The sequence below is a fragment of the Salarias fasciatus genome, chromosome 17, assembly GCF_902148845.1.
Source record: "Salarias fasciatus chromosome 17, fSalaFa1.1, whole genome shotgun sequence".
Taxonomy (NCBI): domain Eukaryota; kingdom Metazoa; phylum Chordata; class Actinopteri; order Blenniiformes; family Blenniidae; genus Salarias; species Salarias fasciatus.
Genome location: NC_043761.1, coordinates 3,815,471 through 3,935,556, shown reverse-complemented (window position 1 = coordinate 3,935,556; position 120,086 = coordinate 3,815,471). Strand labels below are relative to the sequence as shown.

Below are 120,086 nucleotides of genomic sequence, written 5' to 3'. Positions count from 1 at the left end.
CACTAAATCAATAAAAAACAAGATGAAGAAGTAAGAACTGCAAAAATAGAAACTTGTCTTTAAAAGTCGAACATGAAATAAGATATAAAACTGTTATTCCAACAAACTAAATAACACTATTGAAATAGTAATTAATATAAGGGTTAAAAATAGGACCCTCAGACGAACTATGGGGGAAAAAAATACAAAACATTCGAATAAAAATTAAATCAAGATCTTGAACAAAAACAAAATATCGTTTTACTACTTCCATCTCCTTTCCAGACATACAGGCAATTTGTGGCCTTATTTTTTTGATAATTTTTTTCTGCTGGGTGAATGTGTGACTTTTTATTTATTTATTTATTTATTGTACATGTTTGGAAAGAAAATGCTGAAATACAATCTTAATCACATGATGAAGTCATGAAAGAGTTCAGATTGCTGTAAATTCTGTATCAGGAACGTGAGCTGCTCCGAACGGAGGGACCTCTAACATTAAGTTAAAAAACGACCAAAATGTGACACAATATGAAAATATAAGATGACTGAAAGTTATCCAAAAAGGGCACGAATAGAATAGAATAGCCTTGTTTGTCATTACACTGTACAAAATGATCTAGTAATCAGTCTCAGGCACCAACCTCCACTCATAAAACATGAAGATAATGCAGAAGTGCAAAAAGATTTAATTCCGGGGTTATTCCAGCAGGGGGCGATGATGCTGGTTTCAAAAAGAGCCTGGTCTCATTGAAACTCATTCAAAAATGCTGATTTTCAGAGTGCAAATAAACATATAAAGCGCCCGGTTTCAGAACATGTTTTGGCCTGTATCACTAGTTTCTGTAACTGTGCTGGCTTCACCAGACTCTGACTTTCACATAAATCATGTGTTGATTTTATATTACGAGTTAAAGTTTTGCATAAATTGCCCTATCACAGCGCCTCCTTTGTCCACGTGATGCGGTCACATGACAGGCTGGACCAATCACATTTACATCCGGTTTCAAATGTTCAATATGGAGACGTCCTGCTGGACTCGCTGAAGTCTTCAGAACGCGATTAATGAACTCTATGGGTGATGTCACGGAAGTTCTATCCATTATATTTCCGATGTATGATCAGTCTTCATTTACAGTCTATGGTTTCTAGCCATCTTTACTTAGTTTTTTTCTAAAAGGAAAAAAATGTTCTTACCAAGCAGGCTTTGCACAAGAAAATTCAGCTTATTTTAGGAATGAAATTCTAATTATTTTTTGGTTGAAATTCCACAATAAGAATAAGATTATTTTTCTTATTTTAAGAATGGGACTACTAAAACTATTTCTCAGTTTAAGAAAAATATTTTGACACAAGTTGAATCCCTGTCTAACTCGAACGCTGGTGCTTTAAAGGAATACTCCAAAGATTTTGGGCCCACGCCCTATCCCTATCATTGACAAAGTTAGACAAGCTCATAAATACCTTTTTTGTGTCTCTGTGTCCAGTGGCTTGTTCCCAGCTGTTAGCATCGTAGTTAGCTCAATTGCTGGAAGTCAATAGGAAACAGAGCCGGACTGACGAAAGTGGACAAAATACTCCTTACAGTGGTCCAGGGGATGGCGTATTAGCACGTGAAGTAAATCCGAATGGTTATAAAACATTTTAAAATACGTGTTATTTTTTCAATCCATTAAAACAATGTTTTGATACACACAGACCTGCGCATGTGCAGTGCTCCACGGAAGGATATACTGGAGCACAGCAGTAGAAGCCATAGACTCAGCCGCTGTGCGCCGGTATATCCTTCCGCGGAGCACTATGCTTGTGCAGATCTGTGTGTATCAAAATGCTATTTTAACAGATTGAAAAGAAAACACATCTTTTAAAATGTTTTATAACCATTCAGATTTACTTCACATGCTAATACGCCATCCCCTGGACCACTGGAAGGAGTATTTAGTCCACTTTCGTCAGTCCGGTTATGTTTCACATTGACTTCAAGCTATTGAGCTAAGCTAACTACGATGCTGACAGCTGGGAACAAGCCACTGGACACAGAGACACAAAAAAGGTATTTATGAGCTTGTCTACCTTTGTCAATGATAGGGATAGGGTGTGGGTCAAAAATCTTCGGTGTATTCCTTCAAACAATATCCTCTCCTGTAGGACTGAAAGCTCTTCATGGCCGACATGAAATCCAGTGAAGCAAGTCCTTTTTGAAAAATATACAGTAACACAGAGTTTTCATTTTAGGTGGGATGACGCGTCACGCTGATAGCCCGCGTTTGACAAACTCGGGATTTTCACGTAGGAAAAACACAATTTAACAGTCAGAATCCATAATTAATGTCTCATAGCAGCCACTAATAAGTTGTTTCTTTATTTAGGAAACTTGCTTTTAGAGTAAAAGTGAGCGTGAGGGGCCTCGTCTTTTGATGGCCGACTGTGAGCTCCAGTAAGCCATGCTATGTTGCTAACAGGCTAGCGCCATGCAAGCTGGTTAAATTTAGATCACTGCACAATGCTTTGCTGATGTACTTACTTTAAAACCAATTGGGGTTCAATTACTGATGTTGAACACTGCTGTGATGCAGACTGTGTGGCTGTAAGTACGGTACTTCAAATGTGTTAGTGGCGGAGCTAGCAGCTATGCTAATGGTGATGCTAGCTGCCGGTAACATGCAGCAATAGAGGTTTTTATGCCCATTTCTGATTAAATTATGAGTTTTTGTTTACTGTAATATCGATGCAACTAAATTTATTTCATTTTGGGTTGATAAAATATTTTCAATGAAATGTGACATTTCCTTAAGAAGTGCATGATATATTGGCAGATGTCAGTTTTGTGGCATGATGGTGCAGTGATTACTGCTCTTGCCTCACAGCAAAACTGTCCTGGGCTCAAATCCCTCGCTGTATGGAGTTTGCATGTTCTCCCTGTGTGTGGTCACTCAGGTACTCCAGTTTCCTGCACAGTCCTGAAACTTGCACGTGCCCTTCTTAAAAGGGCCCAAAAATAAGATCTCAACACTAAATGAAGAGAAGTTAGTCTTCAAACTGGTGAAATTATCTGTCCATGCAGAGGGTAGATCTGACTGAAAAAGACACCTTGACAGAAGAATTTTAAATCAAGAAATAAGTCTCTCTATCTTAAATTGACTTTCAGTGTTCCCACATATCACATTCTGTTTCCTTGTCATCGGAAATTGGTTGACTGTTCTGCTCAAATCAACAAATGTGATCAAAATTAAAAATATTTGTCTTATTTCAAGTAGGGGTGTTTTTGGAGTGCAAGATGTGGAGCTAAACAGGAGAGTTCCCGGTAATTTTACAGCAGGTTTGAGGTGTGTGATGTGCAGAAAATGTGTTAATTCAGGCTGATTATTGTTCTTTGTCGATATGACCACTAAAGTTGATTTGAAATCGTTCACTGAAGGCCAGTTTTACACTACATATCCCAATGCTTCACATTTATAAAGCTTTCTTTGTGTCCTCAATCCTCAATCATTTCACACTTCAGAAAATTTGGAAGTAGTTTTCAAATTAGGCCACTAGAGGGCAGCATTTCCCATCTGGTTGGATTCCAGCGTCAATAGGTTATTTTCCTTCTGCTCCATCCACTTCAGAGCAAATCCACAAAACCTGAGGTCCACAGAGAAACACACTTTTACAGCATCAGAGGGTTTTAAATGCACCAGGAGGAAAAAAGCCTGAATGAGTCCGTTTTGTGAATTTACGCTATATTCATTAACATCTGCAACATCTGTGTGTGAAATTACATTTGTTGTTCCTGCTGATGTTTATGACCCTGAATTGACACATACGATATGTAGTCAGAATGACACAGCTGGACAGGTGAGGACAGAGACACCTGGACATGAGCATCTGTCTCAGACAATTTCAAAGAAAACTTTGATTTTTTTAATTATTTTTTTTATTTTTTAAAACATTATATTGACATAGTATTGACATGACACAACACTCAGCGCCGAGTGATGATATCAGTGACGCTACTGTAGAAAGAAGCTGCCTGATTGACATCAAACTAACCTCAAAGCCGTGCCGTGCTGTCAGGGGTAGTTTGGAAAAAATACCCACAATGCAACAGCCGGAGGAGAAGTTACAAAGGCATTTCACTGGACTCTACATCAGAATGTTTCATTAAAAATGGCTTCATGTTGCGACTAGAGTCATCTTTGGGAAAATATCAACGTTTTCATAAGGTTTAATCTGCACCACGACCCATAAAAACATTTAGAATTTGAATTTAAAGGTAATTCTGACTGGTCTGGGCCAACACTCAGGACGGAATATAGTTGTTCGTTTCCTGTTTTAAAGGATATTTCAATGTCAGTGAGTGTTTTGTGTCTCTATAGTTAACAGTGTGTTCCAGCTTGTGTTTTTTCTTTACTGGCGTGTGTGTGTGTGTGTGTGTGTGTGTGTATGCAGGTGCAGTCCTCTCATGCTGGTTAATGTGGGCTCTCTCTGTAGATTCTATCTGCTGCTGCTGCTCTTCTACATGAAAACAACGCTGCTCTGTCCAACACACACATTTCAACCTGTAACCAAAGTGTAAATCTCAGGTGAATCTCTCAGGTTGACGTCGTCAGTGCAGCAGTGCAGTTCCTCCATCACGATCCTGCTGTCATCTCTCAATGCCGTGATGTCTTCATGAACGCAGGTCTTGGGTTTCGTTCAGGTGATTTGGCCCTATGTGTGTGTGTGTGTGTGTGTGTGTGTGTGTGTGTGTGTGTGTGTGTGTGTGTGTGAGAGAGAGAGAGAGAGAATAAGGGGCGTTTGTGAGTGACATAGAGAAAGAGGTATGCGTTGATGTGCCATGCGATGCCTGTGAATCATGTCTAATGTTTTTCTGCCTCCGTGTCCCGGGGCCTTCATCGCCGTCGTGTCCACACACGCCGCCTCTCCCTCCCTCCCTCCCTCGCTCCCTTGCTCGCCCTCTTTTCATCTGCGCTCTCTCTCTCTCCCGCTCATAAACACACGTGTTTTTCTGCGATTTCCCGTCGCCGCCGTCTGGATTCCTCCCTCCACGTTGGGTCAGATGGCGACAGGTGTCTGCCGGCGCTGCTCGGCGCTCGGCCTCCTGGGATTCTGTGTTATGGCTTCACGCCGCGCTTCCAGAACCACGCTGTTCCCGCAGGCCGTTTGTTTTTAGCAAACAGGCTGATAAAAGCTGAAGCCAGCGCCGCCGCAGGCTTTCCTGAGATCGTGCTGGCCTTGAGGTTCGAGGAGCCGCCTTCCGTTTGGAGGTCCACAGGTTTGAGGATGACCTTTGACCCCCCCGCCGGCCACCAGTTTTATTTCCCTCAGACTTCCTTTAGCTGGGTGTGTTTCCCTGCAGCCCTGACGGGTGATGGTGGATCGATCAGGCCAGCGAGAACACAGAGAACATCAAACCCAGTCGGGAGGAACAGTCTGATTTAGTGAAAATATGGATTCACTCTGGAGGACAGAGACGCCGTTGTGTTTGAAGAATGCTGGCGAAGTGTTGGCATAAGGATGGATGAAACCATCAGGACTCAAGCGGCGTGTAGAATCATGTCTTCAAACCAGCCACATCTCAGGAGAGAACAGCTTCAGTCACACTTTCATTGATCGTTTCATCATTTATTGACATTTTGCAGCGATGGCGTGCCGTACGGCGGTTCAACGGAGACCCTTGAGTCCCGGCCTGCTGTCAGTCGACCCATCGGCCTGTGTGTGTGTGAGTGTGTTGACTCATCGATCTGTGGCGTGTGTGTTGCCTCACTGATCTGTGGACTCACCCGTCATCGCGTCACGAGCGCCGTGTTTGCGCGGCGACGTAATAATCGGCGGCGTCTCCATGCGTCTGCTGTGTCAACATCCAGCCCCCTGCTCTGTTCTGGCTTGCTGAGAAACATTCCTGATGCGTGTCTGAATTCCCGTGTGTGTTTTCACGTGCAATTAAATAGAAAAAAAAAAAACCAAAACAAAACAGCAGACAGCACAAACAGTTTTGGAACAAAGTGTTTTCAGGTGAACGGCTCCAACCAAAGCTTCTCCTCCCAAACAATCCTTCTCATTTCCTCTGATGGGATCAAAGCGACCACATGACTCCCTGATCCGGCACACACTTCTCCCTGCGTTCGTATTTACACACTCTCTCTCCGGTCCCCTTCAAACAGCCGACGCTGCAGCTTTTTAACATCTTTCACAACAGGTTACAGTGTCGTGAAGAAAGAGAGAAAAAACCTGCTTCATGTTAATATTGTGTTTAAGACCGACGGCTGATATTTACCCAGATCCATTTAGTAAAAAAAAACAGGTTTTCTGTGATAATTTTGCAATGAAATAACAGCATTATTTTAGGATAATTCTAAAACTTGGAAATTTTCCAACTGAAATATTAAAGTTAAACTAAATGTCCAAACACTGAAACAATGCTTCGAGGAGGAAATGATTAAAAAAAACACTTTGATACTTGTTTTTTTTTTTTAAAGCACAAACCAATACAAGTCATGTCAACATGTTGGACACCTTTAATCAACTTGAACCCACACACATAACAGGAACGAGAAATAAATATCGGCTGTAAATATCGAACCGATACTGATATGTTAAATAATGATAGATATCGGCTGATATGGATATCAACGCCCTTATATCCTAATCTCCACTGATTAGTATGTACAGTGTCTTGAAAAAACAGCTGCAGTGTTTAAAATGACATCTGAGCGTCTGTTGTTATTGATTAATAACTCCGGATTTATACTTGACTGTTTATCTGAGAAATGTGGTCTGGAAGTCGATACGATCTGCTTCCCCCGCCTCACACCCGCAGCGTTTTCCTGGTGATGGGTGCTGCCGAAGACGGGCATTGAGGAAGGGAAGGTGGGGGGATTGGGGTGTGTGAGTGTGTGTGTGTGTGTGTGTGTGTGTGTGTGTGTGTGTGTGTGTGTGAGTGTGTTTGGGGGGGGTCATTGTCCCCGAGCCTGCGGGAGCTGCCATGCACTCCGACCAATAGCAACACAAGAATGCTGACAGGACAAAGGCCATAACTCCATTCTATAGCAACACAAGCGAGGCATTGTGTTCATACAACCGCGCGCGCACACACACACACACACACACACTCACACTCACAGGCATGCATGCATTCGTTACTACAATAACGCACACACACATAAACTTTACTGGAGCAGACGATGCATCTGTGGCAGGCATGCCAAACACTCATTCATCAAGCAGTTTCCCACAACATGCAGCCCCCCCCCCCCCCGACCCGCAGGACATCTCCATCACGGGGTGGGGGGGTCTGAGGTTCAGCTGCTTCTTCTGTGTTTGTCTTCTTGTTGCGTCTACGTTTCGAGGTCAGTTCCTTGTTCGGCCCATCGAAAGATCATCTGATTTATTTCCAAAGTGATGAATCAGTAAAGGAGATTCACTTCAGGGTCTGGTGCCTTGCTCAGGGACTCAGGGCAGTGCCTGCTCTGAAGAGTGTCCTTTCCACTCTGAACCAGGAAACAGACGTTTCCAGCGTCCACGACAAGCTTTTCCTCAACAGCGATCCAGAAACCTGCTGAATCACGTTCAGATTTGTACCAAACCTCCCGGCCCTGGATCAGGGTTCAGTCCTGGTCCTGCTTTCACCTGAACCTGAGGCCTGCCAGGCCACGGAAGACTCCTCAGAGGCTGGGAGGTCACTGGAGGGTCTCTGGTGTGGATGTGAGTTTGTGACGGTGTTATCGATCCGTCCAGACTGTGACCCGACTTCACCCCGATCAGCCGGGATTCACCCGAAACTCACAAACGTCACGTAGGTGAGGAAGGAGCTGCGGCGGCGAGGCGGCTCCTGTGGTCGCATTCCTCCCTCCCTCCCCTCCCCCGGCCGTCTGGAAACTCGGAGGAGCCGCAGCCGCCGGGGAGGAAACATCCACTCCCGCCCGGCAGACAGGTGAGCGACCTTTGACCCGGCATGCCGCGCGGCGCTGCTCGACGCGCCAGGAATGTGTCCACACCTTTCGGCCAACCACGTCACGGCGGGCGAGTGGAAAACACGCGCTCCGTCTAAACCCAGACGGAGTGTGTGTGTGTGTGTGTGTGTGCGCTCTCGTCCAGGGCCTCTGGCATTCTGCGGCGCCGTGTGAATGCAGCGCCGGGTGTTTTGGGAGCGAGAGTGATGGATGAGTTAATGTGAGGGGACGCGGGAGGTGTGTGTGTGCGTGTGTGTGTGTGTGTGTCTGTGTGAGAAACAGCAGCACGATAAGGGTATTTTCGTCCGATTGGAGGTATTTCAAGGCCTGGCGCTCGTATCAGCTGCTGCTGCTGACAGTTGCTGTTGTTGTTGTTGGACTGATAATGACTGAGGTCAACAACAAGCCGTCAGCGACACACACACACACACACACACATTCCTCACAACGTGAAAACACTTAGAGCTCTCGCTGGCTTCTCAAGCCGCTTCGTAAGTGAAGCATCTCACACGCATTTCTGTTAATTTGTGAGATTTTTTGCCTGCAGATGGTCACGTTTCAAACCTTTCCAAGTATTCAAGAAAACTATCAAGTTTTCTCTGTTGTGGAAAAAGACAAAACCCATGTTTGTTTGTCCTCTTTATGAATATCCAAGGTAGTAAATCTCCTCAAACTCCATGCAGCTCAATGTGTAAATCATAAAAAAACAAAACAATAATTTGCATTTTCCTTAATCTCATATTTTATGCAAGAATAGGAAGAAATACAGACTTTACATGACATAGGAACGCCATTGTTCTGGTGTTTTGGGTCCATCGTGCTACGAGAGTTGGCATCTTTGCCTTGGCACCACTGTGTTCTTCTTCTAATCCCCTGGATTGGCGGATTAAGTTAAAATCTGTTAAATTCCTGGACTGTGTTTGGGATTAGAACACTTTTGACATCCTTGAGAAAAATGTTCCTGAAAGTGGAAGGTTCTCCGTCCTTCCAGTTGAAGACTTCAGTTTTTGCAAGATCTCAGCCGGAAGATTCTCCCAGACATCACAGAGTGGTTCAACGTGTATTCCAGGAAACGCCGCGATTCCTCTGTCATAGTAAAATGAAGAAAGACAACGAGCCACGGAGGTGAAAGATGACAATAATATTTATATAGATATATACAAATAATACTGTACAAGAGGAAGGAGAGAGGAGCTCGTTTCAGCAGTGGAGCGGAATTCTGAGAAACACGACGCCATGTCTCAAACAGTGGAACGGTTCCGACGCACAGAGGCGTTCAGGAGCTGGACTGGATTTGGACTGTGCTCGTAACAAAGCTCTATCTCATACACACACACACACACAAACACACACGCTCACACACCCATGCAGGCAGATACATTCACGTTGGGGGTGAAACCCATTCGCTCCGATTTCGACACAGGCACACCTGGACCGGCTGAGACTGAACCACCTGTAGTGGCTTGTATGGCTTGATGAGCGTCACTCTGGGTCTGCAGCACACACACACACTCTCTCTCTCACACACACGCACACACACACACACACACACGCACAAACACACTGCTGCCTGTGAGTGCCGTACATCCTCCCCGTTTGTGCGTTGCGTCCGTGTTTCCTTAGTCCGTCTCAGGCTAAAGTGCAGCAGAGGACACACTCTTCTTTTTTTTTTGTGTTTTTTTTTTTGTGTGTGCATCTTTCAAAGAGTCCGGGGCTCATTCAGACACACACAGTTGATTCTGGAGTTGCGACAGCAAAGGGAAGCGCCTGAGTCCTGCGTGAGGATTATGAGTCCTCCTCCAGACGGCAGCTCGCCGAGCAGAGAACCGCACGGCGCCTCCATCGTCTCGGTCCCGCCGCCACGCCTCCACGCCAGGAGGCCGGCAGAAAGCAAACCCCGTCCCCCGTCTACCAGTTGCAGTCTTTCCGGAGGAGCGTCAGGACTTTGCGGCCCAGGCTGGCCTTCCACGGCTTGACCAGGCTCTTCATGTTGACCAGCAGGCGGCCCTGCTTCCGGTCCGAGTGGCCCGCCACCAGGTACTCCAGCCCTGTGGAGAAGCAGGCCAGCGTTTAGCGTCCCTACTCCTCCTCACCGTAAATCTGAGGCTGGTCTACAGAATCCAGAAGTCAGCGCAGAGCAGAGGAAAGCAGCTTCGCATCCATAAACCTGACAGTACGGCTATAAACTCCGAGTCAATTCTGCAGCCATAAAAACCAAATAAAAAGTACATTTAATGCAGTTACAGCAATAAGAGGCTTAACTGATCCATAATAGACTTTAAAAAAGGTCATATGTAAGACAGGAAGACTGTACCAACAGAAAACATCACACCTTTGACCATTCTGAATGCAATAAATCCATTAAAATGTAATAATGACTCTCCGAATAGAAGAGTAAAGATGTTTCTACAGCCACAACTGTCCCATCCACTACCTGCTATTTATAAAAGAAACCTGTGAAAAAAAGGTTATTTCCAATAAATACAGCTGTATTTATGAGTCTGAAATTATTGTTTTGTATTAATCATGTAGTGACTTATTAAATCATTGGGAAAATGTTAGACAAAATATCATATTACAGGTATTACAGGCAGGTTATTGCAGTTTGACCTTTAGTATAGTGAAAAAAAGTTATTGTCCATAATTACATTATTATCTGCTACACAGATGACTGGAAGTATGGATGAAGGCCTTTAAAGGCATCGAGCCGTTTTACGCCACACACACTTGGTCACACTCCAGGCAGTAAATCTGTTCCTACAGTCGGATTTCCTGATGGTTTTCACATTATCAGACATTATTTAAAGCTTTTGGGACCCCGGGGCAATAAAAAACTCTTTTCCTGCTAGCTGGGAATTACAGAGGAAGTCTGGCGCAGGAAGCAGTTTTCCTGAATCACACATTTTTGAAAACCTCAGCATCAGTCTCAATCCTCAAGCGTCTCTGGGATAACGTTCTTCTTGTCTCCAGAACTATTGTGCCTTCCAGTTAGTGTCTCTGCTGAGCGTCCCAGTCTGGCTCAGGTTCCATAGTTTCGTATCTTCTCTATTTTCATTTCTAACATTCCTCTCCAGGTTCTTGCTGTGATTTCCATGTTCCTCGTTCGACACTTTGTAGCTGACTTTTTGATAAGTGCCGTATAAATAAACGTGTGGTGGCATTTTGACGTTTTAACAGCCACCAGCAATTTGAAAAATGTCTGAAGAAAGTCACAACAGGAACAGGAATGTCTTATGAAGCTGATGAAGGCCATCTGAGCCCGATTTAGACTTTAATCAAAGTGAGCCCAGAGTTCATTTGCTTTTTAAACACCGGGTTTGTTTGTTTGAACACAAAGACGAGCTGCCTGGACTCAGTAAAATCCTACGTAACGCATCTTCACCTGTCTGGATCAGGATTACAACAGCAGTAGAATCTTTGATTTGATTTATTTTTACACTTAATTTACTCTAACAAACTAACTTTTGGAGTTCAGAGCTTTTTTTCAGTGTGTTTATTGAAAGAACCAGACGTAGAATGTTAAAGTCAGTTTTTTGATTTCAAGTTTAAATTTCTGAGATGACCTGGTGGCATTAATCCGAATGCAGACGTTAAGCTGCAGTGGGCCTTCGATGGAGCCGTGAGGAACGCCACTTTTGATTTTGCTCATCTCAGACTGTTTGTTTGGACGGGATTCAAAAAAACCAGGGCAGCATTAAAACTTGGATCTGTTCCATCTGGAAAGCCTCTCCGGCTGTGTTGACTCCCCGGAGGATTGCTTGATGAGTGACAGAGGAGGTTTGTCTGATAGTAGAAGATCTCAGAGGACCCAAAGCTCGTATTCTGCGTTATATTGCAGCCACAGCTTGGAGCTAATAAAGAAATTGGTGTAGTTTTGAGACAGGAGGTTGAACCCCCATGAAAACGTTGAACAGCAGTGGGCCCAGGACGGCGCCTTGGGGAATGCTCGGTGCGATTTTATTTGATTGTTTCGATTCAAACTTAACATTTGCTCCAGACACAGAAGTCTTTCATTCAGCCCAGCCTTTGTTTCATTTGAGCCGAAGTTTACGACCACAATCACACCCTGCAGGATTGCTTTATGGCAGATTTCTGAGTAACAGACGGGGTTTGTGTGAACGTGACTCAGTTTAGTTTGGTTATGAGACAGGAGTGGGGCAGGATCAACCATCAAAAGAAAAGTGACCTACATGGACAGGCGTGGACCTGGTTCGTCTTTTCAGCGGGGCGTACCTGTTATTTTTGACTTACTGAAAGATAAGCTAGGTTAGTTGGTAGGCTAATCTCGATAACATTAAAACCTCAACTCCTACTAATGGTCTGTGTATTCTAAAGTTGACAGAGACTCTCCTGATGCATTATGGGTAGAGTGAGGGTGCAGCACCTGGGTTGAGGATGGGGCAGGTGCATCCCCGCGCCGTCCAGGACTCGGGGTAAAGAGTGACCCGCCCTCGCTGGATCTTCACTTTGGTGTTCTGACTGAGCACCTTCTGAACTTTGACCTCCACCTCGGCGTGGGAGCCTTTGTCGTGGGCCGACAGCACCCTCACCTTCAGGACTGGGGAATAAAAACCGGAGACGTTAGAAAATCACAGCACAACTCAAGACGCTTCGGCTGACGGGACCGACGGTAGAAACCCGACGCTGTGCACCGACCTGATTACACGACTTCAAGTGAAAACACAAAACGTCTGTTGTGTTTTGGGCTGCTGTTTACATGACAACGGTGCTCAGTGCCACTGAAAACAACTCTCTTAAAACGCTTGCGTTCTGTCGCCATGGAATCAGGTGAAATTGATTTTTTTGGGAGTTGTTTGGAGTCTGTTTACAAAACCCTTGGTCCTGGTCCTGTTCCTGGTCCCAGCTCCCATAGTAACCAGTTCTTCTGCACATGCTGAATGGATGGACCCTAATAACACTGCTGTCCAACATGCTAACTACAATAATGTAAAAATGACACGTTTTAGCTTGAAAGACTGTCTTCGAAACTGATCCTTTAGCAGCTGAACCCACTTCAGAGACAGTTTCATCTGATCTCTTTCTCTTTCCTCGGTGGAAAACCCTGCAGCCACGATCCTTTCTTCTTCAGGCTCAAAGAAAATCAAGCTGACAGTCAGATTTATGAGGACAGGACTGCTGAGCTGGAATCATCGCTGAGGTGGATAAATCATAGCGACTTCCCCGCCAGCCCGGTGTTTGACTTCAGGAAGTCCTGAATGGAGATGTGGAGATTCCAGCTCTTTCAGCTGCAGGTTCAGGCATAAGAGAACCATAAAGAGACCGCACAGCTCGTGGTTCTGGACCGGCTCTGGCTGCCTGGGCTCTTGTCTCCATCACATGAACTCATGCATGCTGGATTCCAGCAGAGTTTCCTGTTCAGGTCAGGCCTAGAGTTATTTTGCAATACTTGGAGGATTATTCAGATCATTACCTTCAGTCAAAGCGCTGATGCATGACCGTAAAAAGAAGGACAGGTACGATAAAACATCTGCTCGGGTGAAAAGACACAAGTATCAACAGAGGAGAACGCTACAGCAGTCCCTACAGCCGCCCAACATTTAACTCCATCCAGCCTGGATTAGGAGGGTTTGAATCCGCATGTGGCTCCGAGAAGCTTCAGGGAAAACAAGCGTTGCTAACCACTTTCAAAAGGAATCTTATCTTTAGGCTAAAATACCACAATGTAACACACATTCGGTTCCTGGTTGGAGAGCGTGGCCGAGGCAGACGAGGCTGGAAGCAACTATTGTGGGAAAGGGAAAACCAAAGGTTTCATGGTCCTGGTCTAAGAGCAGAGTTTAAAGGTTACAACTAGAGTTTTCCTGTTAGTTTGAGCAAAAACAACAAGGAAGAAACACTTTGAACCAGGAACTGAGAAACATTTGTGTGGTTTCATGGCTGAATTGTTTTATTCCAAACAAAGAAATTCCAAATTATATTTATGAGCTTGGAGTGGGAAAGTACTCAAAAAGCTCCGCTTTCAGAGTCTCCGAGCAGCGTTGTCGTGTAAACGGACACCCAAAATGTAACAAAAGTTTTGTGAGCGGAACCCGCAGACTGCAGGTCTGGCTGCTGGGGCGGTCAGCTCGTGTGAGGAAGAGGTTTAGATCTCACCCAGAGGCGACTGAGGAGTCCGTATCTGACGTTTAACACAGTCCATCACTGAATACTACACAAGAGACGATGAGTCTGGTCATTCCAATGCAGGAATTCACCTTCAGTTATCTCAATCTGATGGGGAACCGTGTGTGTGTGTGTGTGTGTGTGTGTGTGTGTGTGTGTGTGTGTGTTATTGTCTTACCGTATGCGTAATTCATGGTGCAGAAGAGTTTACTGTTGGTCAGAGGTTGCTCTTTGCACTCACACTTCTCTGCAGGAGACACGAGCACTCAGTCACATTTGTAGCATAAATACATAACCTGTGTGTGCGTGTGTGTGTGTGGTCTCAGATACTGTATGTGGCGTCCTAAGAATGTGAGCTCTGTGTGTGTGTGTGTGTGTGTGTGTGTGTGTCCAGAAAGGAATGTGCCCATGAAAGCTGCGGTTACAGGGTGGTGGAGGAGGAGGAGGAGGAGGAGGAGGTGAAGTTGGTGAAGGTGGTTTGGCTAAAGGAGGAGGTGGAGGAGGTGAAGCTAGAGGCGGAGGTGAAGGTGGAGGAGGTGGGGCTTCAGAGAAACACCAGTCTCAGTCACTCAGCTGTTCAGTGATGATTCTACAGTCGCTCTTTTCTCCGTCGCCGGTACAGAAAACTCAGATCGGTTTACCGATGGATCCATCGATCGGTTGTCTCACCTAAGTAGTGCAGAGCGGAGAAGTGTTCGTCGGCTCTGAAGATGCGGACCGGCTCGCTGGAGTTTCCCTCCAGGCTGTAGACGTCCAGATCAGAACTGAAACACAGCGTCACACACACCGACGTTAGCTTAACACGCTACTGGGGTTTGAACCGCCGGCCCTCTGCTCACCTGAAGAGGCAGTCCCCGGTGAACGGGTCGCAGTCTCCGGCGCAGTCGCACGGGCGGCAGCCGTACTCGTGAAAGCCCCAGTATCCCACCATGCACCTGTCGCACTGGGCGCCGCCCACGCCCGGCTTGCAGATGCAGTGTCCGCCGGCGGGGTCGCAGGGCGAGCCGCCGGCCGCGTGGAAGGGCATGGAGCCCAGCGGGTGACAGCTGCATGCTGGGAGAGAGAAAACAACGAGCAGGTCATAAATCAGCACCTGAGGCTCCTTTATCGCCCGCTCCATTGTTTCTATTGTCTTCTTATCGCGCGTCTGTCCAGACGCCTCGGCTGACCCCGTTCCAAACCCGGGCCCGGAACCCGGCCCGCCGTCTGGAAATCAGACCGCCGTGAGATTAAGGTGAGAGCAGACAGAGGAAATCGATGCCTGAAGCCTGAAAACCTTTTTTTTTTTTAAATTCATCAGCAATGTTCCGTTTAATAACCAGGAAAGAGACAAAACTGCAGCTCCTCAGACTTTACGACGCTGCGTTCGATTCCCGTGACGGAGGACCGTAAACCGGAGCAGATTAGACGCTCATAAAGACTGTCACTTTCTCAATCTGAATTTTATGGCCGTTTGTCTTCAACATCGCTTTGACCTGCTGAGATAAACGACCCGAAGCTTCGGGGCACGTTTCCACGGCGACGAGCTCAAACTTCTGTTTGACCCGAAGCCTTTTGGAAAGGTTTCAGCTTGGTGCCGTTGACAAAAACACAGTTTTCAGTGACTGAACCGGAATAAAATGCACATTTATGAATATCTATTATGTTGTTTCACTGGAAAAACTTAGTGCTGTCAGTTTTAATCACATTAATCTTGATTAATCGATGGAGGGCTGTTAGTGATTTTTTTTTTTTTACTAAGATTATTGGTTAATCATGAAAGAAACAATTTAAACACTGTTTTACTGTTTTATTTACTGAACTCTGTTATAGCTTCAATATTTCATGAAATTGGTCAGAAAGGCTTTCAAAATCCAGGTTTTGGCCCTTCCTGTTTCCTCGGCGCTCGTCTCCAGACAGACGAAGAAGAGCGTTCTATCTGCTTGAAGGAGATCAGCAGAGCAGATGAACCTCCTGAGCGAGCAGCGATAAGAAGAGCCTTTATCACCACGAGACTGAGCCGCACGGCGTCCATAAAGCCATAAAGCGCTCACCCTCAGGCCCCCCGCGGGCCTGCACATGGCCGCCGCGCCGTGGGCCGGCGTAACCATTAACAGAGACTCCTGCTGCTCGTCAAACACGTGTGACGGTGTGTTTGGCGACGGCGCGTTGACACGTCCGACTGTACGGCGTTCAGACGAGGGAATGAGAGACACGGCTGGAATCGGTGCGTTTCTAACCGTTGTTTCCCTGAGTCACAGCCTTCCCACACACACACACACACACACACACACTGTGACCCCCCGCCTCCCCCTCCCCCCCCCTGTTTTGGTGTGTATCCGTTTTCTTCCCCCTTCGCCCTCACAAGGCTGGAATGAAAAAAATGTTCCTCACGACCGAGGGAAATTCCTCCATTGTCAGCGAGCGTCTACGGTGGGATTTCACAACCTGCGGCCTCGTCTGCGAGGTGGGACGGGGGGTGGGGGTGGGGGTGGGGGTGGAGGTGGGGGGGGTTCTCAAGAGCCAGCCCTGATCATCCACCTCCAGAAAAACATGCAACCCAATCGGTGAAACTCACACTGCAACACGTCCGCCTCCCGTTCTCTCATCAGAGTGACAGGAAAACATGTTTGGAGGGAAGAGAAAACTCTGAGCCGATGGAATTTATCTGCTCCATCAGCGGCTCGGCTCAAAAACAGTCGGGAGAGGAACAGGAGGCTGCAGCAGCGCCGTGAGAAGATCCACTGGGACCAGCTGACACTCGAATCGGGACGTTCACGGGACCAGGGCACACCCGGAGCTCGGCCGTACGGCACCGCAGTGGATGGCACTCCTGCGTCACAGCCAGATCGTTCCTGGTTCAAGTCCAGGTTGGGTAGTTCTTCTCCAGGATCCTCCAACAGTCCAAAGACATCCATTTGAGGCGCTGGAGACTCCGTTTCCATGACAACGGGTGAAGTGATAACGCTTCGCTTTTAGTTTTTTAGTTTCAGAAAAGTTTCTATGACGGCGTTCCCTCTACTGAGAAGATAACATAGCTCTTATGGACAGGGCCTGAGTGATAACATGACTTCGTCTGTCCAGCATCTGTCCCAACAGCCCCCCCCCCCCCACCCCCACCCACCTGGAGTCCAGATTACCTGCAGGTCTGAGTCCCCAGGGTCCAATCTGACAGATAATCAGAGGGAGAATGTAGCCAGCGCTCCCTGTTTATGGATGACTATCTGATGTTTACTCAAGACTCGCGGGGCAGCACGCCAACACTCATCCAGCCACCCCCCATCCACCCCTCCACCCCCCATCCACCCACCTGGGGAGAGGACACTCGCACGTGTACAACCGCGGCCGATGATTACAGAGATGCGACACGAGATCTGAGTCACGTCTGCGAAACGGACAAGTGGGAGTTTTGTGCCAAGACGAAGGAATGCCGCCATCTGATGATTAACTGGGGTGTTAAGTATGGCACACACACACACACACACTCAGAGCCAGGTGCCCGTCAGGAACCATCCAGCACGTCCCGGCTTGCGATCTCAGTCCTCAGCATTCCTCGGAAGAATGAGCGCCATGCCAGTGTGTCGTCTAATGTGTCGTGTTTATGTGTGTGTGTATGTGTGTGTGTTCCGATGCGCATCGACAGCATTTTGTCACCACCTGCATGATTAATTACTCTCGCTGTCATGTTGTACACGTTGCGGTTTTGACTTTCAAAGTGTCATTTTCTCCGAGCGAGTCTCATTTCTAGCAGATAAATTCCTCCTGTCATCTGATATCAAAGACAACCTGATATATGATCAACAACATGCGCTCAGCGACGGGAGTTTCTATTCTCTACAGGGGTGGAAAGAAACCGAGTTCAACTGGAAAGAAAAATACGAGCGAAAGTGGAAAGAAGGAGTAAAGGTCCGTTTCCACGCCAACGATTTCAAGTGAAAAGATGAAACTTTCTACAGTCATTTTTCATGTGGCCCTGCTTTGATTCGTGGTTTTTTCTTGACCCTGCATCCTGCCTGCAGCTCTCTAGTGCCCCCTAGAGGCCAACCACCCCTAACACTTTCAGAAACAAAGGCTTTCTAGTGAGCTGGCCAGGTGCTGCACGCTCTGCGGCGATGATGAGAGTGTTTCCTGTGTTAGCAGGGCGTTAGCAGTGTGTTAGCCTGGCTTACGTCTGCAGGAGTCGGGGGCGGTCGCCGGCCTCTCGGGGTCTCTGTAGAAGCCCGCCTTGCACCTCTCGCACTGCCGACCCTCGGTGTTGTGCAGACAGTCGCACACGCCTCCGCTGCGCTGGCCGGACTCGCGCCACGCCGTCCAGTCGAATCGGCAGCTGTGGGCGTGTCCGTTGCACTTACACTCTGCGAGGAGGAGGAAAACACTGAAGTCACACTGGCTGTTTGTTAATCTGATGGAATGGTTTCTGATGGGAGGATCCGATCGGGCCGTTTACATGAACACTGAAGAAAGTCATATTGAGCCGGTTTATAGGTGACTATATGTGACTCGACTAATTTCAGTGGCCCAATCCCACAATGCTTTGCACTGTAATGTTTGAGGTTTGCTCATGTGCACAAACTGCTCCGACTGGAGGAAATCACCTGATGTGCTGTTTCCATGGACTATGACCGGACTACACCTGGACTACACCGCCTCCTCTGATGGTGCAGATATGATCAGACTGAAGTGTTTACATGGTGCAGCTTTAATCAGATTACTTTAGGTCCAGTTAACACAGCTGATGAAGTGCTGATCCAGCACTCGTCTCCACAGTGACCTCTACACTCTGTCCCGGACTCCAGGAAAACCACCGTGTCTCCAGCAGCCTCTCTGGTCTGCTGAGCTCTGAGCTCTGAACTCAACTGTCTTCTAATCTCTGGCCTGGTCTGATCTCAGATCTGGTCTCTGGTCTTGTCTCTTGCCTGGTCTCCGGTCTCCATGAAGCTTGTCTGCTGTCTCCCTTCGCTGCTGTCTCTCTCTACTTCCCTGGTCTCTGAGCTCACGTCTCCGGCGTGGAACCGCCACCCGCTGACTCTGTGTCTCTGCCTCGTTCTTGCTCCATTTAAGTGAAATTTCCCCTGAACAACACACTTCTAAGTAACGATCCTGAATTCTCTGCGCTGCTGAAACATCCCGTGTTCTCCGGCCGTCTCCTCTTGCCTGGATGTCCTACGTTCAGTCAGGGTTCGTTTGTTGCTTGTCACTGGTTTTCGTGAGCACTGCGTTGCGATGTTGAAAGGGAGGCGGCGAGGCGGTCTGCCGGACTCACTGCGGCATTCGTGCGGAGCGCCCGTCAGTCCGTCGGCGGGCTGCCAGGGCCGGTCGTTGTAGAGCGGCGCGCAGCGCTCGCAGTGATCACCTGCGGTGTTGTGTCTGCACACACACTTCCCATGGACCTGAGAGGGTGAGAAACGGAGCTCATTAGCAACGGACGGAGGCAGGCATGGAAGGACGGGGACGAACAAAGGGGTCACTGTGACGGCCGGGAGGGCGAAGACTCGTCTCCGCTCGGCGTTCTCACCGTCCCCTCGTCCTCTTTTTCACCCTCTCCTTACTTTCTCAGCCTCTCTCACACATCCTGGGCCTGAAATTACTGAATGGAGATTGATTGTTTGGCTTCATCGCTGCAAACAGGAGCGGGCCTCCGGCCTGAAAAGCCTGTGTGTGCGTTTATGAGTGTGTGTATGAGAAGAGTGCAAGTATGCAGCGCTGAGAGCACAATAACAATCTCCTTGTCATTCCTGCGAGCTGGAATGCCATGCACGCCGGATAATGATGGAAGGAGGGGGGAGCAAGGCATCTGAGGAAGCTCTTTATTTGTTTGCGTTACACCGTGCAACCGTAATGTGGGACACACAATTATACAACGATTACAGAGGTAGACACACACTAATCAACGTGCACACGGGCGTAGAAAGTCGCCACATGCACTGATCCTCGCGTGCGTTTCCCACGGTGTGCGACGATCACGAACTCTGCAGCAGCTCCGATTCTCACACGGGCGGACGCACGAACGCACGAAAGCACCGTCCCGGGTTCGGAGTCAGACCCGGAACACATGCACACGCTGCAGGAGCATGTCCTCTGCCTGAACTGACCCTCAGCCGAGGAGGTGAACACACACACACACACACACGACTGGATTCACACACCATTTCAATCAATCACACTAACAGGGGGAGCAATCGCACAAATGGTGGGGTGGGTGGGGGTGATGGGGGCAGCAGAAACATCTGGCCGCCGTCCAGACAGCTGCTGTTTCCACCGGTTTCACATGTTTACCATACCGTGATACGGAACAATTAGCACATGTACACACTGAGCGCTCCACTGCACCACGGAGGACGGGCGGGCTGGACCCCGGGGCCGATTCCCCGTCAAGCCTGGCCTCAGTTCCAATCTTCAGATCAGAGAAAACAGGAGGAACTGTTTGGTTTGGGTTGTTGTTGTGAGATAAGAGTGTGTGTGCGCGCGCGTGTGTGTGCGTGCTTGTGTGTGTGTGTGTGTCAGTCAGCTTTGTGGCCAACAGACAGTGAAATCACCCCAAACCTCAAAGCCTCCCGTGGGGTGGAGGAGTGAAGGGGGTAAACAGAAGCTCGGATCAACAGCAACCACAAACACACCGACCCCTTCCAAGACCAAGCACGAGGCTCGGGGACCAAAACTGGGACCAGCCCGAGAAGTCAAGACGGCACACTACCTGGACGCTCTCCACAAAACCAGCAAGTGACTGAAACACAAACGCCTGTTTCTGGATATTTGATCCTGATCACAGATCAGAGGAATGTCTCCTCCGTCAACTCACACTCACACACACTCACACACACACACATACACACACACACCCCACCCTGACCTGCGTCTTGTTCCTCTCTGCTTGTTTGGGTTCTGGATTGAAACAGAGACACAAAACAAGGTGCCGATAAGTCAGAAAAGACTCTTATATAACCTCTGCTGTGTGTGTGTGTGTGTGTGTGTGTGTGTGTGTGTGTGTGCGTGTGTGTGTCTGTGTGCACACTTAACAGTCCCGCATGCCACTCCTTCCTGCCCCGAGGTGTTGTTGTGAGGGCAGCTCAGAGGGATTCGAACCTGGAGCCTCAGCTCAGGTGCAGTAGCACTGATACAGTCTTCCACTCCGAGAAGTGGCCTTCAGCAGAACAACATTAAAATGATTTATTCGGCGCTTTCAAAGGACTTTCTCCCCTGGAAAGAAGGAAATCCTCCTGAAAACACTCGGCTCACTTGGAATTTCTTGGCATGGAAACGGTCGGGTTTAAAGATTTAAAGAGCGGCCGCCCAATAAATCAGCAGCCCGCTGGAAAAGACGCCGCTATCAGCAAAGAAAACAAGGATGAATGGTTTGATTCATTCATCATGGAAAAGAGCAAACACACTCTAAAGAGGAGTCCGGAGGATGTTTTCTCTGGTGAAATCTGCAGTCTGAGGCCTTAAAAGAAAGATTACAGCCCCTCAGATTAGCAGGAACAAAGGCTGTCGACCCGTCTGCGATCACCAAAACATTACAGTGAAGCCAAACACCGATTCGCTCCAACCCGCTGATTTCTGGCACCGGCAAAGGGCCCCGGAGCCCGGGATGGCAACCGGGAGTCTGCAGAACACAGCCAGGATGGATCACATGGTGAGGCCCCACAGAAACATGTTTAAGACCCAAATCTACCAAATATCAGCAGAAAACACTGGAAATTATCAGCCTTTCTGTCAGAGAGTGAAATGAAGAAAGAGAAAGAGACACGAAATAACAATAAAGACAAAAAAAAACAACAAAAAAAGAGGGAAAATGAAAGCAACAAGAAAAACCTGTTGAAGCAGCTATAGCCAGAAATAAAACACAAAGAAACCAAAAATGACCCCAAAAGCTCCAAGAAACAACATTTAACACTCCAAAAAACACTAAAGAGACTAAAAAAAATGACAGCAACAGCAATAAATAAACATTAGACAGGATTACGATGGAACAGAATCAAAACACTCCACAAAACAATAATTACAACCGGAAAAAACCCAAGAAAGACACACAAAACAACATCAAGAACACAACCAATACTTAAAACACCGGAAACGACAGAAAAAAGATGAAAATAACATCAACGGCACACAGAAAATAACAGAAAACAAACAAAAGATTAAAACAAAAAAACAAAAGAGCTACAAAATGACACCAATAAATTTCAGATTTACACAAAACCACGAATAAACTGAAGGAAATTCCCAAAAAATACACACGACACGCCACCAATAATCATCTCCACAAAGACACAGTCAACAAGACGACCGGGAACGCACATGAACTCAGCACATCGTTCTCCTCCCCGGCCCGACTTCAAAAGGCTCGCCGTGTTCAGCGTTTGCACAGAAACACTAAGTGTGTGTTGAAAAGTCAGAGCTTCCATCTTTCTGAGTGGAGGAAACTCTCGCTTTCCTGTCTGACTGCAGACGGTTCGGATACGAGACCCGCCGACGGCCGTTTGTTCACACCTCTCACATCAGAGCGCAGGGACCAAACACACCAGGAAACGGCGGCGGCGGCGGAAGCGGCAATCAGGCCCCACGCCTTCATTTCCCCCGACAGAGACAGAGATCTGCTGAGTGTTTCACTAAACAAGTGAGAGAATCGAGCTCCTCCTGGCTCCGTTAGTCCGCCTTCCTCTGACAGATCTCAAGTTAACGAGGTCTGGGACCTCAAACAGCTGCCCCATGTCTCCCAATGGGGCCACGTGCCTCAGTCTGGAAACTGATCGGCGAGAGCGGCTCGTCTTCAAATAGAAACGTTCCTCCTTCAGCCCATCTCATCCTCATTCACGCCCCGTTTCCATGACAACGCTTTGAAAGTGACGTCTGCGTCAATGGAAACGGCAGAAACGCGAGTGAGGGGGCGGGGCTAAAAGAGGGGAACGCATCAGCATGTCTATAAAGGAAAGCAGATGAGCCGGATTACCAGGTGGTGGGTGCGGTCCCTGAGGGGCCGGTAGCCCGGCGAGGGGACGCACTGCTCGGCGTGGCCGTTACAGAAGCAGCTGCCCTTCACGATCAGGTCGTAGACGGCGAAGTGGCGGGTGGGCCGGCCCCGCCCCTCCTCCTCCTCCTCCTCCTCTGGGGGGGCGCGGTCTTTGGCCTGGCAGGGACACGCCTGGCGCTCCAGCAGCCGGATCCGGATGTTGGTGACCCTCAGCTGCTGCTGGCCCTCGGCCCCGAACGGGTCCAGAGACTCCCACTTCGGGAGGGTTCGGTAGATCACCTGACGGGAACACACACACACATACACAATCTTACACATCTCATATTCAAATGAAATGAATATATTAAAAACAAACATTCAGAACTAACTGGATTTGACAGAAATACTCCAGTTTAACTAAAAAGGAAGCCAAAGCATTGAAAAGCAAGAAGAATCCCGGGAAATGGAGATTTACTGGACACTCCAACATTTTTACTAACACGGGAGTTAATTTATCCCAGTTTGAGTTAAAATATTAACGAGGTCTCAGTCGGCTCCAGGAAATGACAGTAAGAGGAGCGTAAAAACACTTTTCAGAGACGTTTTCTGGAATCCCAGCTGAAATTTAGTCCACCAAGTCATCAGGGACGGACGGACCGGAGAACACTGAGCCGAGTAAAGAACTGACAGCATGTGAAGCGAAATGAAGCCCTGATGGTTTGTTTTGGTGTCACTGGTGACCTTTAACCCCCCCCCCCCTCGCCCCCCCGTCTGGTCCCGGGACATCCTTCAAACTGAAGACCCCTTTATGGGCTGCCGTCGCCGTGGCTACCGCTGCCACCGGCAACCCACACCGCTGCCGTTGCCGGGGTGAAGAAGCTGGTGTCGGCTCTGCGCCGAGCCGCCGCCGATATGGCTCTAGGAGTGGCGAGCAGCAACGTGAGGCCGACACCACGCCTTGATTGGCTGAGGGCGCGGCGGGAGGAGCGCCGTTTAATTCCCCTGCTCTTGGAAAAGGTCACGGGGTCACGGCATTGTGGGTCGCAATTAAGACAACACGACAAATGGGACGGGGGGGGGGGGGGGGGGGGGGGGGGGGGGCATTCTGACCCCACAGACCAGACGTCAGAGTCCACGAGGCTGCGGGGTCGCCGGGGACCGCCACACACCTTTCCTCCTGTTTCACAGTGAGAAATGAAGTCGGTCCGGCGTCAACAGGACGGTCATCTGGAAAACAGGAGAACGGCGGAGAGGGGGGAGGGGCGGCCAGCCGACACGGCCCACATCCATCAGAGCAGCGGCACTTCCTCCCCAGCAGACAGACCCCACCGAGAGTCCACCGCGAGCGTGTGTGTGTGTGTGTGTGTGTGTAGCCTGCCTCTCTCTTTCCCCGTAAGGAGGTCAATCTCTACAACAAACTCTCGCATTCTTCCAGCCCAGCTGACCTCATAAATAAGACAAGCAGCTCCGACACACACGAGATGCCATGCTTTCATGTGAGCAAGCGGAGAAGCAGAACTGTCGGCTTGGAATCGCTCCCAGCTGCGACCTGCAGCGGACGCTGAGAGGCTTCACAGCAGATGGGAAAGTCCTCGTAGAGATAGAAAGATTCAGGTTGGCCAGCTGAGAAATCAGAGAGTTTTAGCTCCCGAACGCCGGCGGCAGAAAACTGATGATCCAGCAGAGAAGTCGAAAACACACCCGGAGTTTCTGCAACTCTGGGTTTGGGTTGCGGTTAGGGTCAGGTAACCCAACCCTGCAACAGTGCATCGTTTAAGCAACATTCTTGCAATTTTTTTCAAGAGTCAATTTGTGCAACATTCATGCGATATACTTCCTGCGACATTTGTGCAAGATTTCTTGTGACAGCCATGCAAAATATATAATGTGCGACATATTTATAATGTTATTTTGAAACTGGAGTAACTTTAGTGTGACAGATTGTCGATCTCAAAGGAAACTTCCTCAAAGCCTCAAACACTTTCCAAACATGGAGCTCTGGACTGTCGTTCCAGGTGATGGACGGCGCTCAGAGGCAGGGAGAGCGTGAACAGCTGTTCTGTCTGACCTCCATTAACCCCGGGGTCATCAGCTGAGGGGTGAGAGGGTGGAGGTCGCGCTCCGAGCACAGGTGGCTCGCTAACACGGCAAGTCAGAGAAGAAAACGGGTGTGCTATTTTAACAAAACTGAGAAAGTAAAACCCGAGCTTGGACTGAACACACACACACACACACACACACACACACACACACACAGAGGGCGTCGTCAGGCCGCAGGAAGCTGCTGTCACGCCTCCTGCGTTTCAGCGCAGGTGTGTTTCTTCCTCCCGCTCTACACCTGCACTGACCTGCTTTCTGAGGGGGAAACTCAAGACCTGATACTCATCTGAGCAGCTAAAGCGCCTCCGGTGGCGGCGGAGGGGCGGGAAGTGGAGCAGGCTGCAGGAGGACGCCTCACACACGACGTGAACTGCATCCTTCACACACACACACACACACACACACAATCTGTGTGAGAGTGTGTAGAGATACAAACAGATGAGAACAGTCTGTAAACCTGCTGCTGAGCAGTAATGAAGATTTCCTCTGGTCTGGAAAGTCGAGACAGTTGACAACTGTTTCCAGCAACGCCAACCAATCAGCTGGGAAGACTCGTGGCTTTGTATTTTCACAATAAACCGTCAGTCGACCCCAAAACGACTGGCCCGATGACATGATACCAGCCTTTGTATGGAGCACAATATCCAGACCAAGCATCTCTGTCACTTCCTGCCAGGCCCTCCAGTGAGGGCGCCATTGGAAACGTGTGGCAAAGAGCAGCAAAAGCTGATTATTATCGAGGATTACGAGTCGTGACGGTGGGTTTAATCCAGGTTCTGCTCCTTAAGTTATCTTTAGAGATGGGTACCGAATTTATAGGTACCGACCGAATTCTGTCAGTACTAGCTAGCATGTCAACAAAGCAAGCGGGACTAGAAAGCACTTGAAAGTATGCCTCCGGTGGGAATACTTCTAACCTGAGGACGCTCCTGGTTAAAGGTGCTGTAGGCAGGATTCCGCATCTCCGCCATCTTGCGATTTGACCCATCTAAGATGGCGATTTGAAACCCAGCACAGCCAATCCTGTCCTGTTTTCTCTAACATCACGCCCTTACACAAGTTAAGCCCCTCCCACAAGAACGTGCGACGAACGCCCCTCGACCAATCACGGTTAGAGCCTCAGGGGCTCTTCTGATTGGTCAAAGATACCTGGAGCTGTTGAGATTCCTTTTTAGCTCAGAACAGAGACAGATGGAAACGCTGCGCCCTCGCGGTAGTGCAATTATACTACACTCCTAAAGGATTATCAATGGATACTTTAACATTTAATCCAAAGAAAACACAGAAAAATTAGCACTGACTAGCAAAATCCTGCTACAGCACCTTTAAGAACAAGTTTTTTTTTTTTTACCAAGGCTGAGGAGTGTATAGCTTCAGATCTATGGCTACAACGCCTGCATTTAGTACCGTTAGCACGCTAACATCTGTTAGCACGTGAGTCCATTAGCGACTCGTTGTCTGCAGCCAGCAACAAAGCAACATTTATCACAGCATAAACACACAAAGTACCAAAAACTGGTACCGCTGAGTACCGGTAGCCTTTCCCAGGTACCAGGAATAGGTACCGTATCGGTTCAAATGCAAACTGTACCCGATTACATTCGTTTAAGCGAAAATCCTGAACGAGTGTGAAGAGGAAAGCGCTCCACTCAGACTTCCCGGTAAGCCCCGGGACGATGGAGAACCCTCCGGCTCACCTCTCCACGCCTGCAGGGAAAGGCGCCGGAGTACTTGGAGGTGCAGACGGCGCCGTCGCGGCCCGCCCTTCCCTCCTCCAGCCCGAAGGCGGCGCTGCAGTTCCCGGCAAAGTACTGCAGCATCTTCCAGGACCGGCCGAAGTCCTGCGAGCGCTCCAGGGTCATGGCGGCGGGCCTCGGCGAGCGGAACACCATGATGAGGTGCGTGAAGTAGAACTCGGTCTCCAGGTCCAGCTGCACCGTCTCGGACTCCGCCCCCTCGGCCGACTGCCACCACGTGTTGGGGTGCCGGAAGGAGGAGTCGGACATGGCGTCGGCCAGGTGGGACAGCGGCGGCAGGGCGGCGTTGCACTTGGCGCACTGGGCCTCGCCGCAGGCCCGGTTGGCGTCGGGGTCGGCGTAGGAGCAGTAGAGCTCGGTGGCGTTGTTCCCGCACACGGTCTGCGTCAGGACCCGCCGGCCCAGGGCCAGGTTCCCCATGCGGGGGTTGCACGCCCGGCTCTCGCAGCGCGGCGCCACGCCCACTCGGAACGGCTCCGCCGGCCCACCTGGACGGGACAGAGGTGCAGTGGTTAGCAGGCTGGCCTCACAGTGGCGACATCCCCGGTTCAAGCACAGAAAATCTCTAAATATAGGAGAAATTTAAATCTACGTACTAGAGGGAATACTCAAGAAGAAACAGCTCATAAATACAACTTAAGTACACTGAGGGGATTATTTGTAATCTATTACTTCCACATGTTTTCAGTTTAGAAAAAGAAGTAATTTTACTCATACCTAAGTAAAATTCACACAAGTAAAATATGTCATGACTGTAATGTCTGTATTTTATCACCTCCTCTACCCAGAATGCACTGTGGCACCACTGATGAACAGCAGTGGAAATGATGAACACAAATACCACAAAATGCATCTTTTTCATGTCATTTGGGTGTTTAACTGGAGTTTACAGTCTGACAGTAGAAGGAAATTCTCCACGAAAAAAAAACTCCCCAGCTGGTTTATGAACTGGGGTCAAGGTGAAGGTGGAGTTTGCATGTTCTCCCGGAAAGGTGTGGCAGCTCGACAGCCTCCATCCATCACTGGCGAAAGCTACCACTTCAAATCGGTTTGGGCGTGAAGCGTCAAATTTCACATTTGTGTTGATTAGCTGTTAGATCAACAGTTTGAAAATAAGGAAATGACAGAATTAACGTCGGCCTGAACCTGAAATCTAAACTGGGAAACACGAGTCTGACAGATTCTCACCACCGTTTCCATATTTACAGCAAAATTTACCAGAATAAAACAACCTTAACGAAGGGACAGAGTTCACAGCTCGTGTTCAGAGATAAGAGGTGTGTGTGTGTGTGTGTCTGTGTGAGTGAGTGAGAGAGAGAGAGACTCAAGTGGTTTACCTCTGTGGGATGTGTTATGCAGAAGAGGATAATGGCGGCATTGTTGCACCTGCCGGCTGCAGAGTCTGACACAGATAAAGTTTGGCAGCTCCGGGAGGACGAGCGGCCCTGCAGACGCCCTGCGACCCCCCCGGAACCCCCCCCCCCCCCCCCCCCCGGATTGTTCTGCACTGTACATTGATGAGCTCCTCTCACACTCATGAATGATGTGAAGCTGCGTTCCTGATGGATTATGTAACTGACTTGCAGGGGTGTGTGAGTGGTGGGGGTGGGGGTGGGGGGGGGGGGGGGGGGTCACTTGAGGAAGTTTCAGCTTTTTTTTTTTTACTATGAAGCATCATTTATATGAGCTTTTATCTTGTGGAGATTAAAGGGTAAACACGTGGTTTCACCAAGAGTTTAAAGGTAATTTATGTATATTTAACATAAAATATAAAAATAAAAGTACTTTTGATCACAAATCTTACATTTCAATCAGTGGATTCGTCAATAAACTCAATATTGTGAAACTTGCAATAAGTACAGTAAATTGCAGTTTAATCTGCACTCAGTTCCCATAAAAATCAGAGAGACTCTGCTTTCAAAAAATCCATACGACATATTTCAAGTAGACACTGCCATATAATACAAATTAACAACACAAATGTGAATATTTGTCACCTGCTTCAAGCTGGACGGATCTCCTTCAGATTCCAAAACACACTGAGGGCCCTGTAATTACCTGGAGTGGAAGGATTTAATCTGAAACACTCACATGACCTGGGAATATTCAAATGAGTTACAGTTACATGTAAATCCCATCAATTCCTGGCAGGACTGGATCATGATTCCATCTCAGGATTTTACCTTTTCACTGTAATCTGAGTATTTATTGATGCCATCACCCGTGTTGAAGTGAAAATGAGGGTTTTATGATCAGTTTCCTCCTGCTGCTCGTGTTTCATAAAGAGAGCTGAATGTGTGTGTGTGTGGAGCTGAAGGTGTGTGAGGTCGCTGCACTTGTCTCCCAGACACACACACACACACACACACACACACACACTGTTCCAGAATAATCCCACTAACCTGACAACACGGCCACCAGGATCGGGAATAAAAGCAGCATTCCTCCTCCTCCCTGCGGGAATAATCCCGGAAACACGCAGAAAGAGTGAAATCCGCCTCGAGGAGGTGAGAAGAGCTGGAAGCGGCTCCGGAGGGGGGGCAGCAGGTCTAGATCCAGGGGGGGCTTTCTCTTTCACTCGAGACCCGCAGGAGGAAGCATGATCCCGCACGGTGCGTGGCGTCCCGCAGAGGAGCAGCGCGGTTCATCTCCCCGCAGTGTGCGTCCCGCAGCCTGCGCGTCTCGCTCTAAAGGAGCGGCGGAGGACGGGGGCCGGGGGGCCGGGGGACGGAGCGCCGCGTCCCGCTGCCGCGCGACGCTCCGCCTCCACGGCGCGGCTCCGCCGCTTAAAGGAACAGCCCGCCGGACCCCGGGGCCCAGCTCCATCAGGACCCCCCTGATCCGTCTCTCTTGATTGTTTTGCCATTTCATGTTTGTTTTTTGTTTTTTTTTTCAAATCTCTCTGTTCTTTTCATTCCCAGGGAGAAGGTGCAAACTCCACTTAACACTCCTGTCTGCTTCAGTTTCAATCTCTAGACACTTTTACAGAAAAAAACCCAACAGATCCACATGAGCAAGCAGCATGGAAAGGAAAAACTCCCTTTTAAAGGAAGAAACCTGCAGACCCAGGCTCAGAGGTGGCAGCTTTCTACTGTTCCGGTTGGGTTGAGGGGACAGAAAGAGAAAGGAGGAGAACATGTATAAAAGACAAATGGCTGTGCTATTGGAAACATTGCATTTTTATTCATGTTGATATAATACAATCCTTCTGAATTCTCTCTTTTTTCTCAGTTTGTTTTTTGGGAGGCATGGGCTGTCTGTAACCTCCTGCACAGACTACTTTGACTCTTTATTCTTCAGAGAAAGGCAACACTTCTTTGCTCATTTACGTATTCCCTTGAATCTTTCTTTTAATTGCTTTTTAGAATGAGGTCTCTGAGCAGTAGAGATAGTGCCAACATAAACGCCCCTCCCACGAAAATTGCATCGCACAGTAACACTACCATGGGCCCTGTTGGAGAAGTCAAGCAGAGAAGCAGAGATACTCTCAGCAAGATCATTAATTTCGGGCAACAGCCCCAAACTATCTCATTCTCTAAATCGGCCTCGGGGTCACAGGGTTGCATAGGGTTGACTTTGAAAGCCATATTCTCAGTTGTACTGTCAGTCTGTGCCATGGCTGCGAACGCCTGTAGAGAAGAGAATAGAATCAGTCAATGAGAACATTTGATGTGACATCATCACCACAGTCATACTTGTGGCAGACTTGTTGCCATGGCAACATAAGTTGTTGTTGTTGTGTAGATGGACCTTAGGCTAAGCCCTGGCCACAAATGCAAATGAATTCAACTACCTGGATGACAGGTTGACACTTCGACTTCTTGATCTTCTGTTAATGTCTTTATTCTCAGATCCGGGGTTCCTGGACCATCTTCAGACTGAGGTGGAGCTCAGAGCTCAGGTCAGAGAAATTACACTGTAGTAATTTCGTGTGACTTCAGGGTCTTTTCTTCCACTGAAATCATTTTACATCTCATTCTGGTGCTATTGTCTATTTTTAGTCACATGATGTGAGGACAGGAGGATTTCAAACATGCACTGATCCTCTGGAGTCATTTGTTTCCTTGTGAGGCGGCCCGGCCCGGCCCGGCCCGGCCCGGCCCGGCCCGGCCCGGCCCTGTACTGTAAGGAAGTTGCTTTTATTCATTTCGTCAGGTTGGGACTTGCTGGATACTTTTGTGACAGCCGGACTCCGGCAGGTACAAAAATGTGAAGCGTGCAGACGGTTTGTGTCCGCGGGGAAGAAGCTGTCCAGACGGAGGGCTGAGCGACCCAGATCTGACTGTCACCTGCTCCGGCTGACAGAAGTGGAGCGGGAATCACACCTGCAGCATCTTCTGAGCCGGGGCGCTGAGAGCCATGCTGAGGCATCAGGGAAGACAGATCAGTCACTCCAGGGTCAGGGTCAGGCACACGAGTAATGGATCAAGTAATGGATGTCATTTGTGCAAAGATCCGTCCATCCTATTCCACATTTTAGCAAAACTAATCAGCATGTGAATGATTGCAATCTATCATTCAAAACCATTTACATTCCTGCAATCTATTTATTTTTTGCATTTTTCTAGTTTTCTATAAAGGTTAACCCGAACCTTGATAAAGATCTATTATTTGTGCAGCGTAATCAATAGATCACAAAAATCACCCCACAGCCTGAAATGATTCATACTCCAGGCAAACTTTGCCTGGAAGTTACTTTTATAGACAGTGTACAAGAAGTACCATTGTGAAGAAAAAATCTTAGATTTGAATAAAAACAGTTAGGTGCAAAATGTATTGATAATCAATAGAAAATGTATTGGCTCTTACAACGATCGAAGCAGCTTTATGAACGTCTCCTCTGGTGTTTTTGTTCATTCATTTTCAGATAGGAGCTCCACCTCTTTCGGGGTGGAGGGTCTCTCTCACTCTGCTCAGCACAGCAGTCTGCCTGATGCTGTGGTTCGGAATCTTGATATTTTGCTCTTTTTTTCTTAGTGCTGTTCATTATGATCAGGTTCCCTGCACCAATGCTACAATGGTGCTTCTTGTACACCATCTTATAATCTGTTAAGAGAAGATTGTGTCATTTCTGGTCAAATTAAACTTTTCTGGTTGAATGAATCTAACTTTTTAGTCAGCGTTTGCCGTGTGGGTGCAGTACCACCTCCTGTCCATCTGGTGTCGCTGTCACAGCGCTGTTCCCTCCCTCCGCTGCTCGCTCCTCCGGTTCACTTCCTGTGTGGCGGTAAAGCGTGCTGCAGCTTCTGAGCCTTTCCAACGTTTTCGTGACGAAAATACAACAAACTCTTCATTTATAACCTGATATATTTAACCCGAGATGGTGAGTAGAGCCTGGAATCCTTCGTTTGTGCCTCAGCTGGAAGCTTTTCTTTGTTTTAGTCTTTCACCGTGAGAATAGAAAGCCTTTACCGTCTAGCTAGTTAGCATTAGCTCATTTAGCTTCTCATTCATAACTGTGGACCAAACATTTATGAATTTCACAGATTTTTCAACATTATTATCTTAAAGATCCCCTGAAACAGCGGCTGTGTCTGCGTTTAGCTCTTGATATGTGTCTGAAACCAGTGTTTTATGCTTGAATTTGGCCTGAAAATGTAGGATGTGTTACACAAAGTGTGAAGTTTAACCAAAATGTTAATGCAAAAACTGATTCAATTCTTTAATCTTTTGTATAATAGATGTTCCACACACGTCTGAACAGGGGTGTCGTAAGATATAATGAGTTATGTCTTAAATAATTTAAACATGACTGTTGAGACGGTATGTAGTGTTCATCAGCTCATTGTTCATAATCATGAAGTTTATTCTCTTAATAACAAGTTAAACAACCATTTGTGTTCACTTGAAGAAAAGGATGATTCACTAAAGGCAAAAGAGCATTCAGCATGTCTGCACTGGATATAATCAGTCATTTACATTATCATTTTGAACTTAAATTCATCATTTAATACAGAAACAGCACTAATTCTCGAATACTTCAGTACATCATCATCAGATCCAAATTTACAAAACACAGAAGAATTACAGTGGATTGTAAGGTTAAATACATTAAGTTCAATAACTGGCTGTCGTGTGAGTGTTTGTGTTTTTGATTTTAAATAGATCAGTGTTTTGTATGAATTCTTGTGCTCTTTTATGCCTCCTTGTAGTGTGGCGCTTGCACAAACTTTACTAACAATGAAAATATAGGCTTCTGATTCTTCGATTCTCAGAAAAGAACAGAGTATGTAAACAATAACGAAGACAGTATTGTTATTGTAATGATGTGGATGATGATCCCTGACATACTTTGAATATTGTAAATTTTGAAGTGGGCTCTCTCACAGTCATTAACTCTGCCCCTTCTCATGTACATATTGGTTTTAACTTCACATATTGTGGATATCATCAAGTAGAAGCTGACTGTTACGTCTCCAGGTGTTTTTCAGCCTCATGATTAATCGTATGAACCGCTGTGTGTTGATGATTTTTTTAAACATTGATAAGTGTGTTATGCCGATACAGTGATTAATATGTGGTTGTTTGTGTCTGAATCAGAGTTTACCTCTGAACCCGAAGCCGTTCCTGAACGGCCTGACCGGGAAGCCGGTCATGGTGAAGCTGAAGTGGGGGATGGAGTATAAAGGCTACCTGGTGTCTGTGGATGGCTACATGAACATGCAGGTGGGAGGAAACAAGAAACGCAGTGGATTGATGGATGGTTGAAACAGGAATGGTCCCGCTCATGTTTGCATGTTGTGTTTGATTCGCTCTCAGCTGGCGAACACGGAGGAGTACGTGGACGGAGCGCTGGCAGGACATCTGGGTGAAGTGCTGATCAGGTCTGTGAGCGACGATCCACTGCTCTGAAACATGCTCTGAAACACTCCACTGCTCAGGGCCCTGCGGTCGCAGCCACTGGTTTTCCTGCTCTGTGCAATGGAGGGTTTCCAGTGGAGACACGCTAGACATTCAGCAGATACTAAGTGGAAATCTTGAACCTAGAAAGGGTTCTATGGTGCCTGACAGTGTTCCTGTGCCAGGGGTGTCAAACATAAGGCCTGTGGGCCAAATCCAGCCCACTGAACCTCCCAGCAAATGGAGGAGATTGATTTTATCAGTGATCTCGGTGATTCTGCCGTAGAAGGTAGCGGCCTGGCTGCTGTCAAACCAGCCTCAGAGCCACGCTGTCAGGGGGTTTGGAAAAACTCCCAGAATGCAACAGTTGCAGGAGAAGTTTCAGCCAGTTCACAGCAGAAGGTGCGGTTGATTGGACGTGAGCCTGGTCTGCATGTGCCTCCTGATCTGAACCTTCCATCTGATTCCTGCTCCGTCTGACTCCAGATCAGTCTTTATTCACCTCATCAGGACTTCCTAAAGGCAGTTTCTGAGTGTGTCGTCAAACAGGAAGTAGTTTTCCCTGCAGCTCTGCTTGGCTCTGCTCTCATCGTGAACTGTTTCCCTCCACTGTCTGTTTCAGGTGTAACAACGTTCTGTACATCCGGGGTGTGGAGGAGGAGGAAGAGGATGGAGAAATGAGAGAGTGATGAAGACTGCCCGTCCTGGTGTTTCTTCATGTGTGTGTATCTCTGTGTGTGTGAATGAGTGTGTGTGTTCACCATGTGAAACTGTGGGGGGAGGGTTAGGTTTGTTATTCCAGCAGCTTTCAGGCGATTCCTTTTGTTTTTTACTGGCTGTGTCGATGCCGTCACAAATAAAAGTCATTATTGTAAACTTTCTTAAACCGAGCTCCTGTTGTCTTTTTTTCTGTCTTTTCTTCGTCACGTGACGTTTGATTCTGTTAAAAGTTGATCCTCCCCTCTCCGTCTCTGTGAACTTTGAACTCTGCCGCACAAATATTTGCCGTCTCCTCAAACCGGACGAGGCTCACTCGTTCATTCACTCACTCATTCGTGAAGCTCGGAAATGTCCAAAATGTCTCCGAACCACAAGCTGCTGGTGAAAAACGCCAAGCAGGTGGTGTTGATCTGCAGCAACGGGGAGAAGTACCTGACCAAGGCGGACATGCAGAGTGTGAGCGTGGTGGAGAACGGCAGCGTGGTGATCGGGAGGTGAGTTCCAGAGCCTCAGCGGCTGCAGCAAGCTGCGTAAAGCTGAGATTCACACGCCGTGAATCAAACCTCATGTCTTCTTGTTTGACGTTTCCGCACGGCGGTGGCGCCGTGGTCCTGCAGCGACGGGCGCATCAAAGCCGTGGGCCCTGCAGAAACCATCGGCGCTCAGTTCTCAGAGGCGTCTTTCGATAAAGTCATCGACGCCACGGGGATGTGCGTCCTGCCAGGTGAAGCTCCGCCTCACTCAGCTTTTCTTCTCTGGAGAACACTCCCGTTTCGGCTTTCACAGCCCGAGCTCCCACCATGCAGGTGTTTCATTAAATATTAGATCTGCTGCCATTGATCACTGGGAGATCCTCAGAGTTCAGTGCTTTGCTCAAGGACACTGTCGCCTTCATGACCCATGGAGATGTTTCACTAATAAAGCTGCAAGACATGTTTATTATCTGAAATAATCTAAAATTGATTTTAAACCTGATGTTGGATTCATGACATTTTATAACTACATTTTAGATACATTTTATTACGTTGTTTTTGCTTTTACAGCCAATTTCAGCCATCGCCCCTCTTTTTTTCCTGTTTTAACCATTGTTGTCATTTTAGTCGTTAGCAACTGTGTTAACATAGCTAATTAACTCTTAATGTAACTTAATAGAAACAATTTGGACTGTTTTTAATTATTTCATCACAATCTTACCTGTTTTTTTTATGCAAATTGTTAAGTTTTTGGGACTGTTTTTTTTTATTCAGTCCTGGATGTTTCAGCTGTTTTGATTTATTTCAAATCAAATTAATCTTTATAAACACGTTTTTCATAATAAAAATACAGCTCAAAGTGTGTTACACTATTAAAATAAAAAAAAATCAATATACAATGAAATTAAAACAGCCACACCATCAAAACTGCACGTGCACTCACACGCAAACAAATGCGCATACGCACAAACACACACACTCCCACTTAAGCATCATGGGATACACCACCATCCACACCAAGAGAAGTCATGGGCCAAGAATGCTGGGGGATTAGCACCTCCTGCTGGCCTGACTCTGGCTTCTTCAGATGATAAAAAACAATCTTTGTTATATTTCTAATATGTGGGAAAAATTTCAGCTCAGAGTCAAAAATTGTGATTGTGCTGGTTTAAAATCGAGTAGTTTTGTTAAAAGTTTCTCTGTCTGGCCTTTGGCACCGATAACTAAAACCTCAATTTTATCCTGGCTGAGCTGCAGGAAGTTTACTGACATCCACGACCTGATGTCTGAGATACAGTTAAAAAGAGTTTCGATTGGCCCTGAGTCATCAGGAGACGCGACAAAGTACAGCTGAGTATCGTCAGCGTAACTATGGAAACTGATGACGTCCGCAAGGGGAAAAGATTTTACCATTTCTGTGAGAGTTTCCTGCTGCAGATCCAGATGTTGTGCTGACCCCCGCCTCCTCTCAGAGGTAACGGGGGACTGATGTGCGTTTCAGGGCTGGTTGACGCTCACACTCACCCGGTGTGGTCTGGAGACAGAGTCCACGAGTTCTCCATGAAGGTAACCTGCCGTCTCGTGACCTCTGACCCCTGACACGCTGTGACCTTGCCGCTGTGCCCGCAGCTGGCGGGGGCCTCGTACATGGACGTGCACCGGGCCGGCGGCGGCATCCACTTCACGGTGGAGCACACCCGGGCCGCGGCGGCGTCCGAGCTGCTGGCGGCGCTCTGCGGCCGGCTGCTGCGGATGCAGCGCGCCGGCACCACGCTGGTGGAGTGTAAGAGCGGCTACGGCCTGGAGCTTCACACCGAGCTCAAGATGCTGCAGGTGATCGAGGAGGCGCGCAGGACGCTGCCCATCAACATCTCCTCCACCTACTGCGGAGCGCACGCCGTGCCCAGGTGAGCCGCCGCCGCAGATCACACAGGTGAGACAGAGACAGAGGCGTCCTCTTCAGCCGGTGTCTCCCGGCGGCGCCGCAGAGGGAAGACGGTCGCAGAGGCCACTCGGGACGTCCTGCAGGTCCAGCTGCCGCGGCTGCAGGCCGAGATGTCCTCGGGCCGCCTGAGCGTGGACAACATCGACGTGTTCTGTGAGCGGGGGGTGTTCGACCTGGACTCCACCCGCTCCATCCTGCAGGCCGGGAAGCTCATGGGCCTCAACATCAACTTCCACGGAGACGAGCTGCACCCCATGAACGCTGCTCAGGTACCAGGGCTGCCGATTCACCCGGGGTGTTCAGGATACCCGGGGTTTGGTTCGAGGGTTCATTTAAAACTCTCAGTAGGCCTAAAGCAGGGGCTGCGCCCTGCTGGTCTGTGGAGGTACTGCAACAGAAGTTAATTCCATTCAGTGCCTGAAAAGTTTTCAGTTTTAGTCAGTTGAGTTGAGTTCAGTTTAGAGAAACCGTCTTTTTTTATAGGCTTTTTTAAATTATTATTTCAGGGAAGTTCTTTCTCATCAAGCACATGTTGGGATTCTGGACTCCCGTTCGGGTTGACCTTTGACCCTAACTTGACGCTGATTGGGGACATTGGACAGTCTTGGTGGTGAATCTCCCGTTTTCCTGTTTGTCTGTCAGCTGGGAGCCGAGCTGGGGGCGCTGGCCATCAGCCACCTGGAGGAGGTGACGGACGAGGGCATCGCCGCCATGGCGAGGGCCAAGACTGCAGCCGTCCTGCTGCCGACCACAGCCTACATCCTGCGGTACACACACACCATCACAGCACTTCACCTTTGTGTCTATGTGGTGTGTGTGTGACGGTGATGCGTGTGTGTGTGTTCAGGCTGCCTCAGCCTCGAGCCAGAGCCATGCTGGACGCCGGAGTGGTCGTGGCGCTCGGCAGCGACTTCAACCCAAACGCTTACTGTTGCTCCATGGTGAGTCGAGCTGGAGCGGGAGGGGCAACAAAAAGCCCTCTGCCCTCTCTCTAATGCCCCCTCTCTACTGCTTTCAGCCCCTCGTCATGCACCTGGCCTGCGTCAACATGCGGATGTCGATGAGCGAGGCGCTGGCGGCCGCCACCATCAACGCCGCCTACGCGCTGGGACGCTCGCACACACACGGATCTGTGGAGGTCAACAAGCAGGGAGACCTGCTGCTGCTGCAGGCCCCACGGTGGGTTGGGGGAGGAGTCAACGTTCTTCAGCTCTAAATGCAGGGTCATGTTTTCATTTCCTGGTTTGAGGAAGACTCTGCTTCTCTCAATGCGTCCAGATGGGAGCATCTGATCTACCAGCTGGGAGGACACCAGGAGATCATCCGCTACGTCGTCATCGGGGGAAACGTCGTCTACGACAACGACAAGACCCTCGACCTTTGACCTCCAGTGTGAAGCAACTAAAGGGAAAGTCCAAATGAGTGCAGAGTGCTGTGTCTTTATTCAACATGTCAGTACAGCACAGATCCACAGGTATGGCTCTGAAGAACACACTGAGAACCACTACAACTATTCACAACAGGAAGCGAGTGCAGACATGAGTGGCACACACCATAAATGATCATTTTACTAAAAAAGTGATTGATAGATATAGATATAGATATATATGTATTAAGAGCTGGTTGTGGTGAAATGCTGTCAGGCTTCGTACTTCTTCCCGGCTCGGTGGATCTGCTGGTACAGGGTCATGGAGAAGGCCATGCCGAGCAGCTGGGGACGAAACAACATGGAGGAGGGCTGGATTAACCCCAATACTAGAGCATCTTTTTCAATGCACATATTTTGTGCACATTGTTCAGTATTTTGTGACATTTATGCACAGCGTTGATCCACTGATTCCAGGATAATGATAATTATGTGATATAAACACTCAACACAGCCCTGGAAAGTGAACACCTGCCCCCTGCTCACTCCTCCTGTCGGTGTTGTTTGGCGCGGCTCACCTGAATGACCAACACACACATGGCGATGGTTCCCAGGAGGTGTTTGTTGTCATCCAGCCACTCCTGTACCTTCTCATAACAACCCTGAAAACACACAAAACAGTCATTAGAGGGGGAGGAATCCCACCCGGAGGGGGTGGAAACTCCGTTATTAGATCATCTTAGTTATTTAAAACACTCGCTGTGTGGATGAAAATTTCACCTGTGACCTAAACCCCCCATGCGGGAAGCAAAATGAGTGTTTACACTGGAGCAGCGGTGTGTCATTAGCAAGAGAATCATGACAGCACTGTCAGCAGCTGCTCTGAATCACGAGTGGGAGACTGAACGAGACTGTCCGCCTGTAATCCCACCGCAGACCACCGGGGGGGGGGGGGGGGGGGGGGGCTGCCCGCCCTGACTGAACGGCGTGATTACTGACCCGCGTCCAGAAGGCGTTGGAGGCGTTGCGTCCGCATCCGGGGAAGACCTGCTGGCAGCAGCGGTCAGGGACCACGTCTTCCTGCAGCGCCGCGTACCAGTCGCTGTGGCTGACCACGCCGCAGCACCGCCACTGGCGACCAGAAACACACAGTGCGTCACGGCAAAGGGGAACGGCGCCGGGCGGAGCGGAGCGAGCGCACGGCGCCTTACCTGGCCCTGGATGGTGTTCCACGCCTCCCTCAGACCGGTGTTGTCCTCCGTGTTGTACAGCACCAGCCCCTCCTTCAGGTCCCGGCTGGCGTTCTCACTCACCTGGACAGACCAACCGTGCCGTGCATTGTGGGATATGTCGGGATGGAGAGCGGGTTAACTTCTTCGGTGCTACCTTACCTTGTCCGTGTAGACGAAGAAGAGGATGAGGAGGATGAGTTCGGCCAGGAGGATGATCAGGAGAACGATGAAAAACTGAGGAGCGGACGAAAAAACAATCAAACTGCTGCCGTGCTCGGCGTTGTGTGTGTGTCGACTCGTCGTGCACTCACGCTCAGCAGCAGACACTTGTTCTCCTTGATGGCACCCAGGCAGCCCAGGAACCCCGTCACCATGACGACGGTGCCCAGGGTGATGATGAGGTTGGCGGCGGACAGCGACGGGAACGAGGGCGAGAGGGCAGCGAAGCTGCCCTGGGAGACCGACAGCCACACACCCACGCCCAGCAGGCCGCAGCCGCCCAGCTGAACACACACACACACACACACACACACACACACACACACACACACAGGAGCACTCATTTCCTGCCGATTGCACGATAACACGGCGCTTTGAGCAAGGCACTGATCTCACTGCTGATTCATGAAAAGTGGAATAATCACCCAGAAGAGCAGGTTGAAGAGGAACAGCATGTATTTCACACAGCAGATGCAGCCACGAGCCATGACTGGAGTCTCACACACACACACACACACTGCGAATACAAGAAAATTACAGTTAAACAACACACACTCACACCCCAGGTGAGCGGAACTGATGAGTTTGTTTCAGCAACATGTTCAGGCAAAGCAGTTCATTGACTGTGTGAGGGGCTCACCACGTCAACGGGCAGGAGGACACACTCTGGAGGTGGACCTGAACACACACACACACACGCACATACTTTTAAATCAGAAGCCGTGTTGGACATAAGAAACAAACAAGAAAATATACAGTATAGCAGCACAACTTTTGGTTAATTTCTTCTCATTTATTTTATTTAAATGTTAAGTTTTTCAGGTTTGACAATTCCAATAAAGAACTACCTAATTTAGAGTTACTTCTGAGATAAAATCTGTCTTGTCCTTTCACCTATCAGGGTGCTGAGTGATGTTGCTGCATTTACAAAATAAATTATTGCTTTATTTCAATGTAAACTTTTCACTTTGGAGTCAAACTGAAAGAGCTTTGAAACAGAATCATTCATTTGGAAAAGAGATTTTGCATCTCAATGAAGCTTTTAACCTGGTGAAATAAAGGAAATGGTGAAATAATTTAACAAAATAACATGAATAATTCTGTGAATTATTCCCTGTTAATTTGTGTACTTTATTTCTCACCTTGTTAATCTAAAAACCTCATTTTCGACTTTGTTGCTGACTGTTTGTTTAAGGACCCAGCAGAAGAGAAGACGGATTTGAACTGTTCATCATTTCTAAAGCATTTCCAACGTTTCGACAGAAAAACAGAAACAGGTTGATTTTAGCTTATTTTTGTCCTAAAACAGACTTTCTAACGTACAAATATCGACGTATTTAAGTTTCTCACTCCAGGAAAACAAAGTTTGTTTTTGTTGATAAAGTTTCGTCTTTGTTGTTTACCGTCAGTGACGTGGCTGTGACGTCACAGAACTTCAGTCTGCGGAGAAACTAAAGTTTTCTGTAAAAAAAACGATTAAAAAGTAACGGGCGCCATTTTTATTCGACTTTTCTTCCATAATGCTGCTCTAAAAGCCGTTAAAGTTCGCTTTGATGGGAATAAACCGTCTCGGCGAGGCTCCGGCCGTGATTGTTCTCCATGTGCAGCGTCGGGGGGAAGAAAGAAAGCGGGAGAAAAAAGTGAGTTTCTCACCGCGTCGTCACCAGATCATCTCCCCGAAAACGGCGCTGGCTTCCCCCGCAGAGCGCGTCACATGCTCCGGGGAAACAACGCGGACCCGGCGGCCTGGAGGAGCTGCGAAGCCCGCAAGAAGTCTGCTCGATGTCCGCAGGGGGAAAGCAGGAGGAGGATGCCTCTCTGCGGGGAGGGCGGAGCTCGGAGCGGGCAGCGGCTGGAGGTGAGGGGGGGGGGGTCTGACCGGGGCGCGCATCCGCCCTGGGAGGCGTGGCCGGCGGATGCACGGAGCTCGTCCACCCGGTCAAAGACCCGGGCAGGGGGAGCGCTCTGGAAAAAAAAAAAAATCATTATTTGTGTCTGGATCAATAATACAGATTTATGAATACAAAAATGGCAATAAGAATCAACTGGTGAAGTGAGGGAGTGCAACAACAATACCAATACTATAATCAATCAAACTAAAAGTCAAGTCAATAGAAATATTTATTGATTCTGAATAATTTCATAAGATGACTTCAAACTTCCCACCAATTTCTTTTAAATCTTAATGTTGGAAACTCAGATAATTAAACGAATTTGCTTTAACTTTAAACTTTACATAATGGGAAACTTTAAAAGCTAAGTTTTCAATCAAAACTCCCCTTTGATGAGTCTGGTTCTACAGAAAGTCTCCACTGAGCATTCTACAGGTTTCCTCCTGTTCAAAGTGACTTTTTCCTGACCACCGTCTCTGTCTGTTAATAAAGTTGTAGTCGTTTGTGGTTCAGCAGCGCCCTCTAGTGGCTAAATTAAGATACTGAGGATTCACATGAGGAGCAAATAAACTACGTTTTGAAATTGCCCTTTTATTTTGGTGAGTATTAGGTCAGAAGTGTACTTTATCTATACTGAAGACTGATTCACAGCATGTGATTTTAAAGTCACTGATATCTGTGGATTGTGGATTCCGATTTTAGCTTAATTTTTATTCAAACCTTTGGATATGAAAGAGTTGTTGACAGTAGATTTATGTTGTATTAAATGAGTAATTTGTAGTTATTTGTTTTGACAGAAAAAAATAATTTTTTAAATAACTTATTTTTTCATTTCACTTCATTTTATGCTTGGGGAATATGTATTGATTGTCCTGATATTTTCTAAAAAATCTTAATTGACACTCAGATTAATGTGGTCAAAGAGTATTTCAGGTACTTTTTAAAAGAGTATGCTGTATTTCTACCCAATTTTTTTTTTTTTTTATTTTTTAATAAAGTTGTCTTTTCTTGTACCTTAATTAACTGAAATTTTGGTCAAGATGAGTTGGTCTTTATAAATACTTGCTGTAACTCTTGTTTGGAGCCTAAAGTTGTCTTCATGATTCCTCCACTAAATACTTTTTGAAAACTTTTCTTGTTCTTTCTCTCACGGTCCCCGCGGCCTGGATCCGGGGACCGCAAGTGGCCCGCGGGCCTGCAGGTGAGCCCCTCTGGACCGTGCAGCTCCTTCCTGGAGCTCAGCGGTGAAATGAGACCCAACCGGCTCCTCGGACCGCCTCAACCGGCTCGTGTCGCCGCCTCACCGCGGGCCCCGCCGCCTCCAGTCCGGCGCACTCACCTGCAGCGCGCGCCGCACCTGCGCTCATGTTCGGCGCCGCGCACCAGGGCCGCAGATACGGCCCCGCGCGCTCCCCCGTCACAGAGGCGCGCGTGCCGCTCAGCGACGCACCGGAGGGAACGTGGCCGCCGCCGGGCGCCAGGATGCGCGTGTCCAAGGGCGGGCTGGTGGTGAGAGCCGCGCGGAGGAACCCGTCCCCCCGGCCGGCCAGCCTGGAGAGCCTGGAGGCGGCGTGGAGCGGGAGGGGGCGGCGGCAGGAGGCGCCGCGGAGCCCCGGGAGGAGCGGCGGGGAGGCAGAGCCCGCCGGGGGGCCGCCGCGGGCCCGCAGGAAGGGCTTCAGACCCCCCGACGTCAGGACCATCTTCTCAGAGAGGGACCCCCGGGTGAAGGAGGAGACCGGCGAGGGACACACGTTCGAGCCCCGCGGGGAGAACAGCTGGTGCGACGTCTGCTGCCACTACATCTTCCAGGAGGGGCACACCTGTGCAGGTGAGGGGGGGGGGGAGTGTCTTCCTTTCTACAGGTCAGAGGTCAGTCTGGTCACTCGTCAGACGGAGCCTCAGCGTTCCCAGAAAGTGTTTTCCCTCCATCTACACAGCAATGGAGTCGCAGCGCCTTTCTCTTGAGAACAGACCGCAAAAAGCGTGTCCACCTTAAAGCACTGTTTTGATTCCAGACTCGGACTCCTTTCATGCATGAGTTCCTTCGAGTTCCCCGGCTTCCTGCTGGAGAACAACAACAGCAGTTAATCAGTGACTGTAAATGTCCTGGAGCCTTGAAGAATCAACTTTTCACTCCACTTTCCATCTTCCCATCAGTGTGATTGAGATACAATCAGGCTTTGATCTGGAAGTTTGAAGTTTCAGTGTGTGGGTGTAGATGTATACAGATAGACCGTCACCACGTCAGAGAACAGGGAGCACGAGAAACAAGCAGACCTCAGTCCTGATCTGAGATCTCATTTGAACAAGGAGGTGATTATCAGAAGCTCCGACACATGGCAGAACGAAGCTCCGGCAGCAGGAATGCAGGCGGCATGCGGTCCGACCGGTTCAGGACTGAAAGGAGACGAGGCCGCGGACGCCGTCCTGCCGTTCCGCCGTCCACTCAAACAAAAGGACCAGGAAGCAGAAGGAGTCACACTCACTGAGCTCCGTGTTCTCCCTGTGTTCTCCCTGCAGAGCAGCTCTCACCTGCGTTCAGTTTTACCCCTCGGTCGTGGTCATGCTGCTCTTTTCTCTCACGGTTCAGATCTCACATCGCTGCTCCTGGCATGTGGTTCGACTGGATCAGCCTCCAGCTCCGGGCCTCTACCAGAGGAGTTAGGTCCTCTACTAGAGGTCTGGGGGTTTGAACAGTCCAGACTCCCCCCCCTGAAAGCTCGATGGAGTGATTTCATTTATTGAACACGTCCAGAGTTTGCATTGATCTTCATGTTTGTAGTCAGTGATTTGATTCTTTTAACCTGCTTTGTCTCTACATTTATTTATTGTGGTGTAATATTGATTTAGTTTGTTTGCTCTATAGTATATCTGTCTGTCTGTCTCTGAATTTTAACTGAAATTCAATACAAATGACAAAAAAAGTCACATCTTAGATCAGTTTCTGCTGATAACAATATCTGATTCAAACCTGTGAGATGCTGCTCAGAGCTACTTCGATAACGCTAAAGACAAAAAACATGAACACAAAGCAGTCATTACATGATTTACACCATTTGAAGCTGGGAGACACGTGGAGTTGGACAAATAGCTGGAGTGAGTTAAAATAAACTCCATTTAGACTTCTGACTTCATTATATCTGCACAATGCACGCTCTGTGTGTACACGTGTGTGTTTGTGTGTGTGTGCATTAGGCTGATATTTGTGCTAAATTCCCCTTTGGAGTGCGGCTCAGGAAGCCCGTTAAAGGCCCGTTACTCCAAATGAAAGGCTGAAGGGAGGAGCGGCGGACTGGTTCGTCCTTCACGTCTCCTCATATCGGCTCAGGCCTGCGTCTGGTTCACTTATTAACACGGCGAGTGACGGAGAACGCCACCAGACCGAGACGCCGTCGTGCTGTCAGTTAAAACGTAATCTCTCAGGCAGTGTATGAAGCTCGGACGACCTCGCTTGGCTGTTTGTTCCATAATTTCATTTAATATTTTTATTCTGCTTGTTTGTTGTTTGCATTTCTGCTCTATCAGCCTTGAATAAATCGGGCTGTTATAAACTCTTCATTAGCATCAGATGTGTTCCATTTACAGTAAACAAGTCAGGATATGGTTCAGAAATCAAATGAAAGTGTGTTGCAGAGTGTGACTTTCTGATTGAGTATGTGATCGTTGGAGAAACACACTGGAACGTCACGGCCAGAGCATCCTGACTCTGAGTTTGGGTGGGATTTCATGTTCTCCCTGAGCATTCGTGGGTTTTTCCTGGGTACTTAGGTTTCCTTTCATAATCCAGAGGTTATTTGTTGATTTGAAGTTAATCTTGTCTTCACCTTGAGCTTGCTTTGATTTGCATCAGTGCCTGGAGAACATCAGAACCCAGAGAGAACAGAGAGAACATCAGCCGTGCAGTTTGTTAAGGTGATTATTATATTTTTTCCGTTCACTTTTCCAGCTGTCATCCACAAATGACAGAATGTAGATTTTCCTCGAAGGAGCCGTTCCACAGCAGAATCATGGTTCTCTGAAATCTGTGGGCTCACTCCAAACACAGAGCGTCATCTGGCCCTGAGAGTGCTTTCACTCAGGCTCACATGGTTCTTCCTGTGGGTCCTGAGTAACAGAAACCTGAATGCAGAGCAGGGATCTGTGTCCGGCAGGGTTTAATGTTGCAGCAGTCCGTTAGGCCGGGCTGGGCCAGGACAGGACAGGACAGGACAGGACAGGCCAGACTCAAGGCTTCTCTGCAGGAAAACACAGAATCAGCCACATCCAGAGAGAACAGACGTTCCTTCAGACTTAAATACGGCATGAAATGTTATTTATGTTAAGTAGTCATGAGAAGTCTCACACAGGATGTTGTGCTGTGCTGTTCGTATATTGACCAAAGTCAGCAAGTTATCCCACTTCCTCCCGCCCCTTTAGACGTGCAGTACAGGTTTTCACCACCAGATGGCGTGTTGAGTCGCTGAAAGAAGCTGACGAGCTGGAGATTTGTGTTTTCATCTAAAATAAAATAAACGGCGACCTGCAGTCATTTAAAACAGCATTTGGGATAAAATAGAAAACGTAGTTAAAAAACTCCTGATGGAAGTAGTTTGGAGGGAAGAGGAACCCCCCCCCCCCCCCCCCCCCCCCCCCCAGCCCCCAGGGAGATGAGTTTCACATTGTAAAAGCTCATTTTGAGCGACGGTGTGAAATACTGAGTCTGGACGACCCTCCTTCACCTCCGCTGCTTCGCCGTCAGCTGCCGTCCTCCCTGTTTGTTCAGTCGCTGTGACAGTTTGGCTCCACAGGACAGCTAATGACACACACACACACACACACACACACACACACACACACACACACACACACACAGGGTCAGTGTGTGTGTGTGTGGGGAGGGACGAGTTGGGACCTGGCTCAGACATGCAGACAGCATGGATATCAGTGAGGGACGAGGTCTTTTCTGAATGAGATGAAAACTTTGAGTCGGTGCCCGGGCCGGAGTGGGACAGCGTGAGCGATGGGATTTACCAAGAACTTTGGCAAAACCTGGAGGAGAGTGTCGAGGATTTTCTACGGTTTCCCCAAAGCGATGCGGCGCTCCGGACGTGTGGAGGTCAGCCTGCTGTGGAGGAACTCCGGTGAGTTTGGAGCCAGATTCACCACAATCCTGATGAGAATATAGGAAAAGAGGAGTGATCCCAGGACGGAGCCCTGAGGAACTCTAAGGAACTTTAACTTACTGACACACACATTTTACATTTTAAAGACTTTTCTTCTTCATGGTGTATCTGAACATACTTTATATTTCTTCTACACTTCATCCAGTTTCGTTATATTAATTGTTTGTGAGTTTAATATATTTAATATTTTATATTAATCTGCAGCATTTCTGATTTCATGTCTATTCAACATGCACATTAGTATTTGTACAAATTAAAGATAAAATAATAGATTGTTCTCTTAAAAAAAGTGTTACAATGTTAACAGCTAAAATGATTGATAAAGTATAAAGTTACAAAAATGTTAAATTTTGACAACTTTTTATGTTTTAAAAGTTACAATGAATAGATTTTTAAAATGTTCAAATTGATAGATATACAGTACTCATAGTAAATCAAAAGGATAGTTTTAAAGTGTGCAGATTTTAATGAAATGCTCAAAGATTAAATTGGAAACAGCTAAAAGCAACATGTATTTCAATAAACAGTGAAACGTTAAAATGGAATAATCTTCAGACATAAAAATATTTGATATTTCAACATTATGAAATCTAAATTTGAAAAAATTTGATTGATGCCACTTGGTTTGTTTACCTGACTACATTTCTGTATTTTCCATCATATTTTGAAGTTTTGCTTAAATGAAGGAGAAAATCAGTGTTTCAGTTAAAAGACGTTCTCTTATTCTGCACACACTCTTTCTTCAGTTAAGAGTATCAGTCATTTGTCCACCTTTGCTTTGTGGTGTCTTTCTTTTATTCTGTGAAAACTTTGTTGCTTGGCGTGTCTGTAATTTGACACCTGGAGCAGCCTTTCAGTCCTGAAAACCCTGAAATCATGTCGAGGCCTGAAGAGAGAGTGAAAAGAAGGGCAGCTGGCTGGAGCGCACGCACCTGTCGCCGTGTGTGTGTGTGTGTGTGTGTGTGTGTGTGTGTGTGTGTGTGTGTGTGTGTGTGTGTGTGTGTGTGTGTGTGTGTGTGTGTGTCCTCTCTTAACGTCTTCTATGCGTGTGTGTGTGCTTTCAGCGGGTGAGTGTGACAGTAGTTGTAGCCTCGTCGTATCTCCGTGCACACACCAGCTCCATTATCGACTCCGTGCTAAAAAAAAACTCTTCACACACACAAAATAAGGAGGAAAAAAACTAAAGGTTGTGATTTTCTGACCTTTGACCTCTGACCTGTGGTCCTCCTGAGTTTCACATTAAAAGTCTAGTGTCGGTTAATTCATTCGATCACTTTATGAATTATTGCTGCTTGATAGACAGAAGAGTCTTTCGTGTGTGTGTGTGTGTGTGTGTGTGTGTGTGTGTGTGTGTGTGTGTGTGTGTCTGCCTCTGATTGAGTTTTATGGATTGGTGGCGCCTCAGAAGTGCTTTTCTCCCTGAGACAGCAGACGAGGGGAAGAGGGAAGACGGTGGTGGTCAGGAAGGAAGTGATGCTCATGGAAACAGGCGGAGGAGTGTAAGGTGGAGGTGACGCAGCGCTTAGAGACGAGAGGCGGTCAGAGGACGCTGTGGTGACCACGACTCAGCAACAAATATATCAGAGGGAAAAATACAAGAATCAAACTGACCGAACATCAATTTTAAATCAATAGATGGAGAAGAACATGGTGGATGGATGATGTAGGGGATGGATGATGGTAGGGATGGATGGATGGTGGATGGATGGATGAATGATGAATGGATGATGTAGGGATGGATGAATGGTGGATGGATGGATGATGGATGGATGATGTAGGGATGGATGAATGGTGGATGGATGGATGATGTAGGGATGGATGGATGGTGGATGGATGGATGATGTAGGGATGGATGGATGGTGGATGGATGAATGATGGATGGATGATGTAGGGATGGATGAATGGTGGATGGATGGATGATGTAGGGATGGATGAATGGTGGATGGATGGATGAATGGTGGATGGATGGATGGTGGATGGATGGATGAATGATGGATGGATAATGTAGGATGGATGAATGGTGGATGGATGGATGATGTAGGGATGGTGGATGGATGAATGATGGATGGATGATGTAGGGATGGATGAATGGTGGATGGATGGATGATGTAGGGATGGATGAATGGTGGATGGATGGATGATGTAGGGATGGTGGATGGATGAATGATGGATGGATGATGTAGGGATGGATGAATGGTGGATGGATGGATGATGTAGGGATGGATGAATGGCGGATGGATGGATGAATGATCGATGGATGATGTTGGGATGGATGAATGGTGGATGTATGGTGGATGGATGATGTAGGGATGGATGAATGGTGGATAGATGGATGAATGATGAATTGATGATGACATAGGGATGGGTGAATGGTGGATGGATGGATGATGCGGGGATGAATGAATGGTGGATGGATACATGATGTAGGGAGGGATGAATGTAGATGGAGGGATGATGAATGGATGATGCAGGGATGAATGAATGGTGGATGGATGGATGATGGTTGAATGTTATAGGGATGGATGGGTGAATGGTGGATGGATAGATGGTGGATGGATGCTGTAGGGATGGGTGAATGGTGGATGGATGGATGAATGGTGGATGGATGGATGGTGGATGGATGCTGTAGGGATGGATGAATGGATGGATGGTGGACGGAGGGATGGATGAATGGATGGATGGATAATGTATGGATGGGTGAATGGTGGATGGATGGATGAATGGTGTTTGGATGAATGATGCAGGGATGAATGAATGGTGGATGGATGCTGTAGGGATGTATGAATGGATGATTTAGGGATGGATGGATGATGGCTGATGGGTGGACGGAGGGATGGATGGATGTGTGAGTGGATGGATGGCCTTCCCTTAATGTATCAAGTTACCTGTCGTGAGCTGAATGGACGGATGGATGGGTGAATGATGGATAATTGAGGGATGATGATTCAAGGGTGGATGAATAGACATGAATGTAAATGTCCTGTTTGGGTGGATGGATGAACAGATAGATATGAATATGGATGGTTGGATGAATGGAGCGGGCTCTCAGGGTCATTGTCAGGAGGGTGTTGGGGGGCCGATGGAGGAATGGGCGGATGAATGGACGGATCGGAAACTGTTCAGACGAGAGCTCGCTAATCACAACACGCTGTGTAAGAGAGCGAAAGAGAAACAGAGCGGAGAGCGACTGAGTCAGCAGTCCTCCGTCCATCCATCCGTCCATCCATCCACCCACCCCTCCATCCACCACCTCCACCCCTCCCCTCCTGACTCTGTCCGTCACACGGTGGCCTCCATTTGACTGTTAAACCAGCCACTCAGCAACAACAACACCCACAGAGGGAGAATGGCAGCGCAGCACGCACACCGCTGCTGAACACACACTGCAGAGAGAACATCAAGACACGGTGTGTGTGCGCGCGCGTGTGTGTCGGGGCGTGTGTGTGTGTGTGTGTGAGAGCAGAGTGAGGAGGCCCAGTGAGGAGCATGAAGATGGGAGATGGGAGCAGCCATGTGCAAACTGTCCAATAAAGTTGGACAGCACGTGAGAAACAGGTCGACAGGTAGGATGAACAGACTGAGCACACACACACACAGCAGCAGTGTGTGTGTATGTGTGTGTGTTGTCTTTAATGTAGCCTCTCTGGCTCGTCGCGCTGCTGCTGGCTTGTGGCTCTTTTGAAGGTTTAGTGTTGTAAACTCGGTGTTGCTCCAGTCAACTCTCATTTTCAGTCATTAAAAGTCAGACAAACTGTTCATAATGAGGTTTCTAGAGAAAAAAGTGCTTTTAAATGGATGATGCTGCTTCAGAAAACAAAACTTTAAAATGTTTCATATTTTCAGGACATTAAAAGAGACGATCTTTATTTTTGTGACTTCTCCTGTATCTGTCAGAGGAAAACTGATTTTATGTCTTGTTTACTGATGTGTGTGAAAACCTTCCTGAAGTGGAAAACTCTCTGCTCCTTCATATTCCAACATTTCCTAATTTGCATGACGTCGGTTGTTATTTGCATGAAGGGAACTCGAACCCCAGCTGACCTGCAGGCCACACTGTAGGCTCGTTTGCATCGACGTTACCGATGTGTGTATGTGTGTGTGTGTGTGTGTGTGTGTGTGTGTGTGTGTGTGTGTGTCTCCTGAGCAGTTTGTAATGTGATGTGTGTGTGTGTCTGCAGGTTGTAAGTACACTTGTCACGCAGCCTGTCGCGACCGAGTGTCTCTGGACTGTCATCCGGCAGCGTCTCCGCTCAGCCAGGATCAGATCAACAACAACACACACCTGCAGGTGGGACTGCACTCAACACACACACACACACACACATCCTTTTGAGATTGTAGTAATGGTGATTGGCCACACGGTGGCACTGCTGCCACACAGTCACTGTGAGCTTCTAGTAGAGGAAAAACATCAACAGCTACGTTTATTTTACTCCCTTTAATGTCGTTATCCGCACGTGGTCTGAGCTCAGACCTGTTTGTGTGACATTCCTTTCTGCTTCCTACTACTCAACACACAAACACACACACGCCCAGCATGCATCACTCACCAAGAATAGTGCATGTGTGCGTGTGTGTGTGTGTGTGTGTTCCTTCCCTCATAGGATGCAGCTTCAGGATGTGTGACTCTGGCACAGAGACAGACCTGAACACACACACGCACACACACACACACACACACACACACTGGCATCATCCTCACACTCCAGCCTGGCAGCCTGGTGCTCCACACTAACCCATCCCACTGGTGTCTCTTCCACCGTGAGCGCTCTGCGTTTCAGCAGGGGAACGTTCAGAGCCAAGAAACATTCTGAAAACAGAGGAGTGACGAAATCCTGACTCTGTTGATGGACGTGTGGAGAAAGAAGCTTCAGACGTCTGTGGACAGCTGCAGATGTGTCGCGATGAAGAGGATCGTTTGAGAGCAGTTAGTGTTTCCACTGCAGCGTCGATGCGCGGCTGAGCGGTTGTGTGTTTGAGTCTCTCTCTCGGCAGACTGTCTGTCTCACGGTGGTCTGCGGTGACGAGCCTCGTCTGCAAACGGACTGTCTGAGATAAGAACACCATGTGAGGCTGTCAGTCACTCTCGTGTGTTCCGGGCGAAGCAGTGAAATTCAGAGATTCCTGCAGCTCTTCACGTCACATTCTGAGTTTCATCTCAGATGTTGTGAAACCCTGGTTGTCGTTCAGTCACTCGGAGTCACCGGAGACTGAAAACACTCGATCTCCACACCCGCAGCTCCCATCAGTCTTTGCGTGTAGAGAAGCTAACTCATTTTGATCGCTTTTGAGAACATCACAAATACAAAGCTCCCATGGTGGCGCCCAGAGTCCAGCAGCCGGTCAGCGTGTGAACTCTGTTCCAGTCTTCCAGACCTGATGGCTGGGTCAGTAAATCGGCCACCCGCTGATCATGAGAGCAGCGTGCGTCCAGAAACTGATCTGATTTAAAGGTTGACGTCATCAAACCTCAGTCTGTCTTTAAAATAGACCCTAATGTAATATTCAGAAAATTCAATCAGCTGGAGGCACAGCAGGAGAAAGCAGGACAGCAGAGGTCCAGAGAGGGACCGCTGCGTCCAGGACACAGTCTGTGAACCCCTCACACTGTAGGACTGAAGACCACTTCGTCCTGGATGCAGAGTCATAATGTTGTCATGGACGTTCTCCTGGAAGTTCTCCTTGAAGTTAAAATCCAAAGCTCTCGTTGCGTTTTGTGTCTTTTTACACCAACAGACGCCCACTATGTCTATTTTAACAGCAGACTAATTCGTTCATGACCAACAGATAACGTCTCATTCATCTAACATTACTCCAGTATTTCCTACAGTTATTTCATTTTAGAAGTAATCAGAAGTTTTTATCATTTACTTCACCAACGTAATTCAAGAAACACAGAACTGCCACAGGGAAGAAATACTTTTGAGTCCGAATCTGTGAGTTGGATCATTATAACGAGAAAATGATGTCGTTAAAATGATACACAGCTCAGGAAAATACATCCTCACTGGAGCAGTTCTCTGCTTCACTATGTAATTACCAGCTACTAACTTATTTAATGATTGGAAAAATGTTAATATTTTGATGATCTCTATGATCTTTCTGTCTTAATTTATTTGAATATAGCTAAAATTATGACATTATTGGTTCAATTCCATTGAAAAGAGCTAAAGTTACAATGTTATTGGCCGTTGTTACAGTATTGTTTGCTCCAAACTGGACTCAAACCTGGGATTTCTCGCTGTGAGGCTCGACCTCTTCACAACTACACCACAATGCAGCACTAAGGAGACATTTCCAAAATGTCTCTTTAATTTCTGAGAGGAAACTGAAAGGATGAGTCAGTGTGTTTAGACACACTCCTCCGCCGCTCTGAGCCGGTGGCCCCGGTAGCGTTGACGAGCCTCCTGCCTCCACGTCGCTCTGTTTGCTCGCCTCTCTCCGCTTCCTCTCCGGCTGCTCTGTTTGTCTTTCCCAGCAGAGAGGAAGTGAGGCTCCGTCTCTTCTTCTGTCCCGTCACTCATTCACCGCCGCTCCTGCAGAAACGCCGACCGCAGCCAGAGAGGAGTGTACAGGCCGCCGACGCTGTACCGACACTGTACAAACACTGTAGAAACGCTGTGCAAACACTCAGGACGAACACGTGGGAACATTATATCCATTTGCGCTGAAGTCCGTTCTTTAAACCGTCTGATGGAATAAATGTAGTTATAAAACTACAATGCCAAAACATTTCTAATGTAATTAATACTTTGTAGGTAAATAACTCATGTATTTCCCTAAACTTGAATTTAATCCAGCAGATCTTTCAAATGTTCTTCTCACCTGAATACACACACGCTTCCTAAAGCAACACACTCATTTCCAGTGTCAGGCTTTTTCAGAAACGCTGACCTGTCTGCTGGGGAACGCAGTACGAAGGAGAGCGAGACAGAGTTTAACCACGTTAGAAAGAATTTAACCACTTTAGAAAGAGTTTAACCACTTTAAGTTGGAGCAGAGAACTCAAATAAAACAGAGAGAGAGAGATGGAGGAATGTTGATGTGTTTTCTCTCTCGCTTTTATTGTTACTCATTAACAGCTTCAGGCTTGGCTGAGGGGCGGGCTCACACTACAGTACACACACACACACACACACACACACACACACACACACACACACACACACACACACACACACACACACACAGCAGTTGTAAAAGTGTGGGAAAACAGTTCTCCAGTCTTTAATTTTCTCGGCTTCTCATTGTTTCTCTGCAGAGTCAGTTTGACCTTTGACCTGCAGTCCGGCTGTAATCTTGAGTTAACGTCATCCTGTTGCTTTGTTTGATTTTTTTTTTTTTTTTTTTTAAACCTGTGGGACCTCAGTCTGTTGTTCCCTCGATGTGTTGAACTGATCCTTCAGTGATTTTAAATACTGAGATCAACTTTGGTCCAGGTCTTTACTGGCCTCATGCTCGCCTCGTACTTGCTCTTTCTGGTCTATGTCGACGGAATGTTGGTTTTCAACCTGTTTATGCTGGTTTTTGCAAGTCTTGGCTTCACCGATGCCAGACGATGGTCTGAAACTAGCGTGACGAGGGTCTATGCTGGATTTTCATGGCCTGACGCTGGTTTGTCTTGATCCTTTGCTGGTCTTTGCTGATCTGTCTTTGTGAGATTCCAGTTTTGGTTGCTGCAGTAGATCAAAACGTTTTTGTTAACACGCTCTGTATCATATCTCAGAGGAAGCTGCTAATCCCTGAAAGTATGGAAATCCTGCAGGTTTCACGTTGCCTCACTGTCCAGGATCTGGATTCATGCAGGCCTTCCTGTAAACAAACATCTGTTTATCATGTTGCTCTTCCTCTTCGGGCATCTCTCCCCATCTTCCCTTTCCTCCCGTCCTCTAATCAGGCTTCTATTGTGTTACACGACAAGCTGCCGGATTTACCTGCTTAAATCTGACTCACTGGAATATGATCAAACTGATGCTGGAACACTGGAGTCCTTCATCTTAAACCAACTTAGTTGCACTGTTTTTAGAAATGAATCAAAAATCACCTTTTTCTTTTATCATCTATATCGTCGTGTCATGAAAGGTCAGCACTGAAGAAGAAGAAAAGGCTCTCACGTCACGTTATCGTCCACAAAAGAGAAACAGAGACATGAACTGATGCGAGTCAGAGACCTGAGTGTGTGTTGGTGCACAGATTTCACTCGAGTCTCTATTGTCACAAACACAAAGAGAGTCAGACGGATGAATGATCGCAGCCGCGGCTCGGCTGTAATCTTTGTGGATTGTGGAGGATTAACTCTTTATTCAGATGCTGGTGGAACAGACGAAGCCCCCCACCACCACCCCCCCCAACCTCCAGCCTCCAGGACAGAAGCTTACACACACACAAAACACACACTGCACATTCAGTTCAAACACTTTCTGGCGTTAAAGGGAGGTTAGACTGAGTTTTCATTAGCATTTTAGATTTATGCAGTTCATTTTTTTCATTCATTTTTTTAAATTTTACATGTTCTTTACATTTTTATGTGTTTTGTATTTATTTGTTTGAATTCTTATTTACTAATCTATTGTTTATTATTTACATTTTGTCTCAATATACTTCGATTATTATGTTCACCTTGACAATGTGAATTGAACTGAACTGCAATAAATCATGGTTCAGTACACTGCAAATTCGAAATGAAGACATTTTAAACATGATAGGAAAGTGCGATCATTTGGGATTAGCTCATGAAAATTGTGCAGTCAGCTGAAAAAAAAGATCTGAGTTTATCATTTCATATCTGGAGGCCACAGTGCAGAGCAACAAAAAAAAAAAATCAATGAAAAATCACCAAAAACAAGAAAAACAGCCAACGGCTCTTCTTTTGAAATGCTGCTGTCCCATAAATGATGAAAAATTCAATCAAATAGAAGGAAACGGGAGGAATCACATCTCGCAGGTCATTATTAAAGTGATCAGGATTCAACAACGTGTCTGTAAAAGTCTGATTTTAACCCAACTAATGATTGTATTTAACTAATAATTGTGAAATATCCTGACATTTAGTGAGTTTTACACTTCGGAAACAGATTTCTGTTGAGTATAAAATTACATATTTATAAAATATTTCTTTATGCGCATCAATAATGACAGTAAAAAGTCACAAATGTAAAAAAACAAAGTATTTTTTAAAAGTTCCTCCTTCACAACAGATGAGTGTTAATAATGTATCTGTGAAAAACTCGTGAAGAGTTTATGAAGTCCAGTGTGTGTGTGTGTGTGTGTGTGTGTGTGTGTGTGTGTGTGTGTGTGTGTGTGTGTGTGTGTGTGTGTGTGTGTGTGTGTGTGCGTGTGTGTGTGTGTGTTATCTGGTGGATGATCTCAGCTCCAGATTCCTGTGAATTCTCTGTAACTGACACCCAACTGGCACACACACACACACACACACACACACACACACACACACACACACACACACACACACACGCACACACAGTCGTGTTGATGTTTTCAGAAATGTGTGTGAGGAGTCTGAAGTCTGAAGCAATGTGCCGAGGTCAGCGCAGGAAGTGTGTGTCCTCCAGCAGGCCTGACTCATTCATCCGGTCTGGACCGTGAGCTGGAGACCCCTGGTCCTCCATGTGGGTGTCACACCCACACCTGGAGTGAGCCGCACACAAAAGACCTGCAGCACTTTGTGGATCAGGTTCACAGACCCCGAGGCAGCGTGGATATCCAACACCGCACACACACAGACACACACACGCGGACACACCCCCACTGTGGATCTGCTTAAGTAAGTAATCTGATTACTCTCAGACCTGAACGTCCACTGCAGTCTGCATGTGATTCTATTTTTGCAGTCGTGTAACTTGAGCCGTGAACCGTTTTATGAGAGAAAACTGAAGAGGACTGAGAGAAGATCAATAGTCGGCGAAGCAGCTGTTTCTCTGTCAGGTGGTTTCCTGGACACGCCCACCACGCTGCCTTTAAATTAGGCTTCACATCAGTCAGACACACACCTGTGCAGTTGAAGGACGGACACGCTCACCTGGAGCGGTTTGAACCGAACCTCAGCTCCTTCCCGCGTCCTCCAAAGCCCACGCATTCCTCCCTGCCTGACCTGCAGTGACCCCTGACCTTGTGTGACTTCAGGCCGTCCACGCCGGCCGCTGACCGGCCTCCAATGCCAGAATTAGCCAGCGCGTTTCGTTACGAGGGCTGAAATAAACCTTCCTCCAAACCGTGCAGTAGCTGATCGAATTGTGTTTTGCCAACTGTATTTTAGACCTGGACGCTCTCTATTGTGGTGGCTTCTGTCTTCCTCTGCACCCTGACTGGGTTAAATTCATCTTCTGTAATGCTTCACCTCTTATTTATTTCCTCATCATCTACTCTGTGATGATAAACTACAGCCCAGTGTTGCTTCAGGAGATTTTATTGGAGTTTTAAGAAGTAAAACTTATGATGAATACTTTATGAGCACAAAATTGCTTTTAACACCTTAAATCCCAGGTTCCACCATCTGATTACCGTCGACCTTCAGCCGGTGAGCTCCAGCATCCAGATCCACACTGAGAAAATTGCACCACATGTTTTTGATGATGTGGTATAAAAGTGTTGAGAAGCCCTCAGCAGGTGTTTCCCACGTCTGAGGCTAAAAATCCCTCTAACCTTTGCAGAAATGTGTAAAGCGGAGGCTGAACGTGGCGTGTGAGCCGTGATGGGCGGTTCCTCCGCCCCGGGTGCCATGGGAAAGGTTCAATCTCCAGAGATACAGTCCGGTGGCAGCAGGGGTTGGGGGGTTGGTGGTGCAGGAATGTCAGTAATGTTTAACCAGACTGGCTCCGGGCCAGAACCATGGGCGGCTCGTACCTCCACTGTGGAAGGCCGGCGCTCCACCCAGCCGGACCCCACCTGCTCTGTAGATGGATTATAACCAGCTAATTACGCTATTGGTTGATTCGGACATAAGAGGAGGTGGTTTGTAAGCAGAAGTTCTCCAAAAGTTCCATGATGCGGTGCGGCAACGCCAGGAAGGAGGAGGCTAAAACACATAAAGCTGAACGGAGCTTCTCTTCAGTGCTAGAAACAGCACGGTCTCGCCGAGAGTCCATCGTGCTCACCGCTAAACCCGCTGTACACGAAACCAGCTTCATTTCCCCTGTGGAAAATTAAAGAGGGAAAATAAAATGTCTTGATTAACATTTCACAGTTATTAGTCTTTTGAATATCTCTTCAAGAAGAGAAAAAAAACCACCTCAGAATGAGCAGAGAAAGCACAGAGAGCGAGCTAACCATGGCATCTTTGGGCTTGCAGTACCGCCTTATGCCACCAGATGGTGTCTGAGAAGGGAGAGCCCATTTCAGTCTGATTTTCATGGTCAGCTGCTGAAAACCGCATTTTAACATCAATATTCAGCCAAAAACAACTGCCGCCAGTCAGCAGCAGTGGGGTCCAAGACCATGTTCTCAGCCGCGTCCAGGACCCTGTGGTCAAACCTCCCAACGCCACATGTTGGCATGTGGCACCCTCCCAGCTGCAGAGATCCAGAACCTGAACGGTGCGGCTCCACATCCAGTCCAGCCTCTCTGCCGTCCTCCAGCCCTCTGCAGCAGTTTTTCAGATTCTCGGCTCTAATTTAAAACCAGCAGAGTTAGAAGGAGGAACTGAAATACTCCTGGCTCGCTCGCCGCAGCCAAACCCCAAAAATGTGTCCTTTAAAATCTGAGTGAGCGCGGTCCAAGACACACAGAGATAAGAAGGTCAGGCCACCAGGCGGACGAGGGGGGCAAAGAAGGAAAGACACACCGCTTCAAACTCCTGCTCTCACTCAGCACACTATCATTTCTTCTGGAGATGCTTTTCTGTTTGGGAGCGTTCTTCTTTTTGGAAACATTCTTCTTTTCTTAAACATCCTTTTTGAGCCGTCAATCAGGTTTAGCAGCGTTGGAGTTTTTTCTGTGGCGCTGTAGCAGCTTTCTGTCGTCGTGCAGTGACATCCAGTGATTGAACAAATGCATTGAACATCTACAAAACAACTACATCCGCATGTTTTTAAACATGCATCTGACAGTGTAACTTGGAGAAACCCATTTGGAAAAGTTTATGAGAGTAAATGATGGAATGTTTGTCTTTTTTTTTTCACTTTGCTTGAGATGTCATTCTGTTATTTGCAGCCTATCGCGCATCATTACTCTGAAACTTCTTCAGCAACAGTTTCCGGCTGCGGCTCACATCTGGATGGGTCTGGGGGCTTCCTTTTCCAACCTGATAAACATGTAATCATCATGTAAAACTGTCAAGGATCGTTGTGTCGCCTTGGGGTGGTCAGGACGTCATCAAGACCAGAAACATGCATGAGAACAAGAAGGAGAAAGGAAATGAGGAATAAAGTGTGTTGTATAATAGAATACTGAGCTGGATTAGCCATCAGACCGTTAAGACCAGGATTAGACCTCTAGAACTCCTCACTCTCGGTATGTTGGGGGGAACGTTGAGGAGGACGTGTTGGATTTGTGAGTTTCCTTCAGGTTGAAGCAGGCGGGGTTAATCACTGCTGTTTGGTTGGTTGTGTTTATCCTGCAGTGTGTTGTCAGACTGTACGGCGTTTACATGCTGATCTGACTCTGTTTTATTTGATCTGTGTTGACTGATCTGTTCTCGTCTGTGACATGTACCTCTAAATAATAAAGCAAACTAAACATTTACAACTTAAGCACATACATGATTGGCAGTCAGATTTCAAACTTTATTCCAGAGATTATTTATATTTAGGTCAGTCTTTAGAATTATCTGAATTAAGTAACCTTTTAAAGCATTTAACTATTTGCAAGATAAACCTCTTAAACTAGTCGTTCAAGCGCTGATTGGCTGTCGGGTTGTGTTGGGCGTGCCTTGTGTAACTGTCAGACCTGTGAATGGCCGCGGGTGGTTTTGTCTTACTGCCTGTGATTGGCTGCGTTGCGGCGGTGGGCGGGGTCGGTGTAACTGTCCGTCCTGCGATTGGCTGCGGTGCGGCGGTGGGCGGGGCCATACTGTAGCGGCTGTCAGTCAGAGTTCACGCAGCCTTCAGTTTGTGTGGGACGGCCGAGGCGTCTCTTTACCGAGCGGCCCGCCGGGACTTATTCACCGTAATTCCGTTAAATTTAGACACTTCTTAAAGAAGTTAGTGACCGCGCCGCTCGTTAACAGTCGGTAGTTGGCAGTTCCCCGCGGAAATGGAAAGTTTAAAGTGAGTTCGTGCCATGCCGGGTGGAGCAGGGAGCGAGTGACGGGAGGAGGAGGAGCCGGGACCCGGCGACACGGGAGCGGATTTAATGAGGAAATCTCCCCGGGCTGAACTCTGAAGTCCTGCTCGGACCTCCGGGGTGTCGGGAGGGTATTCCCCGCTGGATGTGTTGGGTCTGAGGGGGTTTGGAGGAGAAGTTTCCCCCTCCGATGACGGGGAACAGCACGATGAGCAGCGGCTACAGCAGCTTGGAGGAAGACTCGGAGGAGTACTTTTTCACGGCCAGAACCTCGTTCTTCAAAAAACCCAACGGGAAAGTCACAGAGAGCAAGGTAAACACCGAAAAACCCACTTTCCTGTCAAGAAGAACTTACTTTACCTGCTTCTGTCGTCCAGAGCCCCAACAGCTTCACAGTTCAACACTGAAGTCTGGTGGTCTCAGTTAAAGGGGGCGTTGCTCAGAACTTCAATCAGATTTTTACCCAAATTAAATTTTACTAGCTTCTATAAATAAATCTGTGTGTAGTGAAAGTCGATTCAAATGCATATTAAAATATTTACCATGCACTCTTAAATTCGGAATATATGTAGTTTGAAATGCTTTGAGATTATCCTGTGTTTTCCACCTTCTGGATTCACCTGTTGTGCCCCCGAGCTTCAGTCACCTTGAGAGGAGCTGCAGTGTGTGAAAGGATTATTATTAAATATTTTATCAAGTATAGTATAACTATGTGTTACATTTTAGATTTTGGCTCATCTCTAAAAAAAAAAAAAATCTTTATTTTTTTCCCCACCATTATCTCATTCCAACAATGGGATTTTAATGCGTTTTACTTTTTTGTCTATACAAACCTAAAATACAGTTTTTCTAATTCTTAACTTATTTCTTAAAATGTAATATTTTCCATTTCGGATCACATCTGTCACTTTTAAAGTTTAAAAAAAAAAAAAAAAAGTTTATTTTCTCAGTGAAACTCCTTTTAACTAAAATGAAATATTACACCTTTGTTTTACGCTTTATAGTTTTAGCTAATAAATCTTGAAAAGCAAAAATAGAATATCTCTCAAAATTAGTAAATAAAAATAAGTAATAATCTGCTTGTGATTTTTATCAGTTAATAAATCTTTTACTGAGTAATGCAATGAAACAAATTGTACAATATTTGGTCAACAATATGGAAACGCTCATTTAAATAAATTATAATGCAGAAAAAAGTGAATTAAACAGCAGTGCAGAAGAGTATTACAGCCATTTGTTTCCTCATTATTCACTCCCTAGTTTGTTTCTTTGTTTACATTTCAATCAGTTCCTGTTTTAATTAAATAGCTTTTCCATAAAGATTATGAAATCACAAAGAACCCTGGCGTGAAAGAAAAGTCACCCCCCCCACACACACACACACACACACACACACACACAGTCTGTTTGCAGCTTCTGCAGAAATGCTGAACTCCTTCACGTTCCCATAACAGCCTCTTACAACACTCCTCATTCCTCATGCCAGTGTGTGTGTGTGTGTGTGTGTGTGTGTGTGTGTGTGTGTGTGTCTGTGTGGTTGCACAATGTGGCCCTTACAGTGCCGCTACAAATGTCACGACCTGCGGTTTCTCAAGCTGTGGCTCCAGACCTGGAATGGGGCGCTGGCTGCAGGGCGGCTGTAATTATAAGTGTGTGTGTGTGTGTGTGTGTGTGTGTGTGTGTGTGTGTGTGTGTGTGTGTGTGTGTGTGTGTGTGTGTGTGTGTGTGTGTGTGTGTGTGTGTGATAAAATGACTGGCTGTGCATGGTGAAAACAGGAGCATTTCGAGCAAGGGTGCGCTTGGTTTATTCGTCAGGGACGTGGACTCTGCAGTCGGGACAAAACCATCTGCAAACATTAGAAAGTAAAAACAAACACCTGAAGCATTGGACATGTTATTCTGTGCCTCCCATGCTCATATCCTCAAATCCTCACATCCTCCCAGCCTCCCAGGATTCTGACGCAGCGTTCAGGCTGTCGAATCCTTTTATCGGACATCCTCTCCGTTTGACATCCCATAATGTTCATGATGTCTCGGTGTTTGGAGCCAAACAGCAGCTCGTAGATTCACTGTGACTCCTGTTGTTGCTAGTTTGGTGTTGTTACAGGATATTTGAAACAAGGAGAAATGTTTGGAAGTTGATGAGTTTTTGAAAAACTTCAAGAAGTGGACGATGCATTCAGGTGTGCTTGGAAAAAGTAGTAAATGAGAACGTTAATCCGTGAGCTTGATGGCTGGTCTGATGGGAGAGGTTCAGGACCAACAGTAGAGAGGACTCACTGGTGTCTCACACACACACACACACACACACACACACACACACACACACACACACACACACACACACACAGACTGCTTCAGGATGGTCAAACCAGGGAAATGAGATGTAGCTGAGGAGGATTTATCTGTGGAGTGGAGCAGGGTTTATGCCCTGGCCCCACACACACACACACACACACACACACACACACACTAACCTTTTCAGTGTGTGAATGGTGTTTCTGTCAGGAAATGTCACGCTGACCAGTGGGTCTGTGTGCAACTCATGTAAAATCATTTGAGGGTAATCCCACACACACACACACACACACACACACACACACACACACACACACACAGCTAAAGCAGCTCATCTTCAATTCAGATCATCCCGGCAGACTGCATGGATTCTGACTGTTGTACTGTTTTTGTCAGTGTGTCGTGATGGAACTCTGCACTCCTGTTGTTGGAGGGTTAATACACACACACACACACACACACACACACACACACACACACACACACACACACACACACACACACACACACACACACACACACACACACACACTCATGTGAGATTCAGGGGGTTTGAATGTCATGGTGAAGCGTGTGTTTGTAGTTTGAAGCTGCAGGACTGAGGCTCAATCTGATCTGATCTGATTGTGACTGTAATATCACATGTTGAAGTTTTTCTGGGCGCCAGCAGAGGATCAGTGTTTACATCTGCAGATGCAAATAATGAAATAAGGGAAAAGTTAATTTTACTCTTAATTCAAACTTTCACATTTTAGTTTTCTTTCACAGATCAGAGAATGTAAAGTGATCGCAGTTTTCACTTCCTCTTTCAACCAGACCATAGTGACATAGCCATCTCTAATTGTGTGGATGGATGGTTGGGTAGTTTTCGTTAACTTGTGAGCAGCTTCACATCAGAACTGGTGAAACCGAGCGGTTCCCCGCTGGCGGCCTGGTCAGGGTGTCCCGGTTCAGGACCGGTAACGGCTGTCAGGTGGAGCTCATCCTGCAGCCTCGCCTCGCTCCACGGTTCAGAAAGTGTCATGTGGTTTTCTCTGACTCCGTGTGTGTGTGTGTGTGTGTGTGTGTGTGTGTGTGTGTGTGTGTGTGTTGCGCTCCAGTGGGAACTCCACCTAGCACACCCAGTTTACCGTGAAGACGCTAATCTGTGACGAGCTGCTCTGTCCACGTTTCCTGGAACTTGAACTGTGGAGCGTCCTGAAAGCGGCGAACCAAACCAGTTTATTGAGAGCACAAATATTAAAAATGAGCGCGTGTCAAGATTGATTGCTGATTGGATCTCTGTGAAAAATACAATGAAAAGACTGAAATGTGACAGAGTGTGTGTCTCTGCTCTAGAAATGTGATTTATCGTGTGGAGGAAAGGAGTCAACAGACGGCGTGTTTCTGCTCTCTGACGGCCGCCATTTATCATTATGTCCTTATCTCCAAACTCAGCAACTCGATCACATGTTTACCTGATATCTTGTAGCCAGGTCACGAGTGTGTGTGTGTGTGTGTGTGTGCGCAGAGATCATCCTAATGGATTGTCGGCTCTGCAGCAGAGTTTATAATTTCAGTCTGGATTTATCTTTTTGAAAGCTCCTTTACGCTTTGTTTCAAGTGAGAACACTGAAGTTTCATTGTGTTCTTGTGTGTGTGTAGGGCTGTCGGGGTTAATTGCATTAATCTTGATTATTGTAGGGACAACTAAAGATTAATTGTTAAAGTCATTATTAATCTATTTCTCACTTTGAAAACTGTATTTTTGATGTAGACATTGCATTAAGTTGGTCTCACCACTTTGACGTGAGCTCCAGTCTGACCGTATTAACAGCACATTCCTCCTGTTTGCCCTCGTCCTCCTCCAGGTGTGTGTTTCCCTCCAGTCTGCTCCTTTCAGTGGCTTCCAGACAGTGTGTGTGTGTGTGTGTGTGTGTGTGTTGTTTTCTTTTGACTGAGAGGTTATTGTCTGCTGTTGACTTGATCTTTCGAGCCGAGTTTATCTGTCTGGAGGAGCAGCATGTTTTTTATCTTGGGGGTGATGGGGTGGGGGGGGGGGGTGTCTCCGGATGGACGGGGCAGATACTCATCTAGCCTGTCGGTCTTTTCTAACTTCACCTCAGCCCCGCCCAGCTGCTTTCTCTCTCACTCAGCTGGAATCCTGCCCAGCCTCACCGGGTTCGGCTCTTTAAACTGAATTCTTTCTGGTTTCCTCCTCGCCACCGAGTGTTTGGGACTTTTCGGAGCTTCGCTGGGTAAAATCAGGGCCTTTCCAGACCCGGTTCTGTCGTTTCCATGGTGACGCACATCGCTTTCAAAGCGTTGCCGTGTGGACGTGGAACACGCCAGAACGCGGTGTTTTCTCCCAAAGTCCGCCGCTGTTTCTCCACGTGAATCCTTTCCCTCGTTCCCCCTCTCCACACTTCCTTCCTACGCTCCTCTCTCTCTCTCTGCCCCCCCCCATCCTTGTCCATTCAGTGTCTTCCGTCTGTTCCCAGCTCTGCATCCTGTATCCACACCACCGAGGTCACCCAGCTCTCCGCTGCGCCACATGTACAGCTCATACACACCTTTTAGGACACACAGTGACATTCTGTGGTTAAAGTCGGTCTTCCCGCAGCCTGGCACACCAGGTGTGTGTTTGCTTTCAGTGCTCTCAGGTGACCTTTGACCCTTGCCTCACTGCCATGCCGACCGTAGTCACAGCCGGTGGAGTTTATCTGCTAAACAGGGACTCGCCTCTTACTTTTATGACTCGGGTGGAGTGTGGCGGCGACCTTTAACCTTTAAGGCAACACTCTTCAGGTGAATTCTGTGAAGTTCATTTTCATTTTCTTTTTTTTGACGGTATGTGTGTGTGTGTGTAATTTGTCCTCGGCAGGCCGTCTGCAGGTTATACAAAGCTCCTGTTGAAACTCCCTCCTCCTCCTCCTCCTCTTCCTCTTCCTCCTCCTCCTCCTCCTCCTCCTCTGGCGCTCTGCAGATCCAAACCAAACGTTTGACCGATGTTGTTGTTCGCCGCGCGGGCCGTGCTATCTCTCCAAACACACCCGGAGAGCCTTTATGCCTGGAAACACACACACACACACACTCGCACAGGGGCCTCACACTCGGCACGGCGTTGTGTTGTATAATAGGATAAATGCTCCTTTGAAGCGAGCCACCTGCGTCATGGAGACGGAGATGTGTGTCAGCAGAAAAGACTGTAAATACGCCGCGTCGGGATCGGTCGTAAAACGTGGAAACAGAACCGAGTGTTCCCGTCCCGATAATCAGAACCGCAGTTCCTTCCTTAAGCAGACCCTGGACTGTACAGGTCCTCCAGCCACCTGTGGCCTCATATCACAGGGTCAAAGGTCGGCGGGATGGAGCGGTGTCCTTGCTTCTGGAGATCATTAACGGAGAAGTCTTTCCTGTTTGTGTGTCTCGTGCCGCTCGGCTTCACTCGCAGTATGTATGTTGACCGTGTGCGGCTGTCTGGGTATTACATCATAGCCGTCGCAAAGGCCGCTCACCGGTCGCCGTCTGGCCGCTCACCCAATTTTTCAGTTGCAAGTTGTGTATGTGTGAACATCCAACTTTCACCAGAAGGTTCCAGAGGAGCGAGCTGGATCATTAGAGCTGTTTACAGGAAGTTGAACGGAGCGTGTGCAGAAAGCTGTGAGACGGCGTCCTCATTGAAGAGCTCATCTGGGAGCAGTTTGGGCCGGCTGTGATCTCCGGGACGCCGCCGTGTCCAGACCGCAGCACGCCGACCCCCCCGCCCGCCGCCGCCGTTTGAAGTGTGAGGAGAAAGTGGGAGTCAGATGAAGATAAATGAGCCGCTGGAGATGGAACCTTCTGCCGGGGCTCCGAGTTTTGCTGGGGGGGGGTCGCTGTTCTCTGGCTAAAGACGCCAGTGATGGAGCCTGAGCAGCGTCACTTCGATGGATGAAATCCTGAGAGTTCCAGGCTTCTTCAGGATTCTTCTCACCAACAGTGACTCCTGCAGATCAGCACATTTTCTGCTGATTCCTTTCAGGTCATCTGTTCTGCGATCTTCCTGCGTCGGCGTCGCCGTCGTGCCCAGCTGTTGGAATCATTCGCTTACCCACCCCCACCCCCACCCCCCACCGCCACCACCACCAACACCAGCAGAGTAAAAACATTCAAACCTCCATAATAAAGGAGTGAATTAAACACAGCTTCAGTAAACGGCGTTCCAGATGCACCACAACACGCCGTAATGGCGGGTTTCCACATAATGACGGGACAAAGACACTCAGACTCGCGTGTCAAATAACCCGGTGTGTGTGTCTGCGTGTGCGTGTGTGGGGTTTTCCACTGTTGCCGAGGCGACGGGCCGGTCCGACCACGTCGTGACTTGTCACTTATCTCCACGCTGGCAGCAGGACGTCTCTCAGGTTCTTTTATCAGACAGCCGGATTGTTTATGTTGTAAGACCAAGCGTCGCCATGGTAACGTCCCCTGTAGTTCAACATCCATCCGTCAGGAGAGACGGCTCTGTTTAAGTTTCATGGAGTGAAGAGCGTTATGGCCTTCAAAGACGCAGCGCTGAGCTGAAATTTTATCAAAAGTTTTTTAAGTGACGTCCTTCACGAGTTTTTCCGTTCAGGTTTCAGCAGATGAAGGTGGAGGCGTGCATCGAGGATGAGTCTGATCAGCAGTGTACTGTATGTCATCAGGCCTGGACATGCCTCCTCCTCCTCCTCCTCCTCCTCCCCCTCCTCCTCCTCCTCCTCCTCCTCCTCCTCCTCCTCCTCTTTTGTTTACATTCTTCCTTTAACTTCGGTTCATTAATAGACTGTCAGCCTGCGCACTGCAGCCAGGTTCAGTCCGTTTCTTTGATGACTCTGAGGAGACGGCCTGCAGACTCGCTGGACCTGGACCGGACGGACGCTCAGACGACGGGGCTGAGTGCGAGCGCGACGCCGGCTGCTGGCTGAGCCTCGTTTCATCCAAAACTCGACACAAACACTGATTCCTGAAACATGACTGAGATGCTCTGAGGTGTTGCTCATGCTGTAAACACGAGAGTCCGGAGCTGACGAGTGTGTGAGTGCGTGTTCACACCCCTGGTTATCACCTCAGTGCTGTGGAGGAGTGGCACGTCGCTCCGCAGGTCACTGGGTCATGAACTCGTCAGGTCCGGCTGCCGTGTTGCTTCACTCAGTGTGGCTGAATGAAGTGGATGGACTCGTCTGGGAGTGGTTCTGAAAGAACGGGCGGTGGAGGCCGTGGAGCGACGGTGTCTAAATATGCCGCCGCCTCAGCTGCTCTCTGAGTGTTGGAAGTGGAATTGTCTTGTAGAAACAGGAGAGATGAGGACAGAGTCCTGACGGTGGCAGTGATCAGTGTCCCAGGTTTCATCACCTCTGCTCACTCATTCTGACTCACTGTGATCTCTTCCTCCTCCTCCTCTTCATCACCTTTGTGTCAGGACCAGGGCTGCAGGTTTGGTTGACTCCACTGCGCTGGACTCGAACCGTGTCTCCACGTGGTCTGACTGGTTTAGCCTGCAGCCTCCAGAACTCGCTCAGCTGGAGCGCTACCTTTCGCGTTTTCACTCAGAGTGGTTAACGTGAATGAGGCGTCAGGCTGACTTTGTGTTTCCGGTGGATTCTCCTCTTCGGACGTTTCGGTTTGTGCCTGAAGGCTCTGAAGAGTGAAAGTCTGTATCGTCTTCTGTTTCTCCTCCTGCTCTGATCTATAACCTTTACAGTTCCATTATCGTTCACATTTATAATTTCATGAAGACAAAAAGCTCAAAACAAGGCTGTACAGATTCTTGTCAGTGCAGCAGATTGTCTGTAAAAGTTCTGAAATCCTGATTTATGGGGCAGCATGTTGTTTGCTGAATAAGCAGTTTCTGTCCAGCTGACTGTGGACTCGGCGGGAGTCAGACGGCGCTCTGCAGACAGGAGCGTCCGTCAGCCGGTCCACTCCGGGACCAGAGAGGGTTTGTGTCCGTCGGCAGAGGGAAAGGTGTGAGCTGTTCTCCAGCGTTAATGAGCCGCCGTGCTCGTGTTGTGCCCGCTAGAGCAGGAATGCCGAGAGGAAAGGTGTGGCCGCCCTCCACTTCCCCCCACGGAGTCCAGAGGAAGCAACACTGAGAGAGGGTGTGGAGGGGGGGTCACCGAGGCACCACCCCAGAGAGAAAACACATCTTAAAGGAGAACTAAGGTTCCAGAATGATCAGAAATGGGGATTATTTCCATCTTCTTTATTCTCCGTTTAAATGACTGCTGCCTGTCACCGAGCTGTCCTCTGGGATCCTCCGGCTGTCGTACGTCACGGCGCCGTTATGGACGCTTTCATCATTAAACTGAACACAGGAACAGAAATAAAGTTGGACTTTCAAGTCCCTAAAAAAGTAGGTTAGGCCCGAGTTAGATCATCATGTTTAGTCTGCCTGGAGTACACACACACACACACACAGAGGGGGGACGTCATGTCTTTCCGGGGGGGTGCAGACGGTGTGGCAGAGCCAAACAAAGACAGGAATGCTGCAGGTGTGTGTGATTAAAGACATGAGGGCAGGAACAAAGTGGACGTGAACAGAGGAGCTGTTTCTGGAGATGAGATCAGGAGATGATGAAGAATGATAGAAATCTTCCTCTTCCTCTTCTTCTCTGAGAGTGTCTGAGTTTTTGTTTTTTTTATTGCTACACAAGTAGCATGAAAGTGGAAAGAGCATGCTAAACGAAACTGAAGGAAGAGTGTTGGTGGATTAACGTGGATCACGACGAACAAGACGTTGAGAGTGACTGTTTGTGGAATAGTTTTGGAGCTGTTGATGGGTCCGGTCTCCCTGGTCCTGCTTCGGCGGGAGGATCTGAAACAGGAACATGAGCTCAGTGTGTTGCTGCTTGTTGGGACTCGTTTTAACCCTCTCAGTTCTGGAAATGAGCTCTTGGCACTCTCAGTGGACGCACGTGGATCAGCGCCCATCCCATGGTTCTGCCTGCTGTCCTGAAGTCTTCCCACCTCACTACACACACACACACACACACACACACACACACGTGCACACAGATGACGACATTGTCAGAGTGTGTGTCCCCCCCACTCCCCTCGCCTCTCTGTGCGACCAGGTAATCTGCTTACCTGCCACTTCCTGTTAATGAGCTTAGACCGGGGTGACCTGCGCATGCTTCAGGTCAGCTGTGATCATGAAACACGGTCCGGGTCAACGTCGGAAGCGGCCCGAGGAGCGTGGGCGCCGGGATTCTCAGCCTGAACGTAGATCTGCGTGTGACAGAAGAGCGGAGCAGCTCGCTCTAGAGTCGTGACATCTGGCAGCTCTGGTCGCTACGTGGCGGTCAGAGGACACACACATCAGTGCTACACTCCTCATCTGGAGGGTGCGTTCATGCCGTACTGGCACCTCGTCTCCCCCCCCCCCCCGAGCAGTGTGTGTGTGTGTGTGTGTGTGTGTGTGTGTTCTCCATAAAAGGGTGTGTGTGCCTCTGAAGCCTCCCTGGATTCTGCACTGAGTGTGACTGAGTGGTTTTTAATAGCTGAGCAGCAGAGCCGCGTTATGCCCATGTAAGCACCGGCTCCGGCGGGGAAGTCGAGTCCTTGTGGTACGCTGCACATCCCGAAGGCATCAGGTCTGAACCCCAGGAAGAGCTTCTTCTGAACTGTGGGAGTAGGCCACAGGGAGATCGTGCAAACTTCCGACGGACCTGATGATGCTCACCTTCAAATCACAGGAACCTAGAACCTGGACCCTGGAGCCGGGGGCCCAACAGTTTACACCTGGCTTGATTTATGAGGATGTGTGGATCTGATATGAGGGTCGGAGGATCGGAGCCGTGGGAGGATCTGATTTGAGTCGTGGTTCTACCAGTTCAAAGCTTCTTGACCATCTCTGAGCCCAGCAGAGCTCTCTTCCTGATCACGATGTCCTCCGTGTCTTCATGAGACTGAAATTACAATTTTTTACAGATTCTTTAATCCTGGTGGGATTAAGGTAGAAGACGCCTGGCATCAGCCTGCAGTGAACAGATGTGAGCACATCTGTCAGTCAGCTGCTCTCCGTCTTCTGCAGTTATTTATGCTCCACCGCGGACACACAGCGAAGCCTCTGCCGCGGTTCACACACACATATGTGTGTGTGTGTGTGTGTCCACGTGGCCTCCAGCCTCTCCAGCTGAACCGGCTCTGTGTTTTCACTGGCAGCTCCTCCTCCAGCAGGACGTTTTCCTCTAAAATTAGAAGTCATTCGCTGAGCACGAGGCTGTCACAGATTTTAAAAGGTGTGTTTTAGTGTGGAGCCTCCAGCGCCGAGGGCGGTTCCCCTCCAGCATCCCTTCACACACCGTGAAATCCCGGTGTCACACTCTTCATCCTCGCCCTCCCGGTTCTGTCAGAAGTGGAGGATTTGTGAAATGTGTGTCACGCTTTCAGATACGTTCGGCTCCAGAGAACGTCGGTCTCTGTTCACACAGTGTGTCATGATATCGGGAATCTGCTGCGTGGCTCTTTTTCCTCCTCGTCACACGGAGCCTCCATGAAGCTCTTGACTTTGGAACGTTTGATAAAGAAAGTAGAACCTCTGCACTGGAATGCGCCGTCTTCAGGGAGCTTTTATGTTTCCGTTTCCACGACAAAGACGCTCAGTCATTGAACAGGTACTCCTCTGTTCTCCGTGTTCTGCGTTGTTAATGTTTAGAGTGTGTCGTTCTCCGTGGTTATATCTACTATCAACTTATATCAACTAGTGGACGGACCGGGGAACTGCATTAGGGTTTCAGAATGTTGATGTGGAAACGCTAAACTTTTCTGGAACAAAACTGAAAAATCGATGCGTTTTCATTTGGATCGTCGTCATGGAAACGGGGTCTTTGTGGTTGTCAGAGCTCGTCTGGAGGGTTTCCAGCAGAACCGGGTCTTAATGAATCAATAGATGAAATAGGGCCGTCCTCCTCTGGCAGTGTGTTGGTTCTGGTGTTCTCCTCTGACCTGGTGTTTGTTCCTCAGGATGTGGAGAAAGAGAGGGAGCTGAGGACGGAGCTGAGCCGGGAGGAGATCGGCCTGAGGATCGATCAGTACAACTCTCGGACTACAGACCACCTGAAGATGACCCTGGTGAGTTCAGGAGCGGCGCGTCTGCCGAGGGGGCGGTTCGATTCCCTCCGAGCTCCCAGCATTCCTCAGCGCTCGCATCACTCTGTTCCTGCCATTGTTCTGCTGCTTCACCTTCACTCCTCCGTCTGTATCACCTCCAGCTCAGCTTTCATGTTCTGGGGTTCAAGGTGTCGGTGAGAAACAGAACCTCCAGGGTACACCCCCCTCACACCCCCACACACACCCCACACACACCCCCACACACACCCCACCCCCCCTTCTATGTACAGGGGTTGTTTTTCTTTGTTCTCCTGGCCCTGCTTCATATGTTGGGAGCGTTGTGTGGTTGATAGTTTTAATGTGGGAGATTTATATCTGTGTTCTTCACTTTTTATTCTGGCTGATATGCGTCTACACTGCAGGAGGACAAGTGAGACGGTGCAGAATTTACAATAAAGCTCACTTTGACTTCTCCTCTAGCTGTTGCATTATGGGTGATTTTCCCAACTCTCCCGTGCCTTTGATGCTACTGTGTTAGCAGCCGGTTAGCTTAGCTTTCATGGCAGCATCACCGATCTGTATTGTTGTGTCCAAAACTCTGAAGAAACTTGTTTTTTTACCGTTTCTTGGGAATCGGGTCTGATCGGAGCCTCCGTTGGGCCGGTTTTGGCCCACGGTCCTCATGTTTGACACCGGGAACTGAGGAACTCGGCACCGTTCTAAAAGGAAGTTCAATTATTTCCAGCATCTGGTGTTTGGCTCCTGTTTCCACTCAGCGTGTGAGGAAGTGAGAGCTTCACGCTGCTGCAGCTCCATGTGCAGTCATGAGGTTTGAACGCTGTTCCTGTGAGAGGGACCGTCGGCCCGCAGGGCGCTCCACTGTCGCATGGCCACATCAGCCAGCAGGGCACATCTTGACTGTTTCCAATAAGGAGAACTCATGTCCAGTTGATGGTTCCTTAGCTCCTCTGTGGGCGGCTCGGCTGCGGGACCCTGGTTTGAATCCCTGCAGGAAGCGGCCTCTGTGCCTCACCAGCTCCTTCGTCCGCCGTTGTTCTTTCAGGGATCGACGGGTGTGTACACCGGGTTCATCAAAGTCCAGATGGACCTGAGGAGGCCGGTGACGGTGCGGGGGGGCCCGAGGGGGCCCGGCGGGGCCGTGATGGGGGAGGCCTTCTATCTGCCCCGAGGAGTCAGCAACACGCTGCACATCAGCTCCAATAACACAGTCCGACAGGTGGTGCACACACACACACACACACACACTGAGTGAATTAGAGTGTGCTGACAGCAGTTTAATTTCGTTACCTGGAGGTTTGCTGGGTTCGGTGTGTCAGAGTTCTGCTGCTGCTGCTTTGGTTGCAGTCAGTCCACTGACCGCACCGCAACACCACATCCTCACCGAGGCTCCGGGAAGCACCGATACCACGCCGGTATCAGCTCCCACAATGCACAGAGCACCGGTAAAAGGTCCTCCATACGCCGCGTCCAGTATTGCTTGACGTCTTCATTCAGCTTCAGCAGCAGGAGTCAAGTTTCAGGCTCACAAACCAGTAATGCTGCATGCTGAACATGATGAAAATCTGACTCATTCACTCATTCACAGCTCGGTCCCTCGGGCCAGTGTGAAGCTGGGCACTGGGATTTTCCAGGAAGCTGATCACAACATGAATCACAGCGCCAATCACGTCAATCACAGCATGAATCACACACACAACACACTCCTGAAGCTTCAGTTATTGATCAGAGTCCGCTCTGCGTTTTATTGTTTTCTTTCCAGGTCATCGTCGCGCTGCTGAACAAGTTCACTGTTGCCGACAACCCCGCCAAGTACGCCCTGTACAAACGCTACCGGAGAGAGGAGCAGGGTGAGACTGTGTGTGTGTGTGTGTGGGTGTGTGTCCCCGTGTCCACAGGGCTCTCCCCACTATAACGACTCATCAGGAATACACACACACACATAACACTCGTGCAGTGTGTATAAATACAGCACCTCCAGACTGAAGCAGCTGTTGGAGGTTCGATGCTCCCAGATCATCTTTCACTTCGGCTCTGGTCTCAGATTACAGATTAAAAACAGATTACAGGCCTCGTGTGAATGAAAGGCTGCAGCTTGAAGCATCTGACTGGCTTCTCACTAAACTTCATGGAGATTCATTTGTTTGAGGGAATGTTGCGTCCTGACTGACGGAGACAGAATGAAAGGAGTGACGGCGGAGTCCGGAGGCTTTATCGAGCTGCTGGAACATGAAGAGTCTCTGACTCTGCTTCATGTTCAGACTGCGCTCAGTTCACGAGGAGAATCGAAATTTACGAATGTAACTACGGTTCTGCAGTCGGGCGGACGGCGCTCTGGCATTCAGAATAGTCGGTCTAACAGGCTCCAGACAGCTGCTCAGCAGCGGTTCGGGTGAGGGTCGGGACCGTTGGTGCCGTCCCGCACAGACCGCCATCCCCGCACTGCGCCGCCGTGACGAGCGTCTGTTGTGGCGGCGGGTCTAGTGTCCACCAGTTGTTTTGGGCAGGAGGAAGTAAGTGTATAGGGATGAAAAAGAACTTGCACAAACTGTGTGTGTGTGTGTGTGTGTGTGTGTTGCAGTGTACGTGTGTAAGCTGGCGGACGGCGAGCAGCCGCTGTTCCTCCGTCTGATGGCGGGCCCCGACCCCGACACGCTGAGCTTCGTCCTGAGAGAGCAGCAGACCGGAGAGGTCATGGTGAGCGCGCGCACACACTCACACACACTATCAAACACTCCAACGCTCTTCCTCATCCTCGTCCTCCTCTTCCTCAGTGGGACGCCTTCTCCATCCCCGAGCTGAGGAACTTCCTGCGGATCCTGGAGAAGGAGGAGGAGGAGCAGAGGGAGGCGGTGATTCGCCGCTACGCCCTCTACAGGCAGAGACTGATGGAGGCGCTGACAGAGGCAAGGGGGCCGTCTTAGAGGCTCCGCCCCCTCCCGTACCGAACGGCTGCCCCCTACAGGCACAGGGCGGCAGTGAACCTTGATGTGAACTCATGAGAGACGATGCGGTTCATCAGCTCTGGACGGAGGGATGATGGCGCTCTGGGTGGAGGGATGAACTCTCAGAGCTGAAATATACCAAAGATTGACTCATCGTGCCAAAATCACTGGTTCATCCTTCACAACCCTCTTCTCTCCTGATTCATGGAGTCATCGGACCCCCCTCATCCCCCCCGACTCCTCCTCTTTTTCGTCCTTTAAAGACGCCGTTTGTCATTGCAGTAGTTCCACAGGGATCCAGAGGGGGGCAGCAGTGAGCAGCTCCACACTGTTTGCTTTGAAAGATGAAATCAGTTTTTTCTTTTCCTCGGTTGAACTTCAGATTCCTGACCTTCAAGCTGACAGACTGCGGCTTTAAACAGATGGTTTTATTTTATTTAAGTTGTTTTCATTGTCTGTAAATATTGTTTTCTCGTTTTAATTTATGTGCTGAAGCTCCTCCTTATTCTGAGGCTTTTTTAACAGTCTTATTTTTCTTTATATGACAGGCGGAGGAACAATCGGAGAAGAGTTTGACTACTAGATGACGCGCACACACACACACACACACACACACACACACACACACACACACACACACACACACACACACACACACACTCGCAGTCTGAAATGGGCCAAACGCTTTATTTTTTTACATTTAAATATTAAAATGTTTTTTTTTCTTTTTATTCTTTAATGTGAACAAAATTATGATAAAGTAACAAATGATATAAATTCACACTATTTTTATATAGTTTAAAGGAAGAAAAACATTTTTATTTATAATCACCAGTTTATCTTCACTTTAATTCACTTTATATTTATTTCATAGTTTTAGAGAATTTATAGCAAAATAGATTTATTAAAACATTATTGAAATAGTTCAGGTTATTATTGATATTGATATTTCAGATATTTTATTTAATATTTTCCTGGTTTTAAAATCAAAGTTTATTGAGTAGTAAGATATTTTATCGTTGAAGATTTTTTTTTAATTTCTATTTTTAAAAAATCCTAATAAACTGAAATATTTTTGTTGTATTTTTTTAATCAATCATCACTTATGATTACTTAAGAGTTTCTTTATGGTTTTTATCATAAGTCAGTTTGTGAGGAAAGAAAATTATAGCAATAACTTCCTATTTTAAAATGAACGTTTCATCTCTAAACCACTTTTGGCTCATTTCAGACTCCGTCCTGCCAGAGGGGGTCCAGGGGGTTCGAAACGGCCCAGAGTTCAGGTTCAGTAGGTTTTTAGTCTTTAGGGGAAAAGTGAAGGTGAAGGAGGTGGGTGGAAGTAGAAGTGGGTGGAGGAGGAGGAGGTGGAGATCAAAACGACCAAAGAAAGCAGCTTTAAGGAGTCCGGTTCTGCTCGGGAGGGTTTCAAACGTCACTCTGGGTCGAATGAGGCTTTAATCGATCTGACCTTTGACCTCCGATCAGACCGGTGAGATTCAGACTGGAACCAGGAAGTGGAAGTATTGAGATGAGTGGAAACAGGAAGTGAGGGGAGAGGTGGAGGAGCGGACCGAATCAGGCGGACGTCCACAGGAAAGACTGCAAAGCATGCTGGGAGTTATTTCAGCTTTAGTGGAAGAAGAGCAGCCAGGACTTCCTGTTTGCCGTGTTTTGGCGCCATCTAGTGGTCAAACTGATGGTCTTCTCTTTATGTGTCAGATTTCTTCAAACTGAACCAAAGACGTGTTTCCGGTGAGGCCCGGAGGAGCGAACTGCGTTGTCACAAATCTACATTCAGAGTTTATTTCAAGGTTTTTCGCGTCATGACGGACTTTATTTGACGTTAGTTACACTGGCTGATCGTCCGGACGCAACACGAAGCCTGGAGTCCGACAAACTGTGAGATTAAAGGGAAATTAAGCTAAATGTCTGGATTATTATCAGAGTCCATGGAAGATTATTACTGTGTTGCATCATGGGAAATGTAGTCCTTCAAAGTAAAGCTTTACAGCATCCAGGTATTTCTCTTTTTCTGGTTTATAAAAATTAAAAATTACAACATTCAGTTATCGGACTCATTTGTTTTTTTGATTTCCACTTGGTCTTTTTATTCATTACATCATTTTCACTGAGTTCAAAAACTGTTTTCACTTTTTTGCTGCTAAAATAAAAAAAAACAAAAATCTTTCAAAACATAGAAATTTCACCGGCAAATATTAAATATCCCTCAAATTATACAAGTTTCCATAGAAATAATTCAGAATTGAAATTTGGAAAGAGCAAATAAATGTTTTGAAAAATAAACACGAAAAAAAAGATTAAATTGTAAAAAACATGAAACATTAACAAATTATCTTAAAATTTTTGGGATTTTCTGAATTGTTTTTGCAAGAAATGTCAAAAAAATTAAAAATATTAGAAAGACTGAGTTGAAATATCTGTCAGTGAAGTTTATTTTGAAGAATGTCATGTCTTTGTTGCCTCCATCTCCATGTGAACAGTTTGTGCACTTGTTTAAAAAAGTTGTTCTGTCCAGATAATGTTTGAAATCTTTTTTTTTTTTTTTCGGAGCACTTTAATGAGTTCAGGGAACACGGGTTTTCATTTGAACCCTCTGGTTCTGTATCAGATGAGCCTGAGTCATTGATCCTGGATCAATGAATCCTTCTTTTGTGCAACCGGCCCCTGGAGGACGACGCCCTCTTCGTCTCTCCTTTGTTTTTCCAGCCTGGCGTCTGTTTTCCTCTGCAGGTCGAACTCCTCCAATAAAACTCAAAGCTCCACTGCTCCGTCGTGTCTGTGTGTTTTCAGGTTTTCTGGTGTGTTTGAGGTCAGAGGTCAAATAATCTGGTTTAAAAAAACATTTTAAACCTTATAAATGAAACGTTATGAAGATTATTGGATTTAAAAGCCCCAGTTAACAATCTTCATCATCATTCGGAACAGTTTTAGCTTTTTTAAAATATGGTTTATTCACATAACAAGTGTTCGAGCCTTTTTTAGATGTTTTCCACCAATATTTACATTTATTTACTTGTTTAAACCTTCAAACTTTTTTGAAATCTTTCTGTTTTGAAGCTGTTTTCACCATTTTCCATAATTTGAGTGTTTTTTGAATCGACCTTCTGCTGCTGAAGCGATCAAAGCTCTTTATTTGGTTCTGTCCACTTTCTATTGTGTGTCTGAGCAGTTTGGAACACAGTGGAGCTCCGAGCTCCTCCTCCTGTCCTCCGCCTGACCCCGGGGGGGGGGGGGGGGGGGGGGGTTGTGGGGGGGTTTGAGGAGGACTTCAGCCCAGACAGGAAACAGCTTGAACCTCTTTCAAAGGAAAAAAAAAATCATCATTCTTTTAACCTTCTTAAGCAGATTTTTTGCTTAATTGGCAATTTTTTTAAATACAGTTTCAGCTGTTTTGACATAATTTGCAGTTTGTTCAACTTTTTAACCATTTCAGGAATTTTCGACTTTAACTCTGTAAAAAGTCTTTTGCAGCTTTTACTATTGCAGCAACATTTTTGTTTGTAATGTATTTAGCCTTTATCCATTTTTTTTTACATTTTCCAACAGTTTCAGCCTTTTCTAACCATTTAATAAACTGTTTTAGCTTCTTTCTAAACAGTAGTACAGTTTTAGCTGTTTAATATTGCAGTTTTACCATTTTAGTTATTTGAACCATTTTTACCCATTTTGTTCTTTTCTGAGTTTCAGCATTTTTTGACATATTCAGCAGTTACAAATTTCTTTTGCTAGTTTTATTTTTACATATTTAGAGGTTTTCGTCATTTTTTTCAGCCATCTTGAAGCATTTTATTTTTTAATCTGTTTTGTACTTTCATATTAACTTTTTGATATTTAAATTTCAACTCTTGATCCCTCTGAGTCTTTTGATTCTGAGACTTTATGGAGAGTTTGATTAATCCGATAAATTAAATTCAGCCAAAAGGAAAAGTTTTCTGATTTTAAACTGAGATTTAAAAGTTGAGATTTAAAAGTTGATTTGAAAGTTTCTTTTGTACTAATTAAAAAACGTGAAAACTTTTCTGAAGAGACAAAACTACATAAAATCTCTCCCAGGCAGTTTCACATTTCTGAGGTTTTTCCTGGAAACGGAGAAGCTCTTATTGTGAAGGTCCACGCAGGACGCGCTCGCCCCCTTTGAGCAGCGTGAGCGCGCGCGGAGGTTTGAGTCGCTGTGGACGAGCCGGAGGAGCCGCGCGCGGAGAGCTGATCGACATGTGAGTCAAAAGATTCGATTTGATTGCTTCTGATCGGGAATTAATAGTTCGCAAAGTAGGTCAAAGGTCACCGGAAATTCACCGGAAGCACTCCGAAGAGCATTCTATTTTGGCAGTGTCCGCTCGAGCTGGAAAAGCGTCAAAAAATCTCATTGAAATAAAAAAAAAAATGCTTCTAATCTTCACTGACCTCGACATAAGGGGTTTTAAAAAACTTTTAAATGTCTGTTTGGAGATTTAAGAACCTTTTTAAAACCTTTAAATGTTTTTTTTTTCCAGGAGCTTCTGTTGTCTGTTTTATGACTTTATTTAGCAAATATCCTCAAAAAATGCCCTCAAAATGTTCTGAAAATCAGAATTCTAATTTAAAAAATCTTTTTAGATTTTAGGATTAAAATTATGTGACGTTCGTAATAAGAACTTCTTTATTTGATTTTAGTTTTAATTGTTTGTGAGTCTGTGTTGTGATGGTGCGTTCAGGGCCCTGTGGTTGATCAATACTTCTGGTTAAAGTGTGTTTTCTGTGCGTCTCTTATCAGTTAAGCCTTTCTGGAGATACGAAGCATGAAAGTCGATCACAGCGTGAACGCAGTGATGAGATAAAGAGTTTATATTTAAAGAAACGTGGCTGTAAAATGGGACACAGCAGCAACACGTTTTTTTCTGTTTTCAGTGTTGAAGTTTTTCAAATTTGAAGTTTCTGTATTTAAAGAAGTTTTATTCCTGATTCCACACACCAGATCAGCATTCAGTGTTTTCCTTCACATATGAAGGATTCATTAGAAACCTGAGAGCTCTCACACAGGGTCAAAGGTCACTGCAGCCTATGCAGATAGCAGCAGAACTGAACCGCTCTGCAGTAAAATGCCTGTTTTTTTACATCATCATGCAGAAAAGTGTCTTTTCTATCTTTTCATTAGTTAGTTTCTTCCAAACTGGTGATTTTCATTGATGACAGTCAGGAAGAAAACCTTCGAGCCGAACGATATGAACTGAATCCATCATTATTTTAATATTAATGTTCACATTATTATCTTCTCAGGAGATGTACTGAAACTCTGAGGGTCGTTCTTAGAAGAGGATTAAATGGCTAAAATATGTCTGAATGAGAGCTGCAGGCAGATCAACGCACTTCAGTGTGATTGAGTATTAATCTCATCTCTTCCCTTGCCTGGTTCCCCTGCCTCAGGTTCTCCTGGCTCGGGTTCTGGAGGCGGTCCCTCTTGGTGGCGCTGCTGGCTGTTTCCGCTGGACTCTACCTGCTGCCGTCTCCCATCGACCCGAAGCCGCACCGGTGAGCGTTTGGTTTTCATCTCAGTCACGAGTCTGACGAGGAGAGAAGCTTCATCCTCCGACCCCTGACCTCAGGTTGAAGGGGCCTCCTCCGGCCCTCGAGGGCCCGCTGGCCGTCAACACGCGGCTGCAGGCGGGCCGCAGGCTGTTCGCCGGGGAGCTGCACGGACCAGAATCCTTCACTGCGGACCAGGACGGTGAGCCGGCCTCGCTGGGAGCCGATCAGAACGCTGCGTTCAGCTTCAGGGCTCAAAGTCTCACATGTTTCTGCTCTGCTACAGTTTAGATTAATTAAAAAAACATTTAAATATCAAGAAGGAAGAGAAACAGGAGGATCAACCAGCGAGACGGTGAAAAGAGAGTGGAAGCAAACTGTAGCTCAGAGATGAAATTAAAGGCTTCATCACTCAAGTTCGAATTAATACAGTGACAAAGACTGATTTACATAAAATGCACAAAACCAGTGGTGTGTGTGTGTGTGTGTGTGTGTGTGTGTGTGTGTGTGTGTGTGTGTGTGTGTGTCTCAGGTAATGTGTACACGGGGACGGTGGACGGGAAGCTGTGGCGGATCGGTCCTGATGACAGCCTCACACTCATCACACATATGGGACAGAATCTGCCTGAATGCGGTTCGAGTTTTTCAAATTAAAACTCAAGGACACAACTCTGACGCTGTTTTTGAAGTGTGTGTGTCTCTGTGTGTGTGTGTGTGTGTGTGCTTGCAGGCAGAAGCTCTGACCTGGAGCCGCTATGCGGCCGCCCTCACGGCGTCCGTCTGGACCGCGGCGGTCAGCTGATCGTGGCCGACTCCTACCTGGGTCTGCACAGCGTGGACCCCCACAGCGGAGAGAAGACCCTCCTGCTGGCCAACTCACAGGGTAAACTCAGCCTACCAGTCAGAACTGAGGGCATAATCCCAGCTTCCACTGAGGGAATATGGTGGACCTACAAGTCTAAACTGAGGGCATTAAACCCTTCATCATTCTTAATCTAAGCGGAGGAGGAGACATTTACACACACACACACACACACATCATTGTGTAACCTGGATCTCAAAGTAATCAGATTACAGCTGGAGCTCTTCTGTTGTCCTCTCAGGCGCCGGCGGCGTTCCCTTCGCTTTTCTCAACGGTTTGGAGATTTCCTCCCAAACCGGGATAATTTACTTCACCGACTCGTCCAGTCGCTGGGGACGAAGACACGTCAAACTGGAGGTGAGACCAGGAAGAGGAGGGAGGAGGGGCGGGTTTAATCCGGGATCCTCCATTCAGGAGCAGGTTTAATTCAGGATCATCCAATCAGGGGCAGGTTTAATCCTGGATTTTCCAATCAAAAATAATTTTTTTCTTTTCAGGCTTTTTACACTTGTGGAGCAGAAGTAAGGTCAGAGTGTGTGTGTGTGTGTGTGTGTGTGTTCCAGGTGATCGAGCTCAACGCTCTCGGTCGTCTCCTCTCCTTCGATCCTCGGACTCGAACCGTCAACGTTCTGCTGGATTCGCTCTTCATGCCGAACGGCATCGCGCTGTCGCCGGACGAAGACTTCCTGCTGCTGGCAGAGACCAGCATGGGGCGGATCCTGAGGTACACACACACACACACACTCACACACACACACAATCTGCTGATGTGTGTGTGTGTCCAGGTATTGGCTGAAGGGACCTCAGGCCGGCTCCTCGGAGGTCGTCCTTGACAACATGATCGGTTACCCCGACAACATCCGCCTCAGCGACCACGGGACCTTCCTGGTCGGCATAACGACGCCTCGCTTCCGGAGGCCGCTGCCGCCCTTCCTGGACCTGATCGCTCCGTACCCGGCGCTCAAACGCTTCCTGGCCAAGGTGAGGAGTGACGCAGCGGCGCCCCCGGCGGTCCTGCCTGGAGCTGCAGGCGGACGGTTTGAAACGTCGCCTGTCTCTGTGTCTGCAGCTGGTTCCTCTCAGCTGGTACAACCTGCTGCTGCCGCGCTACGCTCTGGTCCTGGAGCTGGGACCGGACGGGGAGGTCGTGGGGTCACTGCACGACCCCGAGGGCCGCCTGACCTGGGCCATCAGCGACGTGTTCCAGCACCGGGGGAGGACCTACCTGGGCAGCACCGACCTGCCCTTCCTGCCCGTGCTGGAGAGTGACCGGCGGTAAAAATGTTTCTAACATTTTAGTCGCAGCGCGCAGTCAGAACTCATGTTTTCCCACAACTAGTGATTGATTGTTGATTGTTTATCTGAAGACTTGCAGCGTGACGACCATCTGCCGAACAGACGGAATGTTTTAATCCTAGAGTCTGTTCAGACTTTAACTCTGAAGGAACGTTTCACCAGACTGAAAGTTGTTTTTCGAGAAGAAACTGTTTTAATTCTGTTCTTTAAATCTGCTCTTCTTACTGCGTTTAGTGAAATCAGATCAGTTTCATGGTTTTAAAGGTGGAGAAGAGTCCAGACGTTCACCACTCGACATGCTGAGAGGTTAAATAAATCTTTTTGTAAGAGTTAATCTGGTTCAATTAATGTAGAGATAACTGCTACGATCAATTAATCATGAAGAATAGAAACCGTTAAAGTAGCATCTCTCGTCCAGTGAGGAAAAGTCAAAACACTGAAATGTGATTTATGTCTGATTTCAATGTTTTCGAGTCAGCAAAGAGAAATTACATCCAGTTTTTTTTTCTGTTTTTTTGTATATTGAAAAATAGTGTATTTTTTTGACATTATGATCTCAATAAATATTTAAAGGAACAAAAAAACAGAAATCAGTGACTTTTTGAGATCGACTTAAAAAAATATATTTATATATTCACATTGCTTTTTAATGTCTTTGCCGTCAAAAAAATATGTAATCTATAATATCGTCATCATGAGACATTTTATACTTCAGATATGTATCCAAGAACAGTGAAATATTAAAAAAAGAAATTTAATTAATTATTAAACATTATTAGGGGGAAAATGTGTTTTGTTTAAATTAAAATGTGACTTAAAAATCCTGTGGTCACTAAACCAGCCCCCCTACAGCCCCTGGTCTTACTGAACCAGACCCCCTCCAACCCCGAGCCGCACCTGTAAAATCTGTCCTTTAATCTGAACAGAACCGGGGACAAGGGGAAACTCTGCTGGAGTCCAACATGCACCAGATACAGGTCTGACTTACTGCTGGCAATGTGGAGTGTGATCCCCCTGGAGTTGGAACTCACCCTCGGGTCCCCCTTTTTTAATCAGGGGACCCACCACCCCGGTCTGTCCATCCAGAGGTGCTGTCCCTGATCGACACGTGATGTTACAGAGACGGGTCAACCAAGACAGTCCCTGCACATCCAGGGCCTCAAAGGTGCATTAAGGAGGTTTTCAACCTTAAAAATACTTATTTTCCACCATAAATATGTTAGACATTTTTAATGATGTGTACAATGCGCCCTGACATATTCATTTTAAGTACCGCTAACAGCGCTAAATTGTCACTTGAAAGTTGCAGTGTCGGTCCAGCACCAGAATTTTTTGGGGGAGAATTTGAAAGCAATGACGTAATGCGCGCTCCGGCTGGCCTGATGGAGTTAGGTTTCGTTTTGTCCGCCATTACTCCGCCAGATGCTTAGTGAGCAACAACTGAGCAGGATCTTCCAGAAAGTCAGAACAGACTGGCTTCTAGCACTGCCACAGCTCCACACAGACTCCACCAGGGAAAAGAAACTTAAATCTTACTCAAGCGCTACTAAACGAGCGAGGAAGGAGTTCCTCTCTTCCGTGCACACGAGCCACAGGAACGAGTTTTTCACTAAGCTGCATTACGCCCAAGGCCTGCAGGGGGCGCTGTTTCGCCATAAAACGTGCAAACTCCTTAATGCACCTTTAAGGGACTCGGGGCAAATCTCATCCACCCCCGGTGCCTTGCCACCAAGGAGCTGACCAACCACCTCTGAGACCTCAGACCTTGGTCCACATCTGAGACCTCAGCCTCTGCTTCCTCCATGGAAGACGTGGCGACGGGATTGAGGAGGTCCTTGAAGTATTCCTTCCACCGTCCTATAATATCCCCAGTTGAGGTCAGCAGCTCCCCACCTCCTGGCGGAGACCTGCTTTCCAGAGGTTTACCAGAAATTCCTGGAGGCCGACTGGTTGTCTTCCGCCATGGCCTCCTGAACTCCTCCCAGACAACAATTTGTGCCTCCACAGCCCCTCAGGCTGCAGTCCACCTGGCCTGCCAGTACCTGTCGGCTGCTTCAGGAGTCCCACGAGCCAACAACACTCAGTAGGACTCCTCCTTCAGATTGATGGCGGCACCGGAAGCCTTATGACCACAGCTCCGGGCAGCTGCTTTGACAGAGCAGGCGGAGAAGATGGTCCACTCAGACTGAATGTCCCCAGCCTCCCTCGGGATCTGGGATAAGTTCTCCCGGAGGTGGGAGTTGAAAACCCTGCTGTCAGAGGGTTCCATCAGATGTTCCCTCTCGACACGTTGGGGTCTGTCAAGTCTGTCTGGTTTCCTCCTCCGCCAACAGATCCAACTCACCACCAGGTGGTGATCGGTCGACAGCTCTTCTTCTGTCTTCACCCTTCTGCCCGAGACACAGGGTCAGATGACAACACAGTCGATTATCGACCTCTGACCTAGGGTGTCCTGGTGCCAAGTGCACTTGTGGACCCCCCTCTGCTCGAACATGGTGTTCGTTATGGACTAGCTGTGGCTACCACAGAAGTCCAATAACAGAACACCACTCGGGTGTTGAAGTCCCCCAGGAGCACAATGGTGCCCTTAGTCTGAGCGCTGTCCAGCACCCCTCCCAGGGACTCCAAGACGACCGGGAACTCTGCACTGCTGTTCGACCCGTAAGACAAAACAACGGTGAGACACCTGTCCCCGACCCAAAGGACCAGGGACTCTCTGACTTGCCGGAGTGAACTCAAACACGGTGTTTCAGAATTAATGTCACCTCAAATAACCAGCTGTTACCAAAAACAGTGGAGGTTAAACCTCAGAGAAGCTGATTCTCAGTCAACAGGTTAAATTTGCCCTGGTCAGTCTCACAGTACCAGTTTTCACCACCAGATGGTGCCTGGAGTCGCTCAGAAACATCTGGAGGAACAGTTACAATCTCCCAGAAATCCTTATTTCACCTCTCAAAGTCTAGGGTCAGGCTGCCACCTAGTGTACATCAGCAGCATGACAGCCCTTTCACATGAATCCAGTGTGACTTTTCGACTCCAGGCCCAGAGAAATAAGAAGAAAACTTTCAAGAATCTTCTCAGTGAATCTTTTTATTTGGACAAAAACACAAACCGGAAACACCATTCATCAAAAAGAGCTTGAAAAGGAAAGCTAACGGCGCCAACACGGCTGCTCTGACTGATCGGAAAGTGCATCAGCAGACGCGTCGGCCCCCCTTCAGTCCAACGAGTCGATCACAGATCAGATTCTTCGCCGTTAGCTGAAACACAAACAGCAAATTTCACCTGGACGAGCCGCGTCACGCCGAGCTCGTCTCATTGGCACAAAGTCGTCACGAACTGCAGCTGGAAAGCAACAACAGCTGGAACTACGTCACAGGTCGTCGACTAATTGATCGCGTATCCACATAATGAGAACCAAGAGAAACAATCTGGATATGTAGACTGATTTAAAGTGATGTGAAGGAGCAAAGTGCAAAAAGAAGACCGTCTCCCTTCAGGTTGTCTCTTTCTCACATCTACGGACAAACCGGATGAATTGGCGACCTGAGGAAGGCCCCCGGTCTCCATGGGAACGCACTGTAACCCCCGACCAGCTGATCCCTTCTTCGTTCTTTTGGTAGAAAAGAGTTTGGCGCCGGAAGTCCCGGAAACAGGCAGGAAGTGTAGCCCCACCCCCTCCTTCCAGCCCCGCCCCCTTCCCTCCTCCCCGTCACTTCAGCTTCTGTCGCCGTCTGTTCAGCCTCCAGCTGTGGCTCTGGAACATCTGTCGAGGGTCGAACTTGTACCTGGGAAGAGGAAACACGGTTCGGAGGCATTTTATCAGCGACGTACCGATACCGGTGCAGGACACCGGTACTGACCGTGGCACTGGGAACCCACCTGGGGTCGAAGACGCCGGCGGTCCGGCACGTGGCGCCGGAGCAGGACTGCAGCATCATCAGCCGGTGGTTCATCTCCTCCAGGACTTCCTGCTCGATGCTCTTGGCGATGTTGTTGAGCTGGAAGGGGTCAGCCGTCAGGTTGTAGACCTCCACGAACACCTGCGGGCGAGCAGACGACCGGCTCAAGCACTGGAGGCCGACCCCGCCGGTGGGGGTATCGATGTCTGACCGGTTACCTCGTTGTCGTCAAACTCGCAGTACTGCAGGTTGACAGAGGGGGTGACGGTGCGCACACAGGCGTACGTGTTGTTGAAGGCGTCTTCACACACACAGTCCGGGTAACAGAACTGAAGGAGGACAGAGCAGGTGTTAGATTACTGATTCCTCTCTGTATTGATCAGCCTCTGTTGACGGGTGTGTGTCGTGGTCGTACCCACAGTCCGGGGCCCAGCAGGGGGCAGGACGGGATCGACACGTCGCTTCCTTCACCTTCATACTCCACCAGGATGTCTGTTCTCCAGCTGCTGCTGTTCATCTGACCGTGCTGTAACACACACACACACACACACACACACACACTCAGTCCTACTTCCGACATCTTCATGGATTTGTTTCTACTTCAGTCTCTTATTTTGAATAAGGTTATGCTTTTATTTTGAAGCTGTTTGGTGATTTTAACATTGCAGATTTAAAGCGATGTCCAACATTTGAGTTTAGAGTCGATGAAAACCTGAAAAATGTGGATGGTTTCTGTCAAAGACACGGAATTTAAACTCCTGAAGGTTAATAAGTGAGATTTGAATTCTGAAATATGAACTCATTATATGAAATATGAGTTCAATATATCGATGGCCTCTGGATTCACTTTGGTTTGGTGTCTAGAAATGTTTAAATCTTGTGTTTTTGACGGAGGGAGAAGTTCGTCTCTGATTGGACGATCTCACCGCTGACGGCAGGTCGACGATTCACAGAGTCTGAATCCGGACCGGGTGTCTCCGGGTGGACTCCCCGCTGCCGGGTGCGCTCGTTTTTCTCACCAGGATGGGCAGGAAGGACATGCCGTCCATCTGTGTCTTGTTGAGGTCGTAGCCGGCGATGTCCAGGAAGGTCGGGCCCAGGTCCACGTTGGCCACCAGCATCTGAGACGCAGGGAGAGCGTGAGGAGCTGCGTGCGTGCGTGCGTGCGTGCGTGCGTGCGTGCGTACGTGCGTGCGTGCGTGCGTGTGTGTGTACCTGGCTGGTCTGGTTGGGTTTGATCTTCGGTCCTCGGACCATCAGAGGGACTCTGATGTCGAACTCGTACAGCTGACGTTTGTCCATCGGGAGAGAAAACTGACCTGAAGCAGCAGGGAAGAAGCTGTGAGTGTGTGTGTGTGTGTGTGTGTGTGTGTGTGTGTGCGCGCGCGTGTGCGTGTGTGTGTTCCTACCTGTATGGTAGCCGTTGTCGGAGGTGAAGAAGATGTAGGTGTTGTCCAGTTCACCTCTGACCTCCAGCCTCTGCACGATGGTCTCCACCAGGTCGTCCACTGACAGCAGCGTCTGCCAGCTGCAGGACACACACACACACACACACACACACACACACACACACACACACACCCACACACACACACACCCACACCCTTCAGTCCACCGCGGGGGCGGGGGGCGGGGGCGGGGGGGGGGGGGCGGGGGGGCGGGGGGGGGGGGGGGGGGGGGCTGGGGGGGCGGGGGTGGAGCTACTGACCGCTTCCTGAAGGCTGTGTCCAGGAACTCGACTGAGGAGTTGGCCATGGGAGTCTTAGCCTGTCTGATGAGCCAGTGTTTGTCCTGGGGGGGGCAGAGCGAGGGGGGGGGGGGCAGAGCGAGGGGGGGGGGGGGGGGGGCTCAGTCAAGACCACATCACTTTATTTACTGTGTGTGTGTGTGTCTGTGTGTGTTTTACCTTCCCGTGGTGGTCGAAGTTGGGGTCTCTGGGGGCCTTGGTGCTGTTGTAGTGGTCTTGGTACTGGGGGGCCGGGGTCCAGGGGTGGTGGGGGGCCGGGGTGGCCACCATCATGAAGAAGGGCTGGTAGCTGGACTTGTACTGCAGGAAGTCCAGAGACACGTTGGCCTGAGGAGACAGGAGGACGAGGTCAGCCGTCTGATTTTTATTTCATTGGAATTCACCAGGAACAAAAGTAAAAGATAAGAAGGAAATGTCTTCAGAAGTAAATCTCTGTCTGTCCGTCTCACCAGCAGGTCTGTCAGGTAGTCTTTGCTGTAATCTGCTCCGTGTTTCTGAGGCTTCCCGTTCACTGACAGAGTGTAGTTATAGTACCTGGAGTCCTGATCCTGAAACCCCGAGAGAGGAGAGTGTTTCAGTCTGATGGAGGAGGAAGATGCTCTGTAACCTCTGGTTCTACAGTCTTACCAGTCCGACCCAGTAGTTCCACCCTGGAGGGACGTGTTGGAGCCCGCCGGCGGCTGAGCGTCCGTACTGCCAGAGAAACACCAGAAATCTCATCAGTCTGCAGAATTCAGTTAATCTGCTCAGATTACAGAGAAACGCCTGGATCGTGGTCGTCGGTTGGATTCTCGCTGGATTTCCTCCTTCGCTCCGACGTCTCTGCTCACCTGGTTCAGGTACTTCCCGGCGAAGAAGGTCTGGTAGCCGGCGGCGCTCCGCAGCAGGGCGGGGAAGACGTTCGGCTCCTCGCTCTTCTGCCAGGCGGCGCTGCTGCAGTTGCCCTCCAGCGTGTTGTTGACCACGCGGTGGTTGTGGGGGTACTTCCCCGTCAGGATGCTGGCTCGGCTGGGGCAGCACAGCGGGCTGGCGACGAACTGAAACAGCCAGCTCTTAACGGAAACCCTGACAGCACCCCCAGCAACGTGCCGCACCGACGGTTCTACTCACGGCGTTGGTGAACGACATTCCTGCGTCTCCGATCAGCCGCTGGGTTTTCTTCAGCGGCGTCTGCAAGGTAAAAAAAAAAAAAAAACAAGTTTGACCACTGGCCCGACTGCATTCCTCCAAACTGGACCCCTTTTCTTTTTGTTACTGCAAAACATCACATTTGATTCGATCTCTATTTCAAACATGTAAAAAACACAAAATAAACAGAAGAATCTAGCATCAATAGATGTGTTCTTCAGAACAGTAATTTCTCTTAATCTAACATCAAATATCAATAGTGATGCATTTATGGTAATTTCACACACAGTCTGAAACAGGATCATAAATCCAGAGTAATGATTGATAAAGATAATAAATAGACATAAAGCCTGAACCAGGCTTTAATTGGAGCTGGTTTGGGTCGTTTCCAACAGGAAGTAAAGCCTAAACTGTAGATTAAAATGTTAAAACATGATTTTTCAGTGGAGGTCAGATTCTGGACTTGGATAAAGATTTAATTTTAAATATGTGACAGAAAACAGGAGACAAAATGTCTTAAATTCTAACTGAAACCTGTAGCTCAGAGGAAGAACTGACACACATCTGAAGTGTGTGTGTGTGTGTGGTCAGGCTGCTGACATGTTGTGTCTCGGGAATGAGGACAGTCAGCTGGTCCAGACCGGTCTTGGCGAGGAGCGTCACTAACGTGTCGTAACAAGCGGCCGGCGGCCCACCTACCAGCCCCCCCATGGTGAGGTCCAGGTCGTCCGTGAGGATCAGGACGATGTTGGGTCTCCGGTAACATTTCACCCCGCTGCTCCACAGACTGACGCAGATCAGCAGGCAGCAGGCGAAGCGGCGCGCGGAGTCCATTATAGCGTCCGAACCGAGCCGAGCCGGACCCGTGCGTCCCGGTCCACCTCCGTCCGTCCCGGTCCGACCCGGTCCCGATGCTCCGCACGGCCCGAACTGCGTGAAAACTGCGGCGTCGGCGTGAATCAACCCGCAGGCCCGTCTCCGCTCAGGCTTCCGGGTGTGAAGGTCACGTGACGCCCGGATCAGCTGATGGAGTGACGTAATTTTCGAACATAAACAAACTTTAAAACATATCTATTTATAGAAACATTTGAAATGATACCGTATACAAATAGAAAAGACTGTTAATGTTTATAATTCTTTGGACTAAGTTATTAAAAAGTTTTACATACCATAATAATATTATAATAATGGTGTTAATAACAAACTGTTCTAAAACGTCCTAAAGTTTTGAATAGAATACTTTATTGAAGCTATGGAGGAGTCTTTACAGCGTTGCTCCACACAGCATACTAATAATTTAGTTAAAATAACTCAAGATGTAACTTTTGTAAAGGCTGTTGTTGTTTTCTCCTGGATTTGTCCTCTGTCTGTTGTCCTGTTTAAGGATCAGAGGTCACCAAAAGAGCATTCGAAGGTTAGGATTTTAGCAACTTATAAAACTCCTGAAGGAATTTCTTCTGTCATTTCATGACTTGACTAACTTTCTCACAATTGATTATTTTATCATGCAACCTTACGAGTCTGTACATCCATCTTTTATACCACCTTACTGTTGCAGACACTGAATCTCAGTTGACCTGCAGAGACATTTGGACTCAACAGTCAGCTTTATATAAATACCTGAAAAGAGAACATTCAAACTCCACATGAATTTAAATAATCAGTCACAGTAATCTATTTTAACATCTGGTTATGTTGATCTGGAGATTAAAGAAAAGGTAGAGAAAATTAAAACAGGCAGAAAAAAATGTAAAAATGATTGGTTTGGAGTTAATTATTTATATTAATAATATCAGTTTCTTACTATGTTGAATCTAGAATGTATCCAAGATATTTATCTGCTTTATTTATTTATATCTATTATAACTGGACTTTTGTTTCAGAACATTTTCATAATAACAAAGAACAACAGTTGTAAACCAGCCATTTTGGATAAATGTGGTTTGTCTTTATTGATAATGATCTTCAAGAGCTTTGATTAAATTTAATCGAAATGAAAGAAAACAGATATCTAATTGTATATAGTTTATAGCTTCATATTCTCTCAGTGAGTAACGCTGAATAAAAAGTCCAGAAGAGGGAGTGAAAATAATCAGATGTCATTAACTTGACTACTGGGTGAGTGAGTGAATAAATAAACATCATGTGAAAACTACATTTGAAAATTCCTGATGTGTGTCAAATGTTTTATTTAAAGAATCATATTCTAATGGAAAATAATGTTTGAAAAACATTCACATTTTTTTGTTAGTAATTGTGCATTGCAGTGCAGGTGTGAGGTGCAGTTCCTCTATCTGCCTGCTGAGGGCAGACGGGAGCTGCTGTGTGCTGCAGTACTAGCATCCGCCTGTTGGGGGCAGCAGAGTCCCGAATGCGTCAGCTTTATCAAGACGTGATGACGTCAGAGGAAGTGTTGAAGATGGCGCTGGATTTGACTCCTCGCTTCAGACGTTTGAACAGTCAAACTCGAAGTTTTCGTGAAAGTTTGCGACATGGTAAGATTTAATTATGACTTTAATTCATCTTTAACGGCGATGAGAGACTTTTCTGCTGACACGGCCGCTCGGACCGACATAAAGCTTTACGTGAAGGTCATTTCCACCGACTGTCTTATCGCAGCTGAATGTTAATAAAAACACACCGAAATACCATAATATGTCTTTTATTGGTGGTTAAAGGCTTTTTGTCACATATATCGAGTAAAATTTAGGTATGTTTCAGTAACTGTATCTACAATCAGTTTGACAAAGTGTGCAAATCTCAGATTAAATATGCGGGATTATATATTTTTCTCATGTATCTAATAATCAACTGCAGGATTACAGTGTTAATACTTTAGTCTCTTTCCATCATATTGAAATTGGTCCATTTTCAACTTGATTGAACCATATAAAAGAGATTTGAAGCACAGATTAACAGTTTTTATGTCTCTATTTGTCAGAAATCTGTCATTTACAGTTTATTTTCGTTGTTTTTGGGTCCCGTCAGCACCAGAAAAAGCTTGTAACTCCTCAGAGTTTCATCAGTGTCAGTCCAACCAGGACTTCCAGGAACATCTTGGTGTAAAGAGTCCAAATGCTGAAAACTGAGCCAAATTATAAAGCACCTGAATTATATTAAGTGTTAAGAGAGATATATAATCAAAACTAATTTCCGGGGCAGTGCTTCTCATGATAGATGGATTTAAACAGCTGTAATGTGAAAAAAAAAAAATTCAGAAATACAGGTTTCAGCCCACAGTTTATATTCTAACACATCTGAAACACTGAAGATGTTCAGTTATTAATGTTATCTTCTGCAGGCTTCTCGGGGCCTTTCGGCGCCACTCAGCTGTGGCACAACATCATCCGGGCCCTGCAGACCCAGGTGGAGGTGCGGCGCCGCAGGAGGCACCTCCGCGTGCACGCCGACTGCTTCACGGGCTGCGACGCCGTGGACGCCGTGCTCAGCTACCTCATGCAGAACGTGGCCTTCTGCACCAGCGAGGTGTCGCGCCTCAAGGCGGCGCGGCTCTGCCAGGCACTGATGGAGGCCAAGGTGTTCGAGCCCGTGGGCGCCAGGCCGTTCCACAGGAGCAAGGAGGCCGTCTTCGAGGACAGCAGCTGCAGCCTGTACCGCTTCCTGGACTACCAGGTGACCTCCGACCCCTCTCTGAAGGAATCTGAGCCGGAAAACCTTTCACCGGGACTGGAGACGAAGAGGAGGAGGAGCTCAAGGTTGGTTTCACTCAACATCTTCTCTCTAGTGGGTTTTTTTTGTGCCTCAGATGACGGTTCGCTGAGGAGGAAGCTCGAGTTGAAGGGTACACAAACTCAGAGGTGAAAAGGAAGAACATGAGTCATGGAGTCCTCAGATCTTACCTGATCCAGTCCTGGTTTTCTTTGTGATCTGTAGCCTCAGATCCCAGCAGATCCAAACTTCACCCTGAGAGTCAAAGTTTCCTTTAGAGAAGAGCTTTGACCGTGAGGGTTTTTGCAGGCTGAGAGAGGTGAGGACCTTCTCCAACCCCCTGGCTGTGGGCTCATCGGACCGGCGGGTGGAGCAGCTGCTGCAGACCATCCACCTGCAGCCGTCCTCATCTCCAGGGTCTTCTGCCTTCCTGTCCAGAGCAGGTAAGAAACTGGGCGCTCTGCGTTCTCCTGCTCTGCTTCCTCCCTCCTGCATCAACCCTGCTCTCCCTGCTCTCCCTGCTCTCCCTGCTCCTGCAGAGATGGACGAGGTCTGGAAGCAGCAGACTCTGCTGCAGCTGCTGCAGCTGGTGGAGATCCCCATGCTGGACTGCATCCTGACGCCTCCCGCGGCCTGCAGGGCTCCGGTCCTCAGCCAGGACCTGGTCATCTCCAACACGTGTCTGGACCGAGAGCTGCCCGACGCGCTCAGCCTGTCCCCGTGAGTCGAGCTCTGCTCAGCGCCTGCTGGTCAATCAGGCTCCGGTCTCACTGCCCCGCTCCCCTCAGGCTGGACGACTGGCTGTCGGCCGCCGCAGATTGTCTGGAGCTGTTTCCAGATCAGCTGATCGTGGTCGCCGGGGAGCAGCTCAGCCGTAGCGATGGCGGCGGCGGCGGCTCGTCGGCGTCTGAGCAGGAGGACGGTCAGAAGAGGCTTCTCTTTGACACCATCGTGAAGCACTACAGCAGCCCGGACCGAGCGCCTCTGCTGTCAGGACGCTACCTGGACATCCACGTGGCCATCCTCCACTTCCTGGGTCTGGAGAACACACGCAAACCAACCTTTTGATCTTTGTATCAGATATTTATTCTTTAAAATAAGAAAATTCCTCTTTTACATTGACACTCTTTCACCACAGTGTCCGGTTTGGTTCCGTTCTTTACATTTCTGCTGAATTACAAGTGAAGTTTCGGCTGTTAGATACACTTCCTGCTGGTGTGTTACCTGTAGTTTGAATCTTACTCTGTCCTGTAACTGAGTGCCATGATTAGACGGACACTGAGCTGCAGCAGTGTCGATGTCACTCCACTGTCCCAGTGTGTTTACCGGTGTGTGTGTGTGTGTGTTTCCTCCTCCAGATGAGGGCAAAGTGCAGGAGGCCACCCGGGCCTCTCAGCTGTGTCTGCGGCTGCTGGAGTCCGGCGTGCGGGACGAGCTGCGCCGGCTGCTGGCCTTCATGTCGCAGGCCGCTCAGCGCCACGCCTGCCGCCTGCAAAAGCAGGTACCGGCCCCACGGCCTTCCCACCGAGACTGAAACACACACCATGAGGAACACACACTGCTCCCACAGCTAGTAATCCCCAGACTGACCGCTGTGTTTCCTCCTGCCAGACTGAGAACAGGACTCTGGTGTGCCGCTCCTTCCAGAGAGCTCTGCTGCAGAACCAGGACCTGACCCGGGACCAGACTGAGACCCTGGTGCTCTTCCTCCTGGACAATCACACCGAGCTCTTCAAGGTCTTCCTCACTTGTTCAGTCACGAACCCAAAGAGCAGCTGCTGTTTGCCTTCTATTGACGGTTTCCTTTACCCCCCCCCCCCGTGGATTCCAGACTCCCACCACCCTGATTGAAGCTGTGAGGAAGACTCTGAGGTCCATGCAGCAGGGCAAAGATCCAGACTCCATTGCTAGTATATATGCCTAATCAATACTCTAAATTAACTCCAGCACCAAGATTATATCATTAAAATGCTCCAACGTGTCAACAGCGTCACTCTGAAGCTGTGGATCTTCTCTCTCTGTGTTGCAGCGTTCACCTTCTGCCAGCAGGTGTCTCCTCAGGAGTATGAGGACCAGCGGGAAGCCACCACCCTGCAGAGCCTCAAGCAGCTGCTGCAGCACATCTCCTCCACCCAGAGCCTCGGCGCCAAGCAGAGGAGGGCGCTGCTGAGGGACTTCCAGAAGCACCACCCGGTGGTGTTCCTGCAGCACGTCTCCAGCTCCTTCTGACGCTCACCGCTCTGAGTCCGCAGATCGTCAACGTTTTGCACGAGTTGGGAGTCCTACTTTAAAACAGGATCCTGCAGTTTGGAGGCTTTTATTGACGAAAGCTTTTTCTTTTCAATTTTTAATGCTGATGCTTTAAACTGATTGTAGAGATCATTCACATGTTTTCTACTCTAGCGAGTCGACACTGTTTTAGAAACATTAACAAGAAAAACATTTTGTGAAGGGACTATTTCTGTAGCGTAAGGGGAGTTCAATCAACTGTTTAGATCTAACCTCTAGTTAACGGCTTAGATCAGGGTGGCCAAACACATGGCCCGCAAGCCAAAACGGGCCCTCATGAAGGATTAACGTGGTCACATCACTGTGGTGTGCAGTGTAGTGGCTCGCTCCCCACCCCCTGGTTCAAGTCCAGGTTCAGCTGGTGGAGTTCCCATGCTGTCACAGGGTTTTACTGATAACTTTATTTGGTATGAGCTGTTTTCCATTCTTTGGACTTTGGGGAAGTGTTTTGCTCTGTACAGAGACCCTGATCCGGTGATGAAGCTTTAACGTCGCTGCACATCCAGTGAAGAAGAGCTCTGTGCTCCAGGCCGACTGGAGCAGCTGAAGTCTTGGTAAACACTGCAGTCTGACACTGAAGGAGCCGCTCTCTAGCTCAGGTTTAACTCTCTGGATTTTAAAGTCACTGTAATCTCTTCTTAAAGATAGAAGCTTTTTAGGATTTCACTTCTGTTTTGAGGGAAATGTTTGAATTTTTTTTTCTGACACTACTAATTTAAGTTTTGGGTGAGATGCCTTAATTGTGTGTTTGTAACAGTTTCATGGAGCCGTGATGAGAAACAGGAGCTGACGGTCATGAATGCACTTTACGATGCTGAAACTTCAAATAAACTTCTCCAAAATGAGTGTGGCATCTCTCCCTTCATTCAGCTCAAATCTTTCCAAGTCTTCATAAACATACTCATGCTTCAATTCTGAGTTCTTCTCTTGTTTATCAACTGCAGCAATTTAATGTGACTGAGTACAGTTTTTTTTTTTTTTTTTTTTTTTTTTTTTTTTTTTGGTGCTTTGTCTTTTTTGCAGAAGTTAACATGTAATGAAGGTAGTAAGGTGGATTACATGGTGTAATCCAGACCAAGGCATCGTAAGGCCCAGGGACCATGGAAAAAAATAGGGTGGGGGGGGGGGTTTATTTAAAAAAAACAAACAATTTTTTACGTATACATCTGGAAATTTAGAATAAATGAGTCACAATCATCAGACAGAAACGGGACGACAGATCTTGTGATGCAGAGCAGTAGGGACAAGGAATAGTGTCACCATCTGATTTTCATCAGGAGTGCATCTGAAGTGAGCTTTCTGCTGTCGTCTTAAATCTTTTATTAGTTGCCTTCTGATGTTGTAAACTGAAATTAAAAGTGGTTCCGACAGCCGTGTCATTGTTTTCATCTGGTTATTTACACTCCTGACCACTGTAAAAGATGGATTTATGAAGAAAAACACTTAAAATCAGAAGCAGAAAAGCCTTTGCTTCTCGTGTTCCCATGGCAACAGTTTAGACCAGTCACGCAGCACGTGACGTCGGGTGACGCAAACGTCGCTCCGTGCGGAACCCGGAAGTTTAGCTTCCTGTTAGCCTCCTCGGCTAACTCATTCCGATTGCTGTTAGAAGACATGGAGCCTGAGTTCACTGAGTTGAACACGTTTTACTGACGGCGGAGAGTCCTCTAACACCCACAACCCGTTTCACATCCCGGAGAGGAGCGGCGGGCTGTCACACTGACAGGTTAGTGCTCTCATGACACACACACACACATCTCTACCTGCGCTGTGTGGCTAACTAGCTTTAGCCGCTAACTCATTAACCTGTAAAATAATCATACAGGGAGTTCAGCTGCTCCTATTTCTCCCGTGTGTGTATTAAATGTGTCGAAACAAGGTTAAGGGGGAGATGTCTGTACCTGTAAATGACATTGTTAGTTAGCTGTGTGCTAATGTGGACGATTCTCCATCAGACGTGTCAAACAGCAACAGCAAATGTTTTAATCCAACAGATTAGCTTTATTTCAACAAGTTAATAGCTTCTCTCAGGAAAACGCCCAGCTGTTAACTACCTGAGAACTGATCGTGCTAATGACTGTCAGACTGTGGGATGTGTGAATGGAGCCAGTCTTGTCCTGTGTCCCTGTCCTCTGCTCCCAGTCCTGTCCTCTCAGTTCAGTCCATATAAACCCACCTGATGATTGCTGACTGCCAGGTTAATGTATGATGAAATCGTCCCAAACTGAACGTGTCGTTTGCAGGTTTTCCTGCAGAGTTTTACCTGATTTGTCCACTGAGTGAGCCGTGATTTTGCCATTCCTGAACATTTTCACATTTTGTGCACCTGTGTGTGACAGCAGAGGGAGAAACTGCTTCAGGTGTAGACACACTGTTTAGATGAAACACTCTTTGTGTCACTGAAGACACCAGCATGTTTGTGAGTGTAAGAGAGATGTGGTTCAACCCTTACTTTACATGCAAAGAAACTCAGTGAGCGCCAGTCCTGATCAGTAAACAGAAACAAACCTTTGATAAACCCTTCACACAGACACTACCAGACATGTTTATTGATCTGACGCACTCTTGCCTCACAGGCTTCAAATTTGCTCTTCTGCTTTTTAAGAGACAGTCTTGATGTGTCATGGCCATGTCTGTGAAGATAACAAATTCTGCTGGTCGATAAACAATATTATTGTCAACATTGTTTTGAGACCAAATTAGCCACTAATGTAATGATAACACGTCATAATGCAGCTGCACTGTTTTTTTAATGCAATTAACTTTGTTTCCCATATTTTATCATTGAAATTTGAATGTTAAGAACTTTTAAATAACTTAGTTAAATTAAGTGAACCGGTTGTTCCATGTTGACGGACACACTCGGTTTGAAGCTGAATTATTCAGACACTGAGGCTGACATTTGGCTTTGCTGTCATTTTATTTGCTCCTAATTTGTAAGACTGCGCCTGGCACTGCTCCTGTGGAGACTGTGTGTGTGTGTGTGTGTGTGTGTGTGTGTGTGTGTGTGTGTGTGTGTGTGTGTGTGTGTGTGTGTGTGTGAGCGCGTGCGTGCGTGCGTGCGTGCGTGCGTGCGTGCGTGCGTGCGTGCGTGGAGAAAACAAACCTCGTGCTAATATGACAAATTATTGACTCTATTTTCATTTATTGACTTTTGACATTGACATTAACTGAGCGGCTTGATGCCTCAGTGTGTCTCTAAAACAACTGGATTGTGAAAATGTACCGAAGGCGAACAGCCCTTCTGAGTGTCTCCTTGTTTGACTGAAATAGTGTACTGCAGCGGTGGCGGGCTCGAGGTGCTTCAAGAACTTGAAATACAGCCAGTGACATTTAAAATGTGCTTCAGCTTCTTCACTGAGCTGTAGAAGTGGTGTGTGACGCACAGAAAGCTCATTTCAACATCTGAAGGACTGCATGTGATCACATGAAGACAGTCATGGATTTGACTGGATTAGCGACTGCAGAGGATCTGAGAGGAGTTCAGGAAGGAGAACGCGCCTGTCTGCAGAATTCAGTTGTTACAGAGTTGGTGTTTGGTGCTGATCAGCCATGTCTCCTGTGTCTGCGTGTGTTAGTGTGTAAAACAAACAGCGTAAGGAGCTGTGATCTAGTGTAACCACACACACAAACGGCTCCGTTTTGATGGTTTGCTCACACTGACCTGCTGGATTAAGTGTTGATCCTTGACGAGCAGGAACAGCTTGAAATCCTGGGTCCACAATGATGAAATCTGGGATCACAGTTTCCTGGAACCTGACAGGTCTGATACCTGGATTTTCTTTGTATTCTGACCCACAAAGTGTTTAATGTCAAACGAAGAGACGGGAAGTTTTTTCTTTGTTGTGATTGAACTGAAAAGTGTCCGAATCGCTCCGGTCGGCACTGACGACCAGCCGGTCGCCTGTTGTGACGTTGTGTTTAAACGCAACCGTTGGCCTCTCTCTGTCCTCTCAGAGTCCAGGACCGGCCTGAACATGGAGTCCATGCTGAACAAGCTGAAGAGCACCGTCACCAAGGTGACGGCCGACGTCACCAGCGCCGTGATGGGAAACCCCGTCACCCGGGAGTTCGAGGTGGGGCGACACATCGCCAGTGGAGGTCCGGGTCTGAGCTGGAGGATCTACAACGGCACCAAGAAGTCCACCAAACAGGTGTGTGTGTGTGTGTGTGTGTGTGTGTGAGAGACGTTACACAGTGGTATCAGGAGTTCTCTCGTGATCTGATTGATCTCCTGAGTCGTCCCCGTCTCTCCCTGCAGGAAGTGGCCGTGTTTGTGTTCGATAAAAAGATGATCGACAAGTACCAGAAGTTTGAGAAGGACCAGATCATCGACTCTCTGAAGAAAGGAGTGCAGCAGCTCACCAGACTGCGTCACCCTCGTCTGCTGACGGTGCAGCACCCGCTGGAAGAGTCCCGGTGAGTAAAACACACCGAGCTCCCGAACGCCAGGATGGAGGGACAACGCCCCGAGACAAGGCCAGAGATAGTTCAGGCCAGGCCAGAGTGTTAAATGTGAACGGGTCCTGATTCAACCTTTCACCAAGTGGAGAAGTGTTGTGACGTGCTTCCGTCCTCTGTCCCTCAGGGACTGCCTGGCTTTCTGCACTGAGCCCGTCTTTGCCAGCCTGTCCAACGTCCTGGGCCAGTGGGACAACCTGCCCAGCCCCGTGCCCTCCGACATCAAGGAGTACAAGCTGTACGACGTGGAGACCAAGTACGGCCTGCTGCAGGTGAGAGCGGGAGGGTTAAACTCGACCCGAGTCGCTGTATTTCTGCTCCACTGCCTTTCTGACATGGCGGCTTCTCTCCGTCAGATCTCGGAGGGCCTGTCCTTCCTGCACAGCGGCGTGAAGATGGTCCACGGGAACCTCAGTCCAGAAAACATCATCCTGAACAAGAGCGGCGCGTGGAAGATCATGGGCTTCGACTTCAGCATCTCGTCCACCAACCCGTCGGACGCCGAGGTCCGCAGCCGAGCGCCGGTTCAGTGGGGGGGGGGGGGGGGGGGGGGGTGGGCAGAGCTGGAACCGTTCCCACCCGCTGACTTTCATTTCCTCTCTCTCTCTGCCAGCCCAAGTACTCCTGTAAAGAGTGGGAGCCCAACCTGCCCCCCCTCTGCCTCCCCAACCCCGAGTACCTGGCGCCCGAGTACATCCTGTCCGTCAGCTGCGACTCCGCCTCCGACATGTACTCGCTGGGCGTGGTCATGCACGCCGTCTTCAACGAGGGGAAGCCCGTTTTCCAGGTCAACAAGCACGACATCTTCAAGAGCTTCAGCCGGCAGCTGGACCAGGTATGGGGGGAGGAGGGGGGGGACGGATCCCGTCAGGGAGCAGCTGCATCATTGTCTCTCCTGTCCGCTGCAGCTGAGCAGCATGAGTCCCTCCGTGCTGAATAAAATCCCCGAGGAGGTTCGAGAGCACGTCAAGATGCTGCTGAGCGTCACGCCCACCGTGCGGCCGGACGCCGACCAGATGACCAAGGTTCGCACGGCGCCGTGAGACCTCCGGGAGTCTCGGGTGGAGACGGGGGCCCCGCTAACGGTGACTTGTTTGCCGTCCCCAGATCCCGTTCTTCGACGACGTGGGGGCCGTCACGCTGCAGTACTTCGACTCGCTCTTCCAGAGAGACAACCTGCAGAAGTCCCAGTTCTATAAAGGACTGCCCAAAGTGCTGCCCAAACTGCCAAAGGTAGGCCGGCGCCGCGGTCCCGCTGCGACCACAGAAAAGACGCTGTCAGCTCCGTCTCTGGACTCGACGCTCTCTCAGCTCTGTCCGTCTCGTCCCTCAGAGAGTGGTGGTCTACCGCATCCTGCCAGCACTCACCTCGGAGTTCGTGAACCCGGACATGGTTCCCTTCGTTCTCCCCAACGTGCTGCTGATCGCCGAGGAGTGCACCAAGGAGGAGTACATCCGCCTCATCCTGCCCGACCTCACGCCCGTTTTCAAGCAGCAGGAGCCCATCCAGGTATCCACACTCACCTGTCTGGCCTCCGATTGGCCCAAACGCCCGCTTTCTCCCTCCCCGTCAGACATCCTGCACCTCAGGTTGAGAAACACTGCATTCAGAGGGTGATGGACATGAAACAAAATGATCTGCTAAGCTCAGCAAGACATTAGTGGGATGTTGTGTTCTTTTTCGGTAAAAGCTACAAGACGCGTGTTTGTGTGTGTGTGTGCGTGTGTGTGAAAACAAACCAAAGTGAACTAAGCAGCATGCTGTTTTTACTTTATCACAACCTGTGTCTGTTTTTCCCTCCATGCTCCTTCAGGCTAGTAACATGGTGAGTGTGTTTCTGCTGTGAATACGCTTCAGTCCCATCTGTGTGTGTGTTTGTGTGAGTGATGAACTAAACCCACTAAAAGTCGCAGCCTTGCAGAGTTTTACTCACTCATCCCTTCATGTAGGTGAGCAGGCTTCATGTCCACCTTCTGCTCCCGCTCACGCTGCCCTGTTCGCTGCAGATCCTGCTGATATTCCTCCAAAAAATGGACCTGCTGCTCACCAAAACCCCGGCGGAGGACATTAAGAACAGCGTGCTGCCGATGGTGTACCGCGCTCTGGAGGCGCCTTCAGTCCAGATCCAGGTAGGAGAAAACCCACGGTGGGCTGGAGGCTGTGTCTAACGTCTGAACCGAGAGACGGCAGAACTCTGTCTCACGTCCGTGTCGTCTGGCCGAGCAGGAGCTGTGCCTCAACATCATCCCCACGTTCGCCAACCTGATCGACTACCCGTCCATGAAGAACTCGCTCATCCCTCGGATCAAGTCGGCCTGCCTGCAGACGTCCTCGCTGGCGGTGAGTGTCGGCCGGCGGCCCGCCGCCTCCGTCGAGCGCCCCTCACCCCGTGTCTTCCCGTGCAGGTGCGAGTCAACTCCCTGGTGTGTCTGGGGAAGATTCTGGAGTATCTGGACAAGTGGTACGTGATCGATGAGATCCTGCCGTTCCTGCAGCAGATCCCCTCCAGAGAACCAGCGGTGCTCATGGGGATTTTAGGTACGTCGGCGTCTCCTGTCCCTCGAACAAACCCGAGCGCCGGTGGAGGAGTGGAGTTCACTCAGTGCCTCTGCTTCCTCAGGGATCTATAAGTGCACCTTCAGCCACAAGAAGCTGGGAATCCCCAAAGAGAACCTGGCCTCCAAGACGCTGCCGCACCTGGTGTCTCTGAGCATCGACAACAACCTCAACCTCAACCAGGTGCTGCCCGGCAGGGCTCATCCGCCCGTCAGCCACCCGTCATCTACCGCACACACTGGTCTGAGGTGAAACGTTGTGTGTTCTGCAGTTCAACTCCTTCATGGTGGTGATCCGAGAGATGTTGAGCCGCATGGAGGCCGAACACAAGACCAAGCTGGAGCAGCTGCACGTCATGCAGGAGCAGCAGAGGTCGGTTCCTCTTCCTGTCTGGGGTCTGGAGGAGCAGGAGGAGGAGGAGGAGGAGGATGGGCTGTAACTCTCACTCCATTCGTTTCCCTCCAGGAGCATCAACATCGCTAATCCAGGGAGCCAATCGGAGGAGGCGCGGAGCCCGCCCAGCTCGGCCAATCAGGTGAGAGCAGCAGCGGCGAGCGTGAGGACGGAGGAGTGAGTCGGGGGGATGAGGAGTGACGAAGAGTTGGTTCTTTCAGATGGACGACCTGTTCGGCAGCTCGGGGGTTAACGGGAAGGAGAACGGCTCGTCGGCACCGAGCTCGCAGCCCAACAGAGTAATCAGATTACATCTCAGCTCAGTCAACAGGAAGGACTGTACTCATCCTCTTCTCTTTCTTCCTCCTCCAGATGTCTCTGACTCTAGAGGAGAAGCAGCGTTTGGCCAAAGAGCAGGAGCAGGCGGCCAAACTGAGGAACCAGCAGCCGCTGGCACCGCAGACCGTCAAACCAGCGTCCAGCAGCAACACACAGGTACAGTCCCACCACACACACACACACACACACACACACACACACACACACACACACACACACACACACACACACACACACACACACACACATACAGTCTGTAACGGTTTCTCTGGCGTTGCAGACGAAGGATCTGACCAGCAGCCTCCTCACCAACATGACGTCTCTGAACAGCCTGTCGCTGGCGGGCGGGGCGCGAGGCGGAGGCGGCGCCCCCGCTCAGGGCTCCGCCCTCTCCGCCTTCCCCTCCTCCGGCGCCATGGTGGGCTCCATGGTCCCGCCGGTGGCGAACGGCTTCAGCTCGGCCATGGGCTTCCCGGCCGGAGGTCTGGGGATGGGCGTGCGGCCGGCGGCGCCCGGCCTGTACGGCGGCATGGCCACCGCCACCAGCACGCCTAACTTCGGAGCCCTGACTCAGAACCAGGGACCCCCCGGTAGAGCCCCCGACATGTCAGCCCTGGACAGCCTGTTCACCCCCAACAAGCCCAAAGTCACCCTCAACCAGATGGGTCCCAGACCACCGGCGGCGGCGGCGGGCGGCGGCGCATGGCTGGGTCAGTTCGGCTCGGCCCAGAGCGCTCAGACTGGGGCGGGGGGCGTGGCGATGGGTTTGGGGGCGGGGCAAGGGGGCTTCGGGATGCAGGCCAACCCTTTCTTCAGCCCGCAGAACTTCTCCCAGCCCGCCGGCGCCCCGGCCGTGAACCCGGGCGGCGTCAAACACAGCACGTCCGTCAACAACGACCTGAAAGACTTGTTTGGGTAGAAGGCGGCGTGCAGACGGTTCCCCGGAATCCTCGCAGAACAAGTCGCCGACCTAATGTGAAGGTGTAGTTTTTAAAGGGTCTCACGGTTTGTATTTTTAATGCGATCTGCTTGAAACTGGAACTCCGCCGGCTAATTAACCCCAAGGCGGAGGACCGGCGGCTGGAGCGGCCGGATTGGCGGCCGCCTCTTCTTCTTCTGTGGTCTTTACATGCTGGGGGTTTCCTACTGTTTTGTACTCGACACTGACGGTTTGTGTGTTGGTGTCACGCCGACTGGAGCGTTTCCTCACTTCCTGTGAAGATCCTCCAATCACTGCTTCTCCAGGCTGGACTGACAGACGTGCAGCCCGTCGCTTCAGGGCGGCGGCTGCGTCCATCGTGACGCCGCAGTGTGGCGAAACCATTCTTTTGACCATCAGTTGGACTCGAAGTCCATTTAGCAGAACATGGTATGAAAGATTTGACGGCAGAGGCGCTTAGCATGTTGCTAGTAAAGCTACATGCTAAAAGTAGTTTTTCCAGTTCGATGCTAACAGCTGTACACATGGTAGCGCTGCATGCTAAAGACGGGTCACGTTCCTCCAGTGGCGCCTTTAGCGTGGAGGAGCGACACGCTGGAGGAGGACTGCCCATTCAGGCTTCGGCGTCGCAGTGGAAACGTTGCACGCTTTGAACGAAGCTCCGGTCTTCTGGTTGTGCTGAAAGCAGCACACCGAGCACAGCGCCGCTATTAGCATCGATCTGGAAAAACCGCATGCTCAACATGATGCTGCGCTGTGTGCGCTGCCGCACGGCTACATGCTACCAAAGCTAATGCTAACGGCAGTGCACACTGAGCACAGCGCGGCTTCTGCTGTTGTGCCTTATGTGGGTACATGTGGCAACCTGGACCACCCCAACACGTTCCCTGACCTGGCCCCAACACGTTCCCTGACCTGTCCTTCACCCATTCCCTAACATGTTTCCGTACCTTGACCTGTTCTCTGACCCATTCCTCGACCAGTTCCTGTCTTGTTCCTATTTTCTTGCTCTGCTGCATGTTACTGACTTCGGCCAAAATCATGTCCTACCCATAATTCCTCTGTAACGTAGTGACCAATGGCGTCCTGTGATCGTTCCACATGTCCTCCAGATGAAGATGATCTATTTTAATTCCAGCTGAGCTGTGCTGGTGACGTGTAGTGTAAATACAAAGTTATTTAAAACTCTGCGAGGGCCTTCACGCTCCGGTTCCGAGGCCTTAGACGAGTCCCGTGCAATAATCCTCCACCCCGATCGGACCTGGACCTGGACGCCGCCGCTGAAGGCTCTGGATGCACCTTGGTCACACTGTGTTCTGCTGCTCATGATTGTTGTTGACATGTTGGATTGTAACGTCTCTCGTTTGGGTTTTGTATTAAAACGTCTCCGCTCCGTGGCGGGCTGTCTGCGGCGTCACACCTCCGTTACCTTCGCTTCATTTCCGGATCGCCTTCATCAGTGGAGGAGCGGTTTTCAAAGTGTGGGGCGTTGCCCGGATGCGGCCGCAACAAGAAGAAACCTGACTGAAAAAGTCTGAATACGATCAACTATTTTAATAAAACAGTTTCAGAGGTTAAACTATGTGTCAGAGATGAATTAAAGTTTAATTAGTGAAAAACCGTAACTCTTTGACTTCTGACCTTCCGTGGTTCAACCCGTGGTTCTCGGTCACTTTGAGTGGAAGAGGCGGAGTGAGGAGAGAGTTAAACCTCACAGCTGGTGGTTTTTCAGCACCTTTATTTCAGATAAATCACACCGTGGCACAGTGATTTCTGAGGTATTTCAGCCCTTCTGCAGGTTTTTCACATTTTTCAAACTCGGTTAATGAAGCAAAACACAAGAACTTCACAGATCTTCAAATAACAGTTTTTCCAAGTACAAGAAATCTGACGGGGAAAAAAAAAATAGCAGCGACACGGAAACATTAAATCCACAGAGAAGTGACTTTAGTTTTTCTCCCTTCACCTGAATTTAACCCGGAAACCTTAAAAAAAAAACACCTAGTAAACGACAAGTGCCCAGTTCATAAATTAACCAGAAGATAGTGTTTAGTTCGGAAATATTTTAAAAAAGAAAGCAAAATTACTGTGAGGACATGTTTTCATTTTCTACACAAAACATTATTAATCGTTTCTTATTGAGAATTTGAATCAAACGTATTTAAAAGCCATTGGCTGTTTTCCTTGAAGTTAATTGTAAACATTAAAACAGTTTTCTGCACTAAGTTCAGCCTGAACCAGTTTAGTGTCAGATGTTTCCACACAGAAGAGACCTTTCCTTTCTGTGGAGCAGCTGCTTTCCTCCCTGACCGACGTGGGATGGGCGTGGAGCAGGAAGTGAGGCCGTGACCTCTGACCCCGGAGCCAGATCACTGCTGGAGCAGGCGGCGGACGTCTCTGGAGGTGTTTGTGGAGACGTTCGTCTGCGTCATGTCTGGAAAACAGGTGAGGTGGTGAGCGGCTGCGCGCACGTGAAATGTGGCGAGCGCCGCGTCGAGCTGCTGACCTGTGAAGTCCAGCCGGTATCTGAACATCGCGGTGCTGAAGTCCAGCGAACCCGACGGGTCCTGTTGGTACCGCAGCTCCACGTCCTGGCTGGAGATGCTGCAGCCGCCGTTCCCCTGAGAGGAACCGGGAAGAACGTCAGCAACAGGTGGGTTTCACCTCATTCTGTCGACACGAAAACACACAGCTCTCACTTTCACATAGTCCATCCACTGTCCGTCTACATCCTGGAACTGCCACCGCGGGGGCACCACCGCCGCCGCCGCCACCGCTGCCGGACTGAGGAGTCAAACACATTGACAATCATTTAAACGGAACGTAGAACCTACTGGAAGTGAGATCAGACTGAAAAATGTCATGAACGATCCTGTAAAAAGGCAGCTCACAGTGGTCAGTGAACGCGTCATGGAAACAGGTTTCTACCACTGCTTCAAAGTCCAAAACTTAATGTAAAATGAAGGAACGGTAGCTCTGCCGTCATGGAAAAGAGCATTTCCTGTTTCATCATGTGTAATCACTGAAGCTCATTTATTCATCAGGTTTTTTTTGTCTTTTTTTAACATTGTATCAAAATGAATTTTAAGAGGATCAATATTCTTCTGGTTTCTTGTATAAATAAATGAATACTGTCTTCTTTCTCACCTGCTGGTGTGTTGAGTCCTCCTCACCTTCCTCTTGGTCTTCAAGGAATCATTGATTTGAAACATACCTGCAGTAAAGCAAAGGATTCTCTGTAAGTGAAATCATTTCACGGCACAGCGAGCTGCCCAACCAGCAGCTGAATGTTCCAGCGAGTGACCTGACGGTCCAACCAGCAGCTGAATGGTCCAACAAGCAACCCGACGGTCCAACCAGCAGCTGAATGGTCCAACAAGCAACCCGACGGTCCAACGAGCGGCTGAATGGTCCAACAAGCAACCCGACGGTCCAACAAGCGGCTGAATGGTCCAACAAGCAACCCGACGGTCCAACGAGCGGCTGAATGGTCCAACAAGCAACCCGACAGTCCAACGAGCGGCTGAATGGTCCAACAAGCAACCCGACGGTCCAACGAGCGGCTGAATGGTCCAACAAGCAACCCGACGGTCCAACGAGCGGCTGAATGGTCCGAGCGGCCTGATGGCCCAGCCAACGGCCAAATGGGCCAACTAACAGCCTGACGGAGCGCCTCACCTGAGAAATCCAGCGTGTACGAGTACTTCCCGGCAGTGAACTTCAGTTGACCCTGGGAGTCCGACTGGTACGCTCTCTCAATGTCAGCGCTGCCGTACGAGCAGACCTGGAGGGAGCAGAGCGGAGCGTTTTCCTTTCTGTCGTCCGTCGATGCAAAACCCAAATCAAAGATTTGAAATGTTTGCATTTAATGACCGACTCACGTCTGACTGATATTCTGTCCAAACACTTCTATCGCCCAGAAACTCCCAGGTAACTTCGAGCCAGGACGGCAGAGGTGGGGGTTGGGGTGGGGTCGCTGGTGGGGTCATGGCTGCAGAAAGGCTGCAAAACATGAAATCAGCTGAGTCTGCTGTCAGAGAGCTGGAACAGTCTGAAAGGGCTCAAAGAGAACTGAACCTAAACAGACCACACCCAGAACCACAACCAAACCTCATCGGACCAGAGCCAGAAGCAGACACAGATCAGACCCAGACCAGACCCGGATTGGACCGAAACTCAGAACCAGCCCACACCCAGACAAGACCCAGAAACAGAACCAGAAGCAGTCCTACCCCCCACTTTGGGCCGTGTATTTGGGGCGCCGGCGGACTTTCCTCCTCATGCTGGTGTTCTGGTTGGTTTGCGTCATGGCTGTAGAGACATGACAGACCGGGTCTCAGCAGAACAGGAAAACCTTCTGAAGCTTTCAGAACTTCCCTGAGAGTCAGTTGACGTACTGGAGAAGTCCAGGCTGTAGTTGGCGGTTCCCACGGAGAACTGGAGGGTCCCTGCAGGGTTCAGACTGAAGTGACGCTCGATTTCACCGCTGCTGATGGACGAGGACGAGTTGGATCCCTGGAGACCAGACAGGGGAACGTTTAGAACGTTCAGAACATTCTGACCCAAACCGGAGGGTTGGGACGGACCTTCTCACCTGGGATCCGTACTCGGTCCACAGACGGTCTCCTCGGTAGAACCAGCTGTGGACCTCCGGCTGGTCCGCCGGGAGGAAGCTCAGCCGCTGGACTCTGATGGACGGATTATCGGTCCGCAGCGTGTCGAAGTTAATGAACAGTTTCCTGTGGAACGAGAACCGACACGTCAAACAGAACCACACTGAAGGCCTGTGAAAACTATATTAATCTTGAAAACTTCTGAAAGTCTTTATTTCACGTTCTAATAAATGGTCTGGGTTCCATGTCGCTCTGACAGAACAGTAAGATGTGTTCTAGTGTCAGAAATCTAAAGGTAGTCGGGTCTGGTTCAGGTAGTCGGTCCTGGTTCAGGTAGTCGGTCCTGGTTCAGGTAGTCAGTCCTGGTTCAGGTGGTCGGTCCTGAGCCTCTCTCACCCCGCTGTGCTGATGATCATGATTCCTTTAGCTCCAGCGTGACAGTAGTGCACTTCGATCACATGATCGTTTTCGATTTTCTGCCACCGACCTCCAACGTTCAGCTGCCACTCGTAATGCTTCCCTGAGGGAGAAAATAAAGACGCGTCAGGACGCGCAGCAGGACGCCCATCGGGACGCCCAGCAGGACGCCCATCGGACGCCCATCGGGACGCCCAGCAGGACGCCCATCGGGACGCGCAGCAGGACGCCCATCGGGGCACCCAGCAGGACGCCCAGCGGGACGCCCAGCGGGACGCCCAGCGGGACGCCCATCGGGACGCCCAGCAGGACGCCCAGCAGGACGCCCATCGGGACGCGCAGCAGGACGCCCATCGGGGCACCCAGCAGGACGCCCAGCGGGACGCCCAGCAGGACGCCCATCGGGACGTCCAGCAGGACGCCCAGCAGGACGCCCATCGGGACGTCCAGCAGGACGCCCAGCAGGACGCCCATCGGGACGCCCAGCAGGACGCCCATCGGGACGCCCATCGGGACGCCCATCGGGACGCCCAGCTGGACGCCCATCGGGACGCCCAGCAGGACGCCCTGCCGGTCTGAAACCAGGATTCATTTGGTTATTTACACTCTGAAAAATCAGCATTTTTCAGTGAGTTCTAATGGCTCGGGTTCTTTTGGAATTCCACCCCCCTGCTGGAATTTCCCCAGAACTCCAGCTTCTCTCCACTTTGACCAGCAGAGGCTGGACTTTCATTCCTACCGGCCTGTCGCTGATTCACTACATCACATGATAATTCTTTAGTTTTTTTCCATCACCTTGAGATTAAAATTCATGTATTTAAGCCACTTTACAGAGTTAAATGATGAAGTTACATAAACTGGGAGTGACAGTATGTAAATGAGCCCGTGGAAGTGTTTTAATGCTGTTTTTAAAGCGAGTAATTCCCATTTACCTCCGGAGCTGAGACATTCGTTAATCTCTTCGTAAGCCTGAAAACAAGAGAAACAACAAGAGGAAGTGAAGAAAACACGAAAAACAAGAGGAGGGCGTAAAGAGAACGGAATGTTCAACTCGTCTTCAGGGTCTCAGATTGAAGTCGTACTCACCATTTTGCTCTTTAATCAGATTAAATTAGCGACTGACAGTCCGATTATTCTGATTTGACGGGGATTACTACCTGAGATTTACTCCTCCGAGTGTTCTGTCGTCTGAGAAAGTTCATTTCTAGAGAAAAAAAAACCGAGAGAGAGGGAGGGGGCAACTTTAACTTTCACTTTCATTCTGCAGCTGGGGGAGGGAAAGAAGACGGATCAATAAATTCAAAAAGGGTATCAACTTTTTTTAATCCCCAGAAAAACAGTTGAAGTGAAAAACTGAAGGAACAAAGAAAATGTTTTTATTTCCAAACTAATTATTGTAGTTAAAAAGTCACAAATTAATGTTCCTGCATTAATTTGAGAAATAACTTATAATAAATATTAAATGTCTTTTTTTCCAGGTATTGACGAGCTTATGTGTCCAGAGAGAACCGAGCTCCTTCACCCCGCTTCATGTTGACAGTCTCTTGAGGTGACGGTTCGAATCCCACCGCTGACCAGGCCAGACCTTTAACCCTGAGTGTGTTTCTGGCTGCTGAAGCAAGTTTTGACAGACAGGTGGACTTTGCTTCTGTAAAATCACACTTTATTGATCTGCTGCTCCAGTCAGTGATCCGCTTTTCAGAATATTAATGTTTTATTTCTTTAAAAAAAAAAAAAAAAACACACATAGTACAAGGCACGACGTTTGATTTTAGATCTTTTATTGATATTTGAATTAGATCAATGATTGTCTTTGGCACGTAAAAATCAAGCAGAATAACCAACAAAGCAGAATAATACATGAGCAGAAGCAGCATGCAGAGAAATGTAGTTTGCAAAACACAAAAAAATCACATTAAATGAATCTGGTTCATCACTGAGATTAAAAAGGCCCCGAGTGGAAGACATGGCGTTCTCCAGACCAGCAGCGTTTCTTCCCGATGTGTAAACTAACGGAGAGGGTTGACTTCCTGAGACGAGCGGATGGCAGTAAACACCTTCGTATACAGCTTCAAATACCGTTAAATACTGCTGAACATGCATGTGTGTGTACGTGTGTGTGTGTGTGTCTGAGGTCCGGGCAGGTCAGACCATCACTCTTCTGATGGCGCGCCTGTGTTGAGTCTTCAGGTTGGTCTGGCTCATGGCTGCAGAAACAACACACAGCTTTTAAAGCCTTTTCATTCCTGATCACAGCTGAGATCCAACAATCTAATAGTTTCAGCTTTTTTAGCCGTTTCTTACCCGCACCAACTAGTTTAACAGTTTTAATGCCTGAGTGTCTGAGTTTTAATCACTGCAACTTAATTTTAATCATTTTAAATCCTTTTTTTTAACCATTCAACATATTTTTACTATTTTATAATTTCTATTTTCTCTTCTTACATCAAACTGAAAACAGATCAATCCGTCCATGTGTCTGACGGGCTTCTCCAAAGTTAGTTAACTGTTAATAACTAGTCCTACAAACTAGCACTACTAACTAGTCCCCAGAGTTACTCGACTATTACTAACTGGTATTACTAGCTTGTCTCCAGAGTTACTTAGCTATTAATAACTAGTATCACAAGCTAGTCTTACTAACTAGTCTCCAGAGTTACTTTACATTACTAACTAGAATCACTAACTGGTATTAGTTACTAGTCTCCAAAGTTACTTAACTCGTCTTATTAACTACTATTACTAACTAGTATCAGTTCCTTCACTATTACTAACTGGTATTATGAACTGGTTTCCAGAGTTCTCTTGTCTTGAGGTTTTCAGATGGAAACTCAACAGTTCTTTACAAACTAATGAACCATTTTTAATTTGAATCTGACGTCGGTTAAAATCATCTGGAGCATTTACTCTCATCTCTAATCCGCTACTTTCAAGTGTGGAAGCGTTCCTCGTTCGTTAAGCCGATTCACCAGAGCCAACACTGATTTAAAGAACACAGTGGACTGACTGAAGCAGGTGTGGTTCTACCTCCGAAGTCCAGCTTGTAGTTTTGACCGTTGACGGTGAAGGTCAGGCTGCCTCTGGGGTTCTGCTCGAAGCGGGCCTCGATGTCGGTGGTGGTGATGGAGCAGCCGGGCTGTGGGAACAGAATACCGTGAGCGGTGGAATGAACCTGCCGCTCCGCGTGCGACAGAACCGGGTCCGGTGACGTACCCTGTCTCTGAAGACATGCCATCCGCTGTCGCCCTTGAACTGCCACTGAGGTTTGGAGCCCAGAGACAGGTTGGCGATGGCCGGCATCGCCGGAGCGTTCCTGAGGAGAACAGAAGGTTTAGTCAGGTTTCCTCTTTAACCTTCAACTGGAAATGGAAGTGAGTGAAGATGACGCTCTCGGTTGGTTCTCCCTGCTGCTCAGATGCTGTGGTCTGATCTCTTGAACTCACCCTCCTCCGGTCTGCTTGTATCGGAACTGCGGCCGCCGGGTGACCCTCCTCTTCCGACTCTGACCCATCTGAACCATCTCTGAGAAAAGTCAGTGAGGAAGATTAAATGTCATGAAAGCTGGCCAGACGATGGGAAAGCTAAGGCATGGAGAAAAACCCAAACTCTCCAAACAGGAGCTGTTTCATGCTTCAGAACGTGCCAGGGAGCAGAATCTCTCACCTCTGAACCTGATCTCCACCCTGCTCCCTCCGACGCTGAAGGAGAACGATCCGGTCGGGTCGCTCTGGTACTTCCTCTCGATGTCCAAGCTGCTGACCGGGCTGCCCTGGCCCTTAGCGTCCTGCAGAAACACCGGAGTCGGTCAACGCTCGGGGAGGAACAGAAGGAGAATCAGAAGCAGGAGCCCGGGCGACATCGCACCCTGTCGGTACCTTCTCGCCATATTTGATCCACTTCTTCCGCAGGATGCAGAACCAGGACCAGGTGCTGCTCCCGTCGTCCAGACGGCGGACCTGCAGGTTCTTCCCGATCACTCTCACCTGGGAAAAGTCGATGCTCACAGCCCTGCACACACACACACACACACACACACACACACACACACACACACACACACACATTATACTGATGTCAGTGATATCGTCTAACATGTTGCATTTATTCTTTATCCATTGCTCCATCTTGTGTATTGATTTCTATTCAATGTTCTTTTATTATCTTTAACTGGGTTTATTTTATATACTGTGTGTGTGTGTGTGTGTGTGTATGTGTGTGTGTGTGTGTGTGTGTGTGTGTGTGTGTGTGTTCCGTGCGCTCTCACCCGTACGCCGTGTTGTAGATCTTGATGCTCTTGCTGTGAGGCAGCGAGTACTGAGCCTCGATCACGTGATCGTTTTCAATGTCCTTCCAGCCGTCTCGGGATTTCAGCTGCCACTGGAAAGGTCGGCCGTCCGTCAGCAGGGGGGCTGCAGGGACCACAGCTCACCTTCATCATCATCATCATCATCATCATCATCATCATCATCATCATCACAATGACGACAAATCCAACTCTTAAATCAAGGTCAGAAATGGTCTCAGTGTCCTCATACCTCTTCCTCCACCTCCTCCTCCTACTCTTCCTTCTCCTCCTCCTCCTCCTCCTCTTCCTCCTCTCCCTCCTCCACCCACAGAGTGGCTCAGCTTGCAGGCGTTGCCGTAGCGACACCTCCCCTGCAGGTGGAACTTGCAGACATGCAGGTATCTGCAGTGGCTTCCATCCCTGCAGCCGCCATCGTTGTAAAACTTGCAGGGCTGTCTGGCAGAAGGCTGAAAGAGGAGAGAACAGCTGAGAGCAGAATCCCCCCCGCTGCTGCAACGCCGTCCTTCTGATCTGGGAGGAACCTCACCTGAGGGAAGCCATCGGACTCCGGCGACTCGTCGCTCTCCTCAAACCGGACGACGTCGCTGTCCTCGGAGGACGAGCTGCCCTCGTCTGTGTCTGAGGACGAACGTCAAACAGCTCAGAGCCCTGATTCAGCTGGACGAGCCCCGCCACCTCCTCCTCCTCCTCCTCCTCCTCCTCCTCCAGCCTCCACCTTTAACGTCACACCTCCAGTCAGGCGACTGATGGAGTCAGTTTTGAACTCTTCCTTCAGACCGATAATCAAACGGTGATTTGTAATCAGTTACTTTCCAGCCTCCACAGGTTGATTTCTGACCAGAGGCTTAAAAAAATAGAACAGAAGAATAGAATAGAACAGGAAACTGTAAAGTAGAGCAGAATAGAGAATACTGAGTCATAGAATGAAGTAAAACATAACTGAGTAGAACAGGAAGTATTAAAGAAGAAAGAATATATTAGAATACTGGGTAAGAAAAAGAATAAAGTAGAATACAACACAGTACAAAATAATCAAGTATATTAGAATACTGGGCAAGTGGAGTAGAGTGTGTAATAAAACAAAGTATAAAGTATTAGAACAGTGGAGAACAGACGAACCTAAGTGCCAACTTGCTGTAATGACAGAGAGTGAAACCTGATAAGAAGTGAGACTTTATCAGTTCTGCTGATAAAATCACACACATACACACACTATACATGAGTCAACGCACACCTGCAGATTAGAGTCATGACTATCAGGACATGATGTACAGAAGTTCATTTAGTTCCTGATCTCTACATATTAAACTGGAGCGAATTTAAATCAACTGTTAATCTGCTAAACGTCCCACTTTGCCTTTCTGTAGCATAAACATCACATAAAATTATTCAACAAATCTAAACAATTGAATCTGAGAGAAAGTAAAGAGGCTCTAAAGTCATTTTCTGTTCTGTAAATAGAAGGAAACCAAAGACAGGTGTTATTTTTAAAGCCCCCTGCTGGTTCTTTCAGGTACTGACAAACACGAAAAACACTTCAAACTGGACAAAAGTCTTCTTTTCACACACAAACACACTTTAAAACCTTTAAAATGGATAGTTTATTAGTGTTAATGTTATTTAGGAGATTTTAGTTTGAACTTGTGACTGAACATGACGCTGCAGGGAAACCGTGAAAGTGAAAGTATCAGACAGGAAAAGATATGAAACTTGAAGTCTGACATTTTCATCCGGACAAAGTCACTTTGGAGCCTTTCAGCCGGTTGATCTCCAGTCTTGAGAGTTTAAATAAAGAGTGGAGACTTTAGTGAGGGGAGGAGAAAGTCACCGTCAAGAGAAAAAAAAAACGAAATAGAGAGAAAAATCTGGAGCTCAAAGAGAAAAGAACACTGATTTGATTAAATCTTAGCAGACGATAGAGAACAGGGAAGTGAAGAGAGGAAGAAAGAAAAGAGAAGAGAAGCGCAGACCACTCACCAAAGGCTGAAGCCATTCTGGAACTTAAGAACACTTTCACTTTCACTCACTGTAATTTATCAAGACAGGCCCCGCCCACTAATGACCTCAGCCACAGGCGTAAATAACCACCACTGTGGTAAATAGCCTCCACTACTGGGGTAATTATTATCAAAATAGATCCAGATTTCAGATTTGTATGGTTGATGACCGTGGCAGCCTGCCCGCTCCACGTTGACAGAGAGACTTTTTCCCAAGTGGAGGAGTTTAAGCATCTTGGCGTTTTGTTCACAGTGGGGGACGGATGGAGGAGAGACTGACAGGCGGATCGGTGCAGCGGCTGCAGGGATACGGTCGTTGTATCGGTAAGTTGTGGTGAAGAGGGTGGTGAAAGGAGAAGCTCTCGATTTACCGGTCAATCTACGGCCTGGCCCTCACCTATGGTCATGAGCTCTGGGGTCAAGACCGAAAGGACAAGATCCTGGATAAAAGCGACTGAAATTCTTGGCATGTCCCACTGGGTGGATGCCTTGGGGAAGACTCAGGACACACTGGAGAGACTGTGTCTCTCGGCTGGCCTGGGAACGCCTCGGGATCCTCCCGGAAGAGCTGGAGGAAGAGTCTGGGGACAGGAAGTCTGGGCCTCTCTGGACTGCTGCCCCTGTGACCCGGTCCCGGAAAAGAAGTAGAAGATGGATGAATGGATGGTTGATATCATTCAAGCTGAGCAGCAGTGAATGTGACGAGATGGAACTGTGACCTTTGACCTGAGTCGTCTGCAGCTGCTGGAAGACATAAAGACAGCAGAGACAGAAGAACCAAACATTTCCACTTTCCCTCTCTCACCACCAGGAGTCACTGTAACCACACACACACACACACACACACACACACACACACACACACACACACACACACACACACACACACACCATAAAGAAAATAAGTTTTGAATCATAAATGTATACATTAGAGTTATAATCTGAATAAGTTTCTCCTGACTAATGACTTGTGAACAAACTGAATTAACAGACAGACTGACTGATCAACGAGCAGCAGCAGGTATCTGCTGCATTTCTTCTAGAGTCTGCAGCTTTGTGTGAGCAGCAGTGGTAAACTGTTCACTCCTGGTCTGTGAAGCCAGCAGGAGAGGAATGTTTCTAAACGCTGGAGCTGCTGGCCTTCAGAGGGAGGTGGAGGAGTCAGAATGTGAATGGAAGGTGTGGGAGTGGCTCTCACAGCCACCGTCACCCTGAACCCTCTCTCCATGGCTGGAACCATGAACCTGCAGAAAAAAACATGCAAACTCCACAAGGGAAAGACCGGTTAGCTGGCTGCTTGGAACTGGAACCAGGACTACCCTCACCCGGACACTCTCATGAAGAATATGCAAATTCTGGGCAGAAAGTCTGAACTGTTGGAAAACCTTCAGGAACCAGAGAAGACAGAACATGCAGCCTCCACCTTCATTACTGAACAGTTTAATCAGCGTTTGGCTGGTTGCTCCATCCTGGACACGAATAAGCCTCCTGATGTGGAGTCTCCATGCTGGATCACCTGAAGAAAGCTCAAACATGCACAGGGAAAACATGCAGTCTCCACAGGAAAAAGAAGCTGGCTGACTTGGACCGGGAGCCGAGGCAGTGAGCTGATGTTGCTGACCACTGTTCCACAGCTCCACGACTTCCTGTTTTCAAATCTAGGCTCTTTCATCTGTCCCTGATTTGATTCTCACTGCAATCGATTGATTTCCTCTGACGTTCTGAGGGAAGTTCAGACTCAAACGTTCTCCTCCAGTCGTCTCTCTGCACATCCAACCAACTCACAGCTGAAATTAGAAAACAGAAATAAAGCCAGGTCAAAGACACTGAGGGTTTTATTTTGATTAAACTTTATTTATAAAGTCTCTTGGGCTTCAGTTCAGAGATACAACTTCAAGATATTTGATTTGGAATAAAGAAAGAATCACTTTATTTGTTATAAGCAGATTTTATTAAATGACATTAAGGGACTTTTTTTACAGCTTAAATCATCTCAGATAATTGATCATTGATGATGATGGTTTTTTTCTGTCTGGTCTGTCTGAGACAAAATCAGCTCTAGAAGGAAGAACGAAGTTCAGCACAGAGATTCAGACTGATGCCTACAATCTGTCCGGAGGAGAGTTCTGGTTCTGGTTCCGGCTCTGAGAGGAGGAGGAGGGTTCTGGTCCTGGTTACGGTCCTTGGAGGACCCACCCCCGGAGCAGCAGCAGCGTCCCGGTCCTGCCCCCCTCCCGAAGGAGCAGTGTTCCGGTCCGGCCCCCCCTCCCGGAGGAGGAGCTGCAGACCGGCTGCAGGTGCGCTCAGCCCGGCGGGCGGCGCTTTACCTGCTGTGCTCGCGCTGCTCGCGCTGCGCTGCGCTGCGGCTCCTCATTGGAGAAGAAGTGCGGGACTTCCTGGTGGGACCATGGACGCTCTCCGCTCTCCGGCCCGGGATGAACCGGCTCCGGCGGAGTGTCCGTGAAGGTGAGCCCCCCCCAAACCTCCAGCCTCCGGCCCGGTACCGGCCCGGTTCCCGGAAGTTTGGCCGCGGAGCCGCGTCTGTCAGCGGGATCTGCGGGGTTTACTGCGGGGCTGGATGACGGCTGTCCCGCACTCCGCCGCTTCCTTCTTTTTTTTTTTTCTGACTACTGAAGCGGCGCGCGGCGGTTTCTGGGATTTCGCGCGCGTGTGCGCCACACGACGCACGCGCTTGGAGCCGCGCACGGACGGTAGGAGGTTTTTCTTATTGGAAACTTTGTGCTTATTTGTATTCACCGAGGCCTCCACCCCCCATTACCCCCCCAACACACACATACACACACACATACACACACTGTGGCGCTCACGCAGACGCACAGCCCCACTTCCTGTAGCCTCCTACAAAATAAAAGTGATAACCTCTTCAGACCAAAGTAAGAAACGTCTGAAAACCACCTGGAAGCACCTGTCAGACCTCGTTTCCATGGCAACGCGTCATCGTGACATCACATCGATTGTGTGTTTTAGTTCCAGAAAAGTTTCACTTTGGAAAGCTGTGTCCGTTTCCATGGAAACAGCAGAAACACTCTGAGCACCTCATGACATGAAACAGAACTGAAGATGTGTGGAGAGAGGAACTGATCAGATCTTACCCGTCAAAGATAATCTGATCCTGGAAAATAATAATAAAAAAAATATCCAGACAGCAGTGGAAGGACACGCTGATGAACAATCAACCACAGCTGGAGTGAAAAGAGAAGAAACACTCAATGAAATTTAAACTTGAGACGAAAAAACACGTCACAAACACAAAGTTACCCGTGATCACAAACATGAGTGTAAGAGTAATTTAAAAGACGAGGTAATCATCATGTTATGTGTGTTTATTTATATTCGTTAAATGTTATTGTTGCAGGATTCTGCTGGTTTGGGGTGTTTATTGCAGAGTTCTGCTGGTTTTAGGGTTGTTGTTCCATGATTCATATTTTTTGTGGTTGTTGTGGGATTAAACTGGTTTTTTGGTTGTTGCTGCAGGATTCTGCTGGTTTTGGGGTTGTTGTGGGACTGTCGCGGCTGAACCTCGTCCTGCAGCTGCACCGCCCACCACGGCCTCCCATTGGCTGCCTCTGTGCGCTCCGCGGCCCCTGATTGGCTGCAGCCGCTGTCACTCACACTGATGAGCCGCGGAGTTGCTCGCTTGTGTTTTTTCAGCAGCAAAGTGTCGATTAAACCTTCGTTTTTATTCACGTCTGAAAACTGTGGAAATGTCTGGGCTTTCAAACCGCTCGTTAGTTTGGTCAAGTTGAGTTCTTCATTCGGTGTTTTCACCTCATTTTAGACGGGATAGAGTTATTTTGCAGCTCTAAACGTCAAGTGTTTATGGGTTGGAAACGGAAATACGACGAATACATTTCAAAGTAAAAGCAGACCAAGATGTTAGAATTAAGTATTGAAAGATGCTGTCGTTTGTAGAAAAATGTACTCAATAAAAGTGCTGTAAATCACTGTAATTACATTTAATACACAGGGACTGAGGTGAAATTACAGACTGAAACAAACTGATGTTATATATTCCAGATTTGACTGTCTACTAAAGTTGAATCAACTAAAATCAGATCCAGCCTATTATATGGATGTATATTAAATAATTTAATGAGATGTGTGTACGTTTACATATCTCCTCCATTTCACAGTTTTATTTGCAATGTTCCAACAAATTCCTATTAATAATGATTTGTAATGATTTGCAAAAGTTAAAAATGAAATGAGAATAAAAATTTAGATGAGAAGTACAAAGAAAACATGTTAAATTCTAGATTTATGAAATTGCATGACTGTAGATTTTATTGAGAAATGTTCCTCAGGAAGTGGTCCAGCTGTGTTTCTGTCAGCTGACAGTGTTTTGTCTTTCCAGCCCTCCTGTCCTGCTCGGGGATAATGCGGCTTAAAGCAGCCTGGAGCTTTGCAGTGTGGACCCACAGTGTTGTAGTAGAGTCTGAAAGATAAACAGGCTGCAGGCAGAATGAGCAGGACGGCTCAGACCAGGGCCTGTTCCTGCAGATCCACATATGTAACAGACCGATCAGGGCCTGTTCCTGATATGAAACATAGTCTATAGAGGGGAGGTGCTGCTCCAGGGTCAAGCTGCTGCCAGGATGTGTCAGGGTTACAGTGTTTGCCTCATCAGCTCTTATTTTGAGCTGGTGTGTTGGTGTTGAGCGACCTTTCTCTCTCCAGGATCGACCCTCTTCCCACTCTGATATCAGACACCAAAGATTAGACCACTCCACCAAAACTTCAACCAGTCTTTCACCAAAAGTAGCACTGATGCTAGTGTTGAGGCTAATACTAGCACCGAGGCTACCACTGAGGATTGTGCTGAAGCTAATACTGGCACTGAGGCTAACGTTGAGGCTCGCACTGAGGCTAACACTGAAGCTAGCACTGAGGTTAACACTAGCGCTGAGACTAGCGCTGGGGCTAGTACTGAGGCTAACACTAACACTGAGGTTAGCACTGAGGCTGGCACTGAGGCTAATACTAACACTGAAGCTAGCACTGAGGCTAATGCTAATACTGGAGCTTACACCAAGGTTAACACTAACACTGAGACTAGTGCTGAGGTTAGCACTGAGAGTAGAGCTGAGGCTAGCACTGAGGCTAACACTAACACTGAAGCTATCACTGAAGCTACCACTGAGACTAGCAATGAGGCTAATAGTAGCACTGAGGCTAGTGCTGAGACTAGCACTGAAGCTAGCACTGAAGCTAGCGCTGAGGCTCGCACCTGAGGCTAACACGAACACTGAGGCTGAAGCTAGCACTAAGGCTAATCCTAACACTGAAGCTAGCACTGATGCTAACACTAATGCTTGACCTTTCAGACTCAGTCTCGACCTTTTGGACTCAGACTTGACCTTTTGGACTCGGACTTGGCTCTGTTGAAATCGAGCATTGGAGTGTT

General features: G+C 48.3%; 11 protein-coding genes across 15 annotated transcripts; 6 read left to right on the top strand and 5 right to left on the bottom strand.

Annotated features, from left to right (window-relative positions):
* Window positions 1-9,521: 9,521 nt before the first annotated feature.
* ntn4 (netrin 4) lies at window positions 9,522-29,528 on the bottom strand. The gene is made up of 10 exons (XM_030113852.1): window positions 29,225-29,528; window positions 26,763-27,310; window positions 22,966-23,265; window positions 19,279-19,405; window positions 18,185-18,370; window positions 14,876-15,089; window positions 14,706-14,800; window positions 14,215-14,283; window positions 12,298-12,471; window positions 9,522-9,961 (listed from the first exon to the last, which is right to left on the bottom strand). The coding sequence occupies exons 1-10, from the start codon at window positions 29,262-29,264 to the stop codon at window positions 9,822-9,824; spliced, it is 1,893 nt and encodes a 630-aa protein (XP_029969712.1). The 5' UTR covers window positions 29,265-29,528; the 3' UTR covers window positions 9,522-9,821.
* Window positions 29,529-31,977: 2,449 nt separating this feature from the next.
* snrpf (small nuclear ribonucleoprotein polypeptide F) lies at window positions 31,978-34,542 on the top strand. 2 transcript variants are annotated; one of them, XM_030113891.1, is made up of 5 exons: window positions 31,978-32,145; window positions 33,363-33,488; window positions 33,582-33,646; window positions 34,285-34,369; window positions 34,401-34,542. In XM_030113891.1, the coding sequence occupies exons 1-4, from the start codon at window positions 32,143-32,145 to the stop codon at window positions 34,349-34,351; spliced, it is 261 nt and encodes an 86-aa protein (XP_029969751.1). In that variant the 5' UTR covers window positions 31,978-32,142; the 3' UTR covers window positions 34,352-34,369; window positions 34,401-34,542. The 2 variants fall into 2 exon arrangements, with proteins under 2 accessions (XP_029969751.1, XP_029969750.1); XM_030113890.1 differs by having other exon boundaries at window positions 31,992-32,145; window positions 34,285-34,542.
* A 197-nt stretch (window positions 34,543-34,739) lies between these two features.
* On the top strand, window positions 34,740-38,420 carry amdhd1 (amidohydrolase domain containing 1). The gene is made up of 9 exons (XM_030113868.1): window positions 34,740-34,876; window positions 35,000-35,106; window positions 36,357-36,421; window positions 36,485-36,762; window positions 36,844-37,069; window positions 37,443-37,567; window positions 37,648-37,741; window positions 37,819-37,979; window positions 38,079-38,420. The coding sequence occupies exons 1-9, from the start codon at window positions 34,740-34,742 to the stop codon at window positions 38,182-38,184; spliced, it is 1,299 nt and encodes a 432-aa protein (XP_029969728.1). The 3' UTR covers window positions 38,185-38,420.
* On the bottom strand, window positions 38,224-41,443 carry LOC115404525 (tetraspanin-9). The gene is made up of 9 exons (XM_030113885.1): window positions 41,271-41,443; window positions 40,258-40,295; window positions 40,043-40,132; window positions 39,710-39,901; window positions 39,558-39,632; window positions 39,378-39,479; window positions 39,166-39,297; window positions 38,745-38,828; window positions 38,224-38,511 (listed from the first exon to the last, which is right to left on the bottom strand). The coding sequence occupies exons 3-9, from the start codon at window positions 40,103-40,105 to the stop codon at window positions 38,440-38,442; spliced, it is 720 nt and encodes a 239-aa protein (XP_029969745.1). The 5' UTR covers window positions 40,106-40,132; window positions 40,258-40,295; window positions 41,271-41,443; the 3' UTR covers window positions 38,224-38,439.
* A 1,375-nt stretch (window positions 41,444-42,818) lies between these two features.
* Window positions 42,819-77,008, top strand: rassf3 (Ras association domain family member 3). Of its 3 annotated transcripts, none has more exons than XM_030113869.1 (7): window positions 42,819-43,337; window positions 50,850-50,959; window positions 71,173-71,280; window positions 72,323-72,496; window positions 73,040-73,127; window positions 73,859-73,974; window positions 74,052-77,008. In XM_030113869.1, exons 1-7 carry the CDS (start codon window positions 42,875-42,877, stop codon window positions 74,199-74,201), a joined length of 1,209 nt encoding a protein of 402 aa, XP_029969729.1. In that variant the 5' UTR covers window positions 42,819-42,874; the 3' UTR covers window positions 74,202-77,008. The 3 variants fall into 3 exon arrangements, with proteins under 3 accessions (XP_029969729.1, XP_029969730.1, XP_029969732.1); XM_030113870.1 differs by lacking the exon at window positions 42,819-43,337 and adding an exon at window positions 50,143-50,234; XM_030113872.1 differs by lacking the exons at window positions 42,819-43,337; window positions 50,850-50,959 and adding an exon at window positions 59,724-60,220.
* A 1,373-nt stretch (window positions 77,009-78,381) lies between these two features.
* LOC115404516 (adipocyte plasma membrane-associated protein) lies at window positions 78,382-82,427 on the top strand. The gene is made up of 9 exons (XM_030113874.1): window positions 78,382-78,457; window positions 79,647-79,751; window positions 79,826-79,947; window positions 80,278-80,379; window positions 80,476-80,628; window positions 80,849-80,964; window positions 81,171-81,331; window positions 81,393-81,588; window positions 81,677-82,427. Coding segments are annotated over exons 1-9 (1,167 nt in total). The 5' UTR covers window positions 78,382-78,455; the 3' UTR covers window positions 81,887-82,427.
* Window positions 82,428-84,975: 2,548 nt separating this feature from the next.
* On the bottom strand, window positions 84,976-89,682 carry gnsa (glucosamine (N-acetyl)-6-sulfatase a). Its single transcript, XM_030113858.1, has 14 exons — window positions 89,380-89,682; window positions 88,663-88,722; window positions 88,383-88,589; window positions 88,180-88,245; window positions 88,002-88,100; window positions 87,712-87,879; window positions 87,514-87,596; window positions 87,215-87,333; window positions 87,021-87,124; window positions 86,825-86,926; window positions 86,221-86,331; window positions 86,024-86,134; window positions 85,786-85,946; window positions 84,976-85,691 (listed from the first exon to the last, which is right to left on the bottom strand). The coding sequence occupies exons 1-14, from the start codon at window positions 89,512-89,514 to the stop codon at window positions 85,616-85,618; spliced, it is 1,602 nt and encodes a 533-aa protein (XP_029969718.1). The 5' UTR covers window positions 89,515-89,682; the 3' UTR covers window positions 84,976-85,615.
* A 1,397-nt stretch (window positions 89,683-91,079) lies between these two features.
* depdc4 (DEP domain containing 4) lies at window positions 91,080-95,363 on the top strand. Its single transcript, XM_030113860.1, has 9 exons — window positions 91,080-91,175; window positions 91,982-92,396; window positions 92,659-92,792; window positions 92,889-93,069; window positions 93,138-93,385; window positions 93,708-93,850; window positions 93,961-94,086; window positions 94,181-94,259; window positions 94,379-95,363. The coding sequence occupies exons 1-9, from the start codon at window positions 91,100-91,102 to the stop codon at window positions 94,576-94,578; spliced, it is 1,602 nt and encodes a 533-aa protein (XP_029969720.1). The 5' UTR covers window positions 91,080-91,099; the 3' UTR covers window positions 94,579-95,363.
* Window positions 95,364-96,197: 834 nt separating this feature from the next.
* On the top strand, window positions 96,198-104,967 carry scyl2 (SCY1 like pseudokinase 2). Of its 2 annotated transcripts, XM_030113843.1 has the most exons (19): window positions 96,198-96,364; window positions 98,596-98,792; window positions 98,900-99,057; window positions 99,227-99,371; window positions 99,456-99,605; window positions 99,713-99,934; window positions 100,008-100,124; window positions 100,207-100,332; window positions 100,433-100,609; window positions 100,914-100,925; window positions 101,107-101,229; window positions 101,327-101,440; window positions 101,506-101,638; window positions 101,721-101,839; window positions 101,928-102,028; window positions 102,122-102,191; window positions 102,271-102,348; window positions 102,422-102,544; window positions 102,669-104,967. In XM_030113843.1, exons 2-19 carry the CDS (start codon window positions 98,616-98,618, stop codon window positions 103,305-103,307), a joined length of 2,784 nt encoding a protein of 927 aa, XP_029969703.1. In that variant the 5' UTR covers window positions 96,198-96,364; window positions 98,596-98,615; the 3' UTR covers window positions 103,308-104,967. The 2 variants fall into 2 exon arrangements, with proteins under 2 accessions (XP_029969703.1, XP_029969704.1); XM_030113844.1 differs by lacking the exon at window positions 100,914-100,925.
* A 65-nt stretch (window positions 104,968-105,032) lies between these two features.
* Window positions 105,033-109,572, bottom strand: LOC115404518 (uncharacterized). Its single transcript, XM_030113876.1, has 12 exons — window positions 109,445-109,572; window positions 109,291-109,327; window positions 108,338-108,461; window positions 107,923-108,067; window positions 107,726-107,843; window positions 107,561-107,639; window positions 107,210-107,330; window positions 107,007-107,112; window positions 106,476-106,542; window positions 106,028-106,112; window positions 105,835-105,949; window positions 105,033-105,762 (listed from the first exon to the last, which is right to left on the bottom strand). The coding sequence occupies exons 1-12, from the start codon at window positions 109,445-109,447 to the stop codon at window positions 105,698-105,700; spliced, it is 1,065 nt and encodes a 354-aa protein (XP_029969736.1). The 5' UTR covers window positions 109,448-109,572; the 3' UTR covers window positions 105,033-105,697.
* Window positions 109,573-110,128: 556 nt separating this feature from the next.
* On the bottom strand, window positions 110,129-114,675 carry LOC115404517 (uncharacterized). Its single transcript, XM_030113875.1, has 10 exons — window positions 114,642-114,675; window positions 113,191-113,282; window positions 112,894-113,110; window positions 112,623-112,767; window positions 112,234-112,366; window positions 112,022-112,142; window positions 111,802-111,880; window positions 111,572-111,671; window positions 111,386-111,494; window positions 110,129-110,565 (listed from the first exon to the last, which is right to left on the bottom strand). The coding sequence occupies exons 1-10, from the start codon at window positions 114,655-114,657 to the stop codon at window positions 110,504-110,506; spliced, it is 1,074 nt and encodes a 357-aa protein (XP_029969735.1). The 5' UTR covers window positions 114,658-114,675; the 3' UTR covers window positions 110,129-110,503.
* Window positions 114,676-120,086: the final 5,411 nt, after the last annotated feature.

Bases quoted from the DNA above. Each gene is read 5' to 3' on its own strand.
- ntn4 (XM_030113852.1), bottom strand. From the start codon at position 29,264: ATGCTGCTTTTATTCCCGATCCTGGTGGCCGTGTTGTCAG. The intron at 14,801-14,875 runs GTGAGCAGAGGG...GCTGTGTTTCAG, and splicing joins ACCGGGGACTGCCTCTTCAG to TTCTGATCTGGACGTCTACA. The intron at 14,284-14,705 runs GTGAGACAACCG...TGTCTCCTGCAG, and splicing joins CTCCGCTCTGCACTACTTAG to AGAAGTGTGAGTGCAAAGAG.
- snrpf (XM_030113891.1), top strand. The intron at 33,489-33,581 runs GTGGGAGGAAAC...ATTCGCTCTCAG, and splicing joins ATGGCTACATGAACATGCAG to CTGGCGAACACGGAGGAGTA. The intron at 33,647-34,284 runs GTCTGTGAGCGA...TGTCTGTTTCAG, and splicing joins CTGGGTGAAGTGCTGATCAG to GTGTAACAACGTTCTGTACA.
- amdhd1 (XM_030113868.1), top strand. From the start codon at position 34,740: ATGTCTCCGAACCACAAGCTGCTGGTGAAAAACGCCAAGCAGGTGGTG. The intron at 35,107-36,356 runs GTGAAGCTCCGC...TGTGCGTTTCAG, and splicing joins GGGGATGTGCGTCCTGCCAG to GGCTGGTTGACGCTCACACT. The intron at 37,568-37,647 runs GTACACACACAC...GTGTGTGTTCAG, and splicing joins ACCACAGCCTACATCCTGCG to GCTGCCTCAGCCTCGAGCCA.
- LOC115404525 (XM_030113885.1), bottom strand. From the start codon at position 40,105: ATGGCTCGTGGCTGCATCTGCTGTGTGAAATACATGCTGTTCCTCTTC. The intron at 39,902-40,042 runs GTGATTATTCCA...GTGTGTGTTCAG, and splicing joins TCTTCAACCTGCTCTTCTGG to CTGGGCGGCTGCGGCCTGCT. The intron at 38,512-38,744 runs GTGAGCCGCGCC...TTTCGTCCCCAG, and splicing joins TGTGTGTGTTGGTCATTCAG to CTGCTCGGCATGGCCTTCTC.
- rassf3 (XM_030113869.1), top strand. From the start codon at position 42,875: ATGTTCGGCGCCGCGCACCAGGGCCGCAGATACGGCCCCGCGCGCTCC. The intron at 71,281-72,322 runs GTGAGTTCAGGA...TTGTTCTTTCAG, and splicing joins ACCACCTGAAGATGACCCTG to GGATCGACGGGTGTGTACAC. The intron at 73,975-74,051 runs GTGAGCGCGCGC...CCTCTTCCTCAG, and splicing joins AGCAGACCGGAGAGGTCATG to TGGGACGCCTTCTCCATCCC.
- LOC115404516 (XM_030113874.1), top strand. The intron at 79,752-79,825 runs GTGAGCGTTTGG...CCCTGACCTCAG, and splicing joins ATCGACCCGAAGCCGCACCG to GTTGAAGGGGCCTCCTCCGG. The intron at 80,380-80,475 runs GTTCGAGTTTTT...GTGTGCTTGCAG, and splicing joins ACAGAATCTGCCTGAATGCG to GCAGAAGCTCTGACCTGGAG.
- gnsa (XM_030113858.1), bottom strand. From the start codon at position 89,514: ATGGACTCCGCGCGCCGCTTCGCCTGCTGCCTGCTGATCTGCGTCAGT. The intron at 88,101-88,179 runs GTAAGACTGTAG...TCGGGGTTTCAG, and splicing joins GGAACTACTGGGTCGGACTG to GATCAGGACTCCAGGTACTA. The intron at 85,947-86,023 runs GTAACCGGTCAG...GCTCGCCCGCAG, and splicing joins GCGAGTTTGACGACAACGAG to GTGTTCGTGGAGGTCTACAA.
- depdc4 (XM_030113860.1), top strand. From the start codon at position 91,100: ATGGCGCTGGATTTGACTCCTCGCTTCAGACGTTTGAACAGTCAAACT. The intron at 93,070-93,137 runs GTGAGTCGAGCT...CGCTCCCCTCAG, and splicing joins GACGCGCTCAGCCTGTCCCC to GCTGGACGACTGGCTGTCGG. The intron at 94,087-94,180 runs GTCTTCCTCACT...CGTGGATTCCAG, and splicing joins ATCACACCGAGCTCTTCAAG to ACTCCCACCACCCTGATTGA.
- scyl2 (XM_030113843.1), top strand. From the start codon at position 98,616: ATGGAGTCCATGCTGAACAAGCTGAAGAGCACCGTCACCAAGGTGACG. The intron at 99,935-100,007 runs GTATGGGGGGAG...TGTCCGCTGCAG, and splicing joins TCAGCCGGCAGCTGGACCAG to CTGAGCAGCATGAGTCCCTC. The intron at 101,441-101,505 runs GTGAGTGTCGGC...CTTCCCGTGCAG, and splicing joins TGCAGACGTCCTCGCTGGCG to GTGCGAGTCAACTCCCTGGT.
- LOC115404518 (XM_030113876.1), bottom strand. The intron at 106,113-106,475 runs GTGAGAAAGAAG...TTGACTCCTCAG, and splicing joins AGGACTCAACACACCAGCAG to TCCGGCAGCGGTGGCGGCGG. The intron at 105,950-106,027 runs GTGAGAGCTGTG...GGTTCCTCTCAG, and splicing joins AGTGGATGGACTATGTGAAA to GGGAACGGCGGCTGCAGCAT.
- LOC115404517 (XM_030113875.1), bottom strand. The intron at 112,143-112,233 runs GTACCGACAGGG...GTGTTTCTGCAG, and splicing joins GGATCAAATATGGCGAGAAG to GACGCTAAGGGCCAGGGCAG. The intron at 111,672-111,801 runs GTGAGTTCAAGA...TGTTCTCCTCAG, and splicing joins TACAAGCAGACCGGAGGAGG to GAACGCTCCGGCGATGCCGG.